The sequence below is a fragment of the Pezoporus occidentalis genome, unplaced genomic scaffold, assembly GCF_034315485.1.
Source record: "Pezoporus occidentalis ecotype Australia unplaced genomic scaffold, CSIRO_AGI_Poc_V1 ctg91, whole genome shotgun sequence".
In the NCBI taxonomy this organism is placed as follows: Eukaryota; Metazoa; Chordata; class Aves; order Psittaciformes; family Psittacidae; genus Pezoporus; species Pezoporus occidentalis.
This window is the reverse complement of record NW_026916273.1, coordinates 1169900-1291354: the sequence shown is the minus strand read 5'-3', so window position 1 is coordinate 1291354 and position 121455 is coordinate 1169900. Positions and strand designations below refer to the sequence as shown.

The following is a 121455-nucleotide window of genomic DNA, read 5'->3' as shown; positions in this document are numbered from 1 at the left end:
CCTTAGTCTAGCACTAAGGAATGTAATTTCTATTTGGCTCACCACCATACCAATCCTTCACAAAATGTTTGCATTTTGTGCACATGAATTAAAAGAGAACCAGAGATCTAGGTCTTCTAAATGAGAGGTCCATCCACAGACCCCTGAGCTGGCAGTAAGTACTCAGACCTGACAGCTCCTGCTCCAGTACAAAATTTTCTTTATGAGTGAGATAATAAACTAATAGGAAAACACACACATGCTCCCATACACAACCACAAACATATATGTACATCAATAAATGTACAAAACCATGTACAAAAGATTTCTTCTTTTGATTGCATGAAATCCTAGAATTCCATCTAAGACATATACTGGATGTTCTTTTCCTCAGGAATTCAGTATTGAGGTATTTCACCAAGGCTAGAATATGCTGAGAGAATTTTGGAGGAAACCAAAATGTTACCAATGTTAATATTAGTACTATAAAATCTGTATTTATATATAGCTTTAAATGAACTATTTTTTAAGGTCTGTGGATTAATGCAGTTCTAAAGTGTTTTTTTATAACTAGGATATTTCATTACTGGATAAAAATAATTTGAAACTTCTAATGTATATTCAAAGCATCAAAAAATTACTTGATATGCAACGAACAGCCTCCTAAAACATCAGTAGACAATTTAGCTACATAAATCTTTCCTTCTTGTATCTTTAAGAAACCATCCCTAACATGACCCATAAAACCTAGTTACCTCTTACCCAAATTTTATGCCACTTGAGAGAGAGTGAAATTGGCATTTTATTTTTGGTTGGAATTTTGGTTTGTTTTATTTTGTTTAGGGTTTTTTGTCTAAAGCAACACGAGGAATTACAAGCTGAAACAGAAGAACTTCCAGATATGAACTTGTGATAAAAGAAAAACAAAGCACTCTTTTCTGTGGGTAAGTTGAATGTATGTGACATTGTCAGTCCTTTTTTTTTGTTTGTTTTACTTTACCTTTTATAATACTTCTATTTTCACATTTGCTTTTTTCAAACATATCTTTTTTTCCTCTTTGTTAAAGTATGATGCAATATCTGATCTGAAGGAAAAATAATTTTAGAGTAAGGAACAGCCATGTTTTCTTTGGGCTTAAAGATAACACCTAGGGAAATCAGCGGAAGCTGAGAGCCTCCTTGTAAATTGCACAAGCTGTCAACCAAAGTATATTAAGATACCCTCGTGAATATTATTCTGGTTTGGTATAGATTGCAAGTTTTTGGAACAATTACCTCTTTGTTTAATTATTATTCATAGCTCATTTTTTCCATAAAAAACTTTAAGTCATTTGTTGTGAAGATAGCACTTTTTTTTCTCAGGGGCAAATTACTATCTGGAATTGGTTTATCACACTAAACGTGCCAGGAAAACATTTCACACTAGGCAGTGTCCTCATGTAAACTTGGTCCTTTGTGACAATTTATTATGATGGAATTTTAAGATAGCTGTCTGATCTGAGCTTCAAAGACAACATGTGTTTAAATAGACAACAGCCTACTGAATTTCTGTTTTCTGTAGCACTTATATCTGCTACAGATAAACTTTTTTTTTCTCCCAGCAAAGGTTATCATCATGACCAGAAATGAAAATACTGAAATACATTAAGCATAGAACCTGGTTTTGATTTCTCTTCCTTCAGGGCAAGGTTACAAAGACCTGCAAGGACAGTTTTGCATTTGAAATTACTTACAGCCAACACTGTTATTGCTTGATTATTGGTGGATACATTTAAAGTATTTTGGTCAAGTGCTCTGATACCCAAATGATGTTACCTCTTATGTTTACTATCTAGGAGCACTAAAAAACCTGCCTTGGCCTTTCTGTGGTCCACTGACTGCAATCAGAGTCTGAAGACCCTAATTCCCTCTACTTAAGTCAGTGCCTAAATGTCAGTTGTACACATGTGAAAATAAAATTAAGGTAGATGCATCTGACATGAAAAAACGATCATAAAATGGTGATTCAAGTTTTAATATGCAGAACAGTCTACACAGTCTTCAGTTTATGCTTGTCCATCAAAACCTACTGATATATTCAGAATGTGAATAGATGGCACAGCTAATAAAATACCTACAGAAACAACAGTATCAATGACCCATGTCTCTGTACATCTTAATGAACTCTAAGAAAGATTGGCACTACAGTATCTAACTCCTTTTGACATACCCTTTAAGTGACGGAAACCTAGAAAAAACCTCTTTAGATTTGACACCAGCAAGCTTTTCTTCTATTGCAGCCCCCTTCCCTCTCAACAAGGGTAACGAGCTGAACCTCTCAAGACAAAGTGTATAACAATTTTGTAGGAAGTCCAGCAACCATTCTCAGACAAGAAGGATGTGAAACATTTTGCTATGGGACAAATTTCAGGAAATAAAGTGCAGTGTAAAGCTGCTAAAATACAGCAGACATAGTTGTTAATACATAGTTAATACAATAACTATTTGAACAGTTCAAATTCTTAGCTGTCAACAATCTTGATTCCTTCATCAAAATATAGACAGCATTTTTAACTTTCAAGGAATGTTTTGATAACTGATATGAGAGATTACAGCAACAACACCACAAAAGTTTCATGTTAAGAGCTAATGAAGTGAACCATGAGCAAACATTGATGTTTGAATATGCATGCACACAGATACATATACTGAGAGAGATAGAGGGAGAGCATGTGGAATATTTTACACCTTTTCATCTCTGGAGTGGCTGTACTGAAAGACAAGTTAGTGAAGTGACTTAATTAAGATTAGGACCCTTGACTGGAAATATTAAGAACCAGGTTCATAACTTGTCATTTGTTTGGAAACACTGATAAAAATTCAGTGACATCATTAGACATGGACCCAAATAATCACAGAACTGTCTGTCTAGGGGGCAAGACATATTTCATTCAACTGATAATATTGATCTATTGCTTATTGCTGTACTAAAATATATTGGTTTTGGAAATGGAAAAAAAAAAAAGCAGCTTGATGGCTGAGGGCTGGATCTAATTTTTTGATTATTTGGGAACTCAGCTACTGCCACTATCTATTTTTGATTGATAAAGTTCAGATTGGTTTGGGTATTGGCAGGTTTGAGCAGGATCCGTGTGTCAAATTTAGTTTAGACTACATCCAGTCCAGAGGTAAATTTTGATGCTTTAATTCTATTTAGGACCATTTCAGTTTCTCTCCATTTAAGTGTTCTTTAGAAAAATTATTTTTTATTTCTCTCTTGAGTTTTAGAAAGATGGGCTTTAAACTGAGCAATGTTGGGTCACATCTCCGAGGTCCTGATGGTTATGTTGGAACATCAGTCTTCTGCTTTATAAAACAGCATTGGGGAGGCTTGATGCTCTCTGTATCTGCTTTGGTTTTGGCAGAAAAAAAATTTGTGAGATTAAAAAAAAATAGTTGTATCTCATACAGCTATTTTAGACTGAGGTGCTCTTACATTGTGAAATCATGGAATTACCTGAAGTTTTTACTTCACTAGTAGCTGCTAAACTGCATTTTTGGACAAAGGAACTTGGGATTCTGGTTCCAGAATTTGGCAACATCCAGCTCTTATAGTCATTTAGTGTTTCCCCTTTGGCCAGGAAGCATTTCCTGTGTCTCTGTAGCCTGGTTTTATTAGGGGGAGGGGAGATAAAAGCCTTGCATATTCCCCCTAATCCTATCACACGCTAAATCGCCTCATTCATATTGACTCCACCAATGCTGCTTTCACCATTTCCTGAGTTACTTAGCAACAACCATCCCTCCCTTTTCCACTCCCCCATCCATCCTTTCATTTCCCCCCCCCACCTTTGCAATCACGATTTCCAGGCTGTTTAGAAAAATGAGGATGCTCAGCAGCATAGGGCAAGCTTTTCCTTCCAACTTCCCTTTTTATGCCTGCCAAATCCTTCTCGCCTCCAAAATGAAAATCCAGGCTGCCTGCATATGTGTAATCAAAGGTTAAAAAGCACCCCGGCTGACACCACGCATGTGTTAATCTGTGCTGCAGCAGAGTGCATCATTTCCACTTTGACCTCAGAGTTAATCTGCATTCAGGCAGAAGCTCCATTGCTTTATTCTTTCTTTTTTTTTCCTCTCATTTACTCTTTCTATTGCTTGATCGGATTTCATTGCATGTGTTTGAGTGGTTCTGTAAATGTCTGCATGTGTATGTGTTTCTTCTTTTCCTTGACTGCTTTTATTCTGTGAGTGTCCGTGATTTTGCTGTTTGGTCGTTGTGGGCTGTTTTTTTTTTCCCCTTTTTTTCCCAATTATATTATTCCTCTAGACTTGGAAGCTGCTGCCTGCTGCCTGAGCTGACGTTTTCTGATTATATCTGCAAAGGGCTTCTGCAGATCTAATTTCTGTCTCCCTGCATATTAATTCCCGCAGCTGGGCGCAATGTATCATCCCACTGACGGGACCTGGTAGGGAGGGGGGCAGAACCACTACCAAAAAAAAAAAATAAAGAAGGGGACGGATCCATCTGCAACCGAGAGGAAAGGGGAAAAAAACTTGGTTGGGGGGGGGGGGGGAGGGAGAGAAAAAGAGATGATTCCTTCAAATCCAACAAGCCCGGGGAGCACTGCATTCTTGAATCCTGCATTTTCGCTCAAAATGATGGTGTGGGCACTTCTGTTCCTCTCTCTCATCCAGTGGTAAGATGTGCTTTCTGATTCTGTTGGGAGGGGTGGGGGGGAGAGGGAGGGCTGGGGGGTGAAGAATCTGTTTGCAAATTTGCAGAGCTGTGTGAGAATGCCGGAGGTTTGGATCGTGGCATTACATTCGTCTATCTCCTAGCAGCTGAGATCTTACAATGTTTTATTTCTCTTACAATTGTTGTCGCTCTGAAATGCACAGGGAGGGTAAGCGGCGGGAGTGCATGTATGATGGTGGTACATGCCGGGTTTCTCATAGAATTTGATGCCATATTACTGAAGCCTTTTATCGCTGATTTACTGTTTGATACCGTGCATGGAGTTATAATACAGCTGTGTTCTGAGGGTAGAATGTCCGTGCATTTTTGCTTGTTTGCACCTAAGCAGCCACATCATGGCTGTGCCCGGCTGCGGGATCCGAGGCATCACTCACTCCCTCGGGAAGGAGCCAGTGCAGGGATCCAGGGCCAAGGACAGAGATGCGGTTCCCTGCACAAGCCGCCAAGGCAGGCAGAAGGGCTGCCTGTATTTCCCCTTTACAGAAGTGTTTTTAATGCTGGTGGAACAAGCAATGGGATATAATAGTGTTCACTGATTGTATGAGACAAACGTTTACCACAGCATTCACCCCCCCACTGACACATGTACTGGTTGAAGACAACTTGTGCATGCTGCATATGTGTATGTATACAGAGATGTAAAGAAGTAAAAATCTTAACAGCAAAGGAAGAAGGAGTTTATATGTGGATGAGTAGAAAGTGGAGGGGGAAGTGAGTGCTGCTGCAGTGCCAAGCACTACGCTGAACCATAACTGCAAAAATCTGTGGACTGTGCATTTAGCAGGTTAGATGAGAAAGTAGCACTGCATCACAAAGTACCTGGCCTTTCATGTGCCATATCCTCGCAGCTGTGTAAACCATGTTGCCATTGATACACCAGCAAAGTTAGTGCCCACTCTCTTTTACACTATTAATGCTGTACTGACGTAGACTCACTCCTCATTCAAATTTACCTTTTCCCTTCTCCCCTCCTTTTATCTGGACACTACCATACTAGAAAGTGGGTTCTTTCTGTTTGCTTTTTTGTTTGTTTGTTTGTTTAAGAAATATCAGACTTTGCAGCTCCAGTGGTAGGATTTTGTTTCTAAGCAAAATAAATAGGCCGAAATTATTGGCCAGGGAAATTAAAAGTTGCTGGGTTTTAGAATAACTTTCTTCATGCAAAAAGAACTTTGTGAAGAATTCCTGTGAAAAGAAACTTAAAATGGTTGAAAATGGAGTAGAAAGTGAAATAAAACTTGGTGAGACTACCCTGATTGATACTTTTGAGGGATGCTTTGTTACTGGGAGTAAGGTGCAAGGTGTCTCTGATCCTTACAGAATTGTTTATGATTACCATGTGAATACAGCAATGAAAAATAAGCTTTGACAGGATCTCATGAACAGAGTCTCAGATTATTTTGACATAAAGCTTCCACTAAAATAATCCCAGATATTTATGTTAACACACTTCCTTCTTTTCACTCATCTTTCAGAATAACATAGCCTGAGAGGAATTTTGCCAAAACTATTTCATAAGCTTTAAAAGAAACTTCATAATGCAAATTAAAGTTTCATCTCAGCAAAATGTTCTGTTTTCTGGTCAAAGCCATCTGATAGCCAAGATGGTTTCCTCTGACAGCTTCCTGACCTGATAATTTTAAAGAATAAATAACAGATAAAGAAACAAATTTAACAAGTTACAAGTAAAAGGGAAAATTATCCTTAGTGCTTTAAAAAAATATTTTAAATAATTCAACATGATTTTAGATCTAATAGTCAGGACACTTTTCTCCTACTTTTACAGAAAGAACCTTACTATTAGTCTTGGAAACTCATGGACCCAAACAGAGTTACAGAACTGAGCTTAGATACTATTTATTCATAGCCTGGATGAAAGATTTTCTTTGCTAAAAACACATCTAACACTTCATAAGGAGGGGAACAGCTTTTGTATTATCTTGGACACAGAAATTCTGAAAAGCCAATGCAACTGAACATTAACACATATACTCTATGTTATGCAGATAAATAAATGTGGTGACATCAATCAGAAAACACATGAAAGTTAAAGTATTTGCAGAATCTGATCAAAGTAATGGAGTGCATAAAAGCGGATTACCAATATTGTAACTAATATTAATAAATAAGAAACCACTATTAATAAAAAAACTATGTAGAAAAATTAATTGTTATGCAATTGTTGATATTTAAAAGATTGAAGAAAGAAAGAGAAGTTAAGACATCATTCAGACAGTAATGGAATTAGCTAAAATTCTGGCATTGACTTCAGCAAACTACGATCTGAATGAGTTCAGAACAAATGTCATATTACAGATCTGCAGTCTTTTACCTTCACAATATTTTTATGAAGTAGTTTTAATCACATGCACAGAATGCACCCTTACAATTCTGCACACTAAAGTTTTAGGAAGTGCTTTTTTCCAGTTTGTTTCTTGACATTCATAACCGTGCTGCAAACTTATTGCATAAAGTTCCCCCATCATCTTATCAGTAAGACTAGCACAGTAGCATTGCAGCCCCTCATATTGGCTGAAGGCGCGGGTCAGTGAAAATGAGTCAAACCAAACTCCAAATTTCTAAAAACTGTGCAATCTTGGGATTGAGAAACACTTTTGAAAGGTAAATAAAATAGGTTGATATTCGTACACTTCCATATGGAGTTTTATTGGAAGTAATTATTTGATTACACTTATCTCACATAACAGGTAATTAACATGTTCCATGTAATAGAGCTCACTTGTCAGCAAAGTTTCAAATAGATTTAGTTACTTTCTGCACATTATTTACATACAGATTTTATTAGTTAGTTTTGCACAGTCCTCAGCTTTAAAGAATTGTCAGTAAAAATCCCAGGAACACATCACAAAGTCATGTCCAGACGTGAAATGCTGGACACTAGCTACTTTTCTTTTTTCACTTGTTAGTGCCCAAGCAGTGTCATGGCAACGTTTCTATGTTGCAACTAGATACCTAAACCTGAAAACTCTCAAGAGTTTCATTTCAGCACTGAAATAGTTTGGTTTATATGTGAATATATGTATTTTTAGTAGTAAATTACCAAACTTGAGAGTAAATAAACTTGTTTTGCTCTTGTAAAGCACTTAGCAGTGTCAGTTGGGTTTTTGCACTGTATGGCAAGTGATGCAATAACAATGATTAAAAGGGGCATGATAAGTGATATACTAACAAAGATTAAAAGGGGCATGAATATCCCTAAGCTGAACAGTCATTTAGAATTACTGTAAAGCTAGCTAACATCAGTTTGCTATCAATCCTGCAACTGTAGTCATTCCTACACTAGCTTCCAATACTTTCATACAGTGTCTACCACTAATATTAAGTCAGAGGTCACTTGGAGCATTACTGGAAGAAGATGTTGCTCAGCAAGAGACCATTTCTCAGCTAAGATGGAATGGTCCTTTGTAGAGAAGTGTCATGACAGAAGATGTGAATCTAGGTGTTGTTAAATTATGACTTTAACCTTGCCTATGATACTATGAAATCAAATATTTAGTGCTGACTGGCCTATATACCACAGTGTTTGTTTCAGCAGAGCTGAGGCTGTATGGATGTACAGCCTGGATGAAGCTGTAAGAAGCTGCACTCAACTTGAACATTTCAGGGGTAGCAAGGAGGGTGAGACTGCCTTTTAATTTTTCATAGCCATGCTGTATTCCTGACTGCTATCAGCTGCAACGGTGGGATAGGAACTTGGAATAAATAGCATTGTAATAAAAAGACTACCAAACCCATGGATCTTAAGTAGATTTGAACGATTCAATAAAATTCTCCCTATCTCATTATTAATAACTTGATAGTGTAGGAAAGATTATAGACATTGTTTTCTTACTTGCAATTACATAATGATTTGGAAATGCAGTTTAAGCCCTTTAACTAGCATCTGCTTTGGTAACTAAACCACCTAGCCCTAATACATACCAAAATTCAGGTATTCCAAAATACTCTAACGAATGCACAAAGTGATGTTGGAAAGTTTTTCAGAAAGTTTGAATCTTTGAAAATCCAAGAAGTGAAACTTGCTAATAAAGAAACTTCTATAATCTAACTACACTAAAAACAGTTTAGGAAATTAATATACTATCCTAATGTAATATTTCCCACGTGATTCATATTATATGTGCTATTCACAGCCATACAAATCACGCTTATGGGTCTTGACCGTAAACTGTTCATGACTAGGGCTGATCTAGCGAAATATCCTGCTGATTTGGATTTGGATTGTGGTCACATTGTTTCCTCTTTATGCTACATTTGCTCTATTGGCACATGTTGAGAAACTCAATAATAGTTTCACAAAATTTTTAAAGGTAAGAAGGCTCTGACAGGATTGAACAGATGAAGGCAAAAGCAAATACCTGGTCAAAGGAAACTTATTCCAAGTCTTAGACCCAGTACAATTAAATTCTCATATACTTAAGTAATGGCCAGCACTTTCTGCAACAAAAAACTGATCTGTAAATTGAAAGCATGAATTATTAAAGGATTAGATAAAGCATTAGACACAGATGAGCAATAACTTGCACATGCTTATAGAAAGTTGGGTTTCTTTTCCTCTCATTCTGCCTCTGATGCCTGCTTAGACTGTATCTGTTCTGATAGCACAGTGCCTTGTAGAGATACGTTCAAGTAAGTTCCACAGCAGAGGCAGTTTTGAGGGCAGTACCTCTCTCTGATAGGCACTGTCCTGCACTGTGGTAATGCACCAGCTCATTTGAAGCTCACTCAGTACCCTGCAGCCTTTCCCTTGTTATTTTCAGCCACTCCAGCAATAAAGATTCAATATATACCTAGACACAAAGATTCTATTAGGGTGGTCATCTGATTATTTCTTTTTATATTCAACAGAATAGCTAGAGTGTACTGTGGTTCTCCACTGGTACAGTCTGAACTGCTGCTTTACAAACTATTTTACTGCAGCCCCACTCACAGTCTTATACAGAAAAAGATAGAGATTATCTGAGAGTGGCAGTGAAGAATACAATGCTAGCTGGGGGTTTGCTTAATATGAATTTGGGCATAGAAAATACCTATGTTAAAAAATAATTGACATAGGGATGTTAGAACTAAAGTGGGTTTTTTAAATGTTCATGCTTCACAGCTTATCAAGTGTTGCTCTTTTCTGATGAACACACATTGCAATACAAATTCCTTTTAACAGTAACTGTAAGATTTGATTGCCATTTTCCCAGTTATGTCTACTAAGAAATCAACACCCTATCCTACACCTAATGTGGAAAATCTCTGCAGTTTTAGAAATCTCCTCACTTTAGGCCTAGTTTTATCCTCTCAGTAATGCCTGACCCACTGCACTCAGTCTGTTGCTGAGGGAAAGCCAGGACGTATACAGTATAAATTCTTACAGGTAGCTATGCATCCATGAATTAGAACTAGGAAATAACCCAAAGTCAAATTATAACTCAGTAAGAAACTTCAAGAGGTGTTTCATACACTGCATGCTGCCTCTTCTTGCAGAAAGCTCTCAACCTACATTCCAGCTAACTGATTTACAACACCTCTGAACACCTTTTTATCTTCATTCCTTCTCTTTTATTCTGCATAGAAGATCAGCTTAAACTTTACACTCCATCCCACAGACTACAACGCAAATTGATCTTCAGTGGCACATGGGTCTTGTCCTGGCCCTCTGGACATAAATGAATTTCTCCATTCAAGAACAGAGCGTATTTTCTGTGAATGGAAGTTCTGAATATGAACTAGGGAGGCTTTGTACCACTAAGAGAAAGCAACATGTTTATTTATCTCATTTTAGAAAAGATATGACAACTGAAGGTAAACATAGATGTCCAGGTAACTTCACTGGAAGTGGAAGTACTCTTCTGGGCTCAAAGGTGAGGCTCTTAGAACAAGATACATTCATTCGATGATGAAGAAAAAGACTGCGAATATATCAGGAAAGGACCACAAACTGGTGAAAAAAAGAAAAAAAAAAAAAAGAGGCCATCACCATAGTCAGATAACTATAATTATTACTATGTAAGGAAAAGTCTATTTCATAGAATGAAAACAAACACGTTGAGCACTAATGAAATTAGAGACTACAACTGCCTCTAGTGGATATATCTAAAGCAGAAAAAAAATCTTGAAGTGTTCTTTTAGTTTAAATATGAGAAGGAAAGAGCAGAAAGTGTCTATTTTAAATGCACTGATTTTTTACCAGCAGGGTCCAAATTCACCTAGTGCATACACCTATAGAGGTGTGTTTTTGCTTCAGACATTTTATTTAGGTGAGCTCCTGGCTCAGAAGAACTCAAGTTCAGCATGTTGAAGCTTTGCTGTTGTTTGAATTGGGTCCAATTTTTTATTTGTGATGTCCATAAGTAACCTGTTTGCTTGATTCTTCCAATTACGAAGAAATTGAGCTTTGCACTAAGCCAGAAGGTGGAGAAAACCACATTTAGTTTTATCTTTGGAAAAAAAAATTAATATCACTTGCTTTTAAACTTGTCATATGAAGTGGCTGGAAAATCATTTATATCAGTATGTGTAACCATCTCCTTCAATGTGAGAAATTCACAAAAAACTTGAAAAAATATCTTTTTTCTTTTTTCATCCATATGAAAAAAGATTAGGAAGTGGGACATAGTGGATATATATTTTCACAAGTCCCAGCACCTGCAAAATGACTGAGAGAAACTGAGGTAAAAACAGGGAGAAGGTGGTAGGTTGAAGAAATCTGTTGAGAGAACACAGAGTATAACATCTAGTAGGATTCTGGGGTATTTGTATAGTTCAGACAGGAAGTTAATATGCGAGTCTTGTGAGACTGAATACCGGGTATTCAGTCTGACACACAGTGATATCCTCTTATTTATATAGCCGAGTAATATTTTTAACACAACTACTGTCAAAAAGAAAGAAAAAATAAGGAGGCAATGCTGCTGAAAACCATCAGCGACTGCATAAGTAAAAGAGAATTGTAGCAAACACCTTCTCATGTGAATGACTACCTCAGCTGCATCATGTTTTTTCATGTGATGTCCTAAGCAACACAGAAAAAGTTGACTACAGCAGCACTACTTGTTTTCTCTTACATAAAGAGTGTAGAGCACCCAATGAAATCATCATTGGCTGCCTGAAAACTTACAAAAATGGTTTCCTTTCTAATCAGTGAGGTAATACAGAGCCCAATAAATCATTTGGATTCAAAAAGAAGAAAAATACTTCAAAGTCCATTAAACTCAGAGGTAACACTTCCTTACAGGAAATCTCTAACTGCATGCTTCTGGAACTGAAGAGATTTTACAAGGGAAGCATCATTGTATTCTTACCCAGATCTTTTGCCCTTATCTTCTGCTACTGGCACCTGCCAGATTCAAAATACAATATATAGCTGATGTGACCCAGAGCAATCATCAGATTAAGATTACTGCAAAGTGGTAGCAGATAATAGAACTTCAGTAATTTATACAAAAATCTCACTGGAAGAAATTAATATCTTTAAAGAAGAAAATCACTAATGTGTAACTCAGATTTTCTTATCTACAGGATTGGTTCTATTTTTCTAGATTTAGTGGAAGGACATTTTCACACATGCTCGGTAAAGTACAACACAATGCGTAGGCCTAGCTGTGAAATCTGGCCATTGTATATGAGACTAAATATTACTCTTAACAAGAAAGAACTTTCATCTGTTCTCAGACAGCCAGCAAAACATTAAAGTAATAACATTTTTATAAAATCTAAGCAAACATATATATATATTATTACCAGAAATAAAACATGAACACACAAAAATAAACAATTTAAACAAAATGAAGGATAATAATGGGCATTTCAAAAGAATGAAATGAGAAGATACCTCCTTTTTATGCTTGCATTAGCTCTTTCTAAATGATGCAGGTAATCATGTTTGGAATTACATTTTTTACTGAATGCCATCTTGTACTTTGGTGACAACCCTTGAGATAAAAGGTTAGCTTTTTTCTGAGCTCTTTGTTATCTTAAGCTTATGAACATTCCATGTTCTACAGAAAAATACCTATCGTTCTATACAGTGATAAGAAATGCATCTTAAAGGGGATCTTATGCATACTCAAAATAACATTCTGACAAAATTCACTGAAAAACAGTGGGTGATATGGTAAAATGACTGTTTTCTTTCAATACTGACTCAATGTTATGTTGTGGAACACAAATAGCATGTTCTGGTCAAATGAAGCTTTTGTTAATCTGTAGTAAGATATCTTCAGAGCTAAATAGAAATCTGCCTACTGCAACAGATTGAGGATTATCTAGTGAATTCCACTTTCATCTAATTCCCTTAGATTATTTTTCAAGAGAGATAAAAAAAGATAGCAAGAGAAAGAATGAGAAAGAGAACAATTAATAAGATAATGCTAGAAAGCCTTACTAAACTAATCAATCAATAATCAATGTATTATTCATTATATTATTATTATTATTATTCAATATATTATTATTAAGTGATAATGCACTTCTAGGACCTACTGATCCATGCAAAGTTTTGACAAAGCTGGAGAAAGAATGCCATCAAAACAGAATGAATTACACTCAGAATGGTCAGATAAAGTGATCAGTCATCTCCTGCCCATTTCACATACACACTATGAAAGGGTAGTATAGGATGTACTCTGCTTTCCCTCTCCAAAAACTGATGAAGACACAAAAGACATCACACTGTGGATTCACACTAAGAAGGCTTCAATCAGGTGTACAGCACATTCTGATGCAGGCAGGGGAGAACAGTTCATCAAAGAGTCTGCAAACATCTTTCCCCTTCTGATCTCCTGAACAACATCTTTAGTTTCTTCTTTTATAGACCTAAACGCCATTCTTCCAAAATTTAGGCATTCAAGTTGCCTCTGTGTGCAGAAAAGTAATCACTTGATCGAAAACCATTCAATAATCTAATTCTATGTGTAGATCATTAGCTCATACTTATTTGTGGTCATGGCCAGTTGTGAAACCATTGCTCAGACAGATGCCATACCAAAGGCAAACAGAACACAAATGTCAGTGAATGAAGAATGCCACCAAATATTTGACATATAATTAAAACTACAGTCAGCTTGTACAGTCACCTTATACAGATTAATAGCTCTGTTAGCTCTTATAGAGTTACTTAATACAGAGAGTAAGGACTTTAGCTATGAGTTCAGAAAAGCTGTACAATTCCTGTGAGAAGGAGGCAGAACCGAAGGAGATGTGGAAGTGAATTGTGAAGGCTGGAATCATGCAGCATTTTTAATGCAGTGACAAGTAGCCTGCTATTACTTAGAATAGAAAACCAGGGATTCAAAAAGATGAGTTATGATCAAATTAACAAAGATGACAAATGCAAGGCAGCATTTTAGATGAAGTGATGAGAGTGTATATGTTTTGGAAGTTAAAGGCCAGGGACATGCCACATTGAAATAAGAACACAGGTTAGAAAGCTGGTAGTAGCTGTTAGTTATGTAGCAAAAGGACAGAAGCAGTGACAATAACTTCCTTACTACTGTCTGGTCTTGCTGCAAAATGGCTTGGAAAAGCAGCTGAGACTTGTGATCCATGTAATGATATCCACACTGCCAAGTATTGTCTCAGTAGCTGAACTTGAAGACCTCAAAGACACCTGGCTTCTATATATATAACTGAAATGATGCACGTTGCTCGTGCAGCCTGTGAGGGCTATGAACCCAAGTATGTTTTAGTATTACAATTTTGTTTTGTACCATAGTAAAGAAATCACTATTTTCGTGGAAGGCAAAGGTTTGGAAGAGGGGAAGGTTAATGTGACACTTGGTAAAATACTTGGAAAACCTTAGAATATAATCACAAATATTGCTGGGTTTTTGCTGAACCAAAATAATTAATTATCAAAGACTACACTGTATCGAACAAACACACTGGATATTTGTAAGCTCTTTGGGACAAGAGCAATCAACATTACATTAATAATGGCTTTTTTTTTCATTTTAGTTTCCTAGTTTCTAAAGGAAATGCTAGAAAACTGTTTTAAAGACTTAAAGCATGCTTTAAGCTGCTTTAAAGACTTAAAGCATGCACTTAAAATGACTTAAAACCTCAATAAAGCTCTAATGCAGCACATGACATTAAAGTCACAACAAATCTTTAGGGCTAAATTCTTAACTTCCATGCCCAGTGTAACTAATGGGCCTCTTAATACCATTTTAAGAGGCAATGACGAACAGCATGAAAATATTTTTCTCTGTCACTGGTTACTGTGGTACTGATCTGCAACTCTGCATCCTTGACATCAAAGGCTGTAAAACTGAGACACCTCTAGTTCACAGAGGTGGGGACAGTGTTTCTTTCCTCTCACAACAGGCCACCACTGCCTCTAGAGAGAGTTCATTTCTCAGAAGTTATCAATTCCAAATTATTTGCTATTAATACCCAACCACTTTTACACCCACTTAATACACTTTAACCCCTCAATAGCCAATCACCTTTACCCTGGGTATACTTCTTAATATGGATTATTTCTATAATGAGTTCCAGAATTTACTATTCAGTCACCGAGGGAATAGATGTGTGAAAACAAACCCTATATAAATTTAATTTTAAAAGCGAATAGGAATAATTTTAGGCTTACAGATTTCAAAAAGTGGGTTTTATTATAAGCTTTGAAATAAAATTAATCTTTGGCCAGAAACCAAGAATTTTAGCTCACACGGTAACTTTGGAAAAGTTCTGAGTATGTGAAGGCTTTTGGAGAGTACTGGAAGATAAAATTGTTTCCAGCTTTAATTTTATGATATGCTAAGGGAGGGGGAAAAAAAGAGAAAGAGGAAACATATTATATCTGTAAAATCATTTCTTCTGTTATGGCCCCCAAAGTACTACCTCTTAATATCTCCATAGTAAATAAGCAGCAGAGGTGATTAAATTTAATGCAATATATATCCAGATTAAAAAATGAGAAACGTTTATCATCTGTACTTGTTACCTGCATACACAATGTTCAGACCTCCTCAATACAACAGTAATGAAAGGATTTAATGCAAAAAAGCAGAAGCTTAATAGTCAAATAATGTCCAGTCATAAATAGTACATATTTTAAATAGGGCTTCTCAGTTTATCTGCAAGAATTCCAAACAGCACGTATTTGTTTAACAGAGACATCATGTCTACATCTTGGGAAACAGGCTGAGGCAGCTAAACTGGGGTTCAATTCTGCAAGGTTTGAAGAATTCAAGCTGTCCTCCAGGAAAGCACTTTCACTTGTGTTTAAATGTTTACCAACACCAGGATCAGAATACTGAGCAGCTGGCAGGATGAAAAGCATAATCCTGGAAAATCTGACAGATATAAGCCAAAAACGCCAACACTTCCAGCAAGTGTATTCCAGCTATGTCGTCCCATCTAAATGATTTCACTGGTAATGTCTCCTGAAATACTATGGGGCTTGGAATAGCATCTGTTCTTTAACAAATTTAGAGGTATGTTTACCAAATCCCTAAGGGGTTCAGGAGGATAAAGCGCAAGCAGAAGTTTTGCTTCAGTGGTTTACAGTGGAATTTCTTCACATCAATACCCTGCCAGTTATTCTGCTTAAGTTTGTAGCTCATAAAAAGCTGCTGGAGCCACAGCAAGAGAAACTGAAGATGGATTTATCCATGTGTGAGATATGTTATGATAGGTAAAACATCTTCTTCCTTCCTTAGCTTCCACTCATGCTCCATTAGTTTTAGGGGTTTGTACTTTTCCCAGGTTTTCAGGTCTCCATCTTCACCTGATGGTTCTATCCAGCATCTGTTCAAGTCATGAAAAGACTCTTCCTGTTTTTAAGAAGTTCTGATTGCACAATTTGGATAAGATCCTCAAAGGACCAACAAAATCTCCGGAGCATCACGTTGTCTTCTCTGTACCTACAGAAAACGGGGTCTGAAACCACCTGCATTTTTCCAATTCATGTATTCTTAGTTACCATGGTGCTTTGTGCAGCTGCCCTAAATAACTTACAGATCTTGCCTGAGTGCTCACCATCAGTACAATCTCCATAAGTGACACCACATGTAGCTGGTGCTTATATCTCTTAAATAGAGCTCCCACAGCTGGGAATGGACTAATTCAAGATGACCCACTAACATCAGGTGGTAGCAGCTGCTTCTCACGGCTTGGCCTTGCATCGATTGACATTTAAAGCTTATTGCTGTCATGCCATGGTGGATGCTCCATAGAGCTCTGAGAAAGGACCAAGGAAGCCTGCTGGGGATCTGGCCTGAATATCTGGACATTTTGGTTTACATCTGAAACGCTCTCTGCAGCACATTTAATTTGATTTTGCCACAGCAGAGAGCTGCAGTGAAGATGAGGAGAAAAAGAAAATCCTCTTATATAATCTTTTGAGCTGAAGGAAAGAGTTTCACCTCTGTATGTCTTCTGTACTTTGTCTCATCCTCTGTAGTATCTTCTGCACTCTGTATTATTCCATTGCTAAGCATATTTTGAATCTCTAGTTATATGAGTCTACATCTCCTAGACCATAATGGGGTTTCTCCCCTTCAGGGATTCCAGAAATAAATTGGTAATAGGTGTACCTTATAAAGATGATTCCCAATGCAGTTTTTCAAAATAATGTTTTTGGAATAAGTTTATGACTACATCTACTGCTATTTCTGACCCTTGTAGCCAGTTTCACACATTAATCAAACCTACTCTTAGTTTCTGCTTCTACTTAGTTACTGTTCTGAATCTTGCCCTCTTTTTGAGTTATAAGACATCCATCTTTCTCCATCCCTGAATACCATCTACTTGTAAAATACATTTCTAGTAGCTTTCTCTTTAGAACTTTCTTTCCTTTTACAAAACCTAAACTTCTTTGATCATAATCAGAACAACGACAACTTACAAAATAAAATTCTACTATATTGATGAGAGAAAAAGTCAAAAAAGGTATGCCAAAATATTTCTGGAGGAAAAATGAAGTCTGGAAGATATGTGTTTGTATATGTGTGAAATGGAAATTGCTCCTATTTTCCTGGTGTTTTGACTAGCCTTAATAGTCACATTTAAATACAAGGGATGGAAAGATAGGCTTTGCAGTGATCATTATGCCTAGCCCACTCAAATGTCAAAAATTTCAGTACTAGGTAAATTTGCACGTTATGTGCTTTATATTTTATTTATGGGAGACTGGTTGAAATACCAAAAAGAGAGAAATAAGACAGTAAGTGAACCCATATGCAGTTTCTTCTCATTAAAATAAAGTTGCAGAATCACCACATTATTTATTAGTTAAAAACCATTAAAACAATTCACTGTATTTTAGAAAAACATTTTGAAGTTCTTTCATAAGAAGTTGAATATACTTCACAGTGAGATTTTCTTTCTATGGAACAGATATCAAAAGAACGTGTTTACAGCTTGTTCTGTACCCCGTTTTTCTTTTTGAAACTGCATTCCAACACGATTGTCATAGTGGGGTATAAACAGGAAATGAAGATGTGGCAGCTTTGCATCAATATTTACCTTGGAAGGCACGCTTGTGAAGTGCAGCATACAGCCCCACAGCACAGCATTGCCATTGCTAGCGACAGGCCATAACCTCCGCGCTGAGCTTGCAAGGCTCTGAACTTTTCCTGACCCAGCCACAGCTTTGGTTTCCTTGGCTTAGCTGCCACAGCAATTTCTCTAATTGAGCAGGCTCTATGGCTAATTTATTTGATTTTTTGTATGGTACATTCATAGCTTTTTATAGAGAATAGTAGCAAGCAGTGACTCTATGAAGAGTAAATTATGACATAATTATGTAGTGCAAAGAAATACAAGCCTACTTTGACAGCAGAGCTCTTGAGAAGTGAACACAGGATGAAGCACAGAGGGATAGAGGCATGGGGTGACACTGCCATTGAATAACTTTGTCTGGGTGTGTATTACAGCAGAGGCGCTGACAGTCCTTACCCAGAAGCTAGGAGTTTCCTGTGCCCCACAAAATTAAAGAGTCCCTGCCATGAAGCCATCCCTATAGTAACAACCACCAAGAAAAGTCCATCAGAATTCCACAACAAAATCAACATAGGCTATTTTATCAAAATAAATTCCCTAGGCAAAATTCCAGCACACTTGTTGACAATTTTCCTGCTCAGCTGACACAGAGACATTAGCTTGCCACTTATATTCTTACTGTAATACATACCTACCCTGTTATCAGAACTAAATTCCACATCCACCCCTGCACAGTCTGTTTTGTGAGCATGAGTGCAAACAGCGTCTTGCATGATATAAGTCAGTTTAAGTGGGAACACATGGGTTACTATTGGTTACCATGCATTAAAACCGAAGTTAAATCAGAAGCATTGTTTTTTAAAAAAAACCAACAACAAAACCCCCTGTTTAATTTCACCATTTGCTTACATTCATTTTGTGAATGAATTACCTTCATGATGAGTTAATTAAAGATATGTGTATTGAGCAACTATTTTCTGTTCATTCAGCTCTTTCTTCAAGACACATTCCTGTCTAATAAGCATTTTAGGAATGATACTTCCATGATCTGCAAGAAGCAAGAATTAAGATACACTCAGAATAAACCCAGACTGGTTTTATATTTATTTTTGTTTGGTTCCCTAATCTTTTGGGGTTTATCTGTCCCACTTGATTTACCAAAGATATGGACTGTAACATAGTCGATAAGTGTGAGGCAAGTGTGATTCCCAGCACTGCAGTGTCATTTCCTAAGGCATGGTCAGTGACTCTTTCTTCCTCTGTAATGAGAGGGTTTACCATCATACCTAGTCTTCACCAAACACAGATAAACCAGCATATTTATGTGTTTATTTATATTGTAAAAATGGTTTACACTTACGTGAAGAGATAACTTAGCATACCATAGCAAGTAGGACACTGGTCCTTTAACTGGGGTAAGCATTTAAGGTTGCTTACTCCCAGCCCAACACTGGGAACACTACATTATAGTGCTTTGCTGTGTACAGAAGAGGAGAATGAAAACATTTCAAGACAGATTTAATTCTAATGAGGATTTATAGTCAGCTTAACTTAAACTTTGAAAGCTCACATCTGAGACAAAAAACAGTATTCTAAGTCTCAAAAAAATGCTCTGGAGGGTTACTCAGTAAGCAAAACTGGAGACATTTCTAGCGCTTCACGTGTTTGTTTTTAAACACTGACAGATAGCTATGAGAAGATAGTTACATCATGAATGACTGATTCCAGAAGTGATTTCCTTCTAAGTGAAATTACCTTGCTGGCAAAATATAGAAAAATGTTGTACAAGTATCCTGAAAAGGCATGAATATGAGTACCTCATAGGGTACTGCAGAACAAGAATCTTTATTCTTCCATTTTTCAAATCTAATTGAGAAATAGGATTGGGGTTTTTGTGCTAATGCTGTTTAAATAGATGGCTGGAGGGCATCTACATTTTCCTACTCTTACTCACTGAGAACAGAATTAAGCTTTTTACTTCCTGTTAACTTATAGTGAGATTTTAGAGCAATCTTTTCTGAAAGCAATGCACCTCGTTGGGGAAGAGAAATTACGTATGATAGTAACAGATGGCAATTACATACAATAAAACACAGCCAGAAAAAAATGAAGAGAGGTCACATTAAAAAAAGACCTAGTCAGATCACATTTCCGCAATGGTCATTAACTCCTTCTCTTGAGATCTCCCAGCTCTAGCAGAAATCTGCAGGAGCAGAGTTACAGCAGCAGGAAAAAATCATGCCCCATGTGCCTTACATTTCATATGCAGAGGTGCACAAAACAGCTTTAAATGAAACAAAAAAAAAGAGGAGAGAAGGGATGGGAGGGTAATAAAACAGAAAGGAAGGTAAATAAATAAAACCTTCTGAGGTTCACATAATTCCAACATTACACCTTTTAAAATTAGATATAGCTAGACAATTTCAAATAAAGTAGATCAACTTGAGCTAACCCTATAATACAGAAGAATATCTGAAACTCTTCCCCCTGTTTCTATTTCTTTCTATCTAATTCTTTCCTTCACCTGCCACAAACATGAGTAGCCCCAACCACAGTAGAAAGAGATGTGTGAGGTGCTTATATTAGCTCTAGCAAAAAAAAGTAAGAAAACATCCTTATACAAAATTCCAGCTCCAAAAAAAATTGCAATAATAATCTTAAATTATGGGGGATTATCTGAATTATCTGGTCACATCTTAGACTCCTTCAGAGTTCTCATAGAATTATTTTGAAAGGGAAAATAATGCTCGTGCTTACTCATGTCTCGAATCCAATCAGTTGTGCAATGCAAAAATTACACCACAATTATTCAGTACAGTGACCTAGAAAAAGCAGCAAATACTACAAACCAGAGGGTTTAGTGGCAGCCCTCAATAAATGCACTTCAAAGGGCTTTTTCTAAAAAACCCCACACAACCTTACAGGAAGGGAAAAAAACTTAAACCAAGTTAAATTTTTCATTTTTAACCTTCCTAGGTAAATACTTGCTGTAGCCACATTCACAAAAGCAGATATTTTAACTATAACTTCAAAGGGCTAAAATTCACGATGAGATAAGGTGCAGTAACTAATGTAAGCGTATGCCTTAGGGAAGACATTAAATGACTAAAATAAACCAGCCAGCTATAATTAACAGTTTTATAGCAACTAATACAAAAACATCATTGCTATGCAGTATTTTAGAGGTCTAGGGAAGAAGTTTAAGAATTGGACTGCTTCCCTCAAAATGGCTGATAAGCCCCAGTGAGGATACTGTGAGTTGCTGAATGACTAGAAGGCAGCTTGTAAAATCCACAGCATGATACTTAGGTGCTGCATTGCCAGGTATCATCTCATTCAGTGGAAAGCACTGCAAATGTTCACAGGAATCCAGCTGGCCTTTAAATATCAATGTAGACATAGTTTTCAGAAATGACTGCTTGATTGCAGGCAATCTAGGGACTTCATGTACTGTAAAGATGATGGAAAAGTCATCTGTGTACTCATCTGTGCTACTCTAGTGATTCTGGGTCTTGGATACCCATTTTGAGACTTGTGTGCTCAGTTCCTACTTCACCTTAGTGTTTCAGCTGTAGAGATTTATTTTTGAGAACTGTAGTATTATTTTAAGAGTTATTTTCTCGTACACTTCAGTGCCTCTGTGACTTAGGAATGACAGAAAAACTCAGCTTTGTTTTGATTTTAAGCAGTGATCATTTTGTGACAAGATTTTAAGTACTGTACACTATTTGAATAGTTCATGGAACGATAGCTGCAGCAGTAGCAGTTGCATAGGAAATTAACATATCTTCCATAGGCAACCTACCTAAAATCCAATCTACCCAAACCATTAAGTAGAGGTAACTACTATTTTATTGCCCCTTGTGAACTTCCTCAGCCTCCCTCACTAGGTGACTATTGCAAGTGGCCAAAACGCAGCTAATACTTCCTGGTTGTCAAGCCTGAAACAAGCTTTTCTGAGAACACTGTGAATCCAGTACCTGAGGCTTTTCTGCAACAAAGCTCCATCCAGGTACCAGAATTGCAATCTCAATAGCACCAGAGCTCCAGGTGGAGGGAGAAGGATAAGAAGACACTTGCTCTGTGCCCAAATCTCTCTCGGCATAATCTCCATTACCTTTTACAGAGCTTCTCATAAGTGACTGATCCCCTCTTTTCCCCCCGAAGTATTGTGATGGACATTTAGTAGTAAAGGAGAAAATAGGTACCGTTTTTTCTGGTAAAGATAGAAGCATGGTCCTGGGCACAACTTTAGGATTTAAAGAATGAGAATGGACAGAATAGAAACATGAACAGAGGAAAAGAATACAGTGTTCAGCTTTGTGAAAACATTTCTACTTCAACTGAGATAGCTTTACTTAAAATATGATTGGCAGTCAATAAGAGAGAATATAGACACAGATAGATTTCCACAGACTCTGTAATCTCCTACAAATACGCTATTCTCTACATACTCATATGCCATATCTGCATACAGCATCACTGTATCCTCAGTGGGAACTTGGAATATGTTCTTCTCTCACAGTGACCAGATTATTGCAATGAATTATGTATGACCTATATATTAACGTAATTTTTTTATGCACATCAGAGACTTAGTTTGATTATTCATTAATTTTAACAGTGCTGTCAGGTAAAATAGCAAGCCTTGCTTCAGTCCTTCACTGAGACATGGAAAACACTGGTGCTGTAAGTTGAAGACTCTGTGTGTGAGTAGTTTGTTAAATCTGTGCTGTAGGCTCTGTAGCTTCTTTAGCCTATTGGGCATAAAAGATGAAATTGGTCAGATTTTTTTTTTTTTGACAAATAATCTTAAATTTTCAATTAGCGGTAAACTAATTAGTTGTTGGCTGTACAGTACTGCTGCAGGCCTTTTCTTTAGGCACTTTGTGCCTACTCTGATTCTGCTTGTAAAAAGCAGTGCAATAGCAAGCAGATTCCAGCAGCGATAATTGACTCTTTTGTGAAGTTTCTTCACAGAACACTTAGAAATAGTTAAAATTGATCTACTATATTTAGAAAAGTTAAAGGGCAAAGCCACAGCAGGTACAAATTAGCATGTTTTATTGAAAGTCACGGGAATTATAGGGATTTTGGCCAGCTGAATATATGACCTCACATGTAAATGTTGAAAGACTGAGCAGTGATGGCAGGTTTTTGCATCAGAGAATACCATTTCCCTTCTACTACCTCTAATAAACTGTGAAAAAATACATTCCTGTGAATTAGGAAACACCTTGCTTCAAAGGGATGTACTTTGTGAGTTATTGCTCACTAATGAAATAAGATGGGGCCAATCTGTCCCTTAGTTTAAACTGAAAAATTATTGCTGCTGTCTGTAATTTTAAATAATGTGTAGTGTACCTTTACCAACTTATGGTAGTGTCTTTCCAAGAAAACCTATGTATGATTCTTCTGGATGCTACATTAGAGTGTCTCTCATATACAGTTGTCATGGAACAGCAGAGATGATCAGAAGTTATAATGCTGACTTTATGTCTGCAATTAACTGAAACACAGTTGAAGTGGATAATCCACCCTTTAATGTAAGACAGCTAAACACCATTAATGTCATTATTTGTTAGATTTTACTAAGCTCAAGATTACTTTTACATAGGTATCAAACTTACTTCCATGGGAATAAAAGCAAAAAGAAATCCTAACAAATATATTAAAAAGTGGAATGGATTCCCAACCTGTAATCTCCACTTTCATGGGTTTGGTCTGCTAATAGGATAGTGTATCAACACATTAGCGAAACCTTTATCTAATCAGCTGTGCTATGTTTTCTGGACAAGGGTCAGAAAGGAAGATGGGTAAAAAGTATTTCCCTAATGCATAAGTGATTTCTCAGCAGAGATATCCTCTGGGACTGACTGAGGAGTATATATATTACACTATTTCACAGCATTTCCAGTATAGAAACAAAGTCTTCAGAGCCAAGGATAAAAGAGGCTATGCTAACTAAATAGGGCATCATTTCCTTAGTTCTTTATCCCTTGATTGGAGAAACCAGTTCTACATGTAGCAGGCACCTCTGCCCTCAGAGGTTACACTTGCTCCATGAATGATTAAATGTTGCTTACATGTTATTGCAAAGAACTTTCAGATGCACTAGCAAAGCACTGGATAATCTAGTCCTTAACATTTATGTTGTGTACTTAAGTGACACCTCCCCAGTGAGCACTCAGAAGGACTATATAAACATTACAAATCAAGTAATAACTTCTTTAATGCAGAATTAGTATGTGTATTTTATAGTGAGAAAGATAAGAAACATGAGTTAAAACCACAGTAAAAACCTCAATGGCAGAATGAGGTTGTTATGCAACTATAGGCTGAGTTACCAGTTCATAGATATTTGCACAATTTTATTTAAAAAAAAAATTAAAATGACTCCCTTTTGTGCTGTTACCCTCACAAATATTCCTTTCTGATCTAAATTAATAAATGTTTATTAGCATGTAGTGATTTCTGCCCTCTAGCTGCTTTATGAAGATGCATTTCTAGTAATGACATATACAAAGAACCCCCCCCAAATGTTAGGCACATGCATGGTTATATATATATGTAAGTAATTACAAGCACAGCCACCTCACAGGCTTAGCTGGCAAACTGAGTAGGGGTTGGACCAGATGACCTCCAAAAGCACCTTCTAACTTTAATTACTCTACAACTTGAAGTTTCAAGTGGGGGTTCTGACCCTCCTAAGCCCTCTCTTTTCCAAACAGGGAAACTGGATTTATGTAGAGCAGTCTTGCACACATCTTGTGATAGCATTAAATGTCAGAAGTGGAAATATCTCAAACTATCAGTGTCTGAAACATTAACTTTCAAAAAATTATGCTGCAATCTGCAAATAGGTTGTATACTTATATTGCTAGATCTCAAAACTTCTAGCAGTCCTAATAAAAACAGATTTCAATACGTATTTGAGTATAATCCAGGCTTTATCAAATTTGCTCTGGACATTAAAAGCACTTGCAAAATTTAGGCCATATAATCAGAAGAACTGATCTGAAAGCCTCAAGGAGATGAAAAGGGCTTTGTCATTGTAATTTTCATTAGTATTAATGGCATTGCACAGCTAAAGCCCTGCTCATCTGGATAGGGAAGTGCTTCTGACTGTTCGGGCTGGTACCCAGTTTTACACAGACATTTAGACAATTGGATACCCATGCTAACTTATGATCCACTTGGAATTCAGATAAAAGCTGGAATTCAGTGGCCTTTTTCCCTCATCACTTTGGCTATGTTTCCTCTCCTCTCTCTCACACTGATCTCATAAAGCATTTGCTGGTTTTTGAGATTTGGAGTGCAAAAATGGCTTGAAATGGCAGATGAGCAGACAAATAGCTATTTCTTTCCTACAAATAATTACCAAGAGAAAAAGGAAGTTTTAGTGACTGCGGGCTGCTGTTCTATAAGGTTGTTCTAGATTTGAGACAAGTCCTAGACAAACATGCTTTTTCAACTTTTAACCTTGCACTGTCTGTTACACCAGGCACTACTAAGTAGCTGTCTGGCTTTTGAAGCTTTCTCATCACATTAATATTCAGGAACACATTGCCTTTGTCAAACAATGTATTTGATTTACTTGTTCGTTCCCATTCAGAAAAATTATTCTTTTTAGAGAATAGATGTTTAATTGGTCATAAAATAGGAGTATGGCTTTTTATACATTAAGTTAGATTTTTTCATTCACTTTACATAGACTGAAAACATAATCTAGAGCTTTCTGTTCACAAAGACTTTATTTGGGAGGACTTCCTTTCCTTCAGGAGGGAGAACCTTGCTTCAGTTATGTTCCTTTGAATTACAATTAGAACTTTGAACTCCAGACAGCTGGATAAACAAATTTCCCTACCAATTTAATTATCCTGGCCTGCTTGTAGTACCAGCAGAATACTACAAAGCACACTGCCAATTAAAACTCCGCTTTTGATTGCCAGTAAAGCACTACAGTTTCAGGCCTGTGTAGCCAGAGGGAGGAGGTTGGGTTGCCTATTCTTGATCTGGGAAGCTGAAGCTCCCAGCTGCACATTGCTGGCACGGGTAGGTGAGGTGGTGCCTGGAGGCTGCAGGCCCCCAGCACTCAGTATATGTAATGAAAGCACAGATAGCCTAGCTTCACTAGCAGCTTCCCAGATTAACTCCATGCAATACAATGCAAGACTGGCACTCTCACTCATACTATACATTCCTAGTTGCTACAACCATATGTGCAGTCTCAGGCTGCTTCAAATTTCACCGTACTTTGAAGCACCTCCTGGGAAGCAGAATCCTATACAGAGAGGCACAGACATGCGGCTCTTTCCTGTTAGGCTTTCCCTATGTGCCCACAGGGAAGAAAGATTCTAAAGCCTCTTTCTGTATTTGTGCAGTTGGCTTACAGTTCCCAAATGCCCACCAAAAGCCTTCAGGCCATCTGCTGTAGGTAGCTATAAGCAGGATGCAGCACTGTAGGGAGAGGTGGGAAAGACCTCAGCTGAGCAGAGATCCATGTGAACAGAATGGCTCTATGAGACTCTGGGACCAGTTATCCCTTGACTATTGCGCCCATGACCACGGTCAGCTGTGTCTGCTTTCAATCTTGTGTGGCAAGCATGAGCTCCAGCCCCCATGAGAATCAACTTCTCTGTGTTCTCTCTCAATTTCATATAGATTCTGGCTGAAACAGGAAAATACCTACGTTTTCTGCTTTTGACCCAAACTCCACCCAGCAGCTTAAGACATTTGTAGTATCATTAATACTTTTCATATCCAACAGTGTTCAAACTTTGCCACAGAAGCAGGTCAGGAAAGAAGGGCACTGGCATATTACGCAAAAAACTCACAGTTGCCTAGCACCATTCAGCTGATTACCACTGACATTCTGAAATGAGAATATCTAATGATGTCATATTCCAAAGTAGTTTCTGTTCTCTCCTCTAGAACTGAAGCACAGATTTTAAGAAACAAAAATGTCCATTAAGGCTAGTCTACGTATTTCTGATTCTTAACTTGCTCTTTTTACTCCTTATTAACCTAAGCAGGTTGAATTACACTAGAACTGCTGCCACACTGCTCAGTAGCAGAAAAGAAAACCCCGGTAGACAGTGAAAATGGATACCATTGGCAAAAATTTGTGCTGAACTTTCCAAATGCACAATAAACTCAAGTTCATCAGAGTGAAGAAAAGCTGTGTGACAGTTTGTTGCAATGAATCTAATTATTGGTCTTGTCAGTAATGTGTTGCATCAAATTGTTCTCTCAAAGAGAAATAATGCAACAGCACTGTGTACATACTATGTCATATTTTGCTGGAGAGTTGCATAAGCAAACTGACAATTAGATTTGTTTCATAACAACTCCCACCTGAGTCAGTGAGAGAAAAATAGGCATACAAAAGGTGATAAACACTGATGTTCCTTCAAACAGACACAATATGATCTGAACTGTACTAAAAGGACATGTTGCTAAAGTGAACTGTAACCGCAGCTGTTATGTGACATCTTTACTGTGACTGTCTCCTTTTATAACGCAGGCAATGCTTCAGTGTTTTATGCGGTCCTATTAAAACCTGATAAGTGTGTATTGTCTCCAAAGAGAGTCGCGTACAAATTCATCCTTTTCAAGGCTTCCTATTTCTTCATTTTTATTTCTTTAACAGTTCCACCCAAAAGGGAGATGATGATTATGAAGATTACACTTCAAATAAGACTTGGGTTTTGACTCCCAAAGTCCATGAGAGTGATGTCACTCTTATTTTAAATGGCTTGCTGGAAGGATATGACAACAAGTTGAGGCCTGACATAGGAGGTATGTTTGGTTTCTTTTTAGACCACTTTTAAATAATCAGTGATGAGAAAGAAATTTCATGCTGTGTTATGCTACACAGGAAGCAGAATCCATTCACAGTAGTTATGAAAACAAATTACAGTGTGATAAGACATCAGTGGCATGAAAAATAGCCATGATTTCAAAGGCTCATGTAAATTAATATTGCTAAATCTATTCTGAGACCATCTAATAAGACTGTTGTGATTTGCTGAATCAGGCTGCTTGTAACAATGCACCTTCATAGAAGTTCAGAATTTAACATTTGGGGAAAGAAAAAGCAAGTCTTTATCTTCTTTGTATATCTATTGAGGGTGCTAGAAAATCATAAATAATGTATGGAAAGGAAGGCCGAAATGAGCCTGATCCTTGCATGCTGTGATGGACACAGATATAGCCCCTAAAAGCAGCAGATCTGTACTGTTCGATGCTGCATGAGACCTTACTTGCACAGCAGGGCAAGAAGTGACTATGGAATGGGGCACAGAGGAATAGGTTCACAGAAGAAAACTGCTGTCCAAGTAAGGCCAACCTCCCCAGATTTCCATCACAGTCAATATAAGTTCATAGCCCAAGCTTAGGCTCTTAGCAGAGGTCCTATTTGACAGAATCACCTTTTGCAGGAATCTGCCTCTCCACTGATTACTGAGGGAGCTCAAAGTAATAAATCTCCCTGAGTTGCTGCAAGTCAGCTTGAGAAGGCCCCATGTGTGCACAGAACAGGCAGAAAAAACCTCTGCAGAAAAGGATACAGAAGTAATCGGATTATACAGAAAAGCAACGAGAATTCATGGATGAGGCAGGCAGAGGAAAGCAAGGGAAGCAGAGAGCAACAAGGTCAATGAAGGAAGCAGTTTCTAACAAATTTATAGAGGCTTATTAACTACGACATTTTTCACAGTGAGGGATAACATAAATATTTAAACTCCAATGTACGCATATAGTGTAAATGAGCAGAGGAACTTGTCTTATTCTCCCTATCCAAGATTTTAGAGAATAGAAAGGAATTCAGCATTCACAAAAGAATCTGGGAAAAAAAGCAATGATGTTTATGTCAAGGTGTAGAAGAATAATATCAAAATAAACTAATCTAACAACAGTTCTTTCTTCCTGTTTCAGAGCCTTCAGTGTTATTTTTTGCTTTGGGATCATGAAATTGTTGCTTACCTACAGCTATCTCTGCAGGCACCAGCAGTTATGTTGTATGTGCATTATAATGTAAAACGAGTGATGCACGAGATGCTAAGAAAAACAAGTTTTGTCTGTGGTGTTTCTGTAACCTGACACAAAATACACATACTCTCAGTCAGATACAATGCACTCAAAAATTACAACTGGTTTCACCATTTGTTTTTAAATAAGTGAATTTGTTCAGATAGAATAAACCATCTAAGAATTTCCTCAAAGTGTTTCTAACTAATTTCAAACTCGAGACATCACTGTACATTTAAATGCACATTTAAATGTGAGGCAACATAAAAGAGTAGTACTATAGTAAATTTCTGCTTGTGTTTGACTTTCATGTAGTTTATTTTGACCTTCACTCATGTTACTGATTCTTGTTTCTCTTACAGTTAAACCGACGGTAATTCACACTGACATGTACGTCAATAGCATTGGGCCAGTGAACGCTATCAATATGGTAGGTAAATGATTGCCAGTTTTCCTACAATGCTCACTTTGTTACAAAGCCTCCATCATTTTTGACATTACAAAGCTTCCATTAGTTTTAACATTGTGCTATACCTATATTTTAAAAATCTCATTATTATTATAGATGTGAGGACTATATGAGATATGAATTTCTGCAAGACAAGGAAACTAAGCTCTATGCTGAAAAAAATGTAATAAATACAGTTTTAACATAACCTCACACTTTTATGTGACAGTTTAACTCCTGTAAAACTGAGCTTCCAGATTGCTACAAAATAAGAAAAACCATTTACCAGTTATTTTAGCCCTCCTGAAATAAAAAGAAAAAAGCACCAACAGATAAAAAGAAAAGCCTAGATCCTCTTCTCTCCTCTTTCCAAAGTTCCAACAAAAAATGCAATTATATCTTCGTACAGGTGAGGGAAAGTGGTCTAGCCTTAGCACAATGCCTGCTTCATTCTTGTTGGGTTTATGTGTAGAAATAAACCTTAGATTGCTGTTTTCCATTCTACAACTACATTTGCAGCTCTGGCTACCCAGTGGTGCCAGGGAATGTGAGGCTTGACCACTTCTGATATTAACTGGGGGCACAGGCAATGAAGGCAGCAAAGTAAGCTCAATTTTTTCTTTTCCTAGATCCAAGGGAATAAATAATTGTCCTCTGACCCGATCAGGTATGAGTTGAGGTGGGGGGACATAGAATCAGAAAGGTGCATATACTACCCAATTACATCTTAGTTCCACCTATCATTGGAAAAATAACAGAATGACTTGATTTCAAATAATAATCTTTGGCAAACCATGCCCTCAAAAATTGACCAAAAAAATATTACCAGTTCTAGTATCATCTTAGTTCATACTTTTTTCATATGAAATTAAGGAATGCATATCAGGAGTTATGTGAAATGCTGAGAGCTATGTTTTCATCAGTATTTCTGGTTAACACAACAGGAATATACAATTGATATATTTTTCGCCCAAACGTGGTATGACAGACGTCTGAAGTTCAACAGCACTATAAAAGTGCTCAGATTAAACAGCAACATGGTTGGGAAGATCTGGATACCAGACACATTTTTCCGAAATTCCAAGAAAGCTGACGCTCATTGGATAACAACTCCTAATAGGATGCTCAGGATCTGGAATGATGGCAGAGTGCTGTACACATTGAGGTATTTATACCTGACTTTAATTTCAGTTTCTCTAGGGAAAGTCAAAGAGAAAGGTCGTTTGAATTTGGGTCATTTAACATTAACCCTGGGGTTTTTTACATATTTACTTATACATACAATCCTGAAAAAAGGAAATATTTAGAAGACATTATTGGCATGCAATTTATTTTATATTGGTAAAGAGTTTTATTTCTTCCTATAGTTTGTACTGTCTTACTCCACAATAGTCACACTCCTATACTAAAATGAATATAAGCATTGTTATAGTAATTCATCTTCCTTTTCAGGTATGTTTTAGTGTTTGACACTGGACTGATCCATATCGCCTTTTATCTTTTTACTGGGCTAAACCGATGAATTCAAAATATCCTTGACTTCAGTAAATAGTTTAAAAGGAGGTATTATATACATCAAAAGCTTCTTATTCTGAATTAATTACAATTTAGCTACATGAAGCTCCACCCTGCAAAAGCATTTATTTCCTCAATTATCTTATGAATAAGGACTATCATTTCAGCATTGGTCATTTAAGGTTTCATCCAAAACCAACATATATGCCCTGTCCCACTAAAATCTTCATGAATCTGAACTAGATATGCTCATGTGTGGATTCCTCAGTCACGTGCACAGCTTTCCTTTTGAGACAGATTGCCTTTACAATCTATCTTTTCAATCATGAAGTTATGCATATGCCTACATTTAAGTGTAACATATGCAATATATAACAACTTAAATATCATATTCCCAATGACCAGAAGATACTTCCTAAATGTGAAAATTCTAAGTGAGTTTTTTTACTTTTTCTGACATGTAATACAGTATTTAGAACTATGTAAAATGTAGGTAAGAACAGCATTTGTTCAAGAGAATTGATAATTCTAAATCACAGTACAGCATTGAAGCTGTGAGACATGAGGCCATCTGACTTCCAGACTGCATTTTTTCCACTGTTTTTTCCACTTCTGCTGTATTGGGTGCCAAGAATTAAGTTTTGAAGAAAAGCATATCCATCATAATTTTAATGAATAGATCTGAAGCTTTGGTTAAGACAACCTTTTATTGCTGCAACTGTCTGAATTACAAAAACGAGTTTTACTTCATAGTTATTTTAGATTCATTACACATTGCATCTCCAGAAGAGATAAGAGAACCATTGGAGTTGAAAACCAGTGCAAATCAAAGTCAGTCTGATAAAGAAGATCCTATGTCTGCTTTTGAAATGTTAAATTTGGACTTAGCTACACTACTGTTTCTTTGAATTTCATTACCTTTCTCTTCAACCCCCTCAGTTTCTCTCATTAGAAAAAGATATACCTGGCAGAAACAGTTATCTGTTATTAATGTATACTTAGTTCTAGTGAGTCGGGGCAAGCACCAGTAAGGATTCAACCTGGATTAATCCAGAAGTCAGATTTGATAGCATCAGCAGAGATCTAGGATTCTGTCCTGGATAGAAAAGGGCTCCAGAAGAGCTGGTTGATTTTTTTCAATCACTTCCCCCCAAGCTCAAGAACAGTCCATCCTGACCAGAAGGAAATGAAGCAAAGTTAGCAAATGTGAAAAGAAAATGTAGAGGTGGAAGCAGGGACAGGGTGACCCAGGAAGAAAACAGAGATGCTGACCAAGCACTGAGGGACAGGGTCAGAGAAGCCGAAGTTCATCTGGAGTCAAATCTGACCTGGGGATCCTGGTGGACATTCGCCCTAAGCCAACTAAATTGGGGTTTTTTTTCTCCTTTCCCTTTTTTCCTCTCTCATCCCATCTCTTCCATCCTTTCCAAAGTGCAAGTACCATGCAGCTCACGGCAGGGCTGGAGCTATGTATAGTCTAGCAACAATTAAGGGAGTGAATGAAAAATGGTAGAGTTTTTAGCTGGCCCATGAAGGGATACTATCTCATCTAATTTTGGATTTCTAAAAGTACATATCTCTACTTGATCACCTACACCACCTGAGTTATCATGGAGGTGCTCTTGATATTCAGTGGAGAGAAACACCTTCCAGTATATTCTTCTTCTGATTTAAATATCTTATTTTGGAATGAAATTGAGTACATCCTCAGAACACCTTTCCACCAGCTATCAGTGTAGTCTAGATGGCTGTCTTGGATGCAGATGTCTAAATTTAGACTCTCATCCATCATTTCTAAAATAGAATTTTTATCATGTAAGATACATTTCCCTGGTGCATTATGGCATGTTGTGACACAGAGATTTGTCACTGCTCGTGAGATGACCTGTATATTTACTTATGGATTTGCTAGTCATGAGTAATGCTGCTATTTGAGATGCATAGGAATAGAACTTTAGTACCTTATTCTAATACACAGTTCAGAAAGTAGATGATTAGGGCCTATGTAACAAAAATCAAACACTGCTTATCAGTAACCTACGTAACAAAAATCAAACACTGCTTATCAGTAACCATGATGTCTTCCTGTGCTCAGAATATCCAAATTAATATATAACTATCAATGGTTTATTTTTGCTTTAAATATATATGTGTATATATATATATATTGTTTTGCATCTTTCTTTGCTTGCCACAATGTAGCTTTCAGAACAATGTTTGCAAGAGCATTCTGTATATTCTGTATATTCTTTCTCCTCAGGCTGACAATTGATGCTGAGTGTCAGCTACAGTTACACAACTTCCCAATGGATGCCCATTCCTGCCCCTTGGAATTTTCAAGCTGTAAGTAACATGCTTAGAAATATCCCTTTTTTTACCCACTGTGAACAACTTACTATCAATTTATATTATTTATATTTACATACTAGGAGTCAGTGAGAATTATGTTCTTAACTAGACATAGACCAATGGTTTTCAGTTTTATTTTGACCTTATTTTCAAGTGTATGTATCAAATATGTTCACAAATACAACTGAGGAATGCTATATAGAAAATTATATAATTTCTGGAACCCATGTGATTCATTTATGATACAGCATAACAGTAGACATATTTACAATCAGAATCAAAGTCTCATGACCTGTTGCTTTCTCTCTCCATATGAGTGTTTTACTATTGCAACAGTTTGAGTCAAAAGTTTGACATTTTGCAAACAGGTCAAGGTATGAATTCCTGGTGCAGCTGCAGACTTTTTTGGCCATAATTGAAGGATGGGCAAAATTGCATCCTACTGGGGCCACGAAAGTAGAAAAAAAATTATCTCAAGTGCTATTTTGATTTATATATAAATAAAATAAAATGTAACATTAAAAGTCACTACTAAGTAACTTGAGAAAAACATATCTATAATTTACTTGCAATAAGCTTCTCTAGTTTTTTCCAGAACTGGAAAATAGTGTTTTTACTCCCTAAAGCGTACCATAACCCTAGCAATGACTATAAACCAAAGCATTCTGTATTTTCCATTGCAATAAGATGGCTACCCAAGGGAAGAGATCATTTACCAATGGAAGCGCAGCTCTGTGGAGGTGGGGGACACCAGATCCTGGAGGCTTTACCAGTTCTCCTTTACAGGATTAAGAAATACAACTGAGGTGGTGAAGACTACTTCAGGTAAGACAACTGATCTGCTTACGTGTAGGTTAATTTTGGATTTCATTAACAGAAAGAAAAAAGAGATTTAGAAGTTTGGAAGTTAACACTGGCACTTCACTGAACAATTACAGGCTTTTTTATACCTATGGAACCATCCAGGCTTTACTGTTTCTGAAGAACACTACACAGGAAGAAAAATAAGTTGTTTACTGTCCATTCTTGTCCCCCAAGTAATACCTAAAACTGTCAGGAGAAAGCTACTACTGCAAGGGGTGTGTAGGCAAGGGAACTTCCTATGCTGTTTCAGTGTAGAAAACAGCACAGCTGAGCCACTAAATGAGAACGTGATACTGATTTGAATATTTTACAACCCCCTTCCAGCTTCTAGTTGCAGAAAGTAGGTCTGCACAGAAATAAAATACAAAGTCCCAACCTCTTTACTACAGCAGCTCCAAGTTTATTTTGTTCCTCAAAACAGGGCACATTCAACTCTCATTAAAGAGAACAGCCTTACAAATCACTCTCAGATGATTTTCCTGCATATTTCTGTCTCCTTGGAAACAAGTAATGAGATCTAAAATGATAAATAAGCAAGCACTCAACATTTAAAAAAAATAGTGATTTTTAACACTACTAACTAAGCAGGAAAATTCATACTTCTAGACATATATATTGTTTTATTTCTCAGTGGAAAGAAAATCAGTGAATATGAAAAAGGATGCAAAGAGGAAATACTAATATTGTATGTGCTTGATATACCTTGTCTTTGGTTTCTCCCTTTCAAAAAGATCAGTGAAATGAAAGCAGTTTTCTTTTCTGGTTGCTTTTGATTTTTACTTTATTTTCCTTTCCTGGTGTATATATTGATTTAACTTCAGACATCTGTGTTAATTCAGACTTAACAAATATCTTAAGAAATATAAAGAAATATCCCCATCCATTTTATTTCCAAAAGGTCAGCATTGTATTCAAAAGGAAACTGAGATATACTACAGTGGAGAGAAACCCGTTGTCTATTACACCGGAGTGCAAACAAACAGATTGAGAATGAATTCAAGTTCCAGCTCCTGAATCACCAGACATTAAGCACAAATGACATGTCTAGTCTTATGAGCAGGGAAAAAATGGAATGAAGCCTCACAGCTGTAGCCACATTGGCCTTATGGCATCTTCTGCCATTTTAGCTGAGGAAGATATTTAGTCAGCTGCTCAAAAAAGCGTTTGACCTTTCTCATTTTCTCAGAAAAAAAAACAACAAAAGTAAAGGTGCAAAAGCAAAGAGAGCAGTGTGTGTGCGAGCTGTAGCTGCTAATAACCATCGTTACACATGGCATGGTGGAATTGCTCTCAAAGCAGAAATATAAACAGCGATACATCGCACCTCAGGCTCCCCCTGAATAGGCAAAGCACAAAAGGCAGCAGTGTACCCTGGTGTGGCCAAAGGTCTCAATGTGCTCAGGATGAAAACTAACTTTATTTCAGCCTTAAGTCAAGTTTCTTTTATTTGCTCTTTTTCTTTTCTTTTCTGCTTGAGCCATTCTCTAATAAACTTTTTTTCTTTTTTGGGGGGGCCTGGAGGTAGAAAGCAATAAAATCTTATACTACAAGCTACAGATCCACTGATTCAGCACAGCTTGCACTGGTGAACCAAAAGCACAGACTGGGAAATAAACAGTAAAACACAGAAAGTAAAAGGATACTTTCCCATGCAAAGAAAACCTTTTCTTTTTTCAGCCATTCAAGCTCATAGTGCTCACCTGGAGTACTACCATTATGTTGCATCATTAGTTTTTAATCTGATGACACACACCAACCCTTTTAATTTGCCTTAAGAAAAAGTAACTAGCAACTAGCATGCACTTTAAAGCAGCAAAGAGTCACTCCAGCCATCACTAGATTCCTAAGAAGAAATGCTTGTGAAAGCTACTCCGGTTGCTGAGCTACTTTCAAAGACTTGCTGAGTATACAACCTTGGGGAAACATCTTGTGTATACATTTCTTTTGCTGCAGTTATCTTATGCTTGATTCCCCTTGCTCCTTTTGTTTTTATGACCATACATATGCAGAAAATTGGATTTCATTTTGATTTAGGTGCAGTATCTAAATAATTAGAAAGTGGGGAAAAAACAACCACAACAAAATAGGGATTGTAACAAATCTGGTCTGTCTACTACAGATATTTTGCTAAAGCTGGCAGAGCCTAAAGAGTGTTTATCGTTCTACTTAAGTGCCTTATTAGCATGCTGGGAACTGCATTAAGTCCACTATTCCTCAGCCAGACCCATACTCTACCTATTACTGCTCTCTTACATGCACACATTTTCAACAGTTTCTCAAAAGAAAAGAAAAAAAAATCCAAGCTTACAAATTCATTAGCAACTGATGTGCAGGCTGAGTACACAAGTTAAATGTTCGAATGCCTGTATTGCTAAAGTAAGTCTTCAGACTTTACGCAACTAATTGCAGTGCTGTGTATAATAGGATTTAGGTACCAATTAATGACTAAATGCCAATGAGCCAAGGTACAGTGGAGGAGGCAATGGGAAGATTCACAAGATCTTGGAAAGAGGACTATACTTCCAAAACTCTTCCCCAAAAGTAAATTTAGATGACAACAGAAAACAGAGAAACCTAAACACAAGAAGGGGGAACTAGAGAATATGAGATTGAACAGCTACAGACAGAAAGAGTTTGGGAACAGTGTTAAGGCATTTGAAACTGGAGTTAACTTTTCATATATTCATTTACTCCATTTCAAAACAAATTCTTGTTTTCAGCTTCATGCCCTCCAGTGACTAACAGATACTAGGCTTTGAGAGCTATGCTCACTTTGTGATTGGAAGAGAAGAGAATCAGGAAGGATGGCTGAGACTTAGTTATTACAATCTGTTACCTTTTTTCCTGTCATGCCATAGCATGAGAATATTAAAGTACATTTGAGATCTGGGCTGAGTTATGGGCAGAGAACGACAAGGACTGTTTGCGTATAAGCTTCATGAGATTTGAGGAACTTGCTGAAGTAACTACATTTATCTGCTGCTCTTCCCTTGCATGCACTGCAGAAACAAGATTAACTGAAAGGGACAGATGTGGGAATTCTATCCCTTATAATTTAGAAAATCCCAATAACAACAGAAAAAAGCAACTGGACTATTATAAACCATGCTGTCCGTTTCTTATCTGAAGTGAATCATCCTGAATTTTCAGCTTTCAAATTCAAATTCATTCCAAACTCAACATTCAAATGTGACTCTCATTTTCTTCAAAAGTCACAGACCAAGCACTAAGAGATTACTAAACTAATGAGGCCCACAGCTGGTTAACAGTGGGGTCTTAAAAGAGTTAACTCTCAAACTTCTGCCCTATGAACGTTTCATTTCATTAAGATGACTAAATAGTCTGTATATTTAATAAGATATTACACATACATATTTGGTTTTTTTTTCACTACAAACTGCTATATAAAGAGCAGTGGTTTAGTTCAGACTATTTGCAATAAAGTGCATATTAAGACATAATATAATCTGAGTTATATAAACTGCTACAGTTGACCACGTACACCTGTAAACTGAGATAGGTTTAAGATTATTGTATTATTAAGTATGTCTCTAATCTCTGCTCAAACAGTCCATATCGGTCATTTATTAAGAAGCTACCAATTCTCTTGTGTGACCTTTCTGCTCTTAGTAAAAGGCCCCATCCACTGAATGATAGTGAGGTTCTCAAATAAAAGAGGGATGAACTAATGGCATAGTCTAGAGATTTTTTTGCCAACTCCTAAAATTTGGATGGATGCTGCTATGAGTAGTGCTTATAAAAAATTATCAAGATATACAAAATCCCACTAGATTAGTACTTAATGCCTATCTGGAACATGTGGCACTTTTGGAAAAGGAAAATATGAAAATTACAAAATTTTTGATTAGTTACTTCAAATAAAGAGGAAAAGATTGTAGGAAGGAATAAGGAAGAGCACAAATACAAACAGATCAGCAGTTGTGTAAAAAATTCTGGGGACTGTAGTAGTCCATAAGTACACATGGACAGAGAATGTGATACTAATGTTGCAAAAAACCCCAAACAAACCCAAACCCACCTTTTCTGGGATGCATTAATCAGTGTTGTGTGTAAACGGGGGAGGAAAATCCACTGTCCTATTCTGAAAAACTAATGTCAAATGGTTTATTAAAAAAGTTCACTTTTAAGGCCAACATTTTAAGAAAGACAGAGGAGTGCAGGAAAGTGTAATAAGTAAAGGGTTTAGAAAACATGCCCTATGAAAACATCTGGAAGCATGGAACCAGTCTGGAAGAAAATATAATTGGCGATTATTAAAGAATTAAAACAAACACCCTGGGTTTAAACCACAACAATAATCAGCACTGCCACATAATATTTAGGGAGACTGCAGAAACCTTGAAGTCAGATTTCTTATTAAATCATACCTCAGACCAGGAGAAAAGGACTACCTTAGATCTTGATGTCCATCAAGGTGTTCCCATGAATTTCACAAAATTATTGCACAGACTGCATTTCTACTCACTATTCCACTGTTTTTGCATGTACAAAGTACTGTACTATGAAACCATTTTGTGAACATGTAATTATTCAGGACAGATGGAGCTTCTGGTATTCCCAGTTCATTTTTTTAACTGGGCAGTTCCATTTTTAGCCATGACATTGCCTATTTCTTATTCACACAGCCTGTCCTGAATTTTTAATTAGATACAAAGGCACTATAAAACTAATCGATAAATAACTATTCAACAAGCTACACAGGATCCATGCAACTGGTGAGCCAATATCTGTAAATTCCTTTTTATATTCTTCCTGTTCTGTGTTTTACAGAGCTAATCGGAACTGTGCAGCAGAGAGCGTATTGCTCATAACTGATAAACAGTGTCAAATTGGCAATTAAATATTTATCTTCCTATGCATCTATTAAATCACATAAATAGATCCAGGTCTGGTTTCTGGTTTATCAGGAAAATGTGGTCAAGGCTATTATTTTGTGGAGGAGGATGTATTTGCAGACTTCTATGTGTTAATGCTGTACTGTAATGAACTGAACTGTTGGAAGGCGTGCAGTCCCCAGAGGTTCCATGATGCTCAGAAGTCTTCTCCCTAAGTTTCTTTATTAAGTCTCAGCATGATGCAACAGGTGCACACTATATTAGAAGATCTGTGGTGGGAAATAGGCCTGATGGTAAAAAACGGCCATAGGCAGATTGCCACTATGACTAGAAATCCCTGACACCCTCATACACAGCTCCAGGTGCTGGCATGAGCTGATTACAGCCTATGGCATTGCTAGGGAGTTCCCCCTGGGAATCGAAAACTTTCCCTGTCCGAAGATTTTAATCTAGTGAACAGGTACAAGGCACTACTAGTACCAGCAATTTTGCTTTTGGCAAAATTTAAACATACTTTGTATCCACTTTGAAGAGGAGCAAATGATGACATAAGCTTTAAGTCAGAAAGCCCAGCCTAGTGTTAAATTGTTCTGTGTATTACTGTTGTCTTCACAGTTTACGAGAGAACTTATCCCAATATTCCTGTTTTTTTGAAAAGCTATATTAAATTTTACCTTAATCAAACTTGCTAAAAGAATGCTGTCTCTGTAGGATTGTGAAACATTTATGCAGTAGGCAGGCACAACGGACTGAAAGGCCTATTTTTACGTTTGCTGTTTCAAAGGAAATTCTCAGCTCTCAGCAAATACCTTAAGATAACCCTAAAATATCTGAACAGCTATACCTTAAAATATTACTCTCAACACAAATATTCTTGTCACCTGGCCAGAAAGAGAGCACTAGGGAGTAATTTTGCTTATAAATTATTCTTTCACCCCCTTTTAAACTCTCCCTTATTTTAACTCACATAAGCCACAGTTTAACATTACTGTATCCAACACATCATTATTTGAAAGAAAATACAGGAGGGCTTAGTTATTTAATTTTCATATACCACCATTATGAAGGCTCACATTTCTGTGAGCAATAGAAGGATTTTTGTTATGGTTGTAGTTTATAATAGCTTGATATTGCTGTCAGGGAATACAACCAGGCTAAGGTAACTACTCATGCATATTTTTTTGAAGGATAATTAATAAAACATATTTATGGAATATGAATAACAATATTTTATCAACCCAGATATGAATATCTGCTCAATCATTCATCAAAGCATAACAATTAATGTAAGTTTGCTAAAATTGTAACGGTTGAAAAGTTTGTTCACTGAAAATAATTAGTCTATATTTCAGGATTATGTCTTCAAAGAGTAAAGTTGTAGTACAATTGCATCCCTCCCACACCTGTTGTATACTCTACACTTTCTCATCCAAGTTGGTTAATTGTGTGGCAAATGCGTCTTTATAGATGAATTCACATGACTGCATAAATGAACTAATTCAGTAAGCAGGCTTTTTGGTTCCTCCCTGTCATGCAGACATCCCAGATCTACAAAAGTATGTTCCAGAACTGCAAAACCCATTTATCCTTATATAATCCCTGTGAGGCAGACAAGATGACAGGGACAAGCTGAGAGCTTCCTGAGAAACCAGACAATGAGTCGCAGAGGCCTCTCCTGAAATGACTGAGCAGGACTTCAGGCAACTGCATTCAGGGCTCTTCTGTACTGGCTGCTTCAGCCCTTGGCAGCATCCCAAAAGACCTGAGAAAACCTGCACAGCTGCCTTCCTGCTTCCTTTATTCACCCAAATGACTCTTTTCGACACCTGATCTAGAGTTGTTTCTGAAATCTCTGTGGGCCCATTCCTGTGACAGCACAGTAATAGGAAAATTCATGCCACCTTAACAGTAGAGGCCAAGGAGCAGAGAATTTAACACAAATGACATATCCAACAAGAAAGCCCATGGATCCAAATAATAAATGTAATTAATAGCTCATTTTGACTCGCTTTTCTGTCCCATGCTCAGTTATAAGCAATAAAAAGGATCCTTCCAGTTTATGTGGCAAATGTAGTTGCACTTCCATAATGTTAGGTGCTGTAAGACTCCTTGTAAAGAGCTTAATGTAAGCAGTGAAAACTGCCAAGCCATGGCAGTAGTGACAAAGCTTGACTGAGGACTGAGGGGCCATCACAGCTCTGGGGTTAATGCAAAACACATCCAGAGAACAAAAAGCTCCTCAACTTCACTATCTCTTTTACAGTCATGGGCTAGATCGGTATGGTTTAATAGGCAGGGGATAAAACCCCAATATTCCTGTGAAATTATTATGTTTAAAATTCTTTGAGATTGAAAGCATCTAACTTTTCTGTTCAGGTTTGTATCTGCATAGCTTCAGGTTTAGGTGTTCAAATTCACCTGCCTCTAACTAAACACATAAAGAGTTGAAAGACCCCTTGAATATTATATTTTATCTTTTGAGAGAGGTTAAAGGTTTGCTTAAAATTCCAGTGACAGTAATTCAGCCCTTTTTTACTCTCAGTCTTTCTTAGACTCAATGTCAACTGAGTCAGCCCACCAAAGTGAAATCATGACTGGCCCTGAAGAAGAGGGTTGCTGGGGCCTGAAACCTCTCTCAATCCACCCTCTCAAGAGTCTTCCCAATTGAACAGATGCTCTTGAGGGTCAAATTTATTTTCCTGAGTTTGTCTTTCTGTAGCTTTGCCATATCTGAAAGCTTGCTATAAGTTTAAACTGAGCTTTAGAAAGGTAAGGTAAAGATAAAAAGGATTAATGTCAACTAACCGAAGAATAAGGGATAATGTGGAATCTTGCAAGCATTTGCACTGAACCTAATGCAGGGTAATTGCAAAAGCATATACATGAAAGGCTTGGTTTTGTAGTAAATATGGTTTTGTGGATATAAGACAACAGTGGCTTTAAGAAATAACATTTATTAAATTCATATCAATAAAATAATTAGGTCTTTTAGATAATTTAAATTATTTAAGAATAAAGAAAAAACATCATTTTAAAATGTTTTTAATTTTAGGATGAAAATCAGCAGATTAACAGAGTGATTCTATCTCTTAAGACTTTTCCTGCAAATAACTGTGGCGCCTCTAACGCTCCTAATATATTTTCATGAGTACTGATGACTCTTTGAGACACAAAGCATATTAACATCCCCACTCCCTTTCTTAATTCCTGTTTGGTAATGAAATAATGATTCTCCATCTACTGACTGATTTTCACAGAAACTGTCACAATACCACGAAAGAAAACTCACTGTAATTTCACTCTTTGCCACTGGAGCTAGACCTATTTACAATGAACTGTGGCAAGATCTTTGATTCAAAGGATTAGACACAATGGCTTAAAGAATAATGCATATTCACAATAATTTTAGCATTAAAAAAGCTTTGAATAGTAAGCATTATTTTAAAGATTTTTCTTCATAGTGATTAAGTATGTTTAAAGTCTCAATTTAAAGAAATACATGATTTATTGTGCTGTTTAAATAATTTAACATTAAGCAATCCTGTGACAAATTGGAGGGTTCCTGAGCACTTCAGCCTTTCAGGTGCAGAGTCACAAGGTAATCTGTGCAACCTGTTCATTGATCAGCACAGCAGAGCACAGCACATTTCTCACTGTTTTATTTCTAGAACCTTTTTGTGTTAAAACCCCACATTTGTAGTGCAATGATTTTCAGCTAATTTCTTTCAGAGTTTTTTCCCCTTGGTCTTATATTACTCATCATCTTCTTGCTCTTTCAGTGGAGAAAATTAAGTTTATTGAGGATGTTGGAAGCTGATAGCTTAATGATCAGGATCTGTATAGTGCAGGGGTAGTTCCTTTGAAATAAGTTTCTATTTCCCTGGGACACATATATATCCTAAATAATAAACATATGCCTCTAAGGCTGTTTCTACACAGTTAAATCCCTTCAGTTTGCAAATGCAGTTTCTGGCTTCTCAATCTCAAGTCATTACATAGCATTTTCGGTAGCCTGCTTAGGTAAGATGCTGGTTTGTTGGGGGACGTTGTCACTGTATTTGAATAGATGTAATTGAAAGGCTGAGTGGAAGCAAGTCATACATGCCTGCATAACATGAGTATCTGAGTCAGGCAGCATTGGTGGCAGCTAATAATACCCATATCCAGCCAAATATCCCATGAAAAATGCAAATGCAACCAATTTAACATCACTAAGTTTAAAGAGATCTTACCAATAAGCTTTGATTTTTAATTTTTTTTTTGTATCAAATAAAACAGGAGAAACAAAAAGTAAATAGACTACGGTGTTAAATGAAAACATCTACAGTATGTAAAAATTTCTAAAAGTCTCCACAACACCTTGTAACTACAAAAAGTTCTACTTACATTTTTAAATGCGCTATCTACAATTCCATAAAACCATCCTATAATGTTGAGAACTCATTCTGACAGAGGAATGCAGCGGCGCAGTGTTAAGCATGGGAGTAATGTGCAAATATTTGTCATTATTGTTTAATGTTTCACAAACATCAACTCCCTCATTTTTATTGTTATAATAAATTCCTAATTGTAAATAGCATGTGTTTTAACATCACTTTTTTCATCAAGGCATAATCGTCCTCGTTTTCATGTATACCACAGAAGCTATAAATATGCCACTTACCTCAGAAAGTGATAGAGTCTATTAAGTGAGCTCTTTGTTACTCTCAAGAAGACTGCATAATTAAGGTTAAGGAGCTGCAGGATAAAATTTATGTAATAATACTTCCTTGCATCATGCCCTACATAAGAGAACTTACCAACATGCCACCGCACCCTTCGTGTGTGTCAGTGCCACTGATTAGGAATGATCATGAAACTAGTCAACAAATTGCCATTTGTTCTTTCTTGCGTATAGTTCTATGAATAAAAAAAACAGTCAAAACACTATTGCAAATAATGTGCTCTTGCTGACTGTACTCAACTGCTTTTCTTTTAATCTTGAGAATAAGAGTTTGAAGAGGAAGTAGAGTCATATTATGTAGGTAACACAGTCATACAAGTTGCTTCTGTTCTCTGAGTCCGTAGGTTAAGCCCCCCCAAAAAAAACTCTCTTCATTTACCACCTTCCAAAAATCCTAAATGAGTTCATACCCTGTCCATTCAAATTACTGATAGCAACAACTATTTTACCTTACTTAACATCCGTTCTCTAGTTATGCAAAACACAAAATATACAGTCAACAAATTAATAGTGACTTCTTAGAAGGTTTTCTGCTCTTTCTCAGTAAAATTTATTTAAAAACAAGCTAAAACAAGTTGGAATACTTCCAACCACCGTTGTAGTTCACCAAAAATTCTTTTCTTACATCATTGTACCAAACTACTGGTCTGGAACAGAGCTATTAGATTGATCCAGCTGCAAAATCATAAAGTGAAACAACAATGCCTTGGAATTGCATAGCTTCACTTTGGTTGTACAAGTGCAGTAGCAATAACCAGGGCAGTTCATGACAGCATGCTGTCACTTCAGCTATGTTTGCTCTACTGCTAAGGATCTGAGCTATGAAATAAGAGTTCTCGAATAACTGTCAACATTTCTAGTCATCCTGTAATAATATTATTGAATATGAAGAAAAGAAATTACTTTTATTTTTTTTTTTTAATAGTAATTGTCGAAAAACTGTGTAACTAGGTTTAGATGAGTTGGGAAGGAAAAAGTCTCTACCTCTTATCTCTTTCTGTCTGGCTCACCTCATTCCTACTGCCACATCCTTTAAAGTTTATAATGGATTTTTGTTTCCTTGTGTGATAAGAGATTTTTCTCTAGGGGAAAAAAAAATTCTGTGAGCAGAGGGGCTTATTTCTTACAGTTTTGCATCTCATGGCTGCACGGCAGAATTCCTTACTGCCTAATGAACATGTACATGCCAACTGAAGCTTTTTCAGCAGCTGAAGCATTCGTTGCAGGTGTTCTCCAAGACATTTCTCTAGAGTCTAACAGGAACCAAATTCATGGCTTAACCTCTCTTGGGAGGAAAAGTGTAAGGGGTGGCTGATGTTGTGGAAAACAATAGGGGACCATTACACAAGTCCCTCAGATCCCTCTACCTGTCTTTTTGAAACTTCGCAGCTTCTGTCTTAATAGTTATAACTAATCCTTATAATCAGAATTACAAGCAAGGAGGACCTAGAATAATAAACCCTTTCTCTTAGAGGAAGAGGATAAAAAGCAATACGCTTCTCTAAATTTTAACAAAAGCTTTACCAGTACCAGTTTTGTGGTTTACAAAGAAAAAAAAACAAACAAAAAGCTATTCAGTATCGGTTTCATTTTTAATTACATTTCACATGTCATTGTAATTCCAACCTCTGGATGGGACTCAAGCTCTATGAGCCAAAATATCACAATAATATTGAGAATTAAACTGAAATGAGGAAACAACTGAAATAATCTGAGATGTGCACAGCCCAATATATTTAGGTCCAAAAATGCCAATTATTATATGCACAGTTCAGATAACAGTTTGGATTTGTTGTGTGGAATTAGAGAGTAATTTTCTATCGTAGACTGAACTTTTGCATGAAGATTCTCTATCGGACTTGAGAACAAATATTTTACATATAAATGTTCTTGAAATAATATACTGCTCCTGCACCTCTGAAAATGAAAAAAATCAGCCCAAGCTAGTCCTTCATATACAGAGCCAAAAAGACTAGGCTACTTAAATGAAGGAGCTTTATTCCACCCGTACTAGTTAAAATCAAAGATAAACATATGATAATTGTTACTATGCCTGCCTGAATGCTGTACCACAGGTACCACCCCCATGCACAAATCTTAAAATACAATATAAAAACATAGTTAAAGGAAAAACAAACCTTTCAGAAAAAGACAATGAAGAATACAATTTTTTTTCTATGGCAAAACTCTAATTATAATTCCCTTGCTCTGGATATACAAACTTTTTTTTTCTTCCAGATATAACTTCCATGATAGTGGAATTTTAATCCAAGATCAGGGTAGCTTGCTCTTAACACAACTAAACAACAAATAGATTGGTTCCCCTTAAGAGATGCTTGAAAGAGCTTTGCTTACACCTGTGTTCGTATTTTCAAACACTCACTTTGCTTAAAAAGGTTTTTCTCATAGTTGTTAGGATCAAGAAAAGGGAGGAAAGTAAATCAGTAAAACATGTATTTTTCAAAACCTACCATCAGTCATCTTCTTTTGAACTTATTCTACTTCTAGAAATGATAAAATGTTTAAAATTCATCTAGCTGGGAACTGTTGGGATGCAATTTGAGAACACTGCTGTCATTTCCACAGTGAAAACTAAAAGTCATGACAAAAAGCAAACCTCCAACTTCTCCTTTTCACTCCACTGAAGTATTTTAAATTCTTACTTGGCTTTGGCTACCCCTTCTCTTCCACCTGCACTATTTGCATATGAATGGCAAAGCACTTGCTGGGAAATGGGGCTAGCAGACCTGGACCAGGCAGGAGGCCTGCTCCTGGGCACCACGCAGTGCTGCATTTCATGATGGGAATGTTGGTTTCTTGAAGGAAATGCAGTGGCATTTCCATATCCACAGCCTTTCCTGAAAACTATGAGCCCCTTCAAAGCAAGCATTGTTTTGCTGGATGTGAGACGTTATTGCTTGCAGTTTTATTGCTTTGCCTCTTAGGTTTTGAGTATCCTTGTCTCTTATGGCATCTGACCTTACATCATAACTAACTTTGTCTCATAGGGAATCTCTATAACAAGCTGCTCCTGCAAGATAAGGATGATCATTGCATCATTTCTGCATCCAACCTGTCATCTCAAACCTCAATTTTTTTATGGTAGCAACCTTCATGAATATATACAAAAGGCATCTTAACCTTTTTCTGGTGCCTAACACCAGTTGCAGCCTTATCTCTCCACGAAGTTACAAACACAGCACCTGAACTTCTAAAAAACAATGTAGGTGACCTTACAAAGATCTAACTTCCAATGACTTCACCTTACATTACCAATGTGGAGGGTACACCCCACAGTTCTGCAGGACTCCAAATGCATCCTTCTCTGTATGCCACACAGTATTTCAGATGCAGAATTGCCAGTTCACTTCTAAAAGCTTTGCAGGACATAACTTTTTCAAACACTAAAAGAAGAAAGCCTGAAAAAGACTTAGCCCATGGGATTCACAGTGTAATAACCTCACTTTTAAAGAAAGATTAAGAGGTTGCACTTCCTGGCCTGAAAACATACAATGTGATGACATTCACACTGCAACATGGAATGGAGACTCTCAGGGGAACCTGTTTTGCAGTAGTTGTGAATGTTATCCTGAATATGTCTATTTCAGAAACAGTTCTTCAAAGGTCTCCTCTTGAAAAGGTCAAACCACTTAAATACCTTGTAGGATTTGGACTAGGGTGATTACATACATCTAGAAGCTTTACCTTTATTCCTGTGAAGCTGGTAACAGAAACTTCAAGATGGTATCTGTCGTCTTCAAAGAATTTTCTTACCTCCTAAGCTTGATCTGTTTGACTTCAAATGGCAATACTGGTTATAAATTATTCATGAATCATAGCTGTCTCTTGAGACATGATCTTCAAACTAAGCATCCTCTTCATCTCTATTCTTCCCTTCAGGCCTGTTGCATGCAGGCCTGTGGCCTGTCTTGCTCTCGGCAATAAGTATAGTTTTAGAACATCATCTCATTTTTTGCCATTTTTCATAGTTTTCTCTTTCACTACCTCTGATACCATATTTTCTTTTACCTCTGTATTTACTATTGTAACCATAACCTACTTCCTTCTGCTTCAGTGCCTTTTATTTCTTCTTGTTCTATGATTTTAAAAATAATTTCCCACCTCTTCTAATAGCTGAAGAGAATCTGAGTTTGACAGCTTCTTTTTCTTTACTCCAACTTTACTTTATACCCAATGTCAATAATATCCTCCTAGAAAGCTCAAGAGACTAAAAATACACTCAAAAACGTTTGCCACCTCCTTTCTTAGCATATAAATAACTGTTCTATTAAAGCTAGTTTTTTTCCTTTTCATTTCCTCTCCAATCACACCTTAGACTATTTTGCAACACCTACTTTTACCAGCGGATGTTTCTGCTGTTACGTTAGCTGTGATTGTGAACAAGATTAATTTGCACATCGCTGGAATTTTGCACCTGGTTTCTGCAAGACAAAATCCTTATGAAACCAGAAACAATTTGGAATCTGCACACAGAGCAGGCATTTACCTCAGGCAGACTGATAGCAGGAGGATGGATATAGTGGCTACTTCTCAAACATTATTCCTACAATAGCCTTTTCCAGAGGAATGTCTCAAATTGGAAAACAAATCCATTTCTGGTATTTTTCTTTAAAATTGACTTAAGCAGTTATAAAAACCCCAGAAATATGATTCAGATATTTTACTTTCAAAAGTCATATGTGTGAACTCTGGAGCACTCTTCTGCTAATCTGGCAATATCTTACAGCAATATAATGGATTTATCTACTTAAGAATATGGAACAAAATGTTTCTGAAATTCTTCCACATTTCTCATTAGAAAAATAGTTTTTGGAGGTAAGTGGCTTGCTTAGATGTTGTAAAGAATGGTTCTAATACCTTTTAGACATTTACGCAGTGTTGACAATAAAAGTTATTCTCAAATAAGTGAGCCTAAATACAGATCAGATTCTTCTAATGAAAATCATTCTGAGCTTTTGTGTGTAGGAGTTATGTTATTTTAAAAGCTTTTTAAAAGTCGCATATGCAATATATGTGACTTTGCATCATGTATATTACATAAATAAATGATCCTTTATTAAGCTCTAAATCCTAGTAGTGACTATCTTGAAGCAGATACATACCTTCCTGAAACACATACATGTACATGAAAGATGTAACGGGAGTACTCTGCTGCAATATAGGTATTTGCATGGAGACAAGTACATCTCATGTGGGACAGAATGTACTTGTGCAAGACAGCATGTACTGCTCAGAAAGAGGGTAGGCAACAGATATATGCTCACTGTGACAGAAAAGTCTGTTCTTCCCAAGCCTTGAATAGACCATGCAAAATAAAGAAAAGTTGGCTTATGAGCAATGCAGACCTCTGTAACAGCTAAGCACAGCATATTTTTCAGGATTCCTACATTTCAGATTAGAAAACTGATTAATTTTGCGTCCCATTCATTCTCTCATTGCCCTTCCAACCACTCTGAACTGGGGTTACTCTACTATGATACACATACACAGGAAGAGCAACTCTTCCTGGTGTAACAACTTGCATGTTTATCTTATAATGCAGGTGAATACTAAGATAAGCACTGGAATTCCTGCACAAGTACTGGTAAATCTTAAACATGAAGTTAGCATTAGAACTCATTTAAGCAAGGTGTGTGCTAACATACTTTCTTCCTGACTGTGTATCTGGGTAAACAACAGGTTTCTGAAGAACTTAGTATGTCAACAAGTAGAGTGGAAAGCTGACTGGGAGTATTCCCTGCAGAATTCTTCAAGCTTTTCAACACTGAAAGCCTTTATGATAAAACCATGAATTTTTAAGCAACAGAATTATCTTTTGCCATGTAATTTCATTTTAAGTCAATATCCAACAGAGGCAAATAACGGAAGTTTAAAATGTACTTGTGTACTGCTGCCAGCTGTATCTGGCATTGATAAAAGGAACTGAAAATTGTGGACGGTCTCTCTCAATGGCATAATCACTACCTGGTTCATGCACTTACATTTTAATTAACTACAAAATTAATGATTTGTTTACCTTCAACTACATCGGGGTATCCTGTCAGAATCAGGAGTATCAGGAAATTCAAAATTACCATAATCACTCAAGAACCCATCTAATCTAGTGCTGAGCCAGATCCTGAATATAGGCAGATTTTTCACTGGGAGGTGCAGGGATTCAATCCTAGACGGCAATGAAATAATGCACCTCTCATGTATGCACTGCCTTTAATATTTTTGTATTTTGTAAGCCCCTATGCATGAGATTTTTATTCTTTCCCAAAATTCTGCTTTGTGAATTTTCATATCATCTTTAGGTGTCACTTTGTTTCCATATATATGTTTTGCATAAAAAAAATTTCAAAGCATACAGCCTGTTTGGTTCTTTTCTGGCAACCCAAGAACATGACAAGACATGAGTGTGACAAAACTGGGTTATGTTTGTTTGTTTCTTGTTTTTTAAGGAAAAAAAAAAGTTTGAAAAATGCAGAAAATGTCAAGCCAATCTTTATAGCACTGATTATGGGCTCTGATTTTAAATAGGAATATTAGTGAGTTTATTTTATTTTGCTTATTTGTATGCCCATATCTACCTTGGTAATTTTTAATATCACCAGAAACAGAATAATAATACTCAAACACTTTCAAGTTTCCTTTTGGGTGAGAAGACACAGAACAATTCCTACATAAGCATAAATCTAAGTCACAGTACTACATAATTAAAATATTATTTTTCTTTTCATGCACTTCCATTAAATGTTTCACATAAGTTTAGAGCAAAATCTGCCAGATGTTGTTGTGTGCACATGTTCCAGAGAACCTCCATAGGAGGAAAGATGGGTTTAGAGAAGAAATAATTGTCCTACAGCTGTTGAGTGAGAGAGCTGGGCCTAGACCCTATCTTGCTTGCTGCTTCAAGTGTCCTAATCAATAATCTACACTCCTTTGAGATATTTTTGGGCTATATTGTTTTCCAATAAGACACTTTACTTTGTATCTTTGTTAGGTTCTTGTGCTCAAAGTAATCTTTTATTACTACTCTTCCCTTGCTCTCTGAAGCCCATAGCATTTGGCTTCTGAACTAAACTCTGAAGAAAGTTGAGTTTGATGTGTATTACTTTTGCTTCTTGATGTTTTGCCTTCCAGGATCTCATACCCGGGTGAATTTCAGTCTTTTCTTGGTTACTTAGATTGCTTTCCTGGGGGTTTAAAACTAACTATTCACTGATGAAATCTTATAAAATATTAAAAAGAAGCCAAAAATAAATTGAATTGAAGTTCTAAAAAAACCCAACCAACCAAGTGCTGGAAGTCAAGCAATCAGGCATGCTGTAATCGTCCCAGCATCCCTCAGGCTCTTTGTTTATGGTACTGTCTTTCCAGTAATCTCCGTGTGCATTTAGTGGAAGCGAGATGCTGGTTCAAGTGGTACTTGTATAAATATTTCTTCTGCTGGGGGGGGTTCAGGCAGAATGCATCTGTGAAATCTGTAGCTCCCCTGCAGAACACTGTCTCCATGCAGTCATGCTTTCTCTCCTCTGGAGAAGAAGTAGAAGAAAACATACGGTTTTATTGCAGCCTCAGGTTATGTAATACTGTCTCCTGGCTCTGAAAATAACTGGAAACATCAAGATCAAAGATTAAATGTACTGTATCCTCAAATTCCTTTTCTCTCGGGATGGAAGGCTTTCAAAGGAATTTCAGAATGACCTTTGCCATGCAAGACAATTTATAGAGATGTAAAAGCAAATCCTAGAAATGGTGTTTTATAAACTGCGTTAGCTCTGTCCAGTCATTTCAGCAAACGGGACATGCACAAAGCTCATTAAACAGTACTGATTTCAAGGGAGTCTTCTAAACTTCCTGTAACACTATTGCTATTTAGGCCAAAAGTATTACTTTCTTTTCTTCTGTTACGTCATTCTCTCATTAGGTCTGTATCTAACTCTCAGCCACTTCTGAAATTTTATAAAGCCTGCAGAAGAGTACATAGAAGGCATGAAGGTTTCCTGTTCAGCCAGTCTGGGAGCAGTTCTGCCCACAGACTCAGCCACTGACCACAAACAGAGCCTGGTGCCTTATATCAGATTTATGACACCATAAAGAGAATTGGCCCTCCTAAGATCTGACTCCCTTTGTGAGCTGCCTGTTCCTTTTGGATTGACCATTTGCCTTCTACTTTTTTATTTCAGGTACTTCATGTCAGCAGTTTTTAACCTAGGCCACCTTTAGCTTAATTCCCATTTTTGCATCTCACATTTATGTCGTTACCCCTGGAGATGCCCACACTCACTTTTCACACAAAGCTTTTGCAGTTATCTAGGAAGTCCCAATATGTAAGCCCATGATATAGTGCAAATGTTGTGCTTTACCGCCTCTGTAAAACAAAACCAGCCACCATTTGGTGCTTTTTAATGATGCAAACTGCTGAAAATTTCAACATGCTAAAATTTACATAGGTTTGATAATTCTAATTTCATGCCATTTCATCATCCTTATAGCGTGTTTGATCTAAAGTACCATCACTTCATGCTGTGAAGTATGGAAACCACTTCTTTCCTATTCTCCCTATATGTAAAAGCAGACAGGGTTGGGTGTTGCTAGGAAGTGATTGTACCATCTGGATACCTTGAAATGAATGAAATATCATAAAACATGCTTCTTATTTGCTCACATTGGTGATTTCACCATATCTCAAAACCTTCATTATTATGAATTATTATGATAATAGGTCAAATATCCATAATTAATCAAGTCATTGCTTTAAACATGCATGCAGCTCTTAGCCAGAGGTGCATAAATATTTTGAAGCAGACAGCTTTTTCATATAACAACCAGACATCCAAAAGGGCCAAGGACAAAGGATACCCAACTGTTTCAGGCACAAGAAGATTTCTAACAGAGTAGCATCACAACTGGTTGTGTTATCGCAAAATCGTGGGTCTTTGCTTCCTCACGTTACTTGGGATTTTGGTCATTCTCACATTTTCCAATTTTCTGCCACAGTAAATCAAACAGGTTATTTAGAAACCTAACCATTCCTAATGATTCCTAATGATTCAGAGATGAGATGCTGAGCTTTCATCCCGGGCTGATGCTTCCTAAGTAGGAGGGGAAGGTAGTGGGAAAGGGAGCAGAAGGTTGTATAATTTGCAGATTATTTACACAGTGGAGCATAATGGTTCACTCACAGCAGTTGCAACCTATTACATCATGCTGCTGCCACATCTGAACACTAATCCTGCACAGTAAAAATCCTGTTTGCTAATGCCAGTGTAGTATCTTAGCTGCCATCAAAAACAAACAAAAAAGACCAGTTGTTTGTAATTATGTCCCAAAATATGAAAAAATGACATCACATGCAAATATACAGGGTCAGTAATGTTCATCTTCCCTTTGACCTTCCAGTATTCATTGCTAGAACCTCAGAAACAAGCACACCTAAATTTACCTTCAATCCCTTCCTACATTTTCACATACTGATATTTTTCAGCAACAAGAAATTATTAGGGTGAATCTTGTCTCTGTGAATTCAAAGGGAAGGTGGGAACAACAGTAAAAGATTTTAATTACTCTCTAGTGACATTACATTCTTTCCTCTATAATTAGACACTAATGAGAAACGGAACACATTCTGTCAAATGAACTGAGAAAACAGCATTTCAAGTGGAATGAGTGGCCAAGGACCAAACAAAATTTAGAACTGTGGGGCAGAAAGTCATGTCATATATAAGGAAATTTCATTTGCTTGGATGGCTGTAATGATCCATCTCATTTTGCAGGAGTTTCATCAGCTGGGTTGTCATTACACACAAACATAAACTAATTCCAGTTCTCTCCTCCTGCTCCCGCAGGAAATCAAGGTGTTTGATATCAAGCACATTCACATAGAGACACACACGTTACTCTTTAAAAACAGGAAAAGAAAACAAAAAGAGAAAATCTCCTCCCACCCTCTGCCCCCACCCTTCTGTGCAATGCAGTCAGGATTCATCCTTTGGAATGTAAATTGAAATCCAGGCTTGCAGCTATCTGAATCCCAGAGATAATCTTGTATAAATGGACTACAGTGCAAGCTCTGTCAAAAGTCTTAATATTGTTTTGCCTCATTACATAATCAAGCTCTAATCACTGCTTAGGAATGGGTATTTAGCACTGGGATGAAATCACAGTGCAGTTGCTACACTGTACCATCCATGACCATGAATCAACCCATTCTTTATGCAATGCCCAGGCAGAATGAGTGCCAAACATCATGTAGAGAATGGCACCGCCTCAATCCTTCAAGTCCGTTACAAGCAAACATCTACAATGCAATGACAGATTTTCCTTCTTTCTTTGCCCTAAAGGCCAAACATTCACTGTATTTTATTCACATCATGACTTCCCTATGACGCAATAGTGGTATTTTGCTGTTGAAACTCAGAGGGAAAGAGATTGTTGAGCATTTTTGAAAATGAAGAAACTTCATTATTTCTTGAAACTGTCTGGCCCTTCTGCAGTCTAAAAATGAGCCAGTGGAAGGAAAGAAAACTGTGAAGGACAGAAACAATGAAAAAAGTATTTGGCAAAGGAGATAATGAGAAGGTTTCATGGTCAGATATCTAGGGTACAGCTCTTTCTGATTTTGCATTTCACCAGACTTCTCATTTCTGGCTGTGGACACCAATAAATCTCACAAATATCAGCTTATGTTCTGCACTGTGATCAAGTTTCCACTGTATCTTTATGAAAATTCACTCATGCTCAGTGATCAAATACTTCTGCAAAAATTATTTGCCTGTGATATATGTAAAAAACATGAACTGGAAGAGCTCAGATCATCTCTTCATGCAATAAATGACCAATTTTAGAAGTACTGTTTACTTAGTACTAAACTAGGCAACACTTAAGGACTTGCTGATCTGTTGTAAGAAGAAAAAAAAAAAGTAAAAAATAGGTCACTTCAGGTTTTATACAAGAAAATAATTTGAATAGGTTGAACCTGAATCCTCACAGAAAACTGTGTGTTTACAACAAATATTGTGTTTTCCTCATACCACTGTAACGGTGCAAGACATCACACTGAACTGCATTCTGAGGCTGAGTCAGTACGCTCACCAAGACAAGTAAATTGCAAATACAGACCCTGTCAAGGCAAGAAGAGAGATGGGGACAAAAGTGAAAGGAAGATGTATCAGGACAAAAACACTAATATTAAACTATTTCTTAAACTAGGATTTTTCATCCTAGATTAGAGCTGCAGTGTACAATGTAGACCATAGGCTGACACAGCCCTAAAGTGAGACAGAAAGGTCTAACTCTGCTCTCCCATTCTCCCCGCATTCCTGCCTTTCCTGCGGGCAGTAATCCAGCTGCTGCTGAGCAGTTCTGGTACCATCACCTGTTTTGACATGAATGAGAAAAGGCTTTGCCCCTGTTCCCTTTTTGTTTTATTTTTACACTTGTAGAAGGTTTTGGGTCACCCTACTGCCCTCCAGTATGCCAGAAGTGGAAGAAGGGCACACAGTCTGAAGAAAACTGGTTGTTTTGCAGGGAATTTTACAGAAAATATGTATGCAAATGGCATTAAGCATGACTTATTTTTTTAAAGAAGGATGCATTTAAGATTTTTTTGGTCCTATTTCCTATTTTTATAGTCAACACTGATCCAGTAGGTTGCCATTTTAAGAGTTAGGGAGAAAGACAAGTACTGGATTCAGTAACATTTGGGTGCTTCGCTGCAGCTCGGAACTGTAAGGCACTGAACTAATACACAGCAAGATGCACTAATGCCAGATCTAGGAAAATAACAGAGAACACGAGAAATCTGAATATTGCCCACTTCAACAATAAACCCTTTGGGTCTGGAGTCATCTTGGTTTATGTGTGGGTACACCGTGAAACAAACTGGTCAATGATTAGAGCCTTTCAGTTCACTTAAAATATTTTAGACATTTAAATTTTTTTCCCCCCAAATTCATTTGATGTAGGTTTTTTATTTTTGTTATCATTATTATTAATACAATTAATTCAGAGTGAGTTTTCTTAGAGTGCTGAGAACAGTGAGCTTACAACAGAGTTCCTACCTTAAAGGAGGTATTTATAGGAATCACATATTTTAATGATATTGCTATGTACAATGACTGAAAAGAGGAGAATTTTCCATTAAACTATTTACCTGTTTATTCTTGAAAAAAACAAAACCCCAAAACCCTGGACAACAGTGATAGTGGGGATCTCTGCCTAAATGAGACTGCTGGCCATGTTAACAGTACAAAAGAGAGAACAAGGATGTTATCTATTAGTTATTTATGAGGAAAAGAAGATAAATTCTGCTGCCACAGTTGTTCGTCATTAACAATTTATGCAGTTTATACTCATTACTTGTAGCACAAAAGGTAATACTTTGGTAATATTTGTATCATACAAGAGTTGGGTTAGTTCTTACAAGTGCTCCTCTATCAACAGAGCCATACAAGTCAGTGATGCCATTTCAGTGTTTGTCTAAACACTCAATAGGGAGAATAATTAGAATTTTAAGATTAGGTTTTCCCCTGGCAGACTTGCAATCGTTTCTCATGTCTATTCTGAAGTGACAGTGCCCTCCTGTGGCACCATTTTCTTACATTTGCTTTTTTCCTACGTATACTCCATCCAGAATGAGGAAATGCATAGTGTTTCCCATAGATAAACAAGTCATTTATTTATGCGCTTGTTTACATGAGTAAATTTTGAGAGTAGGTTCCATTTCTATTTCATGTGGTTCTCTAAACATTTCTTTTAAATGTTCTTGCTCTTTTCTGTATGGTTTCTGCCTAAAATTAGGAAAGAAAAACCTATTGGAAATCTGGAGAGCTGGTGCATGTCTGGGTCTGTGTGAGCCTCTATTGGCCGCACTAACAAAATTGTGACTATTAGGTACCACACAAACAGTGACTTGCTCTAATCCTAGTTGTTTGTCATTTGATCAGTCACTGAAGAACAAAAGATGATCCTTCATTTTAGGACAGTTTGGCTCATACATTTGTCTTTTTCTTCAATTTTCTCAGCAGTTTCACAAATCCATTTAAGTAGAGGAACATGTCCGGTTTTAAAAAGATGCAATAAGATATTTGGCAGCATTTTTCTGCCAGTTATTGATTCATCAATATCCTCCTATATAACTTATTTTCTCCACCAATTTTTACACTTTAGGCATTAAAAGCACTAGATTATAAACATGAGAGTTAATAAAACACATTATTTTTCATCCTACGAAACACTGACAAAAATATTTAAGGTAACCAAATACTGAAGGAAAATCCTTTTCAGACCCTGGGATAGAACACATCCAGTTCCTAGGGGAGGAGCTCCACAATGCATCTCCCTGACACCATGGAGACAGCAGGAGGTGAGGATTTTTTGTGCTGCATACTTTCAGCACACAAAGAAATTCTAGAGATTTTAGGTAGCAGAGTGTATAATGAAACAAGTAACTTTTAAGAAGTACAGAACTCTCTGTGCCACCCATCTGTTCTTGCTGTGCCGCCCTTCAGAGTGGTGTGTAGCTTTGTACAGAACAGAGACAGCACAGGGCTAGTCAGAATAAAGTCTACTTTTAAACTCTCAAAAAAATTCTCATGCGTATGGACACGTGTCTATGCACACATTGGTAATTTTCCAAGACTTTTAACTTAGCAATGCAAGATTTTCACACAAATGGCCACATGTAAAAAGACCAGCCCTTCAATACTCCACATATTCAACAGAAATTAAGCAATTTTATCCACTCCCAAACTCTCTATGAGAATGAACTGAAATGACACATAGACACATACATAAAACTTGACCAGGTGGCCAACACATAATTTTTGAAGCTCTTCTGCAGTTCTTTTAATACCTTAAATCCAGCAGTAAATCTAGCAATTTTTAAGAAAACCTGCAAACAGTATCTTATAAAAGTAAACGTGAGACAATCTTAGCTGTAAGAGTTGCTACCTGAACTCTAATTAAGACACCAATTTCCTGTGATGTTACAAAGCTGTTCTTTCTTCAAGCATTTGTACTAGCTTCCAAATCACTTTGGAGTACAAATTAGAGGCTTGTTTCCCCAGTACCTTACACTTTGCACAGTCACTTAAACATGCATAAAGAGAGTACTAATGGGTATAATTTCCCATTCACTTCGCACAGGTATAAATGATTCCACAACCAGGAAGCAATGAAGGATCACACCCACTGTGCTGATTAAATCAGTTTAGTGTTCATTCCCTCTGGCTATGCTTCCTGGCACAACTAATTCCTTCTATTGAACTTTTGGGATTTAGGCCAGGGCATATGCACAGATGGTTCCTCAAGTCAGAAATTCACTTTCCCTACTGTCTAACAGAGCCTGAATCCTGGTATTCAAACTACTGTATCATAAAGTGTATGGTAGGAGGAGCTCCCCAAAACTTTCACTGACTGCCTTGAGTCTGTGTAAATTAGGATGTCACAGGACTGTTAAAAATAAAACTTTCTGAAAGATCTTACTAGGCTCATGATGACTGGATACTGATGGTATGCATCTTCTTTTCAAAATAACTCCTACTTCAGAAGTGATTTAAGTCCTATGCACTTCCTCTGTGTGCAACAGGGATTACTGACACCAAGAGCAATATTCAGCTTCCCGTTCAGAGTAGCAGAATGAAACTCAAGTCATAACCCTGCCCTGCATCTCATGATCTTCCAAACATAAGTGTCAGGAATATGAATTTAGTAGAAAGCATGATGACTGTGTATACATGTGGATAAACATGACCTGGACAACATTTTCCTGGGGGTCTGCATTCCATTTTAAATAGATGTCATTGAAGAAGCTGATTAACAGGTTATTGCACCTTCAGATGAAAACAACTATGTCTCAGCTATAGAAACACAGATGAATACAGAGAAATAGGAGAATTATGTATATTCGTAAACAGAGAGAGATGAGATCTAAATATATTTAGGATGAGCTATTATACTCCTCCATGTAATAAGAGGTTTTTTTCCCAGGGAAATTTTTTATTTCTTTAAAAGTTGAAAATTATCTAAGTATTATTTTTTAGACATATGTAATAGCTATATACATCTTGGAGAGGACAGCAAGACTGTAATGTCTCTGGTGAAAGGCTAAGTAATCCAAAAATCTTCTAATTAGGATGCCAAATATTAAGTATTTAAGTATGTTGTCTTACAAGGATACTGCCAGGTTGTATTATCATTCATTTCTAGAAAAATCCAAAAGTATATTAGCCCTCCAAACAGCAATGAGAAGCTTTCTTGCTGTAGTGGACAATAAAGGATATAAACAAGAGTCTGGGAAAGAGGATGAAGTAATAATGAAAAGATTATCAATTTGCCAAGTGAGGGCTAATGAATGACACTGTGCTGAGGATAAAGTCTGGCCACTTTTTACTGAAATAATGCCTCAGTCTGACAGCTCCATACAGGCATCACACCAGGAGTGAAAACTCACCTGATGCACAGAGATGGTCTGAATATAACAGAGAGTACTTAAGCTGGTCTCACCTGAAGAGCAAAGAATTCCATTAATAGAGTCAGAAAAACAGCTGTGGTTGAAACCAGGGCTGGGGCAAGACTCCATCATGAAAGATGTGATTACAGTGAAATACTGTCAAGTCCATGCTCCCCAGAGGAGTTAATGCATTTTACATTTAGGATGTACATGTTCTGACAACTGATACTAGGTCCTAAATGGCACATCTTTGGTCTTATGTTAATTTGTATACTCAGAGTACCTTTCTTATTCAAAATCTCAGAAGGCCTGCTGTTTTATCATTCCAACATCACTTACATAAACTAGGTAATACCAGCAAGATGCTTCTCTGGAGCATGCCACCACTTAGTCCCGTTTTCCTTAGTGCTTTATTTACAGCTGTTCATACTACTTGAAGCCAGAAGAGACATTCAATACATAGCAGAACTATTGGCTTGCTTTATCTTGACATTTCCTAAATTGTATTTGTTACTATCACTCTTACCTTGAAATAAATCATCATTCCCAAAATCCCAACCAAGAAAGGTAAGAAATAGACAAAACACCTCTCTGAGGTATTAACATTATTCCTTTCCTTAGTAAGATTCTCTGAAATAGTGGGATTTACTCCAAAATGCAGCAGTGTCTGCAGCACCAGCAGGACTTTGGATTAGAAAGCAACATGTATTAAAGGAATTTATGCATCCTTCAATGATTCTTCAGAGTGGATAATTCTACACTGTCTGGCAAATTAGAGTTGAAACTGAAATTTCTGTTTCCTTTGATCTACCTGCTCCATTAGTAGAAACCTTAAAGCCTGTATAACATTTATACGGTCTCTTATTTCTTTAAGCTTTCAGTAAAATGTTTCCAATTCTACAAGGCATGAGAAATAAGGTCTGCCAGAATAATTCTGCAGATTTTGTCTATGAATATCAGGAGCTGATACAGTGTTTCCTATGGATATCATCCGGGAGTGTTCTGGATTTTTTACATATATCTATTAGGGAAAAAAGTGTTTGCATAAAGGAAGGTGCAATAATGTTCGTGAGGGTTGAACAAAATCTAGAACAATTACATCGACTTACCTTCTGCAGCAGGTTAGCCGAGATATGCTATTTTGAAACGGAATTGGTTAAGAAGTCCAGTATTTAAAAGAAAAAAGTTACAAAGCAGAAGGAATTGTGTTCAACTCGATATAAAACACTCCTACCTGGAGCATCTCCAGTTTGTGTAGCAAATGTTCTGTGACAGAACACTGCTGTTGCTCTATGGAAATGGATTGGTACATCTTTGAGATGACAGAGAATTAAAAGTAATGCCTCATTGCTGCTGAATGAACTGAGGCCTTTACAAGTTACTTAACGGTTTAAAAGTTCTGCATTACATTTTGAAAAAAAAAAACATTCATTTTAAAATTAAGCAGAAAATATTGTAAAAATGATTGTAATAGCTTACTGTATAAAACCCACTCCTTGCATTAAGGGAAAAATCAAAATATTCTCCACAGAGACCAGATGACAACCACCAAGAGAAAAAACACAATAAAACTATGTGGAAACAGTCTATAAAATGGAAGGATTGAGGCTGCTCACCCAAAATATACATATATAGGGATATTCCTATGTTATCCACGCCACTGTCTGGCTTGGCTTGCACACACTATTATTGAAGAAAGGTCACGCATGAAGTCTTTACAGCATGCCTTGGTCTAGGTCATCTGGACTCATCTGCTTGTTTTCTCAGCACAGGTGCTGAGTTTTGGATTTGAACCCAATACCTGTAACAAAGTGCTGGTTGTGTACTAGATTATAACATTTTCCTTTCTTTCTGAATTAAAGATTCTACAAATCAATAGGGCTAGTATTAACCAAAAAGCTGGACAAAAAGACCTGTCCAAGAACAGGACAAAAATGTGGATAAAACTAGTTGCCTAGGATCTGATATAGTACTTCAACATTGAAGTAGTATGATTAATATTGAGCATGAAAACAGCCTTCCCCTTTAAACTGTTTGAATGGAAATAATACAGATGTAGCTTAAAGTAATACCTACCTTTGTATAGCAGGAGAAAACCCTGATAGCATATATGATAGTAATAGCATATATGAAGACAAATTGATAAAAATTCCCAAAATTGACAAAATGAGAACTTCTCAGGAAGTCAACAGATGATCCAGAGGGATGAAGAATGAGTCATATAATTTTATATGAGCCATATAATTTTATGGCTTCAGTTTTACAGTGTTCCTGATCAGTGGTATGGTTTTTGGTTTGTTTTTTTTTGGGGGGATGGTGTGTTTGTATCATTCAGGACATACACATATAATGCAAACTTACATGTGAATTAACAGGATAAACAGACTGTAGTTACTTGAATTGGTTGCTCACATTCAGCCATATCTCATAAACCACACATATATAATTTGGTTTTTAAGTCTTTGATTTAACTATAAGATATTGTAATTAAATTAAAACCAGTTAATCCTTGGGATGTGGACATTCACATTGGAAAAAAAAAAAAACAAACCCAAAACCCCCAAAGAAGCACCAGCTGGAAAATTATCTCTGAAGTTTCTTCTGTGACCAGGATCAAAGGAATTATTCTGGGAGAAATTAAAATTTTAATTATGCCTGAAAACAGAGAACTCACTTGTAACTAAAGGTACTGATCTAAGCAGAATACACATTTGTCACAGAGTCTCTTTGATAATGCTGGAAAACTATCTTATTCTCAATTTGCAAATCCTATTCTGTTGCAGTTTGAGACTTCTCTGGATTGCCTTTCACTGAATTGCAATGAAGTCTTTTGTAGTTTGGGATTCTGTAGTTCTTTGCAATTAAGATTTCCCAGGAGTGCTGTAATCTGAGGATGAGAACTAGGTTCTTTTAGTTTAATAAAAATACATCTAAACCTGAAGCTTTGCTGTACTCCTGAATCCAGATGGAATTTACTTAATAGCTTGAAAGGGAAAAACAACTGGAAAAAGAATCATAAAACTACTGAATGGGAATTACGTGTTATGCACAGAGTAACATATAGCGTGGCTTTTGGGGGGCACTTAGGAGGTGTGGGCTCAAATCCTTTTAGAGGAAATAATACAACAGAAGATCTCAGGCAAATAAAAAAATTAATTATTGACACTGCCTAGCCCTGAAGAATAGTTGCCAACATGAATAATTTAGAAAGTACATCTGAAAGCATGCATTATTTGAGAGCAGAGCTGAGGGCATGCTAAGAGGGACAGCATGGTGACTGGAGGTTTGCTGGACCACCACCACTCAGTTGTTGTAAGAGGACTGCACTAGGCATTTGCAAGCTATGAGGAATGACGCAGGTAGAAGGAAGCTTGCTGTGCTATGCAAGGCAGGTTACCCTTGAAATCTTGAAGTTATTTAAACCTGCCAGACTATTCTCTTTAATAGTGTAAAAATCCACCAGTTCTTGAGCTATACCAGTGTTGAAGAGGTATGTATTTGCTGTGAATATATCTGGTGAATCAGTTTCATATATATACCCCAACACAGAACAGGAAAACCCTAGCTAATACAGAAATCCTGTGTTGGGTTTTTAATATATTATTCTACTTCAGTATCCTTTTATTTTACAGGAGACTACGTAGTCATGTCTGTTTACTTTAACCTGAGCAGGAGAATGGGTTATTTCACTATTCAGACCTACATTCCCTGCACGCTTATTGTTGTGTTATCCTGGGTCTCTTTCTGGATTAACAAGGATGCAGTTCCAGCCAGAACATCACTAGGTGAGCTATTTTTTCTTCCAGATTTTATGCAAGTGTTTTGACATTTAACTGACACCTCTGCAGATCACCAGTTTGCAAATGTAAGAGGCAAGACAAATTCACATGAGCTCTCCTCATTTATAAGGATGCAGTAATTTCCAAGGAATAACACACCCTAAACTGTATTTGCATCTCTTCCTTTTTACTATGTCAGATCTTGAGCACTGTAGATTGCTTACAACCAAAACTTTTGCACGTTTTCTGATGACAGTAATATTTTTTGTAAACATCAAAAGAATGGGGAACATTGCTGTATACTAAAGCAGGGATGTGTTAGGTTTATTTGCTCTACTTCCGCATCATGGTGACTAGCAATACAAACAAAGTACATATCAAGAAGCAATCAAAATTTCTGGCTATGTGCTATAGTGGTAAAAAGGGAAGAACATACTACCCTGACTTCTGCTTTAGAGACCAGCAATCAAATTTAGCCTCCAGGCAACAAAATCAACTGAATTTGGTGGCATCTAAAATCCTATCCATGAAAATGTGACATGCAATTAATCAGAATTAGCAATTTCTACACATTTAACAACTGTTCCACAAATAAAATAAAAGAGACCAAATTAACCTTGCTTGTGCAAAGCAGCTGGAGCTGCAAGGATTAGCAAAACAGAAACTTTCAACAAGACAAAGTTAAACACATTTTCTACTTCTCCATTAAATCCACGCAAGTGAGAATCATTTTAGTATTTCCTTCTGCATTTTCATTTCTTCACAGAACTACAGCATAGAGCACTGGAAAGCAAAGTAAGGGACAGCATTTTCATTCCAGATCTCCCATGAAAGAAACAGAGGAATAGAGGACCACTGGCTCCCATGACTGAAAGTTTTAAGTGTTTATTGCCTTTTTCATTTCCTCTCTAAAATGAGGTTATAACACCTGCTTTAAAGAAGTATAGAATCAATAAGGCATTCAGCTGTTATTTAAATTTTACTTCAATATACAAACCAGTTTCTCTCCCTCTGTTGAGAATTAGTCTATTTGTACCACTGAGAAGGTGAAATCAGTGGTATGAAATTTACCATATAAATGTGATGGATTTTAACTGTTCTGATGCATTTTTAATGTTCCTCACATTGTAGTACAGGCAGCAATGTTCTGAAAGGAGACGGCACGGTGAAGTATGTCACAGTACTTCACAGTTATAGAGTACAGTCACTTATGAAGACCAGAAGTGACGGTGGTCTGGCACAGAGAGAAATCTGACCTCACAGTTTTATATTTATAAGGAGCCCTGAGAGTTTCTCTCTTCCAGCTTTATATGCAAGAAATCACTTAAGTAGCAGATAATCTGTGTGGGGCTAGCATGCCTGCACAACTAGAACTCATTTAAGCAAGAGAAAGAAAACAGGTTTATTCCCTTATGGAGCACACATACGAATCTAGACACGTTTTGTCCTGCAGTTCCTGATGGATTACATGCTTTAAGAATTTTAATTTCTACCACCTAAAATGGCTGCAAGTTTCTCTCTTATTGGCAGTCTGCAACTAAAACCTTATCCCAACACCACAAAGGTGAGGTTGGTCTCGAGTTTACTTTAAAGAATGGAGTAAAGATATTTTTATTCTCCACTATGATTTTCTCACTCTGACACAAGGTCTTTTCTCTACACCCTGTTTCAGTGTTTGACCACACACAGCCTAAAAATAAATGTCTCAAAAGTGAAGGCCTCCTAGAAGTAACCTACAAAACTAAACAACTAAATTAAATTCCTTAGACTCAGAATCAGTCTAACCAAGCTATTCTGCACAACAACACTTGCAGAGACCATGCAAAAATGTTTCATACCCCGTGTTCATCCTTGAAGCTCTCACTGAATCCACATTCACTGCTGTGATGTGCTGTTTAGTATCTTTGCTATATGTTTGAACTCCAGGCATACTTCAAAACCTCTCAGAGAGAACTAACAATATCAGTTTGCAATTGAAGTAATATTTCTGTTGTTTTCTGTCTATCTACCAGGTATTACAACTGTCCTGACAATGACCACCCTAAGTACAATTGCTCGTAAATCTCTTCCCAAAGTCTCCTATGTGACAGCAATGGATCTTTTTGTGTCAGTCTGCTTTATTTTTGTTTTCTCTGCACTGGTGGAATATGGAACTTTGCACTACTTTGTCAGCAACAGAAAGCCAAGCAAGGATAAAGACAAAAAGAAGAAAAACCCAGTATGTATCTTTTTAGCGGCAAGGTCTAAAATTCAATTACATTTTCTAAGAAAGCATTTAAATCCCTCTTCATGCTTGTACTTTCTTTTCAGACACTGGTAATATATACTCTTCCTTTGTATTAATAGGAATGTAAACATTCACCTCGAGAATGAAAAGCTCATACATTACAGTTGTCTGGATGCCAGAAAAACTAATTTCTTAGAATAAGGATCCTTTTAACCAAAGTGTAAAAGCAAATCACACCTATCACCAAAACCATTATTTATGTCATAGATAGAGCTCTTGCTGTGACCTTTATGGAAGCACTGTCACTTTCTCTGTCTTAGCAATGTTCTCTGGCATTAACTTATGCATGTATTATTGATATGACTGTTTTTCTTACTATCAAGACTACAGTTAAACATTTATATTCAAACTACAGTGTACTTTTTCTAATTTCCCCTTAAGCATCTGTTTACTTTTCATTGTTTTCATATCTTCTTTTCTTATATTTCTTATCCCCTTTATCTACTTTTCTCCCTTAGAGAGTGATTCAGCTAGCAGTTAACAATGTTACTTATGGACGTGTGCTACACACTAATAAATAAGTGTATTCAGTTGTCACAATAACTAAATCCTGGAAGCACCTTCAGTAGGTGTTTAAGGTTTTGCCCAGGTAGGGAAAAAGTTCATTGATTCTTTTGTCCAGGACAGATTTCTTCTTTTCTTTTGCACCTGAACTAAAAGGTCTGTTGTATAGAATCTCTGAAGTGAAAATAATCAGTGTAAAATCCTAGAGAGAAAAGTAGCCTAGCTGTCTACAAAACAACCCAAATATGCCCATGAAAAATGTGAAGAACAACTGGTTTACATTAATAGAGAGCACTGTCAAATGCATTTTGAGCATCTAGTCACTCAGATTTGCTGTCCTAAAATCTTCAAAGATTTTTGAAGATACTATTTTTTTTTTTTAGTTTTAACATACAGCACAAGAATTCTTACCTAACTTTAGGTATGCTAAAGTTCGATTTCATCATAGGCCTCTCTTCTGGTCAAAAGAAAGAAGCACTGCTGGCAGGTGATGCATCTTGGCCTGTCTCAGGCTGCAATAAAAGGCTGGCTGTGTGTATGTGTGTTTTTTACAGTGCAGTAAAGGAGCCGAGATTAACTACCTCAAACTTAGTTGTCTCACTTAAAGATGTCCATAAAAGGGCAGATGATTTGTTCTTTACATTACTTATCTGTGAGCACTTGGGGACAAACAGAACTATAGATGATTGCCTGGTTCCAAATCACAGAGTCTAAAAAACTTAGGAGTGTTCAGGATGCAGGCTGCAGGTAAAAAGAATTTTTTCTACTAAAAGTGTTTCTGTAAACTGTGAATGGTCTCCTTCAAAACAGGTCAACATAAAAGACTGGAATCCCCTGGGAATATTAAAAGATCTAAATTGAGTTTGATATCTTACGTCTTTGGCCCAGATTTAGTTATAAGACAGTGAAGAGTCAAAAATGTGGGGGGGTTATATTACAGATATTTGTTTAAATTGCTATTATCCCAACTTTTCTATAAATTTAGTTCTTTTTGACTTACTATGTTTTAGAAACATATTTTTAATTTACATTATTTTTGTCTCTTTCTTTTTTTCTTTCTTTAATTTAAAACAAAACCCTCTGATTCTCTTTTCTGTCTACAAAATGAAAGCTTCTTCGGATGTTTTCCTTCAAGGTATAATGCTTTCTGGAATGGAAATTCACTGCATGCGACTGCTGAATTTAACTATCAGAGCTTATATGAGAGTGGTGTTTTGTTGGGTGGGTTTTTTTAATGAGACACCTAAGCATCCTACTTCAGGTAACTTCCTAATTCAGTAGAATGGTTACATATTTCTAGACAATTTGTAGAGTTGATTCAGCAGCCCAAATAATGATTCACTATGGTTCTGAACTAAAGTAAGTTCAAGAGTGACCAACATTATTGCATCCCATGAATTGAGTTTAACGTCAAAACGTTTCTGCTCCACTTTCTCAAGTTGCCATAGGATTCAATAGCAGCAGCTACACCAGAAACCTGCAATGTACCCTTTTACAACTCAACACTGACCCCCACCTTTTTAACCTCTGCGATTTCACTCCAAATTATAAAACTAAATGTGCTCTGATGTTCACCTGAACAAAATTTAATGTCATCATCAATTATTCAAATGCTGTAATGCAAAAAAGTCAGAGTTTTGAAAGGGTTTAAATTGCATATATATTTTTAATGCCATCACTGGATCAATAGACTCTTAGCACATTAGGAAATGTATCTAGCTACGGTCCACATCTAAATATTCTCTTCATTCAGAAATGTAGAGATTCCTTGGGGAAAAAGAAAACAAAAAAAACCAAAAAAAACAACAAAACCAAACAAAACCAACCAACCAAACAAAAAAAACAAAACAAAACAAAACAAAACAAAAAACATCAAATATGCATAGCTATGGAATGGAATTGTTGTTATTTTACCCTACTATCAGTAGGAAATTTCAGTGCCTGTCATCCTAGTGTTCACCAAGTGCTCAAATGTGTTTTAAATGCTTCATTTGCTCAATTTGTCCCGAATAGATATGTGTATATCTATATATGTATAGATATTTATGTGCAGCTACTACATAAAATCTGAAACATGTTGAACCTTCTAGTTGGTGAACATTAGTAGATGCTGAACTGCATATATTCAAACAACTGGAGAGTCTTACAGAGATTGTCCTAGCTTGTTTATTCAAAAGACCCAGCTTTTCCTTTTTTTTCCTGTGTGTATATATATATATATATACATATATACACACATATATTTGCTCCTGTCTCAACATGAACCAGCCCTAATTTAAAATCCTGCATTTCCATTGATTATTCCATTTCTATATGCAATGCACAAATTGCCTTCAGATATCAAGCAGCTATGTAAAATACAAACCATAAGAAATTAAAAAATACCATCAATTACATTCCTGAATGTTTCCTTTAACCTCTGATGTTTCCTTGTTTGTCTTTCAAGCCAGTTGTCCACAGCTGTTAACTTTATATTGATTTGTGCTGCTTCCCCGTAAAGTATATGATGCAACTGGTTTTAGTGAGTTTAAGGTAATACTGCCATTAGAAGTCCTCAGCAATCTCCCATGTACTCCATGCAGAACCATCATTCGCACGTTGACTATAAGTCTCCATCTATCTGTTGGTCTGGTGATAATAACAACGTCTCTCCCTCCTGCCATCTTTGTCTTTTTTTGCTACTCCACCTTAGGCACCTACAATTGACATCCGGCCTCGATCAGCTACTATTCAAATGAACAATGCTACACATCTCCAAGAAAGGGATGAAGAATACGGGTATGAGTGTCTTGATGGCAAGGACTGTGCCAGTTTTTTTTGCTGCTTTGAGGATTGTCGAACAGGAGCATGGAGGCATGGAAGAATACACATCCGCATTGCCAAAATGGACTCCTATGCCCGCATCTTCTTCCCAACTGCCTTCTGCTTGTTTAACCTGGTGTATTGGGTATCATATCTTTACCTTTAAAAGCAGAAGGAAATCAGTGATATGAGCCTTACTCACTGAATTTCTTAGAGAGATGGCTTCCTAAATCCACTTGAAGTATTTATGATGCGCTTTATAGTGGTCTGAATTCTTTAGTGCCATAACCCCGTAAATATCAATCACATCATTTGTCCAAAAACTGCCACCAGGTTATTGTGAATTAAATGTCCATTCAACATGTCAAAAGAATTTGAAATAAAAATAATATAAACAGGTAATACACCGCTATACCTGCTGGAATAGAGAGAAACAGAGCAGGCAGGGTAAGGGGAACATGGCAACATCACTTGGTACTCATATTTCAGACAGAAGTCTGAGAGAAAAGAATTTCCAGGTAACATGCTGTACACTTAACAATGGCTATGAGATTATGCTATAGCTTGATTCTCTGTGGGCTTTTCTTTTTGGAAGAGTCATCTCTCACTCTGAGTGGGTATTAAGCTAGGAAAGTAAACTTCTACTCCCACCAAGATAAAAATAAACCCTTCCATTTGCCATCCCTTTAAGAGCACATGTACAATGCTGTAAATATTTCAATACCTTGTAGTACATAAATTCTAGTGCATGCATCTTTTGGGGGCCAAAATAAATGAAATAAAGGTACCATAAAGTTTTGTCTTTTATTTTGTGTCTCTGGATGTGCTATTGTAATTGAAATGTGGACAATTTTTTTTTTCCTTGAAAAATTATCCCCTTCCCTCATGCATGGAAGATCCAAGCAGACAGCACTTTCATGTAAGACATTAGAGAAGCCTTAAGGATTCAAATAAATAACATGTAGACAAACCTGTATGGCCAATATAATAGCTCATAAAATGTACTGTATGTGTCTGCTGCAGCTGTAGCCTTCATTTTCCATTGATAATGTTGCTATATTTCAACTGAATTTCCAGTAATTATACATTGCAATATCAGCTTCTGAATTTAATCCATGCGCTTCTATTGTTCTTTTCCCATGTTGAGCTCTACTTTTTTTCCTTACATAAATATTTGTGGGTTTGTTTTTTTGAAATTCTCTAATCCCATCCAGGACATAGCTTTTATTCTACACATTATTTTTACATGAAAGCTGCAAGTTCATTTTGAAACATTAGATTTTGTATTATATATACACATACAGTTCTCTGCCCATTCATGTCCTTCATCAGCAATAGTTGTTGTCAGTGCTGCTTTTCACTCAGTGAGTACCTTTACTAAAACAAACCTTTACCATGGCTAGCACACAGTTTAGAGACAGCCTTGAAAACAAAAAGAACAGAGAGTGTCTTGGCTACTAAATCACATGTATGCAGTTTATGTGTATTTAAAACCTCCAATCCATGAGGGCGACTCTTGAAAACCATTTATCCACTGGTTTTCAGAACCTGTATGATGCTCAATTATGCAACCTTAAGCACATGTAAATATGACTGACCTTTTTTTAGTTGTCAAAGATGTAAAATGTCACCTCCAGGAAAGTGGGCTTGCAGGTTGAACAGGGAGATATATAACTTACCATTACAGTATTATTAATAGCTGCAATGGAGGAAAAGGAAAGTTTTCCAATGTTATGTTTGTATAGTTTTGGAAATAAAAATGTATAAAAAAGGAATAACTCTTGATCATCAATTGCTCCTTGTCCAATGCATTTGAAAACATTTTAATAAAGGAATTGCACACACCTGTGGACTTTTTCAATAAAACTGCTGCACTCAATCCCAGTTTTCTTGTGATCGGTTTGTTAAATGCATGCTTCAAGGATTAGACTGCTTGATTAGTTGGGTTCATCAGATGCCTAAATATAAGTGATTATAATCCTCATAACCCTCTGCATGGTCTCATTTTAATGGTTCACACAACTTTCAAAGATGGAGACTAAATCTCTAAAACCATTTTGAAGATTATCTTATTTTTAAAAATAACAAAAAAAAAAAAAAAAAAAAAAAACAACAAACCAAACCCAAACCTTTTCTTACCATGTATCATACACCAAGTAATGGAAATCAATCCTAATTAGTCATTACCCAACATCTCCACTCATGCCACACTTATTTTGGTGATCTGTTATTTCCTCCTGTGGAAAATGGATGAGATTCAAAAGGACAGCTGATGGAGAAACACATAATTCCCAGGGAGACAGTGACACCTTAGCACAACCTAGTGCTAACTGACCAAAAAGCACAGTGTTCCTCTGAATAGAGATTATATGAGCTATTCAGCAGAGAATTAAAAGATGACCTTTGTATTGTAAAGCCAGACTGCCACCACAGCAAACAAAACAGCAAGCAAAACAGCAAGCAAAACAGCAAGCAAAACAGCAAGCAAAACAGCAAGCAAAACAGCATTTGGATATGATGAGAGATATTATTTAGAAGAAAACTACTCAGAAACCTATCTATACAGACATATTCACATGTAAAATGTTATATTAATGTACACATAATACATATTAACTCTCTCAGTTGCATTCTAGGCAATGAACTCCCTCGATATAATAGACTTGCTAAAATGTTTTCAAGCTCCTCACACTGCAGATAGCTATTACTGCTCTGGGACATGTCTGAGGATGTTCAGTTGGTCATTAAGGGTTTTATTAAGTATACACTAGTGGCACAATTCACCTAATCACAGAATGGTTGGGGTTGGAAAGGATCTTTGCAAGTCATCTAGTCCAATGCCCCTGCCTAAGCAGGTTGCACAAGCCCACATCCAGGTGGATCATGAAGACCAGAGAAAAAGAGTCCATAATTTCTGGAGGAAGTGATGTTTGAATATCAAGCACCCTCCTTGGACCCCTCTACCTTCTAGAGCAGTGACTCATGGGATTTGTCTAAGTAGGTCCTTAAAGAGGCCAAAGTTAGCTCCCCTGAAGCTTACAACGCTCCTGGTTGTAATCTTACTTATTGCCCTGCTTCCTCCATGCAGGATCCTGAACTTCACCATCTCACGGTCACTTCAGCCAAGGCTGCCCCCCAACCCTCATATCCCCAGTCAGGTTTCTTTCCCCAGTTTATCCCAGGTTGGTTTTTTTTGTTAGTACAAGGTCCAGCAACACACCTCATGTTCTCATACCAAAAGAAAACACCCTCAAAAGCATTCATAAATCTTTATACAGCTATAATATTTACAACCCCTTGTTTGTAAATAAAGAGCTAGCATCCAGAAAAATAATGTGACTTTACAGCAGTTTTATTTTCAATGTTAGGCAAACACAGAAAGACTATATTTTAACTAGACAGTATTGAATAAATTAAGCCTTTGCACAATACAAAATGCTGAAGTTCCTAAGGGTGCAGTTCCCAGCACAGCTTATATGTACACACACACAGAGGAAAAAAAAAAAGAAAAGAAAAGAAAAGAAAAGAAAAGAAAAGAAAAGAAAAGAAAAGAAAAGAAAAGAAAAGAAAAGAAAAGAAAAGAAAAGAAAAGAAAAGAAAAGAAAAGAAAAGAAAAGAAAAGAAAAGAAAAGAAAAAAAGGGGAAAAAAAGGCAAGTCGATTTTTTTAGTTCACTCATTTCTACCTAATTTTCCCCACAGTTGCATAAATCTATCTAATCTGAATGGACTACACAAATATATTATGTGTATTAGTCTCAATGACACAGGCACAGCAGCACATATTGGCAAATATAAAAAGAAGTCCAAATATTTGGACTTCCTTCTGCCTGCGCCCCCAAAGCCCTTCAGTTTAAAAACATGGGTAGAAAAATAATACTTATAAAATACTTGAACATATGAATAATGTGTGAAATCAGAAAACCTGTGAAGAAAACTTTTTTAACTGCACAGATTTTAGTAGATAGCATTACTTTTTATGGAACCAAAAAGAAGAACTGGGAAAATAGTTTTAGATTATCTGCCTTACCCTAAAATCTGGGTATTAAATAGCTAGGTCTAAGATAAGGATTTAGAGAAAGTAAAGATCGTTCATGGGCTTCTGCAGTTGGAATAACAAAGCCCATTATTTTAAACTAAGGGATCCAAGACAGAATCCAATAATAAGTATGACCACAAGAAGAAAAAATATGAAGGACCCACCTAAATGAAGCTTAATTATAGCCCAGGGGAAAAATTGACATTTTAGTGTTGCCCTTCAAATAAAATTTCAGTTCCTCTGCAAAAAGAATTTAATTAAATCTTATGAAAAGCTTCACAGATATATCAGTTTCGTATACCTGTGAGAGACCTACTGTTCCATTTATAAAAATTAAAAGCCAATGCACTTTCCCTCCTTATTTAGAAGGGTCCTGCAGATGAAAAGATTACCTTTACACATTACTGCGCTTTTCTTTTTAAAGTCAAGATTTACAATGAAAAACATATCTGTTGAATATGTAAAAGAAGGTTCATGACCTTTAAAAGATCTTGAATAACAGATAAACTAAAGGCTTTGCTTACAGGTCAGCAAACCATTTGAATAACTCATTCAACAATGCTGAATTAGTTCAGAAAAACATATTAAACAAGGTTCTCTTTCTTGTAGGGAAAAAAAAGGCACAATATGATAAGGTTTTCTCATTTGGAGTCACATTAAATTCATACTGATTATCAGAATGAAAAAAGGGAAAATAAGAAACGAGAAGATTAATATAGATTTAATTCAACCAGCATGAAAAACATTAGAAATATCAATCTTCCCACCAGACACATGTTTTTTGATACTGGCATATTGAAATCTATATCTGATGAGGTTTAATCAGCCATCATTCTCTTCAGAATTTTCAGGTATATGCTAGAAGCCTAACTACAGGTTCAGTCACTTTGCTGTGAGAAGCTCGATGTTAACTTATACCCACAGGAAGAAAAAAAACACCTCCAAACCAAGACTTCTCATTTCATTCCTAAAATGAGACACAAGCACATAGAGACATCTATTCAACTAATATATTTACAAGATGCTTAGAAAAAATAGTAAATGAGGCTATTAAGTGCTTGAAAATCAGACAGATCTGCTTGAGAAGATTTGGCACAATAGGGGACTTGGCTGTTAAAGAAACATTTCGTTAAAGAGCCATTGTTATTAAAGAAAAAAGCCCAAACAAAACCATAAAATTTACCATGTTTAAAGTCTGCATGTTTCTATTGACAAAACAATACATATTCACAGATTCTCACAATTCTTTTCAGGGCTTCCCTTAAGACTAGAAGTGAAAGACTAGACCAACAATTTCAGCAACTCTGTATCACAGTTCTATTTAGATTTCACAGGTTTTTCTGCTTCTCATTTTTGTTTTACTTATATGCATGCTCTTTGATTTACTGCCACAATGAGATTTCTGGTAGAAAAAGGCATTTTCCTTTTGCCAGCTCCTTTGTTCTCACTGAACATTCACCCAAATTTGATAGCTTTCCTACTGATCTAGCAGCTCTGCATTAAAATACAAAGAATATCAACTACACCTCTACTTCTTGTTAGAATAATTTATTTATTTAAATTTACGGTAGAAACATCCTAAATTAGATTTCTATTACCAACTTGAGTGAGTAACAGGGAGTGTGACTGTCTATGCATTCTGCTCCCCTCTAGGACCCATAGAGCAGTTGGTCAAACAGGTCCAATCCTCCACAACAGGTGGTTTCCCTGAGAGGATATTACATGAGGAAGAATCAGCTCACATCACAAATCTATCCAATATCTGTACAGTAGAAAGCAAAACTGTGTCAAAGAAACCAGCTCGAAAACTCTTAACACACATGGAAATATTAGTTTCAAACTGCTCTGCACGATCTGCCACAGTTGATCAGAACCATCTCAGTTTGAAGAGTCATCTTGTTCTAGTACATTAGTCTTTGTTTCAATAAAATAACATTTTTAGGCATTGGAAGCCTTTTCTGTCCTTTGGAGCCTTCACTTTAAAGCAAAGGTAGGGCAGTTCCTCCTTCCAGCTGTTGTTGACCTCATACCCTGTCCCTTGCATGCAAAGAAACAAACCTAAGTCCCAAATACATCTAGAAGTAGGACTGAATAGAAAACTCAAAAAAATCATGAGATTCTTTTAACCAAAATCATAGTTTTCTTGCAAAATCCTCTCAAGGGCCTTCTCACTTGCCCATAAAAGGAATTTAGATCATGGAAAATTCTCATTCAGAGTGCTGCAACTTGTGTGAGCAGCTGTGTGTTCCACTAGCATATTCTGCCAATTGCCTTACTGTGATTTACTGCTCAAGTGCTGCTGGTGCCTTCACTCCCATGTTTGCTGGTCCAGTGTTCCTAAACCAATGCAGTGAGAAATTCTGGCAACACGTAAAAGCCTAATGTGGGAAACGTACTATGATTAGAATGGTACAGCATTAATGATAAACAGGAGAATTTATTAATAACTCTGTGTTATCACCTAGTAATAGTTACTCATAAACTGACACAGGTTTCTACACTTAAGAACCTTAAGTTTTTGTTAATTACACTACACCTCTCTTGTTTAGCTTCTTGCTGCTCCTTTTACTCATAGCACCTGTTAGGGCGAAAAATTGCCAAAGTGTAAATGGTAGCATACATCTCCTCTGAAATAGCGTATTTTAGAGCTATTGCAAACAAAAATCTAGGATGCTTGCCCATTAACATTGAAGTGGTTAGTTCTGCTCAAGATCTCTGAAATTTGAGAATCATTTGATCCACTTTTTTTTGTGTGATTTTGTCTTTTACAGTGAATTTAAGGATAAACACTGACCTTTCTGAGAAGTCTTAAAATTCATCTCAAACCTTAAGACACAAGGATAAAATTTCCTAGGGGAAGAGATGGATACAAGCTCATCATGTGAACACATAATTTAGTCTTCAGAGTTTATTTTTCCTACCTACAAAGAGGAACTAATAATAATGTTGAGTGGTAAATGCGTACACATGGGCTTTGATAATGTAAGCAGGTTGAAGTTCATATCCCAGGCACATTTGAGATAATTGCAAACATTCTTCTGAGGATTTTACCAGCTAAATGCTAAGTATTCTGTAGTGCTCCTCCTACTTTCCCTCCCACTCTTCCTGGCACTCAGGCACAGGAGCTACCCTCAGTACACCTGAATTCATATGCAGCGCAGAGGAAGAGTACAATGTGAGAAGATACTCCCTATCAAAATGTCCTTATTTTACCCTGTCTTCTAAGGGAAAAACAATGCCTAGAACTGGAAAGTGGTATTATCAAATTATTGGCAGCTTAGTTCCTGTTACTTATTTTTCTTATTAAAAATCTCAGAAATTAAAAAAACTATTAATTTAGAGAACTAATCTTGGTCAACTAAGACCACTCATAACCAACCCTGTGAGACATACACTGGATCCCTAACAGTACTCAGTCATTTAGAGTACTAGTACAATTAAATAATTTTACCCTGCCTGAATAATTTGCCACAGTTGCAATAAATGGACTGACATTCTGATGTTGCTTAGAAAATGTGTTCAGTGAACATTTTGAAACAGAAAGGGAAAATATGAGTTTATGAGTTTTAGCAACAAAAATCAGATTAACTTTTAAAGCTCTGTTTAATTTGTAGGTAGCAGGCAAAATACTAATCAAAACGCTAATCAAAATCTTTCATGCTATCGTAGAACAGAATGCATTTTATTCTGAATAGCAACAGCCAGTTTCATAAGGATGCTCAGCAATTATCATCAGTTACAAGAAAAAATATGCTTTTCAAAGAGTTAAAATACAAAAGAAACCCTCTGCTTAATAAGAATTAGGAAATTAAAATAAAGCAAAACAGTATCCTAGAAATATGGAACCCATAAACATAAAACCTCACTAGTTACATCTTTAAGAGTTAACACACTTTAAAAGTGTTTACATTCCTCTTTCCCCATAATTTGAAATATATTACAGTTCAAAAATCAGAACCATTCAAGACTTATATCACAGGTATCTATGAATACATCCCCACATAAAGCTAAGTTAGCATCTGTACCTAGCTCTGTAGATCTATATTTTAATCTGGTTTTATCTTGTTCAGAAAGAGACATCAATCCTCTCTCTAAAACTTTCCTTAGACATACACATATATATTTAAATTAATCTTATTTTTTCCTGTTCTTTAGTATGTTTAGATGATCAGAACTTAAGGACAGAAGTTAGAACACTAAAAAAGCCCCATGTAACTTGGAGAGTTATCACTTATTCATCAGTGTTAACTTCAGAATTCCTATTTTCACATTTTCTCCAGAGCTTTCATAGAGAAAACACTGACATTTCATCAGCATATGTTGGAAAACCAGGGGAAATTGGCCTTTAAACTGATAAGGATGCAGTCATTTCCTCCTACATGTCCATTTTTGCCATTAGCCTAAGATCCCACATGCCCATTTCTATGACCTTAGAGACACCGAAGACATTTCTACTGAGATCTACCACACCAGCACACAACTATTGTAACATGTGTTAGCAAAAATGATCCCCGAAACTACAGAACCGCTGCTGGTTGTGGCTCAATGCATTCTTTCAAGTATTTTGCTGACTGCACCCAAACTGGCAAAGATGTATAGATGGCAACAGAGATACACAGATTAGCATAACAGAAGCAGTGCAGGAGACAGTTACAAGGGTCTTTACAAGTTCTCAGATTGCTGGACAGGTATAAACAGAACAAAATTATCACTTCAGTGATGCATTCTCTCTTTGCCACATTTCCTTATGTAAACCCAAAAATCAAGGTGCTTAAAAAGGCAACAATATTCATTACTGTGTGTCTCACTCACACCATTAAAGTGTTCGTTCTACCACTTAATGTTAAAAATACTATTTGGTTATATCACCTTTTCCAGTAAGCTGCATTTTTATCATAATACATATTTTGCAGTAAAAACTGTTCTGTTTTATGAGATTCATAAATATTACTCAAATATTCTTTGTGAAATATCAAGCTACCTGGAATATCCTGAGAGTAGGTGAAGCATTGCTTTGCATTTTCCAGCCGTTTAGCAAACTGCCTAACCCCATTAAAGAGGGAAAAACTATGAATGCCACCGCCAGACAGCAGTAGCCCTAATCATCTCAAGTGATTTGGTTTGGGGTTTTTTTGCAGGTTGGGGATGACTTACATGATACACTGCATTATCCTTTCTCTTTTTAATCCAAAAAGCACCTTTACCTCATCTTTACAAAACCTATAGCCCACGTCCAGCTACATCCATTCAGTTTACCATTACACTGATAAAACTAACAATCTTAATTTTGGTCTGCTAGCACGTCAGTATGTTCTCATGTCAGAACAATGCACCCACAGGCAGTGAAAACCCCAGGAGTTAGTCTCTATGACCCCATAATGATTCCCTAATCATTGACTAATACTGTTACATAAAATTAACAGTTTTCTGTTTCAAGAAACGATAAACCCATAATTCTCCTCTAAGCAACCACACTCACCTAATAACACAAACTGTACCTTGAATTTCACAGGCAACTTTTTAAGAAATTCCTTTAGCTACCATAGAAACCAAGGATGCACACTCTGCGTCTGATCTGGACATTGTTATTTCACATAACCTGAGTTTGCTCACTTTAAAAGTTAAATGCATATTTGTAGGCAATAATAAACAGAAAAATGATTTCTAATAGCTATTTTGAAGGAGAAATAAAAGATTAAATGATTGTAAACTGACTGGACAGTGTGAGGATAACTCACGCTTCTGAAGGAGAATTTTTCTGAAGGAGAATTAAGATTCTTTTTCTGAAGGAGAATTTAGGGATTAAATGATTGTAATCTGACTGGACAGTGTGACGATAACTCAGTTCCTGTACCTTCTAAACCAAAATGACAAAAGAACTGGGGAGACAGAGCACCTGCAGCAAGTCTGGATACCTGCACAGAGCTTTCCATGATCTGCAAGCAAAAAGCAGGTAAACTGCATCACGCTGGTAGGAAGCAATTCTTCCTACCAAGAACTTTACTGATGGTTCAGCTCTTCGGAAAAGTGGTAAATGCAACGGCCACATTTATTCAAGACTCCTTCTGATCCCCCCCCATTCTTTTACTTGATTATTTTCCAGTTGGGTCTATTTTAGAGAAAGGATGAAATGAAAAGTCAGCTTGAGATACAGCTCTCCTCCCCTAAATATAAATGTGTGATTAGAAACCAACTTGCAGTTTCCTAAGTTGGAAAAAGTGCATTTTGTTTGCCAAACCATCACAAATTGGTGGTCACTTTTTCTGCTGCTAAAATCTTCACTTAATTTATCCTGTAAATCTACAAAACTGAATACTATCAGTGCTCATCTATCTTCCCAATGCACAAAAAATGAGACTAAAATAAAACAAGGCACGTTACTTTTAGCTGAAAAAGTACCGGTTTTCATGATGAGTAACACAGAAGTCAGATGAGATACAAAGCCAAAGAACCTAAATATGAGCATCAAAGTAAACTGCCTTTATGTCCGATAACATGAATAAGAAATAAGAGTTTCCAGTAGGAGTGTTTTAAAACATAGATATGCATTTCAAATTCTACTGAAGCTGCCCTTGAAATATCCACTGCTGTCTGTGTGGCATCAGAGATGAATATTCATTTGTGCTTATAGTTCAGGGTTAGCAACACAGTGAAATATAAACATATCCCCATCCTTTTCACATCACTGAAATTTGCTTAGTGCTTGTACTATGCAAATTTCACATCGCTAATAGACACATCCCTTGGTACATTACTTTGAAAAGTGCTGCAGGTTTTCCTTCTTCAGTATCAGTTCAGGTGAGTGTATGGAGATATACACTGAGTATGCTCTTAGTATGACATTCCAAAGGCAACAAGTACACATATAGTTGCATCCCCAGAGTTACTGTATAACAATTTATCAGGCCTAAATTTCAGATTATAGCAAATTTAATGGTTCCAGTGCAAAAGATGGCACTTTTTAGCTTATGACAATAGGCAGAGGAATGTTATCATTAGAGAAGAGGAAAGGAAAGACACAGGCAATGTGAACGACACCCATACAAAGTTTATATCAAAAGATGTAAATTGCACTAGAATACTTTGAGACCCAATCTATGCCTTAATCACAAATCTGTCCTTTCTATGCCATAAAATGAAAAATCTCTCCACCTGCCTGTCAGCCAGTGACAGCATTATAAGAGGATTAAACATGAAAGGTTTTACAGAGATTTTTAAACTGCAGATCTTACAGATTCTTTGCTTTCTCTCTTATGAAGATTTTAGATTTGTTCTTGCTTTGTATTTCGGTTTCCTAATCTAAAATGAAAGTCACTGAGTTTGAAATGTATGTTTTGTTCTTTATGCACCAAAAACACAGCAAAGAAAGCTGTCACTGAAGAACTAGCTGTGAAAAACAACAAAGTGCTTAGAGCAAAAAGGTGTGATGAGGATTCTTGCATAAGAAATAGAAATAATTAAAAAGAGCAAAAAGAGTATGCAACCAAGCAAGCAAGCAAAGCAGCCTATTACACAAACATGGAAGTCTATAGTTTAAATAAATACATGTGAAAATCTTGCTATCCCTCACAGATGACCAGTTAATATTTTCTGCAAATGCTCCTCAATAAATTAATGTTTTTTAACAGGTTCTGCAGCTTTTGTAGTTTTTCCTGGGACTACTCAGTAGAGAATGACACAGTTCGAGTCCTAAAATTATTCACATTGATACCAATTAGGCAGTGCAAGTTTATTTCCCTTTTCTTAGTATCTTAAAGTCATACAGGGCTCTAATAAAGATTGTGGGAGGGGGAACAGGGGTAGTCAAAACTTTACTGTGGATAAAAGCATGTTTGGACACTCAATGGCTAAATGTGTACAACTGGAGAGGAAGTACCTTAAAGGTAATGTGATATAGAGCCTTGTACCTTAACTAACACACTGAAAAACCACGAGGTATTCCCACATATGTTAGACCCTAGGTCAGAATGGAATCACATTAAGTCTCACTAATAGGAGAAAACAGATCAGGCCATATCAAATGTTCACCAGCCCAAATCCCTGATCCGTCTTCTACTCAAAATCACCTTGAAGTCTGGAAGATGTAGTAGAACATTAGCAGCTACCTACTATGGCCACACAGTATAAAAGGTGAGCTCTGTCAAACTAACATTTTCTCTTTGTCTACAGTTATTTTAATTGTTGAGTTTCCAAGCTGTAGGTCTTGTTATTTGCTTCTCCACTTTACAATATGGGTGCTAAAACACACTAGGGGTATTGAGAGATGGCAAACCCATCTGTTTTGATTCTTCTGGATGGCTCTATTTTTTTTAACATACCATAGCTGCTGGCTGATACTGAATGGACCATTTCCTCCTGTTTCTTCCACTGGGATTTGGAAAAGCTTTTGCACTATGGTATTCAGTTGTTTCTGGTGATAAGCTTTTACAGCTAGGAGGAAACCAGACACTACCCACCACTGTCTCAAGTACTGTTCCCTTTTACAGAAATATGAAGCATCATTTTGACAGTAACAGTTTGAAAGACCCCAAGATCACACGGCGGTTCTGTTTTACATTGTATTGTAATTTGACAGTGCTAAAATATAGAGTGGTCTGACTCTACATGTCTTTCTGCTCCAAGGTCCCTGGCTGAACAGTATTGTAAATCATAATCCTACACACAGAGCACTCTGTAACAGTCTAAGATATCCTAAGTTTGTCACGGGCTAAGTTGAATCAAACATATCTGAAAAATTCTTAGCATAGACAGCAATCTGATCTATTTTTAGGAATATAGACTTTGCTCACGTTTTTCTAGCTCTTCAGTTTAGAGGATTAGTGGATTGCTCTTTTTCTGCTTCTCCTTTTTGAGCCTCCAACAGTGGTAGCCATTAAGAATCTAGACTTCTCAGTTATTGAAACACACAAGTCCCCAAGGAAAAATATTACTTTAAAAATAATTAACAGATTTTTTTGGATTAAAATGGGTTATACTTTTATTACACAGGATTAATGATACAACTAAGCAGCATCAGATAACACTGTAAATGTAAATTAGAAAGACAACGTGCTTAATTATTGTGTTAATTTTCAACATGCAATACCAACAAGAAATTGTTGGGTGTTCTAGCAGAAAACTCACACTAAAATACCCACATTGCTTATTTGGCTATCAGGAAGTATTCTGCTCTCTAAATTTCTTAACTGACCTAAAATTCTGTATGTATCACACATCAATTGCTCTTAAGTAAGTTAATTCAGTAAACTCATGACTGCTTAATTTTTTCAAGGTTCTCCAATTTTGATGTAGGCAACGTTATATGAAAATGGCAACTAAAGAAAGGAGAAAAATTAGTAAATGTCTTTCCTTAAATACACATTATTAAATAAATTGTGGTGACATTATGAATGGAACAGCCATACACAAACATTGTGAGCATTCGTTTAATAGACTTACCCCTTTTCTGTCTCAAAACCATCTACGTTTTATTAATTCATTACAAGTTGTGAATTTCAACCTATGGAGAACTCTCAAAATATGTATTGGACTGTTCAAGTATTCAGCCCTTGCACTGTGATCATCAAACTCAGATTGATTCTGTTCTGATTGTGTGAGCTGACCTTTGTAAACTATTCCTACTTGGCAAAATCATGTTTTGATTATACAAATCTTAGTACCGTATAAAAAAATTGTGTTTAATCAGCATTCACACAAACTAAATCACAGATGAAATAGGGGATTATGAAGACGCAGGCTGTGAGGAGCAAATATGGTGGATACAGTAGTCTAGTTAAAATTCAAAATATTTAGGAAACATTTTTCACTACTACCTATTAACTGCAATCATGAACCTGTTTTCTTTATCTGAAAAGGGAAGTGCACACCATATAGACCTATTATTTCACTACTCTGAGATGAGTGCCTCTTTCAGGATAGTAGCTAAAATGCCAGAGAAAGGAAGACAGACAGTTGATATTCTACATCCTTCTCTACCCTACAAAGAAATGAATACTTTTGTTAGAAACTTCTGAAATACTAAAAATTATCAAAGGAACAGCATATCCCAAGACAGAAATGCAATACTGTCCTGGGTTCAGCAGTAGCAGTCATTTTTTCTCCTTCTTAGTAGCTGGTGCAGTGCTGTGGTTTTGACTTTCGGCCTGGGAACCGCGCTGATAACACAGATGTTTTTAGTTACTGCTCAGATGTTTACTCTGACCAAGGACTTTGTGAGCCTCATGCTCTGCCAGGGAGTAGGGGAAGCCGGGAGGAAACAACGACAGGACACCTGACCCAAACTGACCAAAGAGGTATTCCATACCACAGCACGTCATGGCCAGGATGTAAACTGGGATTTACCCAGAAGGGCGAGTGCACTGCTGGGTAGGGTGAGGGGGTCGGTGTGTGGTGAGGTGTTGTATTCTCTTCCCTTGTTATTTCCTTTATCATTACTATTATTGGTGGTAGCAGTAGTGATTTGTGTTATATCTTAGTTACTGGACTGTTCTTATCTCAGCCCATGGGAGTTATATTCTTTTTGACTCTCCTCCCCATCCCTCCGGGAATGGGGGTAGGGAAAGAAGGGGGGGAGTGAGAGAGAGACTGTGTGGCTGATTTCTGGCTAACTGGGTTTAAACCATGACAAATACTTATTAAATTCAGAGATTCATTATCCATCCCCAAATGATAATTCAGTTATTAACTTTCCAACGCTTTTTATTGTAATGGCTCTTTGGAAAAGAACAAGAGGTATGGCTGTAGAACTCTAAGTAGTCTTGAAACAAAACCTGCTTGTTTTCAACATTTATTTTTTAAAAGAATAATAATAAAAGAAACCCATTTCTTAAAAGCCAACAGGGAGCCTTTTATAACTATTGTAACAAAATAGTTTGTCCAAATACCAAAAATGAATTCTTTTCTTATGATTATTCAGGTTGAAAATACGCGAATTGTATTCATAGCCAAACGCAACAGGTAGACAAGTGTTGCTTCTATGATCTGTAGTTATTTACAGTAGGTTCTTTTACACAATATGTAAACTTAGACCTCTACTATGTCTGAGTATCAAATATTTTATAGACATATTTTTATCTGTCTCAAAGTACTAACGGAAATGAACAAATTTAAAAGTTCATTTCAATTGTTTTCAGAACAAAAGTTTATAATGTTTCATTTGAAATATTTTTTATATTTTCTACATATCTTTAGTTTCCTTAAGCCAGAACAACAGGACACCATAATTTTTTTCCCCTTCTTGAAGAAATTGTTATTCCAAATTTATTCATGAATTAACTTATGAAAACCAACTGATCTCATTGACAGGCTCACTGTAGTCCATTTTGCTCTTAAAATCTGCTAATCTTGAATTAAGTGGAAAAATCCCCACACAAATATCAGGGATTGATTTAGAGTAGAGAAGTGTAAGACAGATTTACTGAGAATTCATAATTCAAAGCCTCACGGTATTGACTTAAACCAATATCATAAGGTTATTCAAGGATTTCTCTCATCAGTGGCAAAAAAGCTTATCCTGGGAAACTCTCCTCTCTGGCCCTGTCTATGCCTGTGTCTGAAAGTAGTCTTCTTCCCACTGCACAGACTTTTCAGCTATTATGAGGTAACTGCTGAACCATCACACAATAAAAAGGCACTGATTTAGGCTACGTCAAATGTGGTGGCCAACAATGGCAATTCTTACGTAAGAGTAGTGGTCCCCTCAGCACACTGGAGATGGGAATCTCAACAGGTAAGTGAAAATGCAGCGCAAGACGAAAACGTCTTACAGCCCACAGAAGATGAGCCATCACCTCTCATAAGACTGAGCTCCCTCTAGAAACAAGCAGGCTATGATGGATTATGAGTTTTACCAAAACTTATGATTTAGAAACTTGTTTTCATTTCTGTCGATGTCAGAGGAAAATCTTCTCAAAATTTCCAGAAGAAAAATGGTCAGATTGGTCAGCTGTGTCCCCATACACCCAATCCCATGAAAGTGCATTGAGAGTCTACCATAGGTTTTTCAAAGCCTTATTGCTGAAAACTTAATCAATTATACTTTTGTCAGAAGCCTCAGTGAACCAGCACTATGATTATATAAAAAAATAATTATATTATCCTGTTATGTAAATACAATTGAACACAAACCTACTATGCCTTTCTTCTCCATTTTCAAGCCAAAAAATATACTCAAAAAGATTTAATCACGTTCTCTCCTTAATTCCTACTGCAAAGTGTTTTGCTGATGCAAAACATGCCTATGTAGTACCTCTGCCAGACCAAGGTTGCCTCATGCAATGTGAATATTTCAAACTCGAAGGCTACGTTTCACTAGAAAATAGAATAATCCAGGTCTAGCTGAAATGCAGTCTCACTCTTACACTTCTGAAAGATAATGGAGATACCTGTAAGTGGTGCTGCAGGCAAGTTGGCTGTATTCAAATTTGCAGAGAATAAATCAGCACTATAGTTAGAAAAAGTAGGACTCAAGCACAAGACATTTAATTAACCTTTCATTCCAAAGGACTGATCCTCCATGTCAGAGTTCATGTAAGTTGATCCTATAGAAATTGGCACTGCTACCATCTGCTCTGCAGATGAGCAGCAAATTTCACTGTCCTCACCTTTTGGGAGCAAAAAGTTCAGATACAGACAGAAAAGTGGGTTTCAGAAAGCTTTACACTCTGGCTGTAGTCCAGGAGAATGGCCCTTTGTAATTAACTGTGTACAAATCCATTAGAGAGGGACTGAAAATCACAACTTACTGGTCTGCCCATGACCTAGAAAGAGCAGGAGAGTATTGACAGGTCTGCTAGTGCCTTGCTTGGAACTCGCACTACAAAGTGGATCATAGTCAGGAAGACAAGTCACTGCAGTGTGTTTTGGAGACCATTCTTTTTGCAGATGAAAGCCCAAGACAACTATCTCAAGTAGCCAATTTTGTCTTGATTTTTCATAGCTTCTGAGCCCCACAGCTTCTACTGCCTTCAGATTTGAAGTTCAGGTCACTAAAAGCTATCAGAGGTAGTTTTGGGCCAAGTAACAGTTAGGTATTAAAAACTACTACTGATGCACGATAGAAGGGACCTGCTGGAGAAATTATCACTAATAAGCACTGCCAAAAAAAAAAAATCTAGAAGATTTCTGGAAAGTTGACTAAAATATTTTTATAATGGCGTGGATACAAATGAAAAACTAATGTATTAAAAGAACGGGGGTGAGGGGAGGAGAAGCAATAGGAATATTTAAAGAAAAGTTTTTAAATCCCAGAAGACTGGGTTTGAATCATGTCGCCTTAACAGATTAAGTGCAATGCCATTACACATAAGCATGAACACACTAAAGATTATGTATTGCTGACAAGAGAAGGACTTTTAGGTCTAAATGGAAGCTCAGCAAAATATAATAGACTAATAAAGACACAGTTCTGTCTACTTTTCTGCAGTCAGAACTACAGCAACAAAGCAAGTCAGTTTTCTGATTTGCAGTAAGTTCCCTTCTTATCCATCTTCCTAGAAGTAGCACAAGCAAATGAAACAGATTTAAAAATGTGTCCTATGGTGTATATATTTTTAAATATGTAACTTTGAGGGGGAAGGTACAGTTAGATGTCTCCCTCATTGCACTGCTATTGCCTGAGCATTTTTGACGCAAGCACCACTTCTTACTTCTACTTTCACAGGCAAAAAAAAACATGGCATGACTCAAAAATTATACTAAATTGAACTCCTTGACCAAAACTCTGATGATCCTACTAAAGCTACCTTGTCAAAATGTGTAGTTTGTTGCCCTTCAACCTCTTCTCACAATTTTCATTTCCCACATATGCCTGCTCTGTTTTTAAAGTCTCCTATGAAAATAACAAATGAGCTACCAGCTTCTCTACTCCAAGCCTTCATCCTTTATTACTTTCCTGACACATGAGAGGATTTTATTCTCTTGAAGGTGACAAACTCTACAGGCCAGTGTAATTCGCAGAAGGTACTTTTAAAGAGATTCATTAAAAACAGAAATAAATAGAAAAACTGGCAGCTGTGTAGGACAAATGGTTCACAGAAAATACCAATTCTGAAGCCCTTGAAGAGAAAGCATTCATAAAGCAATAACTGAATTCTAGAAAGAGGTGTCCATTCTCAAACTTTTATCTTTGCCTTTACCCATTAGACTTCCATTCCCTTCCATGTTTGTCAGGTTCCAGTTCCTCTGTATGCCTAAATCTATTTTTCAAACCGCTTGTCAGGGATTTAGTTCCTTTGATGTGCCTGGCTTGTTTTCAGTCTAGACAACTCCACAGAATGGCATTTTCCCAAGCTGTTATCCTTTATTATTGTTAAAGATAACATTTTGCTTGCCCACTCACACATCTTCCCACACAGCACCAAGATGACCATGGCTGGCACAGGATATGGATAGACAGATGTAGCTGCCAATTTCAGACAAGTTATGTTCACACCAAAATTCACTGATGGGCAAACAGACGTAACAGGAAGAAAGCCAAGCATCCTTACTCCCACTGCCTCATAAATATCACTATCCACTTGGGAGAAAGATGGTCTTTGGGAATAATAATTATCTCCTTTCCAACCTCCTACATCCTACTACAATACAGAACCTGTTCAGCAGCATGCATTTGAAAACTTTGTGTGTTTGAACAAATATGTGTTCTCATAACTCTTTCTATAAAGTTATCCTTTGGTATTAGATCACTTCTGCTGACAGATACCAAACCTCTGTTCAAGTTTATTAGAAACATGCCTCCTCGTGCCTCCTTTAAGACACAGAAAAAGCACTGCATTGTTTTGACGAAGAATGAAGCAAAAGTAGGAAAATGCCCCAATGTGTTTCTCCTCACTTGGGCTGACGAGAACAATGACAACAAAATCAACATTGGAGTCATGACACAGTAAAAAAGCACAAGGGAAGAAGGGATACCTTTAAGTACCCCAGAGCAGACTCAGCTATACCTAGGTACATACTTCCAAGAAATTTCTATCTAATTTGTTCTTAAAGATTGGAGATGGAGATGATGGAGAATCCAAAGTAGTTCTATGCTTCATTTTGTCTGGTCTTAAAAAAATATACCTAGTCAAATCTGAAACTCCACTTCCATATTTGAAGCTCGTAACACCCCGTGGCTTTGGAGAATTTCATCTTAATCTTTAGGTTTAAAAAAAAAAAAAAAAAATCCTTATTTTTTCATTTATTCACTCCCAGTTGTAGGGGTCCTGTTTTTAGGGTTTTTGTTTTCCTGAGATCTCAGATCTCTCCTACACCTCTGCACTTGCTTTGTGTCTTCCCTGAAGGACAGTAGCTAAACGTGGATCTTGTCCTCTGACTGAGAGACTGACAGCTAGCTATAATACAGGCTGCCTGGATGCAGAAAAGACCAACTCTTTCTTGATTTCCTAATCACAGGCCAAATTCCAAGTCAGTTGCAGAGTTTCAAGCATGAGGACAGAGATAAAAGGCTACTTTCCTAACTACCAGGAGCAAACGAGGGGCTTCTGCTTGTCTTCTTTCTTACCAAAGAAAAAGGCATAATCACTAACAGTGGTTTGGCTGGCTCCCTCAACTCCCTCCTGGCAGATTATTTCCTATAGCTGTGCCTAGTACCTAACAATGGCAGAAAAAAGTTGTTACCACCACACCAGCCTAACGTGGGCTTTAGAATTCTATTGCAAATTTTCACTTGATGTCTCATAGAACCCTATGGTTCTACAGGATGGTTAGAGTTGGAAGGGACCTTAAAGATCACCTAGTTCCAAACCCCTGCCTCATATATGTTTGCTGGTTTCCCACTGAACATAGCTAGCCAACATCTTTTCTTAAGAGCAGTTATGAACTCTAAAGATGGTCAGTTACTTTTGCCCCTTTTCATTCTCAAGCTGCCTGTAACTTCTTTTATCAATTGAAATGTTCAATCATACCCCTCAGCAAACAATTCCAAGTTCATGAATCTCATCTGGAGCAGTTATCACAAGTTCAAAATATGTATGAGGTGTTAATAAACTAAGCAATGCAATGTCATTTTTTAAATTTCTGATTAGGTGATCCATATAAATAACCAATACTGCTTAAAGTGAGAGTGTTCTCTTTGCTGCAAATTACATTTCAATTGCAAATGCATTTCTGTGGACTTTTGGCTTTAAATCTAATGAGTGTATATTAAGTAATTTTTTAGGTTGAACATTAAAGTTAGCAGAAAAAGAAACCAAAAAACCACAAACAATAGACAAGCTTTGAAAATATGAGAAAGTTTATCTGGTTTTGTTTCTTTCAACGTAAGTTCCTAGTTTTCCTTATTCAGAAACACAAAATGGTTCAAATCCAGTGTTTTGTCTCTCAATGCTTAGTTTGCTTAGTGGGAGGGCCAGATGGCTCACTCCCAGGTATGACCATGCCCTGAATCCCCTTGTAGGAGCTGCAGTTCCATGTTAGAACAAAGTTCCAGGCATCCTCTCTTAACAAAATAAAAGAGAAACAGGGAATATTGTGGCAAACCCCCAGTTGCTAATACCTGCTCAGGTAATACTGCCTGCAGGACTGACTCATCTCTGCCACTGTTGACTATTGTGAGGTAGATAAAAGTAACTCGAAAGAGTAGTTATTTTGTCTCTGGAAAATGCCATATGTCAGGCAAGTTTCAGGGAAAAATGCTGCTAAATTACAGAAGTTGAGTCAGGACATCAGTTTTCAGTAGCAAAGCGTAAGTATTTCTGGCACGTAGCAGCAAATATTAGTTTAAAATCTGGTGCACCTAAACCAGTTTTTGGTTACAAGGAAGTATATCAACATATTTGGGAAGTCAAACCAAACTGAGCGCCCAGTTGCCTGCCACACTGTAAACTCCTTTCCCATTACAGGCGAGATTAAGATTGCCTAAACAGACTTCCTTGCTAGGAATCTCCTGTTTAAATGTGAACAGTACTAATGAAATGCTGAGTTTAGCAGTGCAGAGCACCATTAGATAGCTTGTATTTGTAAAAAGCCAAGTCACAATTGGAATAAATGTCTTTTCAATGTACTGTTTCCCATCTTGCACCTTTAATCCTCTCTTAGCGCAACATTATTGCACATCTTCCTTCCCATTCCCTGCTCTGTTATCTTCAACCCAATGACAAAGATGAGCTCTTTAGACTTTTCTCTCTGAATTTTTGTTAATGCTCCATAACGGGAAAAGATATCTCTGTACTCTCTTCTAGCAACTGGTATCACAGACTTCAGAAGCTTCCTACCCTGGATATTTCAAAATCTGAGAAAATATCTTTTCTTTGAAAGGAACTATATGAAAATATTAATAAGAACATCTGCCTTTTTTACAAACCAGGCTTAATCAGATACAATACAGAACAGCAGTAGTATTCAGCTAAACGACTAATAAAAAACCCCAACATTAACAAAGCAAAACAAAAAGAAGAGCTTCCTGTTCCTGGAAAGGTACTAACTATTGCACTAGTGTAGTTTTTCCAGTCGGGAATTATTTTTTTTTAATTGAGATAGAAAAATCAGTACAGTCCCTAGATAGAAATGCATTATTAAAACATATAATATTATTGATCCTCTTTCTTTCTACTGTTATTCATAGCTGCTGTTTCTTATGGTTTTACTGTAGTGGCACATTCGGAAATGATTAACTTTTATCTGTTTTCTTGCCTATAGGTGCTCATGGATCCATCTCAGCTTGCTCTATCCCAGCTTGCAGAAGTGGCACGGCATTTCCTCTAAACCACAAAATTACTTATTTATCCTACCTATATAATGTACATCACTATGGGACTCCAATCTCTCTGTCACAGTACTCCAGGATGCAGTTTGGGTTTTTCTGTGTTTTTTCTCAGTCAGAAACTTACTTCCACTTGAAATCCAGCAGCCCCATAGCATTTTTACTGCACATCACTGTGGTCCATCTATTTATCCTCTTCACTCTGCTTTTGCCTTATACTTTGTAGTTTATGGATCAGGTTTCATTTTAAAAATAAGAGATTAGTCTCTATGTACTTCAGAATAATCTTCAGTGCTGTGCTAGGAAACTATCAGACTTAGTCTGGCACTGATACCCACTGCAAAAAAAAATATAGCCAACTTATTCATTGAGCACCAAATATTTACTCTGACACAATGTCAATAGGTTTCTAAATCTCTTTTACCCTCCCAGGAGTGTCCTGGGAGAAGAAATAAAAAAATTAACAGTCAAGAATCATTTTATAACAACATACTTTTTTTGGCATATCTAGGTACCTTTAGATAAAAGATATGGAATGCAAGAAGTTCAGATATAAACATATTTTTATGTAACTTGTTCTGACATTTCCCTAGGATCAGCTCAAACCACAGCCGTTAAGTGTTTTAACGTACTGTCACCTATTTAAGAAAAATTAGGATAGAATACTTACCATGGATTAGTGCTTATGCATAAGTAGATTTTTGTCCAAATCTACTTAATAGTCTACATTCAGTTCACATCAAAACTCTTTTGGTATTCTTTGTGTGTATACTTCTGAGCTGTATTGCCATGATCTAGCCCATCTGACCCAATAAGCCACTCCACATTTGCTCAAAATCTTGTATTTTTCTTGTGTTTTTTTTTGAAAAAATAACATTAGGAAAGTAGCTGTTGCATTTCACCGTTGTTACTAAGTCTATAAAGCTTTAAATGTCCTCAGTACCATCACTTCTAGCTCACCAGTTCTGAGTTTCTTCCTTTCTTTCTGCTTTGCTAAACTTTAGGAAGAGTATTTGCTGAATACTGGGAGAAGAAATAGCTCTTTCAAAGTACGTAGAACTATACAGAGTTATTGCTGCTTTAACAGCTAGTAGAAGTTGAACTTTACATGTAAAAGTGTTCTACTTTTCCCTTTTTTTTCTCAACTTCATTACTGAGCTGCAGCTTTTACCCATATGACAAATGATGGTTTCCTTCACAGCTGTAATTCAGTCTGCTCCATAACCAGACCAACAGCCCAGATTGCAATAGCAAGAAGCAAATTCTTCATATTACTAACTAGGAAGAGACAAGCAACTCTTCTGTCACACAAATAAATAGTGTGTTTGGAAAACAGATCAGCAAAATTCAGATGCCAGAATTCTCTTGCATTTTATGAATCACAACTCTTAAATACAGCACTTTGTTGAATCCCTGTGGTGCCATTCTTTCATAAAATAAGGAAGAAAATATGCAAGAAAAAGCTGTGTGAATAAAAAAGCATCTACCCTATGCTGGGCAAGAGCCAATGTTTATTTTTAATGAAAACTGATTGCTAGAACTGGCATATAGCTCAAGTTTTCAGTTTCTGTTATTCTCTGTAAATTTCCATACAGTTTGCACCCAGCAAACTAAAGAAGTTTTCAGAGCTTTGTATTCTTGTGAATAAAAGTCAGACAGATGCATACGCAGCATGATAAAATTTTTACAAGTAGTGACATTTGCTGAGATGCTGGATTGAGAAATTTTCTAATTATTTCATTTCAAATATTATCAAAACATTCTGAGTTTACATGGATATTGAATAAAGCTACCAAAGAGATCGATTGACTAAACCCTCCTCAACCTTTGAGGCAATAGACAGTCCTTTTGAGTGACACTTTTTACAAACAAACATCACTCTAAGTCCTTCAAGTAAAAACAGAAAAGGGAGCCAGAAAGGAAGTAAATCTCATGAGGCAACAGAACCCCACAGATTCCAGATGATCACTGGACTCTCACTGCCCACAAAAATCAACATAATAGCACTTATTTCCACTCAGGATCCCTAAAAAGACCTGCACAATGTAGCTACCCGCATAATTGTTGGGATTTAATGCCAGCCAGCAACCAAGCATCACCCAGCCAATCCCTCTCTCCCCTTGCAGTGAGATGGGTTGGTACAATAGGAAGGGTAAAAGTGAGAAAACTTCTGGGCTGAGATAGTTTAATACAGAAAGCAAAAGCTGCACAAACATTGTACGGCTTTGGGTACCCCTTGGGTCAGTTGGGGTCCTGCCTGTGCCCCCTTTTTTTACCATGCCCCCCCAGCTTCCTTACTGTCAGGGTGGAGAGCAGAAAAGGCCTTGACTTTTTATCAGCACTTCTCATCAATAACTATAACATCCCTGTGTGATCAACAATGCTTCCAGCACAGATCCAAACCACAGCCCTGTACTAGCTACTGAAAAAAAAAAAATAACTCCACCCCAGCTAAAGCAGATACAATTATCCACACTATTTCTGGCCCATAAGGGACAATGGTGCCAGATCAGAGTTTCAGGTCATAAGCCAGCAATTCATGAAATGAAGCAACACAGTACCTTGCACTTCCTTAGCTGTCTTCTGAGAGTCCCTGACATGGCCATTATGATTATGAACAGATAACATCTAGACATGTTAGATGAAATTTATTCATTAATACAAAATATCTCATGATTTAACAATATGCAAATTATTTGCAGCTCTCAGATATCAGTGATGCCCCAAGTCAGAATATCTGGGTGCTCATTGCTTATAGAAACAGCCACTTGCAAATCCCTTTAGAAGGTGTATGATATGCAAATTCACATTTAGATGCATCAGTCACAGATAATTAATTTCGTGTTGTTTTTCCTCTAACTAAACTGGGTCAACTGAAATAGAGGTTGTGGTTGCCCAGGAGAAGCCTGGTTGCCGAAAGTCTATGACTTGCAAACACATTCTAAAACACCCAAATGTGAAGTCAGTGCATCTTTACCTTCCTATTCTTTATACTGTCTGCAAAAAAGAGTACCTTCTTAATCTGTATTTGGATTGATAAGGAAGGGAATTCTGGAATCAACACTCTGATACTGATCTTGTAATAGTTTTACACCTCTAATAATTACATTAGAATAACCTAAGAGGTAATGTACATGACAATCTGTGAGAACATCTGTACACTGCCATTTAGAACTCATCTGGAAGCCAGATCAACCAAGATAAGCACAATAAATTTCAAGTTAGAGAGAAACTATGACAAAGTTTGCTGACCTTCACAGTCATAAATCCTGCTTGGTCAGGACTGTGATGTACCTATCACATGAAAACTCTACTGTGCAGTTTGACACCATGTATATCCCAGCCCATTACTTCCTTAAAGAATTTTTAGAACTTTACTCTAGACAACTATAAGATAACCTCATTTAAGGAATAAAATACAGTTGAAAGCACAGTTCCTTTGTAAAAGAGTAAAGATTGTCTACATAAGTATATATACATCACTTGTAACTAACTACCGAACAGAAATGCTACTATCACCTTTTCTTCCTCACTTGCCTTACACAGAGTAATGCATTTTTATTTTTGACATTGCAAGTGTTAAGGCTTCTGTTAAAAAAAATCTTCTGTGAACAAATAAAAGCTTCAGTCACTTTTCTAGCACCTTACACTAACACAACTTAAAACATCATGTTTATATTACTTTATACATCCATCATTCTTAACTCTGTGATGGTATAGATGGAATGGAGTTGGTCTAAATCTATGCCTCGTGTAGTGTCCACACCCACCACAAACTATGTAACCTTACTGTAAGTCTTAATTGGAAGACTCAAGTGTGCTATTTATTAGTAGGTTAAATTAAAATGTTTCACAGTCAAATAAACTAAAATAAACCCCACTCCCATTTAAGAAGAGAAGTAAAACAGAATCCTCTAATTTGAAGTGGGCAAGTCTGCCTGGACGACTTCATGCTAGCACACAAGAAAACCACTTAAACACTTATTTTAACTTTATTTAAAGGCATTTCACTAACTCTGGAGGCCAGTGCTCCAGTCAGCATATTTTGATTCAATAGCAGAGCCAAGTTCTCATTTTCTCAGTAATGGGACTGTACTTTGTCACTATAAAAATCTCTTTGGTGCTTACAGTTGTTCATCTGCTTAAAGGAGTAATTCTTGTAGTAATCTTCTGTCCAAGAAGATTACTTAAGAGGAAATGTTTTATAAAAATGTTGAAGCCCTCCTGCCCACCACATTTCATATCTCAATCTATTTTCTTAAAACTGATAGATGCTTTAGAATATTTTGATCCATTCTTTTTTCTTATCTGCCCATACATAGCCCAGTTATCTATAAAGCACATACTGACCAGGCTGCATTCTTCCACCTGTGAGACCTCATACCAGTTAAAGTTATTTCCTAATGTGTGCAGAAGGCAGATAACTGTTGCTCACAGACTATGCTATTCACAACAGGACAGGACAATTCTTGCCAGTGTGTTTTCTCGTCTATACATGGTTTATATTTTCAAATCTCAGTATTTGACTATGTAGGTGAGTCATTAGCCATTTCAATCTCTATCCCTGTTTATTTGCAAGGCAGATTTCTCCTCATTCTCTGTCAAGAACTTTCAGAGAAAACAATTTATTTACCATTGAATGATAGAAAGTATGTACATTTACAAAAACCCCACAAAATCAAACAAAAACAAACAAACAAAAAAACCAGTCAATCTTTTAATTGGAAATCCAGTTTTACACAGAAGTAACACTGGCAACCATATACTACCTATTAAATTAAAAAGTCAGCTTCATTCAGTTCTGGTCTGTTCTATGTCAAGCAACATACTTTGCCACACATAACAAACTACCTTAAAGGATACAGACCAGGAAAAGAAAATGGAAAATTGGTAAGTGAATCATAATACATAGTACTCTTTGCAAAGCAAACCCCAAAACATTATGAAGAGGACACTGCAAACTGTTGGCCTGTGGAAATAGCTAATTTTATAAAATGCCTTTCACAGTGGTGAAATAAATCTGCTAGTTCATCAGTTATGCTCTGCTATTCACCATCATAAGTATGCTTTTAACATACTTCTGGTTTTGTATCAAAAGCAAGATTGATTACTTAATCACAGCATCCAGAAGTGCCAATATCACTTTGGTCAGCCCTCACACACAAGAAGATACACAGATTCCACAGATGACTTCTCCAGGCATTAAGAGTAAACTGAGTCTTTCATGCCCACCTGAATTGTGCCTTTGTGGGAGTTTTCTGATAGGAAAGAGCAAATTAAAAAGAACCACAAAACAATATGAGCAACAATTGTTGCCACTTGAGACAGGAGGAAAGGGTAATTAAAGACTTCCTAAAGGTTTCCTGAAATGAAAACTATTTCTGTGGAAATACTGAAAACTGGGAAGAGCAGTCTGTCTTGTAAAATGCAATTTTGGCCACCTATTTTCCTTTGATAACCTTAATTCTCCTTTGCGAGCTTATTCACATATTTAGTATTGGCAGGCAGATATGAGTACCCTTGGTTCGGGTACACCTGAAGCAGTACATAGTGGAGCCAGTGAATGCCCATTTTGCAGTCACTGAATCATAAACCAGCTGAGAAATATTTGCAAACAGGCACTAGAAATAAATCAAGATTGTAATTTTTGGACACCTTTCAAAAGAGAAAATTCAGTTGGTTTGCAGAAAACAAATTGTAATTATAAAACCCCCTAGCTCCAAAGCCACTTTCCTGCATAATCTATTAAAGTTCAAAATGCATTGTTGGCTTTTCAGAAAGCCTCCAGTAAGAACAAGCTGCAGCTGTACAGTTAAGGCACTAGCACTCCATCTGCATCTCAAAATTTGGATTTGGTTGGGAGCAAGCAGACAAGGGAGTTGAAAGGTCTAGTCTGAAATTTGTTCAGTTGAGAGGAGCTGTCACAGACTATCAGAGTGTTTCTTTGAAAAACAAACTGCAGGCTCCTACACAGAAGAAAAGGTATTCAGAAGGCCTTAAGTCAGTTTTCTCAGTTGTGTAACAAACTGTACAAAAAAGTCTTAAACCGTGAACATAGTGAGGTTGTTAATATCCTGAATTAAATAGCCAGTTGAAAAGGTCAAGGTTAGACTAAAAGGAGAGCAACAAATACAGGATGAAGGTTTGCCTGCTAGGAAAGAAGTTATGGCTTAGACATATTAGCAACCCCTTCTCTGTTGCCCATTCTTATGGCCCTCCAGAATTACCCAAGACATCAAACTATGCAGTTTTCAAAGCCACAGTGGAGAAATGAAGTCAATACTGATTCATGGCTGCTTCAGCACAACTCGAAAAGTACAAACTGAGCTGCCTGTGACTTAACTTTGCAATCCAAGCTACAGTATTTCTAAAGTGAAAAATGCAGAGCATAGACATTTGCTAAAAGAATGTTACAGCAAGGAAAGAACTCTGGAAAATGAAGAGGCCTTTATTCCTGATTTCAAATACAAGAATATATCATTACTAAAGCCACCAAGTATTTACATTTACCCATTTAAGGGAATTTTCACAGTGCTGAGTTTTGTCTTTATGAAAGACTGCAAGATGTTTTCAAACATATGTTGATTGAAATGCTATTACTAAAGACAGTGAATTTCAAAGTAGAATGAATCTCAGATCAGCAGGTGCTGATATGTGGCCTCAGATTGGCACTTAAACACTCATCAGAATGTGACTGCTTTCAGGAGCTGAATACTTGCAATGAATAACAGCTATTTATAGACACTGAGCTGTGTTTGCCAGCTTAGGAGGCAGAAACCAGCAGGGGGTAAACACAGCAACAGGAATAGCAGTGGTAACTAAATATTGAAAGAAGTGCCATTCATTCTGCAAGATCAATTCAAGGACTATGTTACAACCCTCCAAAAAGTTACTGTGTTCAATGTGAATGCCTGGCTCCCTCCTCAGAGACAACACAGACATCCCAGCTTTAACCAAGCACCATGCTGATACAGTAACTCCATTCAGTTACAAATCTGGCCTTGTTCTTTTGGGTTTGAGCAGCTCGATAAAACTACCAGGATCTGTAGTCCCCACTCTAGGTACGATCTTGCCTGTGCGAGCATTGTTTTACTGCCTATGTCTGAAGTGTTACGTTTTGCCTTCAGGATGCAAAAAAAATTCTACCTGTAGCTTACCCTACAAGGCAGTGTTTCAGTCAAGCACTGCTCACTCACAACCCTATCTTCTACACTCCACCTCATTTCCTCAACAGCTTGCTATAAACTGAGGGCATAGTCAAGGTGGGAACTGCTGGCCTCAAAACCAACTGAAGAGCACAGCCACACAGTCTGCATTAGCATTCTTTGTGAAGACAAAGGAGGGCTTGAGTTTGGTGGTTTTTTGGTGGTGGGTTTGTTTTTTTTTTTTTTTTTGGGGGGGGGGGGGATCCTCTGGTGGCCTAAAATTAAATCTGAATGACTGGCGAGCATCTCTCTTGAAAATGTCAATCAGTACGTAACACATTGTACACATTCACAAAGGCTTTTGAACCATCACCTTTGCTTGTAGCTACTATATCCAGTTTTGGGCAGGCACAAGATGATAGCTAAATTTCTGCATTCTTATACTTGCAGAGCTTCATAAATGAGCTGGCTCTCCCTACCTTCCTAATGCTATTTGCTGGATGTTGAAGTAAGAATACTTGTGTGAACTCAGCCAGAAACCCTTACATCTTCTTGATAAAACCATTGTGTTGTTAAAAAAAAAAAAAAAAAAACAAAACAAACAAAACACACCTTTTTTTGGTTGGCAAAGCAAAAATACAGGAAAAAAAACTTTTGTCTTAGGACAAAAACAAGGAAGTTAATATGGGAAATGTACCAGTAAAACCAAAAGCAGGAACAGGCAAGATTTTCTTGTGCAAGAATACTGAAATGAGCATGTACACTGAAGTGCACATAATTACATTTTTGTAATTATGTCAATTAAAGGTAACAGTAGATCCTCACATTTGACAGATTCCTGTCAAACCAAATCTTATATTCAATTTTTTATATGTTGCATTATTTAAAAAGTCCTGCATTATTCTCTCCTGTCTTTCCTCCTGCAAGCCTGAAGTGTTCTGTCAGGTATACGCATGTTCCAAAAAGTCTACTTTTAGTACATAGCTCCAAACAGCTAAGGGTTTTTGATCACAGCTTCCAGACAGACAGCTGAAGAAACAGGACCTAGATTCAGAATGGTTACAAGTAGATAGCAACATAACTATAGAAAAGACACGTAAGTGATGCTGATACACTTCATTATTCAAATCCTGCTGGCAGAACCAGACCAGAGTTCTCAGCAGAGCCTTGCTCCTTGCTCCTCCTGCTGCTGCCAGGAGATGAGCAGTGCTTGCTGCTCCTGAAGCCACATAGGCAGCTTCTGGGAGCAGCCACCCTCCAGCTCTGTGCCATCACTCTGAGTCTGGCTCTGTCCTGCACCAGCAGCAGCACCAAGACACGGGCAGGAGCTGGACACTGGCTCTTTGGGCAGGTTATACTGCTGCAAAAGTCAGGTTCATTCTACACAAACAAATTCAGGTGGAAAACCATTATTCCTCTGGCAGATTGCCACACAATAGCCATTGCCTTTGCCTAACCCTCTCTTTTAAAATTTTACACTAGAAACTGAGCTAAAGGGGTACATTTTGAGAGAATTCAATTTGCAAAGGACTGTGTATTCTACCTGCACAATTAAAGCTGAAAGGGCCGTGTGATTGTATGCTGTGTGTCCTCTGAAATCTTTATAAGCTATCATTACCAGCAAATGAGACAACACAAAGTGACTCCCTAGTCTCATGACAGGACCATTTAACATTATCTTGTATTTTTTTGTTAGAACTGTACTACCATTGCTCCCCTTTTCCTTGGATGACTATAAGACCTATATTTTTGCTAAATTCATAGCTGCTTTTGGAAGAAGGATTTTCTGTGAAGGGAGTTAAACAGTCCATCTTTTTTTCTTTTTTTTTTCAGTTATTTTCAGTAAATTCCTGCTGTTCCAACTTTAAATAAAATTTGGTATTAATGAATTCTGCCTGTAGGTGGCCAATTACATTTGGTATCACATTTAAAAAGTCACAAGCAAACATCTCTCCTTTAACCTCTCACCATCTTTTTCTCCCCTAATTAATGTATAAGTGATTGTTTCATTACAAAGCAACTACCTAGAGCACTAATTGTTTCTGAGGCTACTGAAGTTCCTATAGCTTTTCCTTTATTCCAAATACTCTAATACACAGAGGGATTTTTCACCTTTCACTCCTCCAGAACAGCAGAGATCTGATATCTTGATAACTCTTCTGGAAGACTGAATGTAAGATTTTAGAAGGCTCTTCAAGTATATGCACCACCACTGAAAGAGAACAGCTGAAGAGCTTGCAGTATAGCTGTCTCTTGGCAGTAATCACTTATTCCAGCTGAATGCTAACAGCAATCATTTACTCTAACCGAATGCTAACAATCCTTTTCTGAGACACAGTGTCATTATCCCTCTACCCATTGCCTCCAGCAAAGTCAATACAGTGCTTCTAAAAATAATAATAAACCTTTCTTTTTAAAAATTACATGGTGCAAGCTAGCTTAAAGGTGTGCACATTGACAGGTTAGGGAATTTAGTATGGAAAGGCTATGTACCCACAGTCCCACACTTCTGTTCAGCAGGATACTGAGCCCGAGTCAATAACCCTGAATTCAGGGAGTGGCCAATATCTCCGACAAACCCCGCAACTTTACTTTTCCTCTAAGTCTGCTTCTGCTCTAAGACCTCACCATGCCATTGCCATTTCCCACATACTCTGGTCATTGCAGGCAGATCTACTCACAGTGACAAGATTACTATAAGCTGCAGCAGTCACTACTGTGTGGTTGGTTGGGAACCAAGATCTCAAAGCTGAAACGTATGCCAGCTATACCAATGCATCAGAGTTTGGTTTGGTTTCTGTTACTTTTTTTTTTTTAATCTAAATACACCTTCAGCTAGAACTTCAGTTTTCCTAGGTGGATTTCCACCTTTAAAACAGTAAATTCACCAGTATAAAAACATGAACTTCTCATGACTGTCTCCATCTCACAGAGCATATTCTCAGTTTAAATGATGTACTTCATTACTCACTTTTAACCTTAGATATTTCTGCCAATCCAGAAACTAAAGATATTATTGAAATATCTATTAGTCACCATCATTACTCAGACAGATTCAAAATAGAGCTGTGCTACAGAAAGAGTCAGACCAGTGAAGCAGCAAAGAAATCTTTTCACATAAGTAGGATCCTATACAGCTGCTGAAAAAGCAGTTTGCCCAGTTTGCAGGCTGAGTCACAGGTACTATAGTGCAGGTATAATACATACAACAATACCACCTATGCAGCCTGGAGCATTATGAGTGACCCTTAATTGACTGACTGATTTACCAGGTGGAAGAGGAGTTTTCTTAGGAAACAAGCCATTGTGCTCTACTCCTGCCCAAATCTAAAGCAAAAGTTTAGCATGTATTTTCCATATCTATTAATCTATTCCTGCTATTGCCAGCTACAAATCTAATTTACATTCTGTATTACATGAGAGAGAAATACATTTGTTCTTATGCCTTTCAAAGATGCAGTATGTTCTACACTGGGATGATGAATAGCTCATTGCTTAGTTAACCATCCATGGACACTGATATTTGTCAGCATTCCCGGCAGCCAGGCATGCTTGATTCAGTGCTGGTTAGAAAAAATTTGGAATAACTTAAGCAAATAAATGCAGCATTTCAGAAAACATTAATGATTGTCATAAGCAATAGAAAATGTTATTACATAGAAAAAAAAACCAATGGGTTTAAAATGCCCACAAAGACAGATGAAATACCAGTTTCATTTGCAAACTAAATATGCTTTAGAGATTTATCTTATGATGGTCAATAAAGTAAGAGGTTTGTCAGGTGGCCAAGTTGGCACAGCTTTTTTCAAGTCTCACTGTGAGCCAAGTAAGGAATAGCCTGCTTCATGGAAGACTGCTTACCTGCAGGGGTTTTCCCTGCGAGCGTGAGTTACTGGTCAATAACAGGAATAAGAAATTCATAGTCATGGATTAAGGTAAATAGACTTTATGGTATATTCTGATTTGAGCAGAAATAGTGGCATTTTCCCTTCCTTTTTGCCAGTTGAACTTAGTTAAAGGACTAACTTCTGTTAAACCATAGCTTGATTAGCAATATTGGTCTGAAAATAGATATCTGAAATCAGAAAATCTAGGGAATAATTTCAAAAGTGCAGCAAGTAAATTTCTCTTAGTATATTATAAGTGAGAAAAAAAAAAAGGAAGGAAAAAAGAAAAAGGAAAAATCCAAAACCCTGCACAGCTGCCACTTACTTCAGAACAAGTTTCTCACAGTTCCTCATTTCCTGATGGTTAACAGACATACTTTGTGATAACTCACTACAAGAAAATTAACTGCCTTCAATTGCTTACAATATTTAGATCAGAAAGGGAGTTAGCTGCTTCTGTGTAATGAGTTTAAGAGCTTCTTCTCCTTTCCTGGCTGGAGAAATGAGTCCTAGACAACTTACACCTGAAGCAATGACAAAAGCAGCTTTTTTTTTTTTTAAATTCAGCTATCATCTTTAAGTCTTCTATTTCTATTTTTCCAGGCAGAAGTGCAAAGCTGAAAAACAGAAAACTGGAAACCAAGTAAATTTTAGAGAGTTTCAACTGTAGTCAAAATACAGTAAGGGAGCCACTAGAAGTAGGACAATTTTCTCAAGAGAAGGTGATGGTGTTCCTCTAAGAGCATTATCATCAGGAAGTTGCTCTACGGCACAGAGTTGCATAATACCTTTACGAATTCCGGAACCCTCCTTTATCCTCATTATAAAATGTTAAAAGCCACGAGTCATTTCCTCATCAATATTCATTTGTCAAGCACAGTGTCCTATTTACTTCATTATATCTGGTAACTCAGGATCTAAATGGTCAATAGGTGAGAAAGATGTATGGCGAGTTGATAAACTAGGTCCTGTCCTGTTCATATGCATATCCCCAGGCCGACAGGCTACATTTCATATGTTTCTTTTTTTAATTCCTTATGTTTATTTCCCATGAGGCTAATTCAGCATACATTCAAATAAATAAGCATGATTTCTTCAAGGTCAGTAGGTGTCTGACTGCATCCTAAATGCTCAACTTCTTGTCATTGTTTTCCCTATTAAAATCAGAGTTTAAATAAAAGCTCAGTATTTCAGACACAAGTCATGACCAATTTCATGCCCCTTAAGGGTGGATCATCCACTTTTCCCTGTTGGCTTGCACTGACTCATTCTGTACTTCTGTCATTCCTATTTTTATCCCTCCTTAAAAACATTAAGCGAATGTGAATATTGTTTAGGTGGAGGTTTGTAACTCCAAGAACATCCTCACAAATCTACACGTTCCATTTTTATTTGCTTTAATTTATTGTACCTGCTTTCGTGATATAAATTTGGGCCACTAAGTACTTCAAGTTTTTTCCTTCCAAAAGCTCATTTCTACAGCAACATCTAACTTACCAACTGCTCTGGTCTCTAACACAATAAAAGCTTTGCCTGAGAAAGACAAAATTTGGCCCAGTGTTTCTTAGCTACCTCAAATTTGTTGCAATCGCTTACAGCACCCTGTCCTCTGCTGTGTAAACATACTCCCCAGGGTCTAAACCATTCATAGTCAGCTCCCCCTTACTGAAATATGTTTCACATTTTTAAGTGCTTTGAAATACAAGCATTGGTTTCTCAGTATTAGTCCAAAAACTTCAGCACAAATACTAAGTTTAGTTCAAAGGATTTCTAGCTTGAGTTTATTTGATTTGTTACGCAGTTGATATCTTTTTAAATCAGTTATAGTATCTTTCAGCATGAATTAATTTTGCAGCTAGTGCAAGGTTACTCACTCTCATTTTCTTCAGCTTCTGGGATCTCAGGCAAACATATTGTTAGCATAATTAAATTTGTGACTCTGTGAACACTGATATTAATACCAAATTTTACATATTTCTGTGATACAGTGTATTGTGAATCTAATCAGAAAACTCTGATTAGAATTTATCTGAGAGGGATTAGCAATCAATTTTTGAGAAATAAGGGGGGGGGGGGGAGTTTTTCTTTTTGTTATGGGATTTGGGTTTGGGTGTTTTTTTTAACATTTTGATGAACAAAACCAAAAGGAAAATCAAACCTTATCCAGTGCAGTACACAATCGACATGCACAATCAGGGGACAAGAGTTTAACCAGAAGAATGAAAGAGATGGAGAAAAAGTTTATTCAACATTGCAGAGGAGAAAAACTTGAGCAATAATCATGTCAACTTTAGCGCAAAGCTCCTCACATTGTAGTGGCTGCACCATAAAGAACTGCTCAGTGAAGTGCTTCTGTACCCACTTTTTTAATTGGAACTACAATTCCAGTATCATTTTGTATCTCTTATTATGTACAAATCTGTGATTTTCCTTTTTCCCATGGACCCACAGAAAGGAATTTAGAACACTGTTTAGAGTCTTAATTTGACGCCAGCTATTCCCAGTGAGACATGGGGCATTCCCAATTTTAGTAAGTTGTTTGTCAGCTCGAATTTACATCCACAGGATTTTACAAAACATGATGTTAATCTATGGAAAGTCTCACTAGGTTCTACAGCATGCCTCTGGCAATATTTTTTTCTTTTTTCACCCACATATTTTAATTCATGGAATGTTTTTTTGAGTCAAAACTTTTTAAAGGGATTTGTTGAATAGAGTATTTCTAGGCATCTCCCCAAACCTCTACCTCCCAGCTTAATTCAGATCAGTTAGCTTAGCATTTGCCTGTGACCTCCAAAGTTCTCAAGTTGCCTACCTGAGAGATGTCAAAAAATACGAACACCCCCACTGTGATGTTTACCCTCCCACTGTCTAACTGACTGTCTCCATGGGATTTGCTCCTGTTCACAACTGAAAACTTTCCTTCTGGCTATCACATGTATTGATCACTTCTACTTGGAGCACATGCATTATTCCAGTGAAGGCATAGAGGCATTAGAGGGGCAACTGCCTAAATATTATTCAGGCAGTAAAAATCTAAAATGCAGAACCCATAGCAACGTAATAAGCTATTGCTGGAGCATGGTAAAAAGGGCAGATAGCTTGAGTACAGGGACAGAAAGTGAATGTACAGTTCCTTGTAAACCCAATGAAATATGCAGTACAAAAACATAAATAAATGTCAAAGGTACAGTGGCCTGAATTCTTATTACATGTTCTTGAAATAGGTAAAGCTAGAAGGCATATGCTAATAGGGCAGTAGGAATGCGTCACTGCTATCAAACAGTATTAACTGCTTGGACTTGTAAGTATGTAGTCCTGCAAGCACTGGCATGAAAAATTTGTTCTTCCATAATTTGTATCTTATGGATAACTGTCTTTTCAAAGTTGAATTGTGCTAATGCTGCAATAGGAGCACACTCTTGATTACACATCAATGAGTCCACACATAGTGAAAATCAGAGTCACTGCAGATTTGATCACTGTTCATATCAAGGTTTATCAGTCAGCTTTTCTCATGCTTCATTTTTTTACCTAGCAAAAGTCTTTAAGAGCTCTTCTCTCACACTCAGATGGAATTAGCTGCTTGCTTCACAACATCTCCAGTATGGATAATATGGATATACATGATATAAAGAATATAAGCATTGCTTGAGAAATGAGAGTAGAAAGGATCCCAGACATGGGAAGCTGACCAAGCTCCTGAACACTTGCTGCCCTCACTATAAGTGACTTACAACTATGAACACTGTTACATTTATCCCACTTTTAATGGACAACTTTCTTGCCTGTAAAACAGCTGAAAAGCTTCATTTTCCATTAGGATAATACCTGGAGTTTAATTCTGGATTTTATCAGCGCTCAACTTATAGGTTATTTTTCCAGTCATAGTTATTTTTTCTCAGAATTATTGTTATGCTAATCATGATATATGTCACTTCAAATCTCTCATTATAGAAGTACTGGTGGGTTGGTTGGGTTTTTGGGGTTGGTTTTTTTTTCAGAAAAAAAAAGCAATAATTAAAAATTTATAGATCTCTGAAATCTGTCATTTTTCTACAAGTTTTTACAATTGATTCTGTTTATCACAGTACAGCAGATTTACCAGAGGAAGAATTTTTAATACCTATCAGAAGATCATTTTTTACCATCCAAGTATACTTTCATTTATGCCTGTCCAGTAGAACTGAAAAAAGACTAAGGAAGAAAACTGAGAGCTTCTCTCTTCCTGTCTAGTGTCAGAGCAATTAGGCAAGTCTAATTCATCACAGTATAATCAAAGGTCTGTCAATGACTCAGATTTCCTATTTACAACACTGGTGCCACAAATGATGAGGGAAAATTATTATTTTTTTTTTTTTTTTTTTTTTTTTACTTTTAGGTAGATTAAAATTAATCCTTCTTAAAAAAGGGGGGATTGTTTTTCTTAACAAACACTGGCTAAAACATGCCAAAGCCTCAAACTTCTAAATTTTGGCGGATAGTGTTACCTACAATAATAATGGTTAGACATTTGTAAAGAAAACAAAAAACAATGGGACCCAAACTAGAAGCGTACAAACCCATGGACCTGCAAACACATAGACAGATGAGTTTTAAACATTTGGCTCAATCCTTTCAGGTTGATCAATAGCTGTTTCATTAAAAACTAAAGATTTGTCTCTAACGGAGCTAGACTTCATTCTAAAGAAATCACTGTAGTACAATTTAAATCAGAAAAGGCATTTAGGGGAATTGCTTTGTATTGCCTTTGGTATTTAAAATTATCCCACTTTTGCATCCAAGTGACTTACAGCTTTTGTTAATGTAGGGGAATAAAGGCCACAGATGTAGGTAGTAGTGCTTTGCTGTCAAACTATTTATATTGATAAATAGACTATATTTTTTTCCTTTTAACTACATCTTTATTTGCCCTCCTGGCACTGTGCATACAGACTGATGTATTTTACATAAATCAGACTACCGAAAGCTCCTCCTGACAATTAAATGGAATTTAACAGCTTCCTAATGAAGCTTAACCTTCCCAGACTCTAATAGAAGTACTTGTCATGATTTAATAACCAAATGAAAATAATTTTACTGAATACTATCATGAAAATTTTGCATATATAAATGCTGATATTTTAGAAAGAGAAGCTTGAATAAGTAAAATTGATTTACCTCCACTGATGTTGTTTTTTCCCTTGAATACAGATTTGGTCTTTATTAAAAGCCTCCCATTCCTTATCAGGATGAACGGCACTTTGCTTTTGGTTTTTTAAATATCTTCCTGAATGTTCTTTAATCCAGTATATGATTTAGTTACATCTTATTAGCAGATAACTTTACACTGCATATTGATGCACCTTAAACCTCTAACTTGTATTGATCAGTTTGATTCTTTCCGAGATGGAGACACTTTCAGTAAATTTGTAGTTAGTGCAGGATATTATACAGCCATGTGAGCTACTGAATTTCATTTGGTACTCCGCACTTTCTCAGGCTGTTCAATTTGCTTTTCAGCCCTTATTTTTTTAACTCTCACAGATAACCTTTTCATAAATCCCTTGGTGTTTTTCATGCTTTTATTCCTGCTTTCATGACCTCTACTGGTATTAGCCTTGTATTGCACTACATATTTAGCTTACTCAATCAACTGACATGATACAGGACATGGGAAACACTAACATATTAGTCTTCTGTTATTGAGATTCTTTGTGTTAAAGGCTCCCCACACCACACATCGGTTTCACTTAATTTTTCATCCATGAGGGGGCAAAACATAATTCTGCATTATCTGTCCTTCACCTAATTCCTAAGGTATTTTAATCATATAATCATATATATTAATAAAAATATATAATAAATATATATAATAATATCTACAATAAATATATATAATAAAAAGATATTAATAAAAATAGATAATAAAAATCCTTCCATACACATCATCCTCACTCTTTTTACACTTGCATAATGCAAAATTACAATTTTGCCTTTCAAGCAGCTTCCTGAGGGACTACAGATTACAGCCTGATCTCTCACTTTGTAGTGCTCACACTGGCTGAGTAAACACCAGTGGTTCATACCCAGTGAAAACCTACAACTTTGCTATACTAGGGACCACCAGTGGTGAAGCAAACCACTGATAAAACAGACACAAAAAGGTTCCTTTATACAACAGAAAAATAACAGAATAGACAGAGACCCTGCATGACCTTGAGGAAAAGCCAAAAAGTTGAAGATGTACATTCTAAGACTTTGTTAGAAAGTAACCTGAAACAAGTAAATACCCAACATTGTCGGCTGTATGATTCCAATTTTTAAGAAGGCAACAACTGAATTATGCTCCTTTAAACTTTCTATATGCCAGATCAACCATCTATTTACTCAGTCTTAAATACCTCTCTTTATGCAAGATATTTTTTCAACCTAACTGCCAAGAAAAGAAACTGAGAGTGTACAGGGAGATAGAGGGCAGACACAGAAATAGAATGGCTAGATTAGGGACAAGGGAAAAGTGATTCACTGCAGAGTAGGAAGACAACAGAACGGCACCAGGGATGTATGTACAGGCATAATACTCCCCGAAATCAATTGTGATAGCCCACCTCTCTTTTGTTAAAGGCAAAGGAAATTCTTGCAGCACATTTATATGTAGTGCTAATTACAGAATTCCAAGATATTGTTCTGTTTGCTTACTTAAATGTACGAAATCTGCTGGTATAAAAAAAACACCTGGTCTATCACAAGGCCATTGAATAACATTTCAGGAACATAATGTCCTGTTCTATTATTCATGTGCTTTAGATGAGCCATTTCCTTTCTTGGTGCTGTTCTTGACCCTGTTTCAAATTTGCACTCGTGATTTCCACTTGCTTGACTTTCACCTAAAATTGCAAGATCTGGGAGAACTGCATCTTCCATGTGCCTGTACCTCACCCTGAAACACACTAAAGTTTTCTATGAGCAAAGTTTAGGGGAGGTAGAATATACTGGCTTTCTTAAAACAAAAATGAAGTTCTATGGAAAAGCTACCAGTTAGCTCCATCCATAGTCTGTAATTATCCATCTACATACAATTCTGTTTTGCCTACAGATTTTCTATGGGATCTCTCAACACTCATTTCTTGCAGACTGTTTCTAAAACAGAAGATAGTGATATTGCCTTTTTATTATTTAAACTTAATCTAGGTGCTGGATCTGCCTTGCTACTAAGTGACTCCATCTCTTGTCTGCTTGGATTTGGCAGTATTTGAGGTGATATGAAACAGCAACAGCAGTTTGAGAATCAAGTTCACCAAGTTTAAAGGATGCTTTTAACAATCACTTTCTACAGCAAGAAAAATACAAGCTCATTTGAAGGAATGGTTTAGCAATACTTAAGAGTAGTATGTAGAACTAAGCAGTGTTTTAGTGCCAAGGTTACAAAGTCCATTTTGATTTCTTAACACATATACCTGGAAAAATTGCTGTATGACACAACAGGCTTTGGCATGTGAGCTTTCAGCCAGTGGAAATTCATAAAAGAGAACTCAGTTATCGTGTAACAAGATACCACTAGCAGTCACACAAATAGAATAAACCCACAATAACCACACTAAAAATATAAACATTTTAAGCATTCAGAAAGCTACTTGAAAATAAATCAAAGTTGTTATTTGGGATCCTGGCTTAGATTAGCCTTTTTTTCTTGCTTGAATTGCAACTGTAGAATTTTCTGCTCTGTTCTGCCATGTACACACACACATCTGCTGCGTGGCTGCTAACATATGGTGTTTCACTAATTAATTGCTAGCTATCAGCCGGGCTCCTACTGCTCATATCAAATGTGAGTACCCTCCAGAATGTTTCACAATAATGAGCATTTCACAGACTCACTGCAGTAGCCACTGTATGGACAGAAAACTGTTTTCCATGAGAGAAATGAACTAAGTATGTTAGCATTTAAAATCTAGGTCTGTTGGTTTAATATTGCAGGTTCACTGTTACATAACACAAAGACATCAGAATAAGTGCATGCTAACAAATACCTGCAAATGGAAAAGCTGTAGTAACTCAATCTTGTTCCTCTGATGAAAGCACAAGTATGGACAACAATGGGAAAACTCAAGTCCAATGAACTTTCAAAAGACAGCTTTTTAAAAGTGATATGGCTTAGTACTTGGGCCTTTCCCCCTCCTCCCCCTTCGTATCTATATCTCATGATGAAAAATTGGAGCTAAATATAAACTTTACCTACTTGTAATTTAAGGTTTTATTAATAGAAGCATTAACATTACTTTAATTGTAGCATCAAGGTTATAATTACAAATATTTTATGACTAAACAGTTTTCAAAGGAATAATAAGATAAGGAAAACTTATTTAATAAATTGTGGTGAATTACTGACAAGTAGGAGAAATGCCTTTAGAACTGGAATACAGTTACTGAATGTAATCAGTCACTATAGTCTCAAAAAAGCTTTGAGATTTGTATTGTTTTCCTTTAAATGATGTAAATCCTTTGGCAGCTAACAGAATAGACAGATAAGAAGTGTGACACAAAGAACTGCCACCTTAAGAAATGGTTTAAGAATTGAATGGAGGTTCGGCTTAGACTGTAGAAAGATGAACATGCTCTTTTCCAAAGATCACCTTTACATGAGCCTAACCGCAAAGACAGTACAGTAGGGACGTTGAAAAGGAAGGAAAAAAGAGAAACACCAGTCTACAAACTAAGGCAAATTCACTGTGCTAAACCAAGCAATGATGTAAGGAATGAACAATAATACCCACAAGCAGAAGATTAAGTTCAAGCAAAAGAGCCAGTACTGACGAATTGCAGTTCTTTCCATATCTGCTGACTGAAGAGCCACTAAAGACACAGTTTAATGAAAATTCCCATTGCAAAACCCTTTAAAGGCTGATTCATGATCATCATTGATCTTCTAACTTTGACACTGGTATCCTGAGCTGTTGGGCTGTTTGATCCTAAGAGTTTGAGGATTAAAACTTACACCCATCCTCTCAGAATGTGCAAATCGTTCAACACATACTAAGATTCACTAATACTACTGTGGACTTCAACCACACCAGTTTAGAAAGAAACTTCTCAAACATTGTTTTTTGAAGCATGTTTCTTAGGACTCCAGCGGCAGCCACTTCTGAAAAATACCTGTTTGATTTGCAAAATTTAACATTTGTTCCTGTTTTCTATGCCTGGCTTGTTAAACCTTGATAATACAACCATGATAATACAGGAAAACATGCATGCACCACTGATAAAAGCACTGGCTGCTGTACACACAAATAGTAACAAATGTTCAAGTACATTTCTTTGTCCTCAAAGAGGAAATTACAACAGAAAACCAGTTTTTTAAAACAATTAATCATGTACTTAGTGTGACAGATATCCAGGTCCATTGTGAATGGGGGAAAACATTCTAGCATGCTCAAAATCCCACTGAAAGATAGATGGCATATTAAAGATAAACTGTTACAAATGCATTTGGTTTACCTTTTATTCTTTTTTGAGCAATATTTTTAAAAAGTAGACTAGCCTATTCTGACTAATTTAAACAAAAATAATGCCATTGACATCTCTTTTGCTCAAGGAGCTAGTGTTGAAGAAATGGAATACAAATTGATTTTCTAGAAGTAGCAGCATCCATGGACCTTTTCTTTAGAAAAAATTAATATACCAAGAGAAGACGAAAAAAAAAAAGCTGGTTTTCCCCCTCTATTTCAAGTAACTAGTTTCAGTGGAGACAGTGAACAGTAATTGAACTCCCTTTGTGGAATATCACAGGCTAAACTAAGGCAATAAAGTGCAGATGAAGTTGCCTTGGGTTAAGAGATTATTGAACAGAGGGTGGATAGTCAGTTCCCTATTCCCATAACAATGACATGAAAAAGTGTCAGTGAAACAAGCTCACCCACAACATTCCAAAGGAGGTAGTCTATTAACAGCATAGCAAAACACTGAATTGTGAGGTGCAAACACAAACCATGATATATGCTGTAGTAGGTACCACAGCCATCTGCCTAGTTCTGGCTCTTTGTAGCTTGAATGAGGATTTGGTTTGGTAGTTTGGTTTATCTGAAGTCTATTTGTTTCCAGCAGCACAGTATTAGCATCCATTTTGTTCATCCTCCCTTGTCACAGACACTCACAGGAACAGTGTGACACTGCTGTACTCAGAGTTTTACTCCATTTGTCTACCTACTTAAACAGTGGTGGTGGGGGGGAAGCCTATAAATTTTGTGGGCAAGGTGCCATTAGCATTCATACTATAGCAATGCCTCTGGAGGCAATGTAAAGTAACTGTTCATGGAGGAACAGTAACTCAGGCAGAAAGCTCCAACTGATGGCTTTGCCATGCTGGCAGTTACCAAACCCAGTCTTTTTCAGACCAGGTAAGAGAAAGAGTTTCAGAGCCCCACTGACTTTGCAAAAACAGCTACCTTTCAAATCCATTCAGCCTATCGCAAAGGGATTCAAGTATAGTACTGCATCTAACTGAAACATGGCAAAAAATACGGCCTAAGAAGAAAGGCTGTTTGAAGTGAACTCATAGAACTGATGTTGAATTCCTCAAAAACCTGAAACGTCCTTATGCTCCTTCAGAAAAAATCTGATACAGCTGTACTTCCCTGCAAGAATGCAGAGTGAACAGGAGTATAAAGCCTCACTAACTCTATAATCCAACACTACTTAGCCACAGCAGCAAACTTACAGCACTTACTGTAGCCCCACAAATTGCCCTAAGATAAAAAGCATGTTTTTCAAGCTCTGGCTTTGAGACCCTTCTAAGAAAAAAAAAAAAACAACAAACCAGCAGCTAGTGTTTTTTTTTTGTCCAAGATCAGCAGTATGAGTGTGCTACAAGCATGGAGGCAGACAGATCAAGCCTAGTATGTGTCCCATATTTAATCCTAAAAGAGGTATATATGATCTCTCCCTAAGGGCTATTGTGCTTCTACTTAGAGCAGAGGCTCTCAAACTGCAGTCCAAATGTGCCCATGCTCAAAATACAGTGCAGATGAGCCTTCCCCAAAAGGGCTGGCTAATCTTATTCCCTATTCAGACAAATTGAAGAACATTAGCTTAAGGCAGAAATAGATGATGATTTACTTCACAGAAAATGAGACAAAGCTCTATCTTGAAGTCAGAAGACTGTCTTTGCAGGCAGTCCTTGTATGTCCTTGGAAAAAAAAAAATAAACACCCTCGTGGTATTTCAGTTTCCTAGTATATAAGAACTAGGAAAACCACAATTCTATCACAGGTATGGATTGTCAACTCTACAATACTAACATATGCAGGCTGCTGTGAAATCCCAAAATGGAAATTTCTCTCAGGGTATCAAATATAATACTTTAACAATAATTCCATACATATTAAAGCAAGTGTTTTAGCATCTTTTCCCAATACTTTTTATCTGGATGCATGTATAGCAAAAGATCACATTCATTACTTCCTGGAAAGAGATTATCCCTGCAAAATGTTCACTCACATGCCCTCATTGGGCAAGGTACACATGCTTTTTTGGTACCAATGTGCCAAATAAACCTTCAAAACCAAGCATTTTTTTTCAACTGAAAAACAACCAGGTTTACAAACAGCTTTCTGAGTTATTTTTAGCAATTTACAGCTAGATGGAAATGAAAGACCAGAATAAATCAGATTATTTTGTTATAATCTCCATTACTTTCAGAGTGTATTATGTTAATTTAGAACTATAATGACCACATTTAACAAGACCTCCTTTTACTTGTTTAGAGTGCTTCAACTCCTCACCAGATAAGACTATTCATCTGTTACTAAGTTCAAGCATTAGGGGTTTTTAACAGCCATTTCCTCCAAGGAATCAGCCATTATTTACCAGTATTTCAGAAATTAAGCTCTTACCAAATAAATACCTGTGCATAATAAATTGTGTTCAAAATGTTACAAATCCCTATAGCAATCCTATTGTGATCTACTAATAGAAGAATATGGAGCCCATTAAAACAGCAATCTGTACTTTCAATGCAACTGACTATTTAGGGAAGCCAATACACTCATCAAGAACAAAAGCATGAAATTAGAATGATTTTGCAGTAGCAAAAAGATATCATAACAGCTATAATATTTATGTGTATATTCCACCTCTAATGCTTCATACATCCTATTCACCCAAATAAACATGATTAGAATGCAGACAAGCATACAAGAAAACGAAAATGTCCCCTAAACCAAAAGACTATGAGTCTCCCAACAGCATGATGGCAAGACACAAAAGCACACACAGAGCACAGCTCTGATGAGTTTTCTTTCAGCAGAGCAAGGTATTTATCAACAATTACTTAAGTCTCTATAAAAATTAACATTATCAAGCATTCCAGCTTAGTCAATAAAACATTGAAATAGCAAGGATTCTGCTCAGACTGAAAGACTGCCTGGCAGTTGTTGACTATTCTTCTCACCATCACTACTTTGTGTGCATCAGCTACATTCTGAGTTTTCGTCTACATTTTAACTTACAGCTCAGAAGCAGATGTATTTCAGCAGATCTAACACAAACTTTCACGAGGATTTTTGTAGGTCTTCAGGATCAAACATGAAGGACTTCTACCTTTCCCCCATTCAAAGTGCTGCCTTCCTTAGTACCACAGATTTCAGTAACTCTCTGCATATTTACATATGCAAACCAGAAAGCATGAAGGCATTGTTTTGATACATCTCAATTAGAATGTACTTTGGTGTTTGTCTCAGTTAGGAAACCTGATATATTGCCCCTAAGACACCTGATACTGTCCTCAAATTTACTCTTTCTTATTCTAGCAATAAGCTAGTTTTCAGTTTCAGTTTGGGATGGAGTTCTTCCCCTGCTTGATTTGGTACTTTATAACAGACTTACTTTCAGAATACTAGCATAACATACGCAAAAAATTACAAGTGCGAATGTTTTAATTGCAGGTCAGCCAAATCCTGCTTCTTGTGACAGGCAGTTTTTCATTTGTTGTAATACATTCCCAGAGTTCCACTGAAAGCCACCGAGGAGAGAGGCTCCTGATTGGAAAGTTCCAGGCCCAGCAGCAAATGAAGCCCCCATTGGATTTGCGGCGGTTGAATGGAATGTGCAGAAAACAAAAGCTGGACTGAAGTTTGTTAACTAACTTCTTTGTACCTCATTCTTTCCTGGTAGTTCATCTTATTCCTACACTTTCAATTTCAGCAGGAATATACACATGATCATGACATGGTTTAGTGTGAGGTGTCTCTGCCCATGGCAGGGGGGTTGGAACTTGATGATCTTAAGGTCCTTTCCAACCCTAACTATCCTATGATTCTATGTCAATGACAGATAACTTTCTTTGGTTTTTATCTGACATTTTACAGCTGCTGAAGGGACACTGAATATTACGAATAATACAGTGACAAGAAGAGAGCTCAAAAGACTGAAGCTGCATGGGAGATAAGAAAAAGAAGTATGAATACAGCATACGACAATTCAGAAAACACACAAGGCAAGTAAAAAAAAAAAATCAAAATGAGTACGAAAGATGGAAAGAAAAAGATTGTAAGACTCGGGTTCTGTGCAGTTTCCTGACATACCTGCTGCTGAAGACAGCAAATCCTGGGTAGCAAACAGTGCTAAAGCAATACTGCCTGGTTACGCTACTAAGGCAACTCAATTCATGTTTTAACACAAGCAGAAGGAAGTTACTGTGGATGTGTTTCAACCCCCCCTCAATTTTATTTGTTTTCAAGTTTCTGGATTTCTAATGATCTCAGAGATTTGGATCATAATCAGATCCAGATAAAAAATAAATAAATATTAGAGCACAATAAAATTGTGCTCTAATCATAACTGCTGAATAAGGTTGAGTATGCAGATTTTCTCCACTTTTAAATGGAGCTCTGGTGTATTGGGATACGGGTTCCATGAACACATCAAAAAAAAAAACAAAACACCACATTTATTTTACTAGTCTAATGTGCAGAATGCATTTTGTACAGTTTCAGTGAGCCTGCTGGGGAAGTGCAATAGCATAGCTCATAAACAGTGCACATTTGTGAACCCTGCAGGATAGAGCAGAGGCTGTAAGCCCCCAAGAGCAGCTGAGACTGTTGGCAAAAGAGAATATGATCAAAAACACATATGGGGAGAGCTGAAAGCAAAAAGGTTTTGCCAAAAGTACAAGGCATTCTTGAAAGGTTTGTAAGCTGAAAGGAAGTTTGCTTTGAAACTACATTAGAGAAATCTAGACAAATAATTAATACTAGAGGCATCATTCATGATACAGCTATTTTACATAGATCAAATAGTTCAAAATAGATCAATCTTCAAATTTAAGATTAAAGTGAGACATATTCATGAGGTTAAAAAGTATGTGTATTTGGAAAAAAAAAAGAACCAATCCAAAGCAAAAAAACAAAACAATCAAAAAAAGTATTTGATGCATTTGTCATATCAAATGTAGGAATAACTTGACTTCTATCTACAGCTTACTTTGAGGTATTAAAACTTCATTAATCCCTTCTAAGGACAGGAATTTTTGTGAGACAGTCTCTTTGTAAGACTAATAATTTCTATCAAAACTATAGAATGTTACTGTGCATAGAAAAGAGCCTGTCCTGGGTTCAGCAGCAGCAGTCATTTTTTCTCCTTCTTAGTAGCTGGTGCAGTGCTGTGGCTTTGACTTTTGTCCTGGGAACAGTGCTGATAACACCGATGTTTTTAGTTGCTGCTCAAATGTTTAGTCTGACTAAGGACTTTCTGAGTCTCATGCTCTGACAGGGAGGAGGGGAAGCCAGGAGGAAGCAGAGACAGGACACCTGACCCAAACTAGCCAAAGAGGTAATTCCATACCACAACATGTCATGCCCAGGATGTAAACTGGGGGCACTTACCAGGAAGGGCGAGTACACTGCTCGGTCAGGCTGGGTATCGGTTGGTGGTGAGCGGTTGTATTCTCTTTCCTTGTTATTCCCTTATCATTATTATTATTGGAGGTAGCAGTAGTGGTTTGTGTTATACCTTAGTTACTGGACTGTTCTTATCTCAACCTGTGGGAGTTCCATTCTTTCAATTCTCCTTCCCATCCCTCTGAGAAGGGGGGGAAGATAGGTGGGGGGGGGGGGAGTGGGCTTAAACCATGACAGAGCCCAATGCTCATCTCACTTTCAATGCTACCTTGGCTCCAATACAGAATGGGATTTCTGTCTGCATATCTAATGACTTGATGAAAATTGATGGATATGACTAGATAAAGTTCAATATGCAAGGGACTTGGTATCACCAGCCAATTTATTAAACAGAAGCAAAATACTTCTTCCATAGTTGACTAGTACTTCACCACAATGAGTTTTACCTAAGAGTTCATTCTTGATATTTGTATATTCAATTCTAGCTCCCATATTTACCAGTCATGTGGGGTATAACGAACAAGACAAGATTTAAGATTGAACCTTGAAAAGTGCTTATGTCTTCTGCAAGCCATTAAGTGACGGAGCTGGGTCAAAAGTTTGGTGTTTTTTTTTCCTCAAGGAATGAAGAAATTGAATTGGAGAACAGCACAGCAGTGCAAAGTAATCATATATTGGAAAATGAGTATAAAGGAAGATTAGAGTTAACGAATGTTCTTGCATTTGTCTTCTGAACCAAATTCATTTGAGAAAAGTGACAGAGCAATTGCATGTCAAGAGCAGTTTTTAAACAGGCTACCACCTCCAGCTGCAATGACAGACTTCTACAGATTGCAGGATTCTTTTGCAGTCGTAACTTGTCTCCAATTAAATTTCAGCTGTTCCATAAAGGAAAACCGAATCCATAAATTCTTCAATAAAAACATTCTATACCTCTGTATTCACAAGTCCATATGCTTTATCCTCCAGGTTTCATAACCATATATCACTGGCTACACAAAGAATTATTTCACGATGAATGCAAGTATACACATACTCATCTGATTTCCATACATTCTATTACAATTTATGACGCATTTTCACCTAAATTGCTAGGATTTCTAATTAGTTTGTTTACAAACACAAATTATTGTTAAGTAGCATCTTCAGCCTATGATTCTGCCTTAAAAATAAAACAAACAATATCCTATGAAAGCCTTTTTCTTTACCTAGCTTTATGTGGCAAAATCCTTGACTACTCAGCCTTCTGGAGAATCTATGCCAAACCTGTACCTTCACTGGAGGCTCAAATTACTATTTTTTTTGTTCCTTCATCTGTCTAGCTCCTCTTACCTTCAAAAGACCAAGCGTCATACTTCCCACCAGCCAACTCCCACTTAATCATTAGTGATTCCTCACCCTTCCTGACCTCACTCAAAGAAAGACAATGAAAAAAAGTAACAGGAAACAACACATCAAGTAGATTCAAGAAGAAATATTTTCATTCTTCATTCCCACTCTGCCCAACTTTCCCATTCATTTCATCTTCACATTCTTAACTTCTTTGATACACTAGTAATGAACACACTTGTTTCCAAAAGAACTTACTATTTGCTCACTGATGGTATATAACCAACATCTGCTGTATGACTCAAGACTATCCTGCAGAAATTAGTGTGTTTCTATTCCTATGCGTGGATCTATTTATTAGATCTGAATTTTACTACTTGTATGCACTCTCCTCATTCTCACTACCTTGTCTTCATAAATGGAAAAAGAGTTACAAGTAAATAACCTATTGTAAAAGGAATTGTACCAAGTGTCTAGAAAACTGGGGCTGCAATGTTTAGCACTATATCAGAAAACGGGCTCCCATCATGAAAAAAAGATGCAACATTTGTTATAACAAAAGATGTGAACACTGCCATGAGGTTATCTTACACTAGCCTAAACTGAATTTATTTGATTTCTCACCTAACCATAAGCAGTGTCAAATGGACACAGCATACATGAATAGGTCTGGGCTTGGGGTTCAGTTATTGTTTCTTTGTTCAGGATTTTTGTTGTTTGTTGGAGCCTTTTTGGGGGTGGGTAAGGGGTTGGTTTTGTTGGCGGTGGTTTAGACTTGTTTTGGTTTTGGGGTTTTTGTTGTTTGTTTGGAATTTTTAATGAGGAATTTTACATTTTTAGTGGCAGAATGCTCCAAAACCTAGATCATAATATACAAGAGTTCTAACTTTTCTCTACAAAAAACAACCTCTGCAAAGCAGTTTGGGATAGAAGAGAGGATATTAGCATTGCCTGCAAAATTATTACAGAGTCTTTCAGAACTAGGTCATTTCTAAGTGAACTATGTGTAATATTCCAAGCCAGCCCTTTTTTTTTGGAATTTAAACTGCTGTCGTCTTATCTCAATAAGTATAAATTAAAGAAGACAAGCTTGCAGAGGGTGAGAACTTAAATCATATTCTTTAGCTACCATCAACTGCCAATAAAAACTCACAGCTGAAATCAAACTTTTAAAAGTTAAGCTTACAGCTGCTATGTCACTGGAGTGACCTGAATATGCCATTATGATCTTTCCTCATCCCAGGAGGCCAATAAATGTTATGCCGGAACAAGGAAGGAGACTGTCTTTTTTCACACGGTAGTTCCCCATAATTAACTTCAGTGGACCCAGTGCCACCAAAGTCTTGAATTAAGCTTTCAAAACTGCCATCACAGCAGCAGCAGGGTCAAGAGTTCTTGTCTAGAAGCTCTGTCTGAAGACTACAGCAGAGCCAAAGCAAAACATGTCAGTGAATGAACTTTCTAAAGCTGTTTTAAAAGACTTTTACCAATCTACAGAAAGACCTTCAATATACACAAAGTGCTGTTTGGAATTATGAGTTTACTCATGGCCAGTTATGTTGCTGGTTCCAGTAGGTTGGTCATTCTATGCAGTTCATACTGTTCTATTAATGGGTCAAGTTTGAAGAGATCTAAACATAGCATGTATAATGCTCCATTAGCATTTTATATGAATTAACTCTCATTAGGTAAAGAAAGGCAAGTTTGCAGAAAGGAGAGTAAGCAGATTGGAGAAGCTGCTCTCATAACTGTTTCTTAATATGATTCTTCAACTGAAAGTAAAGATTATCCAGGTAGCTCCTGTGTTTGCATACTTAGAAATAAAGATTTGCCAGAGGCACATCCAAACGCCTAAGCAGTACTTCCCCTCCACCCTCCCCCCTCAGATGAAGAGGTTTTAATTCCTATGTGAGACCTCACCTGAAGTATTGTGTGCAGTTCTGCTGTCCTCAACATAAAAAGGACATGGAACTGTTGGAACAAGTCCAGAGGAGGCCACGAGGATGATCAGGGGACTGGAGCACCTCCTGTATGAAGACAGGCTGAGGAAGTTGGGGCTATTCAGCCTGGAGAAGAGAAGGCTGCGTGGAGACCTCATAGCAGCCTTCCAGTATCTGAAGGGGGCCTATAGAGATGCTGGAGAGGGACTCTTCATTAGAGACTGTAGTGATAGGACAAGGGGTAATGGGTTAAAACTTAAACAGGGGAAGTTTAGATTGGATATAAGAAGGAAATTCTTTCCTGTTAGGGTGGTGAGGCCCTGGAATGGGTTGCCCAGGGAGGTTGTGAATGCTCCATCCCTGGCAGTGCTCAACACCAGGCTGGACAAGGCCTTGGGTGATATGATTTAGCATAAGGTGTCCCTGCCCATGGCAGGGGGGTTGGAACTAGATGATCTTAAGGTCCTTTCCAACCCTAACTATTCTATGATTCTATGTGTTCCTCAGTTATGTAAGCCAGTAAGAGGGGAAATATCTACTTCCTCTACTCTCTTGTTTGGTTATCTACTCCCTCTTCTTACATTTACAACCCAGGGAAAGTATCCCACCAACATCTTTATACTTTCCTATATAAGAAGCTGCTATTCTACCTTCCTTATAACTGCAGATGTTTCTTTTTCCCCTCTGCCCCCTACCTGTGTCACCATTTTAAGTTCAGTGTGAAATCTAGCTGTTAGACAGGCTCAATTAGGCAAATCATTTACTCTCCACTAGATAAAACAGCCTGTAATACCATATTTTGTCTTCAAATATCTTTTTCCCTCAACAATTATGAAAACTTGCACTCAAAGTTTGTACTTACATACAAGTTCATTGTCTAGCAAAAATAAAGAAGCAACTTCTTGTTTCCCCTTCTCCATCATGTCACATATTCTGTGCCACAAAATCTGAAATAAAACTCTTTAAAAGCAATGTTACTTTTGCATGAACCAGAATGCTAGAAATTTTAAGTGTTTGGATAAGCTGTTACATAAACCAATATAAAATTTGGTTTGAATTCACCTTAAGCTCCGTATTCTCTATTTTAAACCACATGCACTCAGTATACAGCATCCCAAACCATCCGCAAGCTCAAGGTCAACCTCTAGCAGAACCAGAGCAAAGCAATAAAAATAGTCCTGTCTCTTCCAGGTGACAGCCTGCCAAATCTTATTTATTCATACAGTCTTGGCATCTACTAGATTCATGAGAAGCAAGGTTGTCTGAGCACAAAGAGATGAGAGCAGAACCAGGAAGAAGAGTACCAGAGCTGCTTTTCCAAGGTTACTACAACCAGTAGTCAACTAATGGTCCTCACAAAATGAATGTTTCTGTCTGATCAGTTGATATGTAAAGATCCAAACAGCCTGGTTTTAAACAACAGCTAACCAATACTTAAAGAGTTTAAGAAAGCTGAAAATATTTGTTTGCACAGAATAGCTGGTCATATGTTCAATTGTGAGGTTTTTTTTTTCCTTTAAAAACAATATTTGCTTCATTTGCTTTTAAGAAAATACTGCTAATGACTGATAAATACAGCATCTTTGAGTCAGTGTCATGTAAGAGCTATGCCTAACAGTGGATGGAGTCCAAAATGAAGTCTCATGAAAGGCAAAAGGCTGCATCACGGAAGTACCCTTAAAGGCAACTTCATTATTTCCAGTATCCGTTTGGAGCATATAGGACAAATTATGTGCTATTATGTGCTAAA

The 121455-nt window shown here is 36.9% G+C and overlaps 1 protein-coding gene across 4 annotated transcripts; it reads left to right on the top strand.

The window, feature by feature from the left end:
* The first annotated feature begins 3795 nt into the window (after positions 1–3795).
* Positions 3796–70672, top strand: GABRG2 (gamma-aminobutyric acid type A receptor subunit gamma2). 4 transcript variants are annotated; one of them, XM_062605329.1, is made up of 10 exons: positions 3802–4658; positions 27828–27976; positions 29569–29636; positions 30599–30819; positions 33430–33512; positions 34206–34343; positions 63054–63206; positions 65213–65418; positions 67103–67126; positions 68684–70672. In XM_062605329.1, exons 1-10 carry the CDS (start codon positions 4552–4554, stop codon positions 68957–68959), a joined length of 1425 nt encoding a protein of 474 aa, XP_062461313.1. In that variant the 5' UTR covers positions 3802–4551; the 3' UTR covers positions 68960–70672. The 4 variants fall into 4 exon arrangements, with proteins under 4 accessions (XP_062461316.1, XP_062461315.1, XP_062461314.1 ...); XM_062605331.1 differs by lacking the exon at positions 67103–67126 and having other exon boundaries at positions 3798–4658; positions 65213–65306; positions 68684–68868; XM_062605330.1 differs by lacking the exon at positions 67103–67126 and having other exon boundaries at positions 3799–4658.
* Positions 70673–121455: the final 50783 nt, after the last annotated feature.

Excerpts from the sequence above, each read along its gene's own strand:
- GABRG2 (XM_062605329.1), top strand. The coding sequence starts at position 4,552 with ATGATTCCTTCAAATCCAACAAGCCCGGGGAGCACTGCATTCTTGAAT. Across the intron at positions 27,977-29,568 it reads GTTGAGGCCTGACATAGGAG|TTAAACCGACGGTAATTCAC; the intron begins GTATGTTTGGTT and ends TTTCTCTTACAG. Across the intron at positions 34,344-63,053 it reads GGTGGTGAAGACTACTTCAG|GAGACTACGTAGTCATGTCT; the intron begins GTAAGACAACTG and ends TTTATTTTACAG.